The sequence below is a fragment of the Syngnathus scovelli genome, chromosome 16 (genome assembly GCF_024217435.2).
Source record: "Syngnathus scovelli strain Florida chromosome 16, RoL_Ssco_1.2, whole genome shotgun sequence".
NCBI classification, from domain to species: domain Eukaryota; kingdom Metazoa; phylum Chordata; class Actinopteri; order Syngnathiformes; family Syngnathidae; genus Syngnathus; species Syngnathus scovelli.
Genome location: NC_090862.1, coordinates 9,165,174 through 9,302,419, shown reverse-complemented (window position 1 = coordinate 9,302,419; position 137,246 = coordinate 9,165,174). Strand labels below are relative to the sequence as shown.

The 137,246-nt window shown below is 47.0% G+C and overlaps 11 protein-coding genes and 1 long non-coding RNA gene across 26 annotated transcripts; 7 read left to right on the top strand and 5 right to left on the bottom strand.

Annotated features, from left to right (window-relative positions):
* Positions 1–4,085: 4,085 nt before the first annotated feature.
* LOC125983468 (adenylate cyclase type 9) lies at positions 4,086–12,996 on the top strand. Of its 2 annotated transcripts, none has more exons than XM_049744680.2 (10): positions 4,086–4,661; positions 4,831–6,911; positions 8,107–8,228; positions 8,612–8,713; positions 8,871–8,989; positions 9,063–9,165; positions 9,656–9,864; positions 9,982–10,135; positions 10,222–10,355; positions 10,936–12,996. In XM_049744680.2, exons 2-10 carry the CDS (start codon positions 5,153–5,155, stop codon positions 12,155–12,157), a joined length of 3,924 nt encoding a protein of 1,307 aa, XP_049600637.1. In that variant the 5' UTR covers positions 4,086–4,661; positions 4,831–5,152; the 3' UTR covers positions 12,158–12,996. The 2 variants fall into 2 exon arrangements, with proteins under 2 accessions (XP_049600637.1, XP_049600636.1); XM_049744679.2 differs by having other exon boundaries at positions 4,089–4,661; positions 8,790–8,989.
* A 1,348-nt stretch (positions 12,997–14,344) lies between these two features.
* Positions 14,345–31,887, top strand: crebbpb (CREB binding protein b). Its single transcript, XM_049744670.1, has 31 exons — positions 14,345–15,195; positions 16,030–16,622; positions 18,133–18,288; positions 18,406–18,685; positions 19,094–19,207; positions 19,691–19,930; positions 20,004–20,100; positions 20,189–20,326; positions 20,422–20,539; positions 20,616–20,766; positions 20,841–20,894; positions 20,995–21,110; positions 21,886–22,065; positions 22,876–23,202; positions 23,275–23,451; positions 24,030–24,195; positions 24,698–24,816; positions 24,902–25,141; positions 25,322–25,410; positions 25,489–25,569; positions 25,645–25,701; positions 25,779–25,856; positions 25,928–25,995; positions 26,064–26,214; positions 26,326–26,472; positions 26,552–26,665; positions 26,771–26,936; positions 27,807–27,974; positions 28,089–28,250; positions 28,437–28,718; positions 28,857–31,887. The coding sequence occupies exons 1-31, from the start codon at positions 15,111–15,113 to the stop codon at positions 31,026–31,028; spliced, it is 7,086 nt and encodes a 2,361-aa protein (XP_049600627.1). The 5' UTR covers positions 14,345–15,110; the 3' UTR covers positions 31,029–31,887.
* Positions 31,888–32,445: 558 nt separating this feature from the next.
* Positions 32,446–44,018, top strand: trap1 (TNF receptor-associated protein 1). The gene is made up of 18 exons (XM_049744688.2): positions 32,446–32,652; positions 32,856–33,026; positions 33,102–33,184; positions 33,286–33,426; positions 33,652–33,723; positions 33,999–34,159; positions 34,415–34,524; positions 34,605–34,678; positions 35,035–35,190; positions 35,281–35,401; positions 35,478–35,547; positions 35,735–35,882; positions 35,958–36,143; positions 36,579–36,717; positions 36,827–36,912; positions 36,980–37,125; positions 37,463–37,535; positions 43,082–44,018. The coding sequence occupies exons 1-18, from the start codon at positions 32,532–32,534 to the stop codon at positions 43,181–43,183; spliced, it is 2,160 nt and encodes a 719-aa protein (XP_049600645.1). The 5' UTR covers positions 32,446–32,531; the 3' UTR covers positions 43,184–44,018.
* On the bottom strand, positions 43,361–45,830 carry LOC125983491 (MAPK regulated corepressor interacting protein 2). Of its 2 annotated transcripts, XM_049744747.2 has the most exons (5): positions 45,569–45,817; positions 45,435–45,504; positions 44,742–44,881; positions 43,837–43,947; positions 43,361–43,678 (listed from the first exon to the last, which is right to left on the bottom strand). In XM_049744747.2, exons 1-5 carry the CDS (start codon positions 45,618–45,620, stop codon positions 43,608–43,610), a joined length of 444 nt encoding a protein of 147 aa, XP_049600704.1. In that variant the 5' UTR covers positions 45,621–45,817; the 3' UTR covers positions 43,361–43,607. The 2 variants fall into 2 exon arrangements, with proteins under 2 accessions (XP_049600704.1, XP_049600705.1); XM_049744748.2 differs by lacking the exon at positions 43,837–43,947 and having other exon boundaries at positions 45,569–45,830.
* Positions 45,831–46,061: 231 nt separating this feature from the next.
* On the top strand, positions 46,062–58,603 carry rsad1 (radical S-adenosyl methionine domain containing 1). Its single transcript, XM_068653315.1, is given in 9 exon segments — positions 46,062–47,882; positions 50,940–51,073; positions 54,301–54,505; positions 54,903–54,992; positions 55,731–55,794; positions 55,854–56,001; positions 56,131–56,185; positions 56,263–56,366; positions 56,447–58,603. Coding segments are annotated over 9 exon segments (1,068 nt in total). The 5' UTR covers positions 46,062–47,717; the 3' UTR covers positions 56,550–58,603.
* Positions 56,989–57,874, bottom strand: rasd2a (RASD family member 2a). Its single transcript, XM_068653316.1, is given in 3 exon segments — positions 56,989–57,389; positions 57,391–57,580; positions 57,583–57,874. Coding segments are annotated over 3 exon segments (591 nt in total). The 3' UTR covers positions 56,989–57,280.
* A 4,047-nt stretch (positions 58,604–62,650) lies between the features above and the next one.
* On the bottom strand, positions 62,651–76,734 carry LOC137841041 (uncharacterized). 3 transcript variants are annotated; one of them, XR_011088364.1, is made up of 4 exons: positions 72,730–73,674; positions 72,528–72,640; positions 68,861–68,928; positions 62,651–65,779 (listed from the first exon to the last, which is right to left on the bottom strand). It is a non-coding gene; the product is annotated as an uncharacterized lncRNA (long non-coding RNA). The 3 variants fall into 3 exon arrangements; XR_011088363.1 differs by having other exon boundaries at positions 62,651–68,928; positions 72,730–73,667; XR_011088362.1 differs by having other exon boundaries at positions 62,651–72,640; positions 72,730–76,734.
* Positions 76,735–78,853: 2,119 nt separating this feature from the next.
* Positions 78,854–86,238, top strand: epn3a (epsin 3a). Of its 2 annotated transcripts, XM_049744691.2 has the most exons (11): positions 78,855–79,137; positions 80,144–80,843; positions 81,896–82,014; positions 82,562–82,639; positions 83,018–83,107; positions 83,244–83,327; positions 83,474–83,573; positions 83,749–83,892; positions 84,024–84,086; positions 84,149–84,376; positions 84,640–86,238. In XM_049744691.2, exons 2-11 carry the CDS (start codon positions 80,276–80,278, stop codon positions 84,906–84,908), a joined length of 1,743 nt encoding a protein of 580 aa, XP_049600648.1. In that variant the 5' UTR covers positions 78,855–79,137; positions 80,144–80,275; the 3' UTR covers positions 84,909–86,238. The 2 variants fall into 2 exon arrangements, with proteins under 2 accessions (XP_049600650.1, XP_049600648.1); XM_049744693.2 differs by lacking the exon at positions 82,562–82,639 and having other exon boundaries at positions 78,854–79,137.
* Positions 86,239–88,100: 1,862 nt separating this feature from the next.
* Positions 88,101–101,790, bottom strand: arl16 (ADP-ribosylation factor-like 16). 3 transcript variants are annotated; one of them, XM_049744749.2, is made up of 4 exons: positions 101,621–101,790; positions 95,420–95,536; positions 95,225–95,340; positions 88,101–94,806 (listed from the first exon to the last, which is right to left on the bottom strand). In XM_049744749.2, the coding sequence occupies exons 1-4, from the start codon at positions 101,654–101,656 to the stop codon at positions 94,641–94,643; spliced, it is 435 nt and encodes a 144-aa protein (XP_049600706.1). In that variant the 5' UTR covers positions 101,657–101,790; the 3' UTR covers positions 88,101–94,640. The 3 variants fall into 3 exon arrangements, with proteins under 3 accessions (XP_049600706.1, XP_049600707.1, XP_049600708.1); XM_049744750.2 differs by lacking the exon at positions 101,621–101,790 and adding an exon at positions 100,513–101,389; XM_049744751.2 differs by lacking the exon at positions 101,621–101,790 and adding an exon at positions 100,321–100,480.
* Positions 101,791–101,865: 75 nt separating this feature from the next.
* fn3krp (fructosamine 3 kinase related protein) lies at positions 101,866–104,365 on the top strand. Of its 2 annotated transcripts, none has more exons than XM_049744744.1 (6): positions 101,866–102,284; positions 102,371–102,522; positions 102,606–102,697; positions 103,244–103,326; positions 103,484–103,561; positions 103,734–104,365. In XM_049744744.1, the coding sequence occupies exons 1-6, from the start codon at positions 102,144–102,146 to the stop codon at positions 104,070–104,072; spliced, it is 885 nt and encodes a 294-aa protein (XP_049600701.1). In that variant the 5' UTR covers positions 101,866–102,143; the 3' UTR covers positions 104,073–104,365. The 2 variants fall into 2 exon arrangements, with proteins under 2 accessions (XP_049600701.1, XP_049600700.1); XM_049744743.1 differs by having other exon boundaries at positions 103,439–103,561.
* A 4,333-nt stretch (positions 104,366–108,698) lies between these two features.
* Positions 108,699–128,915, top strand: tbcd (tubulin folding cofactor D). 4 transcript variants are annotated; one of them, XM_049744681.2, is made up of 39 exons: positions 108,700–109,231; positions 109,848–109,898; positions 109,979–110,076; positions 110,192–110,293; positions 110,367–110,513; positions 112,886–112,941; positions 113,098–113,230; positions 113,778–113,823; positions 114,456–114,588; positions 114,654–114,778; positions 114,924–114,984; positions 115,066–115,140; positions 115,753–115,844; positions 121,147–121,303; positions 122,166–122,223; positions 122,292–122,321; positions 122,523–122,608; positions 122,688–122,768; positions 122,870–122,943; positions 123,041–123,158; positions 123,545–123,605; positions 123,671–123,693; positions 123,775–123,806; positions 123,899–123,961; positions 124,032–124,108; positions 124,176–124,257; positions 124,419–124,537; positions 124,621–124,712; positions 125,357–125,497; positions 126,230–126,313; positions 126,566–126,724; positions 126,810–126,948; positions 127,592–127,716; positions 127,938–128,015; positions 128,079–128,165; positions 128,236–128,323; positions 128,391–128,500; positions 128,599–128,683; positions 128,819–128,915. In XM_049744681.2, the coding sequence occupies exons 1-39, from the start codon at positions 108,973–108,975 to the stop codon at positions 128,852–128,854; spliced, it is 3,663 nt and encodes a 1,220-aa protein (XP_049600638.1). In that variant the 5' UTR covers positions 108,700–108,972; the 3' UTR covers positions 128,855–128,915. The 4 variants fall into 4 exon arrangements, 3 of the variants coding, with proteins under 3 accessions (XP_049600638.1, XP_049600639.1, XP_049600640.1); XM_049744683.1 differs by having other exon boundaries at positions 109,099–109,248; XM_049744682.2 differs by lacking the exon at positions 121,147–121,303 and having other exon boundaries at positions 122,292–122,349.
* On the bottom strand, positions 116,136–120,925 carry znf750 (zinc finger protein 750). 4 transcript variants are annotated; one of them, XM_049744702.2, is made up of 4 exons: positions 120,764–120,865; positions 119,735–119,902; positions 116,951–117,994; positions 116,136–116,851 (listed from the first exon to the last, which is right to left on the bottom strand). In XM_049744702.2, exons 3-4 carry the CDS (start codon positions 117,985–117,987, stop codon positions 116,410–116,412), a joined length of 1,479 nt encoding a protein of 492 aa, XP_049600659.1. In that variant the 5' UTR covers positions 117,988–117,994; positions 119,735–119,902; positions 120,764–120,865; the 3' UTR covers positions 116,136–116,409. The 4 variants fall into 4 exon arrangements, with proteins under 4 accessions (XP_049600659.1, XP_049600660.1, XP_049600657.1 ...); XM_049744703.2 differs by having other exon boundaries at positions 119,735–119,784; positions 120,764–120,806; XM_049744700.2 differs by lacking the exon at positions 119,735–119,902 and having other exon boundaries at positions 120,764–120,925.
* Positions 128,916–137,246: the final 8,331 nt, after the last annotated feature.

Genomic DNA, 137,246 nt, shown 5'->3' with positions numbered 1-137,246 from the left:
ACGCCCACAAAAGTTAAGTCTGCCCCTTTAACTGCTGTCATTGATTACATTCATTCTCAGCCTCATAATAGGTCGTTACTCTCCCCTCGCTCCAGAGGATCTTCTTTTGTCTGCTTCACACAAGCACATAGTCAAGTGAGAACACACCTTCAGCAGGAAACTCTTCAAAATAAAAGCTATTATGGAAAGATAGGGATAATAACGTGTCCTTGATCACATATCTATGCCAGCGACAGTTCAGGAGGGCTACTCCCACTTCTCACCCAAAATCAGAAAAAGAAGACAGAGCTGAATTTACGCCACACGAATGACTCCTCATAATGTAAATAGTGGGCCAGTTGTAGAACGTGGCAAGCTGTTTATGGACAGCCGGCTCTAATAGTTTCTTTGAAAAATTGCATGCATAAAAAATGACAATATTGTTCACAAGCCCAAATCAAAACAGATGACTGGATATCCTTCAATATACACTCTGTGTGTCGTCCAGTGGCGGATGCTGGTCTTTCAAGGAGGGGAAGCTCAATTTCGGCCTCCATCATAAAATGTGTCGGTTTATTTACCTACTGCTCGGTAAGGACAGAAACTGCGATAGAAGTCAGAAAGAGTGATAGACGTCAGTCCCCAAATGGAACCAGCTACAAAAAGAACCCACGAGAAATAGAAGCTCAATTTGTCGCTATCCATCCATCCATCCATCTTCTTCCGCTTATCCGGGGTCGGGTCGCGGGGGCAGCAGCTTTAGGAGGGACTCCCAGACTTCCCTCTCCCCAGCCACTTCATCCAGCTCATCCCGGGGGATCCCAAGGCGTTCCCAGGCCAGCTGAGAGACATACTCTCTCCAGCGCGTCCTGGGTCGTCCCCGGGGTCTCCTACCGGTGGGACATGCCCGGAACACCTCCCCAGGGAGGCGTCCAGGAGGCATCCTGATAAGATGCCCGAGCCACCTCATCTGGCTCCTCTCAACGTGGAGGAGTAGCGACTCTACTCCGAGTCTCTCCCGGATGACCGAGCTTCTCACCCTATCTCTAAGGGAGAGCCTGGACATCCTGCGGAGAAAACTCATTTCGGCCGCTTGTATCCGAGATCTCGTTCTTTCGGTCACGACCCATAGCTCGTGACCATAGGTGAGGGTAGGAGCGTAAATCGACCGGTAAATTGAGAGCTTTGCCTTTTGGCTCAGCTCTCTCTTCACCACAACGGACCGGTACAGGGTCCGCATTACTGCCGACGCTGCACCGATCCGCCTGTCGATCTCACGCTCCATCCTCCCCTCACTCGTGAACAAGACTCCAAGATACTTGAACTCCTCCACTTGGGGCAGGATCTCATCCCCGATCCGGAGAGGGCATTCCACCCTTTTCCGATCGAGGACCATGGAGTCGGATTTGGAGGTGCTGACCCTCATCCCGACCGCTTCACACTCGGCTGCGAACCGTTCCAGCGAGAGCTGGAGATCACGGCCTGAAGAAGCCAACAGCACCACGTCATCTGCAAAAAGCAGAGACGCGATGCTGAGGTCCCCAAACCGGACCCCCTCAACGCCTCGGCTGCGCCTAGAAATTCTGTCCATAAAAATTATGAACAGAATCGGTGACAAAGGGCAGCCTTGGCGGAGTCCAACCCTCACTGGGAACGAATCCGACTTACTGCCGGAAATGCGGACCAGACTCTGGCATCGGTGATACAGGGACCGAACCGCCCTTATCAGTTGGCTCAGCACCCCGTATTCCCGAAGCACCCTCCACAGAACCTCCCGAGGGACACGGTCGAACGCCTTCTCCAAGTCCACAAAACACATGTGGACTGGTTGGGCGAACTCCCATGCACCCTCGAGGATCCTGCCGAGGGTGTAGAGCTGGTCCATTGTTCCACGGCCAGGACGAAAGCCACACTGCTCCTCCTGAAACCCTGAATAGACCTTACCAGGGAGGCTGAGGAGTGTGATTCCCCTGTAATTGGAACACACCCTTCGGTCCCCCTTCTTAAAGAGGGGAACCACCACCCCAGTCTGCCAATCCAGAGGCACTGTCCCCGATGTCCACGCAACGTTGTAGAGGCGTGTCAGCCATGACAGCCCCACAACATCCAGAGCCTTTAAGAACTCTGGGCGGATCTCATCCACCCCCGGGGCCTTGCCACCGAGGAGTTTTTTAACTACCTCAGTGACTTCGACCCCAGAGATTGGAGAATCCGCCTCAGAGTCTCCAGGCCCTGCTTCCTCAATGGAAGGCGTGTAGGTGGAATTGAGGAGGTCTTCGAAGTATTCTCCCCACCGACTCACGACGTCCCGAGTCGAGGTCAGCAGCACGCCATCCCCACTGTAAACAGTGTTGACGTTGCACTGCTTCCCCCTCCTGAGACGCCGGATGGTGGACCAGAATTTCCTCGAAGCCGTCCGAAAGTCATTCTCCATGGCCTCACCGAACTCCTCCCACGCCCGGGTTTTTGCCTCAGCAACCGCCGAAGCCGCGTTCCGCTTGGCCATCCGGTACCTGTCAGCTGCCTCCGGAGTCCCGCAGGCCAAAACGGCCCGATAGGACTCCTTCTTCAGCTTGACGGCATCCCTTACCGCCGGTGTCCACCAGCGGGTTCGGGGATTGCCGCCACGACAGGCACCAACGACCTTACGGCCACAGCTCCGGTCGGCCGCCTCAACAATGGAGGCGCGGAACATGGTCCACTCAGACTCAATGTCCCCCGCCTCCCCCGGGACGTGGGAAAAGCTCTGCCGGAGGTGGGAGTTGAAGCTCTTCCTGACAGGAGATTCTGCCAGACGTTCCCAGCAGACCCTCACAGAGCGTTTGGGTCTGCCAGGTCGGACCGGCATCTTCCCCCACCATCGGAGCCAACCCACCACCAGGTGGTGATAGGTTGACAGCTCCGCCCCTCTCTTCACCCGAGTGTCCAAAACATGCGGCCGCAAATCCGATGCCACGACTACAAAGTCGATCATCTAGTCATTTTTAACAAAGAAAATATTGTGCAACTCTGAACAGAATTAAAATTAAAAAGTGTTCCCGATGGGCGTCCGATGGCCGGGACAGCATTTATTTATCCAATGACTCGTCTCGTTTCGCTGCACTTTTTGCTTCCCTATTGAACTTGGTAGATGCCCAGTGGTTCTTAACCTGGGTTCGATCGAACCCTAGGGGTTCGGTGAGTTGGTCTCAGGGGTTCGGCAGAGCCTCCACTGCGGAGGTCCGAACACACCTGATTTATCGCGTAAATTTGTGATGACGCATATCTGAACTGGTCTCGCAAAGGCAACAGCAGAAGTCGCACTGATTTGCAGGTATGTAACTTGTTGTGAGTTCATGCATTGTGTTGGTTTTGTTCTTTTAACAAGGTGATGTTTATGCACGGCTCATTTTGTGCACCAGTAAAAAACATCTAGGTCTTGAATTTGAAAAATAAATACATTTATTTTTCACTTAAGAGGGGTTCGGTGAATGCGCATATGAAACTGGTGGAGTTCGGTACCTCCAACAAGGTTAAGAACCACTGGTCTACACTGTTTAAAGCACTGTGCAGCTGCGAGAATGAGTGAGAGGAAAGCCACGTCGTTATCAGTGATAAGAAGCTGATTCTGAACAAATATTAAGCGCGTTGCAGCGCATATTTAGTCAATGACATGTACACATGTATATGTATATATTTGATCACTTATTTTTTGACATTTTAGGTGAAGCTGAGCTTCCCTTGCAGTCTTAGAGCAATCGCCTCTGATGTGTATGTACTTTCAATGACCTACCCAAGCCTACAACTTGACACCTGTGCCGTTGCTACCCTACCCCAATCCCGTGAGTAACGTTATCGACCATTTCAAACTGGTCACCGATGCCACGACTGTGAAATGAAGAAGAAGAAAAAGACCCGGATCACGAATGCTAACAGAATATGTTCTTGTCATTTCATAACTTTACGAGCCAGCAAGGCAAAAAGAAAGCATAAGTGTTTGAATACAGTACCAGTGACTGGCTTTCAATGCGTCGTCCACTTGGCGCCTTGCTGTGCAAAGTTTTAATTTGACGAAAATGATCGGAAGTGAGGTGCTTTTTTTTTTTTTTTTTTCTTCGACTGAATCACCGTTTTAGCTTGAAAGGCAGAGTCGGAAGTGAAACAAGTTCGCATCCTCGTCCTCTTCTCTGTCTCACACACAAACGCCGTCAAGTCGAGCCGCCACACACGCGTGCGCGCGTGCGCACAGACACAATGGAGATGCTTTCGGCCGGGAAGAAACTCTCAGCATGTCTCTCACAGTTGTCGCTGCTGTTAGGACGGATTGGATGTGTGCATCAAACAGCGAAAAGACAATCCCGTCTCGCGGCGGAGGAGGCAGGGTTTTTTATTTGAAGCTGCCCTCTAATTTTGTGTGGAACTGCAGGTATGAACAGAGCACCTCTTTCAAATTCAATGCAAGTGGGCGGACGAAGGCGGTACCGTGCCGTTTTGACCTGCGGGACTGTGGCGTGGTCGGGAGAGACCGCGGGGACCTTTTGATTTGCCCTCCACGGTTTTCTTCGCCGTCTGCCATTTCCCAGGAAACCAAATATAAGGGATGATGGGCCGATCCGACGATGCATTGGATTACGTATTTTGTTTTTCCAAGCAGGACACTGTTGGTATCGTTTGCATGCCATTTGCAGTAGACTGGCCAAAAAGTAAGTATTTTGTCTCTTGTTGACATTATGAAACAGAAATGAGCACGCAAGCATAATCTGTTAAATCTCCAAGATCATGTTTAAATCATTTTGGAAGGGCTAAAACATTGCCTTGCCTCACCGAACTGGAGCTCAACCAATGTATAAAGTCAATTACTTTCTTTTGCAGGATTTGCATTTTGGAACCTGTCCTCAAATCACGGTTGAAGACGCTTTAAGGATTAATCCATCCTGCGGAGGATGCAGTGTGCATTGCGTCAAAAGCGACGGACGGCCGCGAATACTGATGTCAAGCAATGGATGAGTCAGTGGCGGTGCTCCGGTCAGTTGAAGTTTCCCTGAGGTCTCCACTGCTAACTGAGCTTCCCTTTGTTCCCACTCTGCCTTTTGGCCACAAAGAGCTGGAACAATCATTAGTTTGGTCATAGCGTGCCTTCCCGGGGCTTTGGGTGTTTCCCCCCTCACGAAAGGTGTGATTCGGCGATCACAACATGGCATCCCCCCAACGTCAACAGCTGCTGCCTCGCAGCACAGAGGCGAGCTGCCACTCGAGTGGCGAGGGTGTCTCGGTGAGGCTCGGTGTCGGCAGACACAAGCACGAAGGTGGGCAGCCGGTTCGCTGCCATGCAGCAGGATCCAAACGCTGCAAGTACAGCATCTCGTCCAGCTGCAGCAGCTCTGGCGAGTCGTCAGTCAAGAAGACGTTGGTCAAGAGCTTCCGGTCGCAGAAGAGAGTGCCCCAGCTCTTCGAGAGGTCCGCCAGTCACTTCTGGGACCCGAAATTCGACTCGTCCATCCTGGAGGAAGCATGCCGAGAACGCTGTTTCCCTCAGACGAGACGGCGTTTCCGCTACGCGCTCTTCTACCTGTCGGCCACCGCCGCCCTCTGGGGCTTCTACTTTGCTGCCAACCCGTCCCGCTGCAACAGGACGGCCTTTCTATTCCCCACTACGTCCTTTCTCCTCTTCTGCCTCCTCCTCCTACTGCTCACCTTCACCAAGGTCTACTCGCGCTGCTACGATAGAGCCTCCCTGCTGCTCATTGTCGTCACCCTGGGGCTGACCCTGGTCCCTCAAATCCAGACGACGGGCTTGGGAGAGCGCTTGGACGCGGTTGGCCTCGGCGGGCCTACGCACAACCTCTCCTGCCTGGAGACGGGCGGTCGCATCCGCTCCGCCTGTGTCTCACCTGTCGGCACCTTCTCACTCTGTGTTCAGGTTCTGCTGCTGCTCTACAGCGTCCTCCGCATGCGCCTCTTTGCCTCCATCCTACTGGGGCTCCTCTACTCGCTCTGTTTTGAGACTCTGGGGTGGTTCCACCTCACCTGCACTCAAGGGGGCGCTTTGAGCTTGGCCCCTGACAAAGACCTGGAAAGGCTTTGTTGGTTGGCACCGGCCAAAGCTCTGCTCCACCTGTGTGCCCACGCCGTGGGCGTTCACCTGTTTGTCATGTCCGAGGTGCGTTCACGCAGCACCTTCCTGAAGGTGGGGCAATCCATCATGCATGGCAAGGACCTGGAGGTAGAGAAAGCCTTGAAGGAGCGAATGATCCACTCGGTCATGCCCAGAACGGTGGCGGACGAACTGATGAAGCAGGGCGATGAGGACACAGGCGCCTCTGCCAGCAGGGCGGCCGTTGTCATTTCCAGTCCCAAGGGCGACAAAGGCAAGAAGGCCTCCATCCCCCGAGGTCAGATCATCTTCAGACCCTTCAACATGAAAAGGATGGAGCCCGTCAGCATCCTCTTTGCCGACATCGTGGGCTTTACTAAAATGTCAGCCAATAAGTCGGCACACGCCCTGGTGGGCCTTCTCAACGACTTGTTTGGACGTTTCGATCAGCTGTGTGAGCTGAGCGGCTGCGAGAAGATCAGCACGCTGGGGGACTGCTACTACTGCGTGGCCGGATGTCCCGAGCCCAGGCCTGACCATGCCTACTGCTGTGTGGAAATGGGCCTGGGCATGATCAGGGCCATCGAAACCTTCTGCCGGGAGAAGAGGGAGATGGTCAACATGAGGGTGGGCGTCCACACCGGTACCGTCCTCTGCGGCATCCTCGGCATGAAACGCTTCAAGTTTGACGTCTGGTCCAATGACGTCAACCTGGCCAACTTGATGGAGCAGCTGGGCGTGGCCGGCAAGGTCCACCTGTCGCAAGCCACAGCCGACTTTCTGGACGAGCGCTACCCCCGTGAAGATGGACGTGTCGACCAAAGGATCGGAGCGGGCGTAGTGGCAGCTCAGCTGAAAGGTGAGTGCAAAGTTTTTGTCAGCGGGGATCCTGAACTGAGGCCCGTTTGTGGCACTGTCCCGTCTTGAGCGAGTTCCCGGCTGGCCATTGCATCTATGTCTGCAATGAGGTTCTCTCAAGGCTGGCGGCGTTTTAGTTGGCCGTGCTCACCTGGCGCCCATAAAGATACTGACTGGATATCGCCCAAGCTTTCCTCCTTTTGTGATCGAGGATGTCGAAAATTTCGGGGTGACAGAAGGCCAGCGCCTGCTCACCCATTCTGCACTCCCACCCTGGCGAGGGCAATGATTGTGGCTGCAGTGACTCATTAGTGTGCATGGCAGGAAGTGTGCATGAATTATGAATGAGGGGAGACGACAGGGGTGCAGCCGGCCCGGGAAGCCTGCCTGTGCACCCGGCAAGCATGGCTCAAGTGACGGACAGTGCTTGCAAAGCGTGCTCTCTGCCATGCCTCATTTTGTTGTTTGCCTTTGAAGCCCTTGGCCCTCTCGCTTTTCTCTGTGACATGTCCCGGGGTTCGTTGGCATTCAGATGACTCAAGCGGGAAAGGCAAACGAGATTTAGCGAATAAGCGGAGTGACTTTTTGGGATGTTGCCGGGCGGCGCACGGCTATACTGAAGCCACGGCCTCGTCGGAGCAGGGTGTTTCTTCGTATGCCTCAAACGTATTCTGAGGGGAAAAAAAAAACACTCACTCAAATTACAATTATACGCGTTCGGATCTCAAGAATGAGAAAATCAAGCAATTGAGATTCTGTCAGAAAGTCCGCCCGAGGAGGATGTCAGGGTGGATGGCTGTGCGTGGATAAAACAGTGAGGCCGCCATTTGATCCCTCCTTGGAGCGTTTCAAATGCTTGCCAGCACAAGTTTGCATTCAGCACGAGCTAGGCCGTCAAACCAAACGATGGCAATGGCAGGGCTCGTCCAACTCCCGCTTTGTGTCCTTGGGACGTGCTTGGAAAAGCAAAGCGCTCGGCACGCCGCATCATGGCTTGGTTGGCGTAGAAAGGCTTGCCAAATCTGCCAAATTTCTCTTCCTCCTTTGTAAATCTTGTTAATTGACGCTTGAGTTGGCATTGTTGCTGCGATGTTGAAGTGCTTACAATCGCGTTTGCACTTATTCCAAGCAAAATGAGAGCCTAAAGCGGGAGGCCAAACGCTGCCTTTGTGGCTCTTCCAAATCTCTCTTTCTAGGCCTGAGGACCTACCTGATTTCCCGAAGGAAATGGGACAAGCCCCCTCTTTGTAGCTGCTCCAACTCGAGGTGCTGCTCGCAGGGGGCGCCCCCCCCTGACGGAGCCTCCGGCCTTCCCCTGGTGAGTGGCTCAGAAGGTAGAAGTTATGTTCAGAAGGTAGAAGTTATGTTATGTTGGATTATTTGTTTGTCTTTGCCTGCTGAAGCCACATGCGTGTACACTTGTCATGGATTTGCTTTTGCTCATGTGGGCGTTGCCAAGGCTTTCATGGTGCGTTACACACTCCAGGCCTCAATGGCCGCTTGCATCCTGGCTTTGTTTGCCGCGATGGCCGCTTATGTCCTGGCTTCTAAAGTCGTTTTGTGCACTCAGAGACGTTGCACTTCACTCGACACCGGGCTCATTGCTAACCAAAACGGCAGTGCCGTTTTCCCTTAAGGTCGGCAGCCCCCCAAATGCAAATAAAAAGATTTGGCACGCACGCTTGCTCCCCTCCCTTGCAGCCCCCATGCCCATCCTGCAGTTTTGGGGAGGAACGGGTGCTGGAGGAAGGCGACGTGAAGCTGCCGGGCTGCAGGAAAGAACGCGAGACCGGCAATGGCAAGGTGATGCCGCCGGTTCCTCGGCCCATTTATTGCGAAGCGGACCTGCCCGCCGTCTCTTACCCGGGGACCTTTGAAGGCTGCCCCGGCGAAGGTTCGCAACGGCCTGCTGGGTCCCCGGCCGGAAGCTCTCAACAACAGCCAAACGTCGTTGCGCCAGATGCTGCAGGAGGAGAAGAAGACGTGGGCCGGAGGGGCTCTGGGCATGGACCAGCTACGCTCCAAGAACTTCCGGGAGAGAAGCGATGCCCACTTTGTGGACGTCATCAAAGGGGACAGGTGAGGATGGCCCTCCAGAATCAACACTTGGCAAACTCCAGATAATTTGCACTGCTTGCTCCTTCTTTGACAGCCTGATGAAGGACTATTTCTACAGACCGCCCATTCACAAGCTGGGGCTGGCTTTCCTGGATAAGAGCCTGGAATCGGCCTACCGGTTCAGCTACCGAAAGGAGGTGCGTTTGTTGCGCCACCACGCTCGTCCTGGTGTCACCAGGTTGGGACCGCTGAGCTGTTGGCCCGGGAGTGGCACACAAACATGCTCAAAAATTGTCAACCGCGGATTGAGCTGGTGAGGTTGGCGGGTTGCCAGATATATATATCTATATATCTATATATATCTATATATATATATATAGATAGATAGATAGATAGATAGATAGATAGATAGATAGATAGATAGATAGATAGATAGATAGATAGATAGATAGATAGATATTGATATATAAATATAAAAACAATTTTTTTTTTTTTTTTTTTAGTGGGTAGATCTTTGTGACTTGGCCATTTTAAAAGTATCTCGCGAGCTGAAAATGTTTGAGCACCCCTGCACTAAACAATTTGGGCGCTGGCAATTTTAGTGTGAGGCTGCGGTACCCTCTGCTGGTCGACGACAGAAGTGCACTTTGAGCATCTGCAGACTCGCTGGCGTTTTGGGCATCGCAGGTGGTGGCCCGAGCGTCGGTGCGGACCTTCGCCAGCCCCACCTTTGGTTCCTTCCTGGACGTGCTGCTATGCTCGTCTGTGTTTCTGGCTTTGTCGCTGGCCTGCTTCCTTCGCCCCATGGTCACCGGGCTGAGTCTACCCACGCCAGCTGTGATCGTGACCACCGCGGCTGCCTTGCTACAGGCCTCGGCTCTCATCTTTGCAGTACGGTGAGTGAAGTGCCATGAGGTCACTGAAGCAAGCGCTCCAAATGCTTGCAGACTGACGGATGAAGACCACAGTGAGTTACTGTGACCATACCCTAACCCCCCAACCCCCGCCACCAGTGTGGCCTTCTGGCCGGATGCCGCGGCCAAGTGCACGCGGACGCTGACAGAAGCGGCGTCGGGCTGGATGGCGCGTCACTTCATCGGCGCCGTCACGGTGTCGCTACCCGCGCTGGCCGTCTTCTCACACGTCACCTGTGACGGCTCCCTTCAGGTGGGGCGTCATACTGGGCGCTTGCAACGATGCCTGATAATCCTTGCCTCTTTTGCTTTGTCGTGTCCCTCCCCCCTCTCTTACAGTTCATCTGCTGCGCTTTCCTCATTGCCATCGTTCAGTTCTGCAATGCTTGCCCGCTCAGCTACTGGATGCGCTCCAGTTTAGCCACCTTAGTTGGACTGGCACTTCTTTCGCTGCTCTTCACGTCTCCCTGCAGGTAGGAGCACGTTACCGGCCGTTGGCAGAATAAAATCGGACAAGCCCAATCAAAAAAGCGTATTGAATGAACTGACAAAAGAAAGATTTGAATTCCAGATTTGAATTGACTGACTTTATGCTTTAGTATTTACTCAAATTGACAACGGAGAGAAAAATCGGCCGAGGTTTTGTGCCGTGTTACTAATATACTGTTACTATATACATACTACACTAGGAAAAATGAACATAATATCGCAGCTCTGCAATAACCAACATTCGACTTTGTGATTTGTATATATGTTTTACTTCTTCTGGAGTTGCTGCAAATATTTTCTCCTGGTAAGTTTTTTTTCTTCTTCCCAATCCTCCTCTGCTAATACGCGTGTCCTTTGCTGCTCCAAGTTTTGCTGCGAGCAGTCAATCAGAATGGAAACGTATTGACGTCATCACGGGCCAGAGCTGAAATTTGGGCGGGCTAAAATCTAAACTTAGTATGCCAGTTCACATTTTTACCAGAAGACTAAGCGCACATGGAAGCCATTTTCCAATTGAGGTTGCGCAAGAGACTTAAGTTGCGCGTGGTCTCTCCTACCCTGCAGGTCAGACAGGAAGCGCGGCGGCAGCAACAGTTCGGGCCTCCAGTGGGACACACACAGCCGGGCCCGGGACCTGCTGGGCCCCGAAGCCTGCGTGGCCCTTTTCCTGCTCCTCCTCCTGGTCTGGTTCCTCAGCCGGGAATCGGAGGTGAGTTACCGTCTGCATTACCATGGCAACGTGGAGGCCGACCAGCACCGCATCAAGATACAGAACATGAGGGACCAGGCTGACTGGCTGCTGCGCAACATCATCCCCGTCCACGTGGCCGAGCAGCTGAAGGTCACGCAAAGCTACTCCAAGAACCATGACAACGTGGGCGTCATCTTCGCCAGCGTCGTCAACTTTGGCGACTTCTACGAGGAGAGCTACGAAGGCGGCAAGGAGTGCTACCGTGTCCTCAACGAGCTGATTGGCGACTTTGACGAGCTGCTGCGGACGCCCGCCTTCGCTGACATTGAAAAAATCAAGACCATCGGCGCCACCTACATGGCTGCGGCGGGGCTCAACGCTCAGCGCTGCGCCGGGCACCCTGGCGCTCACCTGCACGCCCTCTTTGAATTTGCCCTGGAAATGATGCGGGTGGTGGACGACTTCAACAAGAACATGCTGGGCTTCGGCTTCAAGTTGCGCGTGGGCTTCAACCACGGGCCGCTCACCGCCGGGGTCATTGGCACCACCAAGCTCCTCTACGACATCTGGGGGGACACGGTCAACATCGCCTCTCGCATGGACACCACTGGCGTGGAGTGCCGCGTCCAGGTCAGTGAGGAGAGCTACTGCGCACTGAGCGGCATGGGCTTTGACTTTGACTACCGCGGCACCGTCAACGTCAAGGGCAAAGGGCGGATGAAGACCTTCCTCTACCCCAAGTGCGATGGGGGCGGCGGCCCCGTGCCGCAATACCAGCTCTCTGTGTCCCCGGAGATCCGGGCGCAAGTGGATGGCAGCATCGGCCGCTCGCCCACCGACGAAATCGCAGCTGCGGTGTCGAGTGCAGCGGCCGGCGACAACGGCATGGTGCCCAGCGTTAGTGCCGGTTCCACCTGCTGGGAGAGAGGCGAAGGGCTTCAGCGGCATGCCAGGCGCTCCGTGTCGCACGGCGGTCTGACCTGCGCGGAGCTCAACGACCTGGAGGCGGCCAATGAGAGCCAATTCGTAGTCTCGCCGACGCTCCGCCGACTGACTTTTCCAGTCAGCGCTGGGGGGACCCTTCATCCATATTAGGATGCTCGCCCTGCTGCCTGCTTTGTTTCATGCTGAAAACTGCGGCCAGCTCCGAGGAAGATGACATGAGCAAGTGCACACTTGATCTGCTCTACCTTTCATCCGTCTTCTCTTAGTGCCTTTGGAATCCAATTGCTCCTTACACTTAAAGGGAAACCAAAATGCTTTGGATGTGTCACCGTTTTGCTTTGGAAGCTGCTTGCCTTTGATTCTCAAACGACGCGCTTCAAATGATCTCCGAACTCTGTGTGGAAGCAAAGCAATGCAAATCCAATGGACTTTTGGATTCCATCAATTCTTGAAATGTTCTTGTGACCCGTCGGTCGCCAGTTGTCTTTCTGCTCCAATGGCGAGCAAGCGATTGTGAAATTCAAGTCGCCTATTCCTTGGTCAGCCGCTCTTTGCCAGTTGTGAAATCCGCATCGAATTGATGTTTGTCGAAATGCGAAGCCTTCGCTGTAAACCCCCCCAAAATGCTCTCAGAGTTTGTCCGGCTTGCTTTCAGCCATCATTAGCTTGCTCCCTCAAAACTGCGTTCTACACTTGTAGGATTGTCATTGACTTAAATTGGTTTTAGACGGCTCACCTCGCAATGGGTCGAGGTCCTCCGCCCTACGGTTCTGATGCTCCGGGTCGCAATCTCGGCTCGGGCCTTCCTTGGTGTTAAACGAATGATAGCCCCCATAGCATATAGAAAGGACTCTGTTGCCCATTTGGCTGATTGAAAAAGCGCCGTGTGTTATTTGACATTCATAGGCCCGTTTTTGTAATGTTGTGGGTGCCTTTAATTCTGTCCGTACCAATGTGAGAACTAGATTAAATTATTGATGTATATTTTCCATGTATGTCAGTCGTGCCTTTTTGAAGCAAAAATCATTGTAACACGTTCCACTCACAAGGCACATGGTGACTTGCACTGTCATATTATTTTCTGCTATGTGCTGTTGTTATTCCTGCTGTATTGATTTCCTTTGGAGCGCACTCATACAAATGGAGTCAAAGAGATTTTGTGCTTATGAGCACACAGTTCTCACCGAAATGTGTAAAGGTACGCTTCAGTAATGAGCCAATGAGTACTTAGTAAGTATCATGTAATGTGTATATTCATGTATTCTTTATGAAGTTGACGCTGTTTTTAAAAAAAATGTGTTTTGTTAGACTTAAATCTGAATTTCTGTCATGACCATCATATTTGAATAAGTCTCATAAGTGGACAATTGACGTTCTCAGTCGGTAGAATGGCATGCTGGGAAATCTTGAGTGTCACTGCTGTCTCGTCCGCATTAAAAAAAAAAAAAAAAAATCTTGTGTGTCCAATTTTAGTGAAGGCATTCATAATAGTTTGTCTGTAATTTCACTGCTTGCGCTTGGTACTGTGCTACATGCTCGGCTTTATGAAGATTATGACTTTGAATTGTGTAGTATTTACATATCCACATGTATTGAATAACAAATAACGAACTCGTTGAACAATGTTGGAATAATGTATAGTACACAGTTTGCCTGCACGTTTTTCCTCTACATTTCCTTTCCAAAATATTTCCAGTGATTTTTTTTTCTAAAGTCTCAACTAGCAAATAGACACCTCAAAAGGATGTCACTAAAATCTGAACAAAAAAATTGATCTTCAAGTAAGGTTTACGTAATGACGTCATACACCCATTTTCATTGTTTTATTTATTTAGAATATGAACACAAAAATATCTTGCATAATTTTTAAGCAGCAAAATACAAAATGGTGTATTTTAAAGTTGTTGTTTTTTTTACATTTTCCCTCAAAAGCATACAAAAAAATTTCCTTTTTGTCAATTTGATTTCTCTTAAAATTGGATTTGGCCACATATGACAGGTATTTCCCAAATTCCAAGTACAATATTGTTGTCTGACGCGAAAAGTGAAAGATGATCAAAATACAAAAAATATGTAATTTATTTGTTTCAATCTTTTCCTGAACTGCAAAAGTACGTTCAAGTGCATGGAAAAGGTGAGCTTGCGTCTTTATTTCAAAATTTGTATTGTTTCAACGAAAAACAAAAAACTCCCATACTTTCGAAAAAAATTGGAATACATATGAGGAAATCCAGTATTTTAACGGCAGCAATGGGGTTTACGTCCACGTGACTGGTACAGGTTTACGTAATGACGTCATACACCCCCCTCCCCTTACAGTTTCGCTGGGAAGAAAAAAAAAAAAACTTTTTGTATCGTAGGAATCAACAGCCGCCGCCATCTTGACTCGGCTCCGAATCGGGTTTCTAGGGGAGAATTAATTGTCCAAAAACCGAGCGCAGCCAGCCCCGGCGGACCACGCACGGCATTTTCTTGGGCCAAATGGAAGCGCGAGCTCTTGCGACGAGGAATAATGCAAACATGTAAGGGCGACTGGGCATTTTGTCGTGCCCAAAGATCGCCGTGTATTTGATTTCCCTTTTAGAGAGCGGCGCTTCTCGCCGTCCGTCCATCCCTAGACGCCGTATTTTCCAGCGCGACAGCCACCGGAAAAATAATCTGCCTCAAAGGAAATATTTTTCGATTTTTGCTCTTTTTATCGGAGCCGGAGGTGGATTTTAAGCCGGCTCGTTTGGACGGCGAAAAAGAGTGACTCCGCTTGGACGCGTCGCCGGCGAATGTCGCCGAAATGTCCTCGCATTGGCTTGGTGTAATATTTCCTGATTACCTTCTATTTATTGCTATGGAGTGGAAATAATTTTGCATGCGGTTTTTTTGGGGAAATTATGTGGGTGCTGGATGTTGGATTGTCATGGGGTGATCTCCGGCGGCGAAGAGGGGCGCTGTTGCCTTTCTTTTGAAACCTCTCACCGGGAAGCATTTTGCCACTCAAGGAAAAAAAAATCAAGCCAGTGCCATTGATTCTTTTTGACTCGCTGTCATAAGAGAAGGTTAGCAATTAGAATAAAAGAAGCCCGGGACCACCCCAGACTGAGCACCCAGAATGGCTGACAATCTGCTGGATGTCGGACCTCCCACTGCAAAGCGACCCAAACTCAATTCATCGCTTTCGGCGTCGGACGGCCCAGGTGAGTGCTGCTGCTTGTCTTTATGTTTGATTTGTCGCCGCTGAGATGGGACGAAGATACCACAATCAAGTTGCTAGGCCACCCTTGTCTCTTTCATACTGAGGGCTCTCCAAGCTCTTAACTTGCGTCAGGTACTTTTGACACGGGGAAAGTGTATACATTCATGAGTATTGCTCATTTCAGTCGCACAATTGACGGTGCTTGCTTTGCGCACAGCGCGTATTCAAAAGTGATAACCCATTACTCACGTGATAGAAAACTATTTATGCACTTTTAATTTGGGGATGCACCGATACGCTCTGCAGTTATTTGAAATTTATTCGGGATTGTGATTTTTTTCAGCCACGATTGAATTAACTGTTGGCGGTACAGTATTTACATTTTAAATGTGAGCTCTGCTGCATATCCAATCACATTCTCGATTAGTCAGCCAACCACTAGGGGGCAGACACTTGGGTATTTCTTAGCAAGGCTGCCTAAATTACAAGTAGGTGTACGTGGACCCTGCAGCGGAAGCCAAAAGTCAGTAGATGACGAGTGATAGTTGATGTGGACAATTTTGAAAGAAAAAATGCAAGCGTCTGCTCTAATTTGGGCTCTCTGCCGCTTCGAGCCAGCGCTGGCGTTCGCCCTGTGTGAACGTGGCCGTAACGGTACGTGTGGGAAATCAATCCAGCAGTTTAGCTCAAATCCATAGGCAGAATCGTCTTTCCAAACAACTTTTTAACCCCCCCCCTTTGGAAAAAGTATGTAAAGATATCCTCGTTGTCCTCGCGCACCGACTACCTGAATGGTGTACAGAGTCTTAACCCCTTCTCCACTTTTCCTCCTTAGATCTCGTCTCCCTGTTTGACCTGGAAAATGACCTTCCGGACGAGCTCATCCCCAACGGAGACCTGTCTCAGATGGGAATGTCGTCGAATGGCGGTGGAGGAGGCCCTGCTCTCACCTCTATCATCCCGGATGCCGCCGCCAAACATAAGCAACTGTCGGAGCTCCTGCGGCCGGGTAGCTCCTCCATCTTGGCAAGTTCTCTCAATTCCACCAGTCCCCAACAGGGCGGCGCGGCGGGAGGCCAGCTTGGAGTCGCGCTGGGGAAAGGTCCGCTCGGGCAGGGCTCCCCCAATTGTCGCTCTCCCCAGGGCCAAAAAGTAGCTGCCGCTATGGGGCAAGGCAACGGAGGCGTGGCCTTCAATCAGGCTCTGTTGAACAGCGGCCAAGGACATGGGTTCCCGGGCCCGGCCAGGCAGGTGATGAATGGAGCTCTGGGAGCAGCGGGTCGAGAAAGACCCGGCGTGCAGTACCAGAGCCAAGGTACGGTGGGGGTGCCGGGAGCCGGAGCGCTTGCCGAGACGCTCGCCCAAGGAGAGCCGCTGTTGGCCGGACACAACTCGTTGACTGCTCAGCAAGCGGGCCGCGTCAATAAGGTGAGGGTGAAAAAGGCTTGGCCCTTTCCGACACTGAGTGCCGTGCCTTGAAACTTTTGATGCTCGCTCGTTCACACACTCACACACACACTTACAGCCCTTTTTTGTGGTCGAAGATTTGCAGTTTGCTCACTTAAAAGGGAATTCAAGTGGGCCATTTTCTCGATAGTGATGTGAATTGGAAGCATTATTGTCATGCTTATTATTGTTAATTATCACAATTGATTCACATTAAAATTGCGTTTGGGGAATATGAATGAAGTAGCAAAATGCACTTTGAAAGGGGAAGTCTAGTGTGCCATTTTCTCGACAGTGATGTGAATTGGATGCATTATCGGCATTCTTATTATTGTTAATTATTGCAATTGCATCACATTAAAATGACTTTTGTGTAATATGAATGAAGTAGCAAAATGTCCTTTGATTGTAATCATATCACGGGTGGCCATTTTGCTTTGGACTGAAAATGACATTGGGGTGCCGGACGGGCTCGGGTAGTGCCTATCACCTGTGTTCTGCCTTAGGGCAAGTGACGCAGGCCGGCATTTTGCATCAGCTCACGGAGCATTCGTTGAGAGAATAAGAGCCTTTCGACGGGCGGAGGCTTGCGGTCACCCACGACGCTGCGAGCATGTGGCGCATGGACGCATCATCAAATGCCATTAGGAAGTCAAGTGAATTTGAAAGCAACAGCGGCGTACCGATCGGCCCTGTTGGCACTGCACTTTAGTCTTTTGGAACAATTGACACTCAGGCTTTTTCTTTTTTTTGCTTCTCCTCCATTTGTCTCCGTCCGGTATAAGCTTCTCTTGCGCCTTTTGGTCTTAAGATAATAGAGCTGTAAATCAAGATTATTGGGGTTGGTTGGGCACTTGCTGAAGAGGGGGGGGTGTACTAGAAAACACAAGACATTGGAAGACAAATCCAAGTAGCAGCATCTCCTTGCATATCAGTTTTGCCGCATCGACGTGGCTGGCTGGCTGCTTGGTGACACCCTAGTAAACGAGGATCGTTAAACTGGCAGCGAGATGGAGTGAAAGTCGTGCTACGTGTGAATGGGAGCGAGGGATCAGGGTTCAGGGCGCAGCCCAGAGGTCTGCTCGGCTGTCTTGTGAGCCAGTCCTTGTCCGCTCCGGGTCTCCCCTCCCTCTTCTCTGTTCGAAATGGCACGGGCTTGCTTCTTCTGCGTCTGGCGGCCAGGTCGATGCAACGTAGCACACGATGCCCGAAAGCTAGCAAAGATGTCGGAGCTGTCGAATGGGAGCGGTAATGATTGCCTTTTTACCTTGCTTGCAAAATCTGTGTGTTGCTCTTCTGTATGAATGGCATCGGCACAGAGCGCTCGACCTTGGTGCCGTTCACGTTTGGACCCTAACAATGATGAGCATCTAACAATCCGTAAACACCACAGGGGGACTTTGCAAGGCTCGGCGTCACTGGCTTGGAAGAAAGAACGCGGCAGACAGATGTTTTGAGCTGCGTTTTTTTTTGTACCGTCTACTTCTTCCAGATGGGGATGTCCACAGCTCCGTTTGGCCAGCACTACGCTCAGCAGATCAGGCCTGTGGCTGTCAATGCCCAACAACTCCAGAGCAAGTCAGCCCTTCCCAACAGTCTACCCCAGTTTCCATCGGAGCTAAAGGGAGCCGGCGGTGTGGCCAACATGGTGAGACTGTCCCGTTCACTTGGTTACCCGACTGCTCTGGCCGCATTTGATGGATTATGTCGCTCGTCCGGATTGTCCACACCGACTGAGACGAGTGTCACTCTGTCCTAATGCCAGATGCAGCAGCAGGTCACGTCAGCGGGGATCTTACCTGGCGGTGGCATGGGTGGCGGCATGGGTGGCGGCAGCAGCAGCGGAGCGTCAGCTGGTCCGACAGCCGATCCCGAGAAGCGCAAACTTATTCAGCAACAGCTGGTTCTGCTGCTCCACGCGCACAAGTGCCAGCGGTGGGAGCAGGCCAACGGTGAGGTGAGGGCCTGCACTCTGCCCCACTGCCGCACCATGAAGAATGTCCTCAACCACATGACCCACTGCCAGGCGGGCAAGTCTTGCCAGGGTGAGTCTTTTGCACAATGTGCTGTTGCTTTCAAAGCGTGGACAGGGAGCCAGTCCTGTCACCAGTTGCCAAACCTGCAAGTAACCGATGCCCACTCAAAAAGGCTCAGAATTGTCTCGAGATGCCAAAATGATAACGCTAAAGCATTTCTTTGTGCTCTGGTCTTGAGGATGATGACAAGCAATTCAGTGATGTATTCAAGTTGCTGTGTGTGCTCTGCCATTAATAAAAGCTCTTGTTTATATGCAACACCCACTTTGCGAAAGCCGGCAAAAACCCTTCGTTTGGCCTTTGAGGCTTCATTTACTGCTTGTCCTCGTCTTAACTGTCAAATTCAAATTGGGAGGAGGGCAAAAGTTCTTTGTCGGCTTGCCAGAGCCACGGCTCATCCGATCTCTCTTCCCGTAGTGACCCACTGCGCGTCGTCCAGACAGATCATCTCCCATTGGAAGAACTGCACGCGGCACGACTGTCCCGTCTGCCTGCCTCTGAAGAATGCAAGTGACAAGAGAAACCAGCAACGTGAGTGCTAGATTTGGGGACATTTAAATGTTGAAACAAACAACAAAAAGCTGTCAACTGAAGGTGCTGTATGCTTTCTTATTGAAGTACAAAATGCTCAGTGTCAGCCTCAAGTGAATGTGAAAATATGAGGTGGCGCCACCTGCAGGTGGCCCAGTGCTGAGCGCGAGGGCTGCACCTCATTCCAGGTTTCCTCGGGAAAGGCAGGGCCTGTAATGGGATACGCAGGGGAGGGGCTTTGCTGTTTCTTTCTGGTGAGGGGGCGGGGCTTTGAAGGTGAGCCGCTCTTTGATTGGTTCAAAAGAGCCAATGACGGATTTAAACATAAGACTGCACGCTGCCGGGAGCGCTGCTGGGCCGAGCGCTCGTCGACAACCGTTATTCAACACAAATGGATGTTTTGGTGGACGAATCCAAAGTTTGATCTGGTGTTCTTTTGGAGAATGATTTTAACCTTAAAACCCTCCTCTCCTCACACTTAAGCCATGCTAGGTTCCCCTGGGGCCAGCCTGCAGACTGCTATCGGCACAACAGGGGCCGCCCAGCCAAACGACCCGCCCATCAACAGCTCGGCAACACACATCGACCCAAGCTCCATGCAGAGGGCCTACGCCGCTCTGGGGCTCCCCTACGGCAACCAGTCTCCTGCTCAGAACCAGGGACAGGGTCCTGCTCACCACAACCCCCAGGGGCACCAGCAGCTGCGAAATATCAACGTGCTCGGTAGATGAGGAAGACCAACGTTTCTTGTCATCAACAAGAAGCACGTGCCTCATTTCTGTCTCCTGTTTATCAGGCTGTCATCACGTGAAGCAAATGGCCGCAGGCACAGGGGTCCCCTCTTTGGACCAGACCGGCTTGCACGGCGACTCCTTGCCCTCCTCACTCAACAAGTGAGACGATCCACCATGTTTCCTCCTCTCTTCTGGGTTTGATTGACTTTGTTTGAATCCTGCTGCCTTTCTTCTGTTTGTCCTCCAGTCCACTGTTGCCAGACGGGTCGACGGCAGGGGGCGTGAGAAACTTGCCTGCCGCCGCCCCGCTCTCCGCTTCGGGGGTCAGGAAGGCCTGGCATGAGCACGTCACTCAGGACCTGCGCACCCACCTGGTGCACAAACTGTATGTCGTGCGTGTGTGTGTGTGAGACTGCGTCTACTGACACGAGAACATGTGATCAAAAAGTGTCTAACCCACCTTACCCCACCCCACCCCAGAGTACAAGCCATATTCCCAACCCCAGACCTTGCAGCACTGAAGGACCGCAGAATGGACAACCTGGTTGCGTACGCGCGCAAAGTTGAGGGCGACATGTACGAGTCAGCCAACAGTAGGGTAAATAATTCACTTGTCTCGGTGACGGCCGTGGCAACCTTCTTAAGGCTTTTGTCTCTTCTCTCCCTCTGACTAGGACGAGTATTACCACTTCCTGGCGGAGAAGATCTACAAGATCCAGAAGGAGCTGGAGGAGAAGCGGCGCCTGCGAATCCAGAGGCAGCCTGGCACGGTGCCTTCAGTGACTCAGGCCACGGGCCCGCTGGGACAGCCCGTCCGACTTCCCAGTCAGTTGTCGCATCTAGCACTTTTTCTTTCTGAGGCGCGGCAATCATTTTTGAGTGATTGTGTTCCACTTCAGACGGACCTGCGCCTATGCCAAATCAGATCATGAACCGTCTGCACGTGACTCAAGGTATTGGGATTTATTTTTATGGAAGTACACTCAGTTCAAATACCATGTCATGTCTTGGACTCGTGGCGATGTCATCGACCGACGTATCCTTGTTCTTAAGGACTCAACGCGTACAACGCGATGCAAAACGTGCAGACGTCGCAGGCGGTCTTGGGGCCGCGAGCTCCCTCGCCCATGAATCAGCCCTCGCAGCTGAACTTGAACTCCATCCCGGCGGTGAGTTTGAGCTCTTTAAGACTTTAAAAGCGACTGCTTGAAACAGCAAATGGTCCAAATTTGAGTCAAAGCAACATTTTCTCAAAACTAAACTTCAGCCACTAAAATAACTTCAAAAGTGTGGGCTGTTTGTTGGCTTTTTTCTTGTGACGCTGCCATAATATCAGTGGTGACCATGGAGAAAAGTCTGTCGATGCCCGCGAACATGAACCCCAGCTCGGCTTTTTTCTTGTGACGCCGGCGTAATACCAGTGGTGACCAAGGAGAAAAGTCTGTCGATACCTGCGAACATGAACCAGCTCAGTGCAGTATGCGGAATACAATGTCTTGGAAAACAATTAGACAGCAAATATGAAACAGTTGCGAGTCTCGTTTCATTCAGCACAGTATGCAAGTTGACGTGCTGGTAGTGGAGAACAAAAAACAGAAACTGTGACGTACTAAAGCCAGAATAGGTTGGACCCGCACTGCAGTCTGTGGCATGCAAGTAACGCTGCTTCAAAGGGTGAACTCAAGACTGTCGTGTCATTGTACTTTATTATGCGGCGCTTTACATCTCTTTCTACTGAAATGTTAAAATTCTTCTGAAAATGTTGCCTGTTTAGTCACTTAGTTTTATGTTGGCAACGGTTTAAGCCCGTAGAGAATGAGTTCAGTTGACATACCAACAACAACAACTTGGAAGTCAGTCGGCATGGCGTTCCACTCTACTCAAACTTGGAAGGAAATGAGATGCCGACCAGTACCACAGTGATGCATTCTCCTGCTTTCCTAGATGGCCATGTCCCCTTCCAGAACAGCACAGAATCCCGGAATGATAGCTAATCACGCAGGCAACATGCTTCCTCAGCCAGCCAACCAGACTCAGTTCTTGCCACAGGCACAGTTTTCCGCCGCCGGAGCCATGAATGTGAACATTGGTGTGGGTCAGCCAGCAACACAACCGAGTACACAGGTGAGATGTCGTCTCTTCTTTGCAATTTCACTCAACGGCAATGCCAGGCTTCCGCCAGGGCCACGAAGCAGAAACTGAGCGAATAACGACATCCTTTGTTCCATTGAGTCGATGTCTGTGCCGGAAGCTCGCTTTACAAACCGTTGGGCGTACGGCCAAAATTTGGGAGCAGGAATGACCATCGTCAGTCACTACTTTCTGTCTTGGGATTGCGGCAGAAGGCTCAGCTGTGCGTTTGCTGCCTTGGTTTGATTTCATTTAATATTTAGAACTTCAAAGATCCCACCCAGCACGGACAGAGGTGAAAGTTCCGCCTTTGAGCAAGCAATTAGAGCTCCCTGGTGATAGTGTCTGCGAAGCTTTTTATGCCACCATCAACGAATCGGCCTTGTTTGCATTTTCCATGGTTACCGTTCGCCCAAAATGGCTGCCACATCCCAAAATGCAATGCAATGTATTGAATGAAATGCAAAATAATGCAATGCAAAATATTATATAATATATATAATATTTTCTAATTCTAAAGATTAGCGTCAATGGTCTCTGATACAAGCGGTGAATATTTGGATACAAAAGTCACAGTAACACACGTAGACAGAGAATATAACTACTCATCATATAACATTCTCATCCTTTAGAAAAAATAACTGCAGTTTATTGCGTCATATTAATTGAAAGTCTTGCATTCATGAATGTGTTAGGTGTTATCACCCGCATACCCTCCTCCAGTGGCCAAGTCACACATACCAGACTCAATGGCCATGAAATGTCCCATGTCCATTTTAATTATGTTCATTTCATCCCAAACAGCGCCAGAACTCCAGCCTGCCTCTGAATGGGCCGGGCACGCTGGGCACCCGGGTGCCCCAGGTGACGGGCACGCCTCCGCCCAACTCTTGCGCCAGCCTCCCAATGCAACAGCATCACCCGCTGCCGCAGCAATCCTCCACTCCCGGCTCGACTGGGGGACCAGCCTCCAATCCAGGCCACCTGGCCGGCGGCCACCCGGGTCCACCATCTGTCGTCGGTACGCCGCCCGAGCCTTCCCGGCCGCTCACGCCACTACGGCCGCAGCCTGAGACCCCCAGCCAAATGCACCAGCCAACATTGATGCGGGCGCAGTATCCTGGCACACCGGTGAGGCTTTTGACTGCGAATGAAAAAAGGCTTCGATGGTCTGCCGTCACAATGTGCTCTTTCCTCCTTCAGATGTCACAGGCCGCTGCCAGCACCAACAGCAGAGCGCCCACCCCGGCCTCTGTGGCCGAGGTCGACTCGCAACAGAACCTGCCAGACGTGACCGCCAATTCGGAAGAGAAAGATGGTGATGAAGATGATGAAGATGACAGTCATTCTGGGGGCAAGCCAACTGGAATCAAAGTGGAGGTATGTCCTTGAGTTGAAGGACTGTGTTACCTTGATGTCAGTTCCGTGCATGGTCAATGTTAGAGATTTGCTCACTCCAACTTATTTTGCAAGAACCAAACAGAAGACAAGCAAGTTCTTTTAGACACCTGCAGGTGGAGAGTCCATTCGTCGCTGTCTGAACAGCGATTATCGAATGAAGTCTGAAAGGTCTCCTTCCTGCAAGGGCATATTTATTAGGAGGAACAGAGTGGGGGTGGGAGTGGACAGGTTTGGTGAACCCCCGGCCTCTGGTAAGATCAGAGCAGGGGGTGTTTTACGATGTTGTTGGAAACAGAACAACTTTGATTGCTTCCTCTGCAGCTAGTCAATCAGTTCAAAAGATCTTAGCACTTTGTTCTACTACTTTTGTTAAGACAGGACAGGCGAGTTTAATTATTACAGGTTACATTCTAACATAATCATAGGATCAAGATAACCTGGAAAACCCTAACAGTCAAGACTTCAAAAAAATAATCAAAGGCAAACTAGTTCAGTTCGTGACAAATTGCTGAAAAGATTTTGAACCTGACTCATCTGTTTTTCTTGTGTTCTTGTAGCAAGCTGATGAAGCCAAGCCCTCTCTGGGGAAGAAGGAGCCGGCTGCAGCTGAGCCAAAGCAGGAACCAATGGACACCGAAGAAAACAAGCCAGCAGTGAAGACGAAACCCATAGAAGAGGCGGAAAGTGGGGGCAATGCCGCCGCTATTCAGAGCCGTAAAAAAAGTGAGTTAGGGTGGGGGGGGGGGCTTGCGTTAGGAGCCGTCATATTGTCAAAGTTGGTGTTGTATTTTTTTTGTTTGCTTTTTGGTCAGAAACCAGTGTTTTGGGGAAAGCTTTACGCTTTATAACAGATAAAGCTTGAAAGTTTTTTTTGTTTATTTTGTTTTTAAAGCAGCGGATCGACTCTTCCTTTCGCTCGGCTGGGTGTTTATTTTGCCTCAGAACACAGTTATTGAAAGATCCGTCGACATGCTCTCAAAACAGCAGCCTTTGAATGGCTGGCTGTGAATGAGTTCAAACGTAGGCAAAAAATATGTTTTGGAGCAGATGAATGGCATTTGACTCCATTTTAATGAGGAACTTTTTTCATTGGATTCAATTTGCGAGCTTGGCGGCAGTCTGAAGTGAACCGAGGTAGCATTGTGTTCCAGGGGTCTCTGTCATTGACGCAACCCAAATGTTTTCTTTTTTTGCGTGCTTACGCCTGCTGTCGCTGTCTGTGCAGTTTTCAGGCCCGAAGAGCTCAGACAAGCTCTAATGCCGACGCTCGAGGCCCTCTACAGGCAAGACCCTGAGTCTCTGCCTTTCAGACAGCCAGTGGACCCCCTGCTGCTCGACATTCCGGTCAGTGTCCGGGCACACGTACTAAACGCCCGCGACTTGACCTTTCTTTTCTTAATTTATCGCTGAATCTCTGCCTACTTTTCAGGACTATTTTGACATTGTGAAGAACCCCATCGACCTGTCCACCATCAAGCGCAAACTGGACACGGGTCAATACCAGGAGCCGTGGCAATACGTGGACGACGTGTGGCTCATGTTCAGCAACGCCTGGCTGTACAACCGCAAGACTTCACGCGTTTACAAGAACTGCAGCAAGCTGGCCGAGGTCTTTGAAATGGAGATCGAGCCCGTCATGAAGTCGCTAGGCTACTGCTGCAGCCGCAAGGTGAGAGCAAGTGAGAGTGCGTGAGCACTTGCTATTGGGCTGACTCTCCTCTCCTCTTGCGAGAGAGCGGGCTCTCGGCCGTTTCGGAATGTCCAATGGCTCCACGCCTATTGGGCCCTCGCACGGGCCACGCCTTAGCAGCCTCACTTGAGCGCCACGCCCTTTGTCTTTGCTTGGCAGTACGAGTTCTCCCCGCAAACGCTGTGCTGCTACGGCAAACAACTGTGCACCATCTCAAGAGACGGCGTCTACTACAGCTATCAGAACAGGTGAAGCCGCATCCTGACTGACTGCACGTAACGGTGCCACTGCATTTCCAACCATTTCTTCCCACTTGTGGCCACCAGGTATCACTTCTGTGAGAAGTGCTTCAATGAGATCCAGGGCAACAGTGTGACGCTGGGGGACGACCCGGCCCAGTCGCAGACGTAAGTTTCACTTTCAAATTGCTGTTCGGATCAATCACTGAAGCAACTTGAGCACGCACCTCCTTTGGGTTTCAGCATGATATCCAAAGAACAGTTTGAGAAGAAGAAAAATGACATGTTGGACTCTGAACCGTGAGTACGGGCCGCTCTTTGGCCACGCTGCATCTGAATCTGATTGGCGTCAAACATCCATCCGTCTGTCTTCTCAGGTTTGTTGAATGTCAAGATTGCGGACGCAAGATGCATCAGATCTGCGTACTGCATTACGAGGTCATTTGGCCGTCTGGGTGAGTCTGGGCCATTGGCGTCACGTCACCGTTGGAGAGTTTCTCTTGACGTGCTTGCTTTTGTCCCCTAGCTTCATCTGTGACCACTGTTTGAAGAGGTCTGGCAAAACAAAAAAGGAGAACAAGTTTTCAGCTAAAAGTAAGCCCAACGAACGTCAACATGAAACGTGCGCGGTGTATTCCAAGGGAGTCTGTTTGTGCGCAAAGGGTTGCAGTCAACGAGGTTGGGGACGTACATCGAGGACCGGGTCAATAAGTACTTGAAAAGGCAGAACCACCCAGAGGCCGGCGAAGTGTTTGTGCGAGTGGTGGCCAGCTCTGACAAAAGTGTGGAGGTGAAGCCCGGAATGAAATCCAGGTAAGTGTGGTTGCCGCTGTGGCTGCCGCTGTGGCTGCCGCTGCGACCGCTGCGACTGCGACTGCTTCTGGAAGTCCAATGGCTCCACGCATCAGCTTTTGTGCTGCTCAGGTTTGTGGACTCGGGTGAGATGGTGGAGAGCTTCCCTTACAGAACCAAAGCGCTTTTTGCATTTGAAGAAATTGACGGCGTGGACGTTTGTTTCTTTGGCATGCACGTCCAGGAATATGGCTCAGATTGCCCTTTTCCAAATACCAGGTGCGCAAAGCATCCGAGAAGTTTAAGCTTGTCCTGTTTCTGCTTGAGCATGCAGCCAAGAGCTTTTCTTACTTCCCAGGCGGGTTTATATATCGTACCTGGACAGTATTCACTTCTTCAAACCACGCATGCTCAGGACTGCCGTTTACCACGAGATCCTCATCGGATACCTGGAATATGTCAAGAAACTGGGGTACGTGACGTGAGGAAGAACTTGACACTGGAAGCTTTCTCTCATTTGTCGTGCTTGAAAGTAAAGCAAAGTAAAACAAAACAAAAACATGTGGACTTCGTGCAGGTATGTGATGGGTCACATCTGGGCCTGCCCACCCAGCGAAGGAGACGACTACATTTTCCACTGCCACCCTCCCGACCAGAAGATCCCCAAGCCCAAGAGGCTGCAAGAGTGGTACAAGAAGATGCTGGAGAAGGCTTTTGCCGAGAGAATCCTCCATGATTTCAAGGTGGCCGTCTTGTGCTTTTGCAGTCTTCAACCTCGATCGCAAAGACGTTTAATAGGAAGACACACATGAGTGGACTGAATGTTAGTTGACTCACAGATGCTCCCTTGCACTTTATTGCTTTTGTTTTTTTTTCATATTTGTGTTTGGCTTTCTCAAAGCCAACAATGACCATTTATAGAACGCATTTCAACTTCAGGCATTGATTGCTTCCTCCTTGACAAGTGTGTCTCAAATTTCAGTTGGGTGAAAAAGTTGAATTTCATGAGTTCAGTTCAAAACTTGAAACGAGTAGATTTTCAATTCATTACGTGCAGTGAAATATTTCATTTGTCCTATTTTTCCCCATCCCTTACCGCAAAGAAAAACCCAATCAAATGAAGTACAAACTTTAATCCATTTCCAATGTTAATGTTCTAATGTGAGTTTCTTTCCAAAGAGAAAAACTAAAGTAAAGGTGGAGCTTCTCGACCGTATTGGAATTTATCGATACGCACCCGTGTGATCAGTTTAGTTCTTTGTGATATTTTTGCATGCATTTCGTATTGTCCTTGGGACGTTTTTAAAACCAACATGGTTGGTCCCCAATTATGTGAGCTGCTTTGTTGTCGTTGCAGCTTACATCAGAATTATCAGGTGAAATGTTAGTTCACGCATTAAGATGACAGACAATCAAGATGAAAAACTAAGTTTTGAGTTGCTATGTGGCGTCAGAACATAAGCATAAGAATAAGTCGCTCTCCTTGCGTTTGATGTGTCTGGCCGCACAGTTGTAATGCTTTATTTCCTCGTTGATGTTTCTGTGAAGCGTTGTTCAACTTGCCAACGCTAAAAGGGAAGTCACTGTTTTGACTTGGTGTCTTCTTCATTCAGGACATTTTCAAGCAAGCCACAGAAGATAGGCTGACCAGCGCCAACGAGCTGCCGTACTTCGAGGGCGACTTTTGGCCCAACGTGCTGGAGGAGAGCATCAAAGAATTGGAGCAGGAGGAGGAGGAGAGGAAGAAGGAGGAGAACACGGTCTCCTGTGAGACACCAGAGGTGAGCAAGTGAGATTGGAAGGTATTGTTTGAAAACCTCCAGCAGCTAACGAGGCATCTTTTTGAATCGAGTTGGGTCAATTGTTCACATTCTCATTTGCCTTTTAATCCAAAGGGATCCCACGCCGACAGTAAGAATGCTAAGAAGAAGAACAACAAGAAAACCAACAAAAATAAGAGCAGCGTCAGCCGAGCCAACAAGAAGAAGCCCGGGATGCCGAATGTGGCCAATGATCTGTCCCAAAAGCTCTATGCCACCATGGAGAAGCACAAAGAGGTAAGTCATCTCGCTCTCATCTCGCTCTTCACTCAAAAGCTTGGCACTTGGCACATTTTAGCCGGCTCTCCACTTCTCATTTGTGCTTCACAATTTTTGTTCATTTTGGACTGTATGTTGTTGAGATTGAATGACTCATTTTTCTTGGGCAGCTGATCAGCTGTTTTGCCTTTCTTCTCTTTGCAGGTGTTTTTTGTCATCCACCTTCACTCTGGGCCTGTCATCAACACGTTGCCTCCCATCATGGACCCCGACCCTCTGTTGGCATGCGACCTGATGGACGGCCGCGATTCCTTCCTGACCTTGGCCCGAGACAAGCACTGGGAGTTCAGCTCTTTGCGGCGGTGCAAGTGGAGCACCATGTGCATGCTGGTGGAGCTGCACAACCAGGGCCAGGACCGCTTTGTGTACACCTGCAACGAATGCAAGCGCCACGTGGAGACTCGCTGGCACTGCACCGTCTGTGAGGTAGGCCACGGAAAAGATGCACATTTGAATTTGTATCGGGTTGAACGCTTGTATTTTTTTTGGTTGCGGTGTGTCTGTCCCGATCGGCCGTGGATGACCATATGACCATAACGTCTTTTTTTCCCTTTTCTGTTGCAGGACTACGACCTATGTGCTAACTGCTACAAGACAAAGGGCCATGAACACCAGATGGTGAAGTGGGGATTGGACTTGGATGACGACAGCAACTCCCAGGGCGCAGAGTCCTCTAAGAGCCCTCAGGAAAGCCGACGTCTCAGCATCCAGCGCTGCATTCAGTCCCTGGTCCACGCCTGCCAGTGCCGCAACGCCAACTGCTCCCTGCCGTCCTGTCAGAAGATGAAGCGGGTGGTTCAGCACACCAAAGGCTGCAAGCGCAAGACCAACGGTGGCTGCCCCGTCTGCAAGCAGCTCATCGCCCTGTGCTGCTACCACGCCAAACACTGTCAGGAGAACAAGTGCCCCGTGCCCTTCTGCCTCAACATCAAGCATAAACTCTGTCAGCAGCAAATCCAGCACCGCCTCCAGCAGGCTCAGCTGATGCGCCGCCGAATGGCCACCATGGCTGGAAGGGGCGCACCAGTGCCGTCCCCGCCTCCCTCCGCTCCTGGCACGCCCAACTCTGTGCAGCAGCCTCACACGCCGCAGACCCCGCAGCAGCCACCGCAGCCGGCCCCCAACGCGGTTCAAGGCTTCCCCAACAACGGTCGCGGCAGCAGCCAACCCCCGACGCCTGTCCCGCAGGGCAAACAGGGCCCCCAGTCGTCCCCACTCCACCAGCAGCAGTCACCTCTGCCCAGCTTGCCGCAGCAACCTCAGCCACAGATGGTGCCACAGCTGCAACAGCAGCAGCAACAGCAGCTGACGGCCTTGAAAGTGGCCCAACAGATGGAGATAGCCGAGATGGCCACCAAGGCAAAGCAACAGCAGCAACAAAGTTACGCCATGAACGGGATGCCCATGAACCACCCACGCATGATGGGCCCCATGCAGATGATGCGAGGCCCGCCCCAACGGATGCAGACTATGCAACAGAGCCAGTGGGGTCCCGGAATGCAGAAAGCTCCTGGCCAGCTGCAACAAGGCATCGTGGCCCCCCAGCAGGCTCAGGGAGCCACCATGGTGCAGCAAGGTCAGCTCATGCATAGAGCCATGATGACCCGGCCGCAGGGGCTTCAAATGCAGCAGGGCATGACGACTACGCCACAGCAGCAGCCACAGCAGCAGCAGCCGCAGCAGCAGCCACAGCAGAACGTACCGCGAGGGATACCCAGTAACATTGCGCCCAACGCTTTGCAGGAGCTACTGCGAACTCTCAAGTCTCCCAGCTCGCCGCAGCAGCAGCAGCAGGTCTTGAACATCCTCAAGTCCAACCCGCAGCTTATGGCCGCCTTCATCAAGCAGCGGACAGCCAAGTACCAAGCCAGCCAGCCATCGCAGCCACAGCAGCAGCAGAACCCCCAAAGCATGGCGGCCATGCAGGCCATGATGCAGGTGCAGAGGCCCGGGACCCTGCCTCAGCAGCAGCAGCCTACGCAGCAGGTGGCTCTGGCCCCCATGGGACCCCAAGGCCAGTTAATCAATGTGGCTCAGAATGGGAACCCTCAGCTTTACCGCAGACAGCAGTTGTTCCGGATGCAACAGCATCAAGCAGGCATGCCTCAGACGCACGCTCAGTACCAGCAGCAGCAGCAACAGCCACCGGCGGCGGCAAGTTACTCGCAGCTCCGCATGCAGCAGCATCAAATGGCTATGCAAGGAGGTGTCAAGCCGATGGGCCAGCTCCCTCCCTCGTCCCAATTGGGCCAAATGGCTATGGACGGAGCCCAGAAACTCCTACAGCAGCGCATGCTCCAGCAGCAGCAGATGTTGAAGCAGCAGATAGGATCGCCGGCGCAGGCCATGAGCCCCCAGCCACACATGCTCCAAGGCCAGGCGATAGCGGCGGCAGCTCACCTGCCCGGTGCCCCAGTTATGGGCAACCCTTTGAGCAGCCAGGTGCGCTCGCCGGCGCCGGTCCAGTCTCCTCGGCCGCCCTCGCAGCAGCCCCAGCATTCCAGTCCTTCCCCACGGATACATCCGCAGCCTTCACCCCAGCATGGCGCCCTTCTCTCCAGCTCCCCTCATCCCATCATCGGGGGCCCCATGGAGCAGGGACATATGGGGACGCAGGAGCAGAGCGCCATGCTGCCGCAGCTTAACGCACCCAACCGAGGGGGCTTGAGTACTGACATGGGCATGGTGGGGGACACCACGGGAGACACGCTGGAAAGATTTGTTGAAGGATTGTAGCAGAAAGTTGGGAAACTCGAGTTACATGTTTTGTGACCTTTTGGCGTTTTGTTCCAACACCGGGCCATTTTCTCCGTCACTGCTGCAAAGGACGTATTTTGGGTTCAGAGCAGCCATGCAAGAATCGATGCTGTGGTGTTTGTGTTGTTAAAAGTTTATTTTCATTTGTTTATGCTCTGCTATTTTTTTTAACAAAGCCTCTCAAAACAAAAATCCCCTCCCTTTTTATTTTTCATTTCAATCCATTTTGTACCTTTGCAAATAATTATTGTTTGTGTTGAGTAAGGCTGCAAAGTTAATGTGGGATTTTTTTTCCTTTTTTTTTTTTTTTGTCAGGTTTCACTTCTCAGTTCCAGACTAATTTATTCTAAGATGCCATTTTTCAAAAAGGACTGCCTTTTGGGAAAGCCTTAATTTTCTTCCTGCTTGCAGATCCTATGGAGAATTACCGTGTTTCTATAGATTTAGGAACTATTGCACAGCGACAAACACAACAGGCAGGTGTTCAAAAGCCTGAATTTTTTTTTCTACTCGCCTTGGCTCAGTATTTGTCTTGCATATGTGCAAATAATCACTTTGTCTCTTTTTCAGTCCTAATGATTTCTCTGAGTCCTGCTCTTCTTTTGCCTGTGGTGAGAAATGAACATGTTGAAACTGCTGATTTGTGTTCAGAGTTCTGTGCATCATTTTCTATCTTCCATTAAACTTGAATCCACGATGACCTGTCTAATGTAAATCAGGCAGCTCGACAGCACTGTAAATATGCAGATAATAAGAAGAGATCACTGTACAAACCAGTTCAGGATGGCTCATTTCCTACTTATATACCTTATTGTTTAATAAACCTGTGAGCCACAGACTCTTGGTCACTTCTCTTTAGACTGACAGTTTTCCTCTAGAATTTATCTGACTATTTCTTGATCTGTCTTTCTGACATCGTTTTTCATGTTTTTTTATTTTTTTATTTCCTGAGATGATTAAATTTTCCCCTCAAAATAAAAGCTGAATAATTCATACGAACTTAAATGTTGACACGTTAGCACAGTTTTTGTAACCCTAACCCAGTCTTCAAACCATGATTTCAAACCTTAACCAAAGTGCAAAACTTGGTCTTGAAATCCTTCGACTTAAAAAAATAAATAAAACTTGTTTAAGAAATTAAATCCATACGTTTAAATGTAATATTAATTTAACAAAAGCTTACTGGTCACATTGACCACTTTGATCTTGAGATGAATGAGGTTAGTCTTTATAATCCGTTTCAAATGCTGTATAAGAATGTGTGAATAAATCGGTATAGCTAATACAATTATCAACATTTGAGTAACAAAAAAGAACGGCTTAATGTTTCCATATTACAGTTTTTGGATTGTTTTGCATTTTGTGATCAGGCGGTTTGGTGGACACTACCTATTAGGACCCGAGGGTCTTTCCGCTGCTGTTGTACGTCAGTGTCCCCTAGTGTTTTGATAGCTGTTATACAGTTTCGTCCTCGCTGTCACCATGTCCCACTTCCTCACTTTAACCCGGTTCGGTATCACGTCTTTGTTCGCTCGAACCTTTCGGAGGTTTCCACGATGCCAACGAGCCTTGAGCAGTTGTGTCTCGCGCTCTTTGACGCGGGGTAAGCGTGTGCTAACCTAGCCTAGCCTATTCCAGTTGTACTATCGTCTCAGATCCACATGCCATTTCATAACCTTGACATATTTGACAGCCAGATTATGCACACATCAATGTACCGTTAAGAGTAAGCCCCTATGAGTTTTTTTTTTTTTTTGAAGAAGAATTGTTTGTTGAGCTTCACTCTGTCCATCCTGTGCTTGTCAGACTCCCAGGTTGAACCGAAGCAGAAGTGGAGCAGTCGGCCCAATCTGTGGCGTCCTCAGCAGGCGTTCCCTCGGCTCAAGCAGCAGTCTTACTACAGTACGCATGAGGCTGAGAAGGAGCCCGAGGAGGAGCCTTTGCACACGATCATCAGAGATGCAGAGACTGTGCAAGGTGCTGAAATGTCATTGGATTGTTCGAATTTATTCAACACTTTTTTAAAAATAAAAAATCTTCTGATCTATCTAGGCAGCTTCTCCAAACATGAATTTAAAGCTGAGACCAAGAAGCTTCTGGACATTGTTGCCAGGTCTCTGTACTCAGAGAAGGAGGTAAAGATAACTTTTCGCAATGAAAGTGAAACGGCGTAGACATCCCAATGGTTTACCTGCCCACACAAAATGTCTGCATGTGTCTCTTTTCTCCTTTCTAGGTGTTCATCAGGGAGCTTATCTCCAACAGCAGCGATGCTCTGGAAAAGCTGCGCCACCAACTGATGACCTCGGGCAACCAGATGGCTCCCATGGAGATCCACCTGCAGACGGACGCTGGCAAAGGCACCTTCACCATACAGGTGTCAGCACAACGAATATTCAGCCAACTAACAAATGCCACGTCCAACAAATAACAATGGAGTTTAGTGGGGAAATGTTGCATAAATGTTCCAAAAAAACCTTAAGATGGAGGGAAAAGCCTTAAGATGGAGGGATGGAGTGGGTTCTTTGCAGGGCAGTACTGCCACTTAATGGATGAACGTCATACAACGTTTTTAGAATTTGATTTTTTCCCTTTTCCACAGGACACAGGAGTGGGGATGAACCAAGCAGAGCTTGTTGCAAACTTGGGAACCATCGCTCGCTCTGGTTCAAAGGTCGGGAGCTGCTCTTTCTATTTTCTTTTAGTAAGAGAGTTGCACCTGTAGCATTTGACACATCTTAAAGAATTGGCATGTGTTCTCGCTCGCTGCTCTTAATACTGCGGCATGCTTGAGATGATGAAAATGCAAAGAAGAGGACAAAAGTTAGACTGACGCATGCTAATCACGGGATCATCTGTTTGAGACTTGAGATTGATGAGCGGGAAAAGATTTTTCCGATATGGCCCGCTTTATGTGTGCATCAGCCGAGTCACCCGTGCTCTCTGCAGGCCTTCTTGGAGGTGCTGCAGAACCGGGTGGAGGCCAGCAGCGCCATCATCGGGCAGTTTGGCGTCGGCTTCTACTCGGCCTTCATGGTGGCCGACTGTGTGGATGTGTACTCGCGCTCCGCTGAGCCCGACTCACCCGGATACAAGTGGTCTTCAGATGGGTGAGGGCTGCACCCTGTGGACAGTACCGACCGGTCAGCCTTGGCGTCCGACCCGGGGCCACACTTGCAAGTCATTCAAGTTTTGAGCTACTAATGGATTTGCTCTTTTTGTTTCATTTACAAAATCTCCTAAACCGCCAAATTAGAATGTATCCCCTTTTGCCCACGTACTCTGGGATTCTTTCTGATGTTTTGATTCCGGAGGAAGCGCATTGCCACTCATCCGAGATTTCTCCTGATGACACGGCACTTTAGCTCGGGGGTCTTCGAGATGGCCAAAGCCAGCGGCGTCCAGCCGGGAACGAAGATTGTACTGCGCCTCAAAGACGACTGCAAGGAGTTTGCCTCCGAGGACAGGGTGAAAGGTGCACGCCTCCTCCGTTCATGCGTCTCTACCTCCGTCTGTTTGCATGGCAAACCAAGAAGCTCTCCTCTCTCCTTCCAGACGTGGTGACTAAGTACAGCAACTTTGTCAGTTTCCCCATCTTCCTCAACGGTCGCCGGCTCAACACTTTGCAGGTGGGTTGTTAGCTCATAAGCTGCAAAAATGGAGGACGGCCTTTGTACAAGCGCTCACATGCCGCCTTTTTGATTTTGGCCTTCAAAACAGCACAACGACTACCTGTTGTTGAACCAAACCCTTCATTACTCAATGTATATTAGAATTATGTTTATTACATCATGGTTCTTATGATGATGATAACTTCTCTGTTAGCGCAAAAACAAGAGCAAATGCCGAATCGGTGCCATTCCTCCAGCAAAGGTTACTTGCATCTCTGATGAAACAAAATGTCGTACACGCGCTTTCGCTTGATCCAAAAGACCCCAATTGGACTTGCATGGTGAACCAATGTTCTGTACTGGCTCGTCCTCAGGCCCTGTGGATGATGGAGCCCAAAGAGATCAGCGAGTGGCAGCATGAGGAGTTTTACCGCTACGTGGCGCAGGCGTACGACAAGCCGCGCTACATGCTGCACTACCGCGCCGACGCCCCGCTCAACATTCGCAGCATCTTCTACGTCCCGGAAACGGTGAGGGCTTTCCCTTCAGATCTGGGTGCTGGCACGGCTCACCCACGTGGCTCGCTTGCGCTTTGTCCAACGGCCTCTTGATGCCAACAGAAGCCGTCCATGTTTGACGTGAGTAGGGAGATGGGCTCCAGTGTGGCACTCTACAGCAGGAAGGTCCTTATCCAGACCAAAGCCGCCGACATCCTGCCCAAGTGGCTACGCTTCCTCCGCGGTGCGTCACCGCCGCCTGGAGCTACCTGCTCCTCCCGTCCTAATTCGGAATCTCATCTCATTTTACCGTTGCACAGGCGTGGTGGACAGCGAAGACATCCCGCTCAATCTGAGCAGAGAGCTGCTGCAGGAGAGTGTCCTCATCAGGTACCAGGCAGTCTTTGCGCTCACGCATATCGCTATCCAGGCGCGGAGCTACGTCGGCAGCCCGCCGACACGCTCACGTCAGATTTTCATTGGCAATGTTTATCTTTGGAATGAATGTGAGTTGACTGTGTAAATTCCTCCACGTTTGTGCCCCACTTGCACGTCGCCTTCCATATGTATCTTCCAGGAAGCTACGCGATGTCCTACAGCAGAGGGTGATACGCTTCCTGCTGGAGCAGAGCAGGAAGGAGCCGGAGAAGTACAGCAAATTCTTTGAGGACTTTGGGTTCTTTGTGCGCGAGGGCATCATCACCGCCCCTGAGCAGGACGTCAAGGTGACTTGGACGTTGCATTAGCGAGCGTCTGTCTAGCGCTCACCGCCCCCTCCGCGTTTGTGCTCGCTTGCGCAGGAGAACATCGGCGAGTTACTTCGCTACGAGTCGTCGGCGCTGCCCGCTGGTCAACACACCAACCTGAGCGAGTACGCCTCCCGCATGAAGGCGGGCACGCGCACCATCTACTACCTGTGCGCCCCCAACCGCCATCTGGCAGAGTGTTCGCCCTACTTTGAGGCCATGAAGCGGAAAGACATGGAGGTCACTCGCCGGTCGCCATGCTGAAATCACTTTCTCAATGTGTACTCTTATCTTCACACAAGAACACTCCAGTGGGAGTGGGAGACACTCCAGGGCAAAAATCGACGTGTTAATAACCCGCACTGATTCAGGCCCAAAACGAATAAGTCACATTCGTCAGGCCAGACGTGTGGGTATTACTTTGGCAAATGATTGACCGTTCAGCGTAGCGTGTTGAAAATTGGCTCTTTTTCCCCAATGCAATGATAATGGTTGAGCAAAGCTGCCATTTTGAACAGCGATGACTTTGGAGATGCGAGGCTTCCACCCAACGCTGGCGACATGGAGGTTTTTGATGAGCTCCTCATGATGGCAATTCCTTTGTCAAGAAATCAAAGCTTCACAGTAAGCGCCCTTGCGACATTTGCCTTGAAAATGTCTGCGTATCCACCTCAGGTGCTGTTCTGCTACGAGCAGTTTGACGAACTGACCTTGCTCCACCTGAGAGAGTTTGACAAGAAGAAACTGATCTCGGTGGAGACGGACATTGTGGTGGACCACTACAAGGAGGAGATGTTTGAGGACGGCAAATCCGGTGCACTACGCTTCGTTTTCTGTTTGTTGTCTGGCATTCCATGGGATGCCCACCTTGACAGTCATTCTCTTTTTTTTTTTTTTTTTTTAAACCCCCCTTTATCGGCCAGCATCGGAGCGCCTGACTCAGGAGCATGCCGACAACCTGATGGCGTGGATGAAGAATGTCCTGGGCCCTCGTGTCACCAATGTCAAGGTAAACAAAACAAAAACTTGTGGTTTTCAGGTCTATGCCACCTCCATTAAAGAAATATCTGATTCAGTTGACTCCCCGCCTGGACACGCACCCTGCCATGATCACGGTGCTGGAAATGGGAGCCGCGCGCCACTTCCTACGTACGCAGCAGCTGGCGCGCACTGCTGAAGAAAGAGCCCAGATACTGCAGCCCACTCTGGAGATCAACTCAGGGTAAGACAAAAAAGCAATTTCACCACTAAACATTTGGTTTTTATACTATCAAGATGGCTGCTGTGAAATGTCACTAGTTTGGATGCTCCAAAGTCATGTTTCATGTTACAAGTCTCAGTTTGGCGCCATCTGTTGGCCAAGCGCGTCGATTGAGCTGAGCAGAGGAGCTCCCTTTACTTGCATTGATTTTGAACTGCTCCAGGATGATGTAGTCCATAGCACACTTTTTGGTCCAGTATTGATGGTCTCTTGAATTTTGACATATGGTAAGACCCAGATGAGGTCAGCAAACTCCCCCTCTAACAGTGTGCAACTTTGGTGTCTTTCTATGTCATAGACACAATCTCATCCAGAAGTTACACGCGCTTAAGGACTCCGACACGGAACTGGCCGCACTGCTGCTTGAACAGGTAACACTCCCTGCACAATATTCAACAGGAAACGCTCAATGCCGGATGCCTCAAAGATGACACAGGCTGAGCTATTTGATCTTTACATATAGTCAAACCTTCGGTTTTCGACCACAATGTGTTCCAGAAGGCGGTTGGAGAAGTGAATCGTTCGCATTCCGAACCTATATTTCCCATTACAAATAATGGAAAAAATGTTAATCCGTTCCAAGACTTTAAAAAAAAAAAAACAACTTTTTTAAGCATTTTTTCAGTTGTGCATTTTTGTCCGATCGCGCAACTGCAGCGCACCGCCGAACGCGCAACCGTAGCACGCCGCCAACCGCGCAACTGCACCGCGCTGGTCGCATTATTGTGACAGAGCCGTCGCTAAAATTTTGAAAATATTTTTAAAGTCCTGATGTACTTTCCAAAACTTAAGTGGACCTCAGAGCGCAGGGAGCTTAATTTGGTCCGATCGCTCAACCGCAGCACGCTGTCGCATTGCTTAAAGAGCGTCTTTGTGTTTTAGGAGGGCTTTACTGCTCCCACTTGCTTTCTTTGGAGCAAGGGTGGGCAATTCCGGTCCTCGAGGGCCGGTGTCCTGCATGTTTTATAGGTCTCCCTGCTGCAACACACCTGATTCAAATGATCAGGATTGTTATCCAGCTTCTGCAGACCTTGCTGACCATTTGAGTCAGGTGTGTTGCAACAGGGTGACAGAAAACATGCAGGACACCGGCCCTCGAAGACCGGAATTGCCCACCCCTGCTTTGGAGGCATGATTCGGAGTTAATACAATCCTCAAAGTAACGAAAATACAATAACAATGAACGGAGTCAGTCGGCATCCGGGCCGCGCGGTCGGGTTTTCTCGGGTCCTCTCGGCTCATCTTGCAAGGTTCGACCTCCGAATTTTTGTTCGATAACCGAAGCAAAAAAATCTCGAATTTTTTGTCCGAATTCCAATTTGTTCGAGAATCGGGACGTTCGGTTTGACTGTATATGTGTGTGTGTGTGTGTGTGTGTGTGTGTGTGTGTGTGTGTGTGTGTGTGTGTGATATATATATATATATATATATATATATATATATATATATATATGTGTATACATGTATACACACACACACCGTATTTGCCGGTGTATAAGTCGAGTCGGTGTATAAGTCGACCCCCTAAAATTCGACGGAAATTTACGATTTTATGATATATCCTTTGTATAAGTTGAGCTCAATTGTTGCATTATATTAAACTTCAAAATTCAATCAGAAATATGCGAAATTTATTGACGAAATGTGTTCAAATTCCGGGAGGCCGGGCGCATGCGCAGTGGCCGGAAATAGCTCCAGCCGAGCGGATCGGCTGTTTATAAGCACCGCAGAGGAGATCGCGGAGCCTCATTCGACTTACAGCGGCCGGCGAGCTCGCGCACGCCGCCCGGCACCACCGGGAGACCGGAAATCGCTCCAAGCCGAGCGGATCGGCACTTTATAAGCACCGCGGAGGAGATCGCGGAGCCTCATTCGACTTCCAGCGGCCAGCGCACTCGCGCACGCCGCCCGGCACCACCGGGAGGCCGTGCACACGCGCCAAGTGGCCGGAAATAGCTCCCGCCGAGCGGATCGGCTCTTTATAAGCACCGCGGAGGAGATCGCAGAGCCTCATTCGACTTCCAGCAGCCGGCGAGCTCGCGCACGCCGCCCGGCACAGCCGGGAGGCCGTGCGCACGCGCCGGGTGGCCGAAAATAGCTCCGGCCGGCGGATCGGCTGTTTATAAGCACCGCGGATGAAATCGCGGAGCCTCATTCGACTTCCAGCGGGCCGCGCACTCGCGCACGTCGCCCGGTTCAAATTTTCTAAGTGCCAACGACTCAACCGCCGTAAAGTGTCCGCCTCGGCTGGTTCCCCATGTCGGCCACCACAAGTGAAAATTCGGCCTCTTCCCCTGGAAGTCTGGCCAAGTTTGACAAATATTCTCAAAGTGCGAACGACTCAACCGCCGTAAAGTGTCCGCCTCGGCTGGTTCCCCGTGTCGGCCACCACAAGTGAAAATTCGGCCTCTTCCCCTGGAAGTCCGCCCAAGTTTGGCGAATATTTTCTAAGTGCCAACGACTCAACCGCCGTAAAGTGTCCGCCTCGGCTAGTTCCTCCGGTCGGCCAGAACAAGTGAAAATTCGGCCTCTTCCCCTGGAAGTCTGGCCAAGTTTGGCGAATATTTTCTAAGTGCCAACGACATTCATTTAGACATGGTGATTGAATGTTTACGTACCGGTAGTTATTGTCGTTGCTTGACGCGCGATGACTTGCACATTCGCTCAATACCCAGTACTTCCCCCTAGCAGTCATCGTCGCTGCCTGGCTTTCGGTGTCCGTTATTGAGGTGAGAATATTTTTAAATTGTTGCTGAGGATGCATGTTAATGCGACGAACGCTTTATAATGATTCAGTTTCTCGCTGTTTGATGAGCCTGACAGACGCACACCCACGCACAATGAGATGCATGAGAAACGGCCTTGGACAGACGCACACCCACGCACAATGAGATGCATGAGAAACGGCCTTGGTTACCATCACATTTGAAGCGATGAATACGAAGTTAAATTTTATGACTCGGTGTATAAGTCGAGGTCGATTTTTTTCGGTCGATTTTGGATCGAAAAAGGTCGACCAATACAGAGGCAAATACGGTATATATATATATATATATATATGTACTATGTGTGTGCGCACGCACGCACACACACACACACACACACACACACACACACACACACACACACACACACACACACACACACACACACACACACACATACCGTATTGGACCGACTATAAGACGGTGTTTTTGGCATTGAAATAAGACTGAAAAAGTGGGGGTCGTCTTACATTCGGGGTCTAGACATTATGCCCATTCACAACGCTAGATGGCGCCAAATATATTTAAAGCGAACGCTGAACTTAACTCCCCAGGCCAAAACGAACCCATCACGAAGAATAAAAATAAAAATAGCGGTAGCACGAAGAAGAAAAATAAAAAATAGTGGTAAGAGAGCAAAGAGAAGAAAATAAGAGAAGAGATAACAGAAAATGGAGAAACAGTAGGTTTATTTACATTTCAAAAACCAGAAGCCATTCATTTATTAATGTGATTGCCCTTCAGTTTATATATTTAAATGTTCAGATATTAAGAGGCGATAAGACAGTTTTTGCATGATTTGAATGAGGCAAAATAACATGCTTTTTCTCTCGAATATATTGTTAAAATCATTTAATTCAGATGTACTGTAATTATTTTCTGCATAAGAATTAATTTTGGTGTTCATAAAGTCTTTTTTCAAACTTGAGTCTTGAAAAAGAAGGGGTCGTCTTATAATCAGGGTCGTTTTATGTTTTATATTCAGACCAATACGGTGTGTATATACACATACATATATATGCATACATATATGCATATATATATATATATATATATATATATATATATATATATATATATACTATTTATATATATATACTATTTATATACACATACATATACACATATATATAAATACATACATACACACACACACACATATATATACATACACATACATACATACATACACATATATATAGTCATATATATACTATATATATATACATACAAACGTACATATACACACACATATATATATATATATATATATATACTGATTTAAAATTCACATATAAGTCGCTCCTCAGTATAAGTCGCCCCCCCACCCAAACTATGAAAAAAAAACGCGACTTATAGTCTGAAAATTACGATATATATATATATATATATATATATATATATATATATATATATATATATATATATAAAAGGAACAGTTTTTTATCAGGGTACGGCATGAATTCAATTAGACTTTTCTGATAAGGTTTTGGTCAGGTACGTGGCAGAAGGGGTTTTTAATCTGTTTCAGCTGCATTGGTGTTGATGGAATTAACAACAGGTGCACTAGAGGGGCAACAACGAGATGGTCCCCAAAACAGGCCATTTCAAGTTCCTCCCTCTTGATCTTTTTTAACTGTTTTTCCACAAGTGTTGGCTTTAGCTAGAGTCATTATCACGACTGGGAGCATGAGGCGATTTCTTAACCCTCCTGAAGTTGCGCAGATTGTCCAACTCCTCCAGGATGGCACATCCATGCGTGCTGTTGCAAGAAGATTTGATGTGTCTCCCAGTACAATCTCCAGAGCATGGAGGAGATTCCAGGAGACAGGCAGTTACTCGAGGAGAGCTGGACAGGGCCGTAGACGGTCCTCATTCCATCAGCAGGACCGATATGCAAGGCGGAACAGGTTGAGCACTGCCCGAGCCCGACAGAATGACCTCCAGCAGGCTACTGGTGTGAATGTCTCTGCCCAAACAGTCAAACAGACTTAACGAGGGTGGCCTCAGGGCACGACGTCCTGTAGTGTGCCCTGTGCTCATTGTTCAGCACCGTGGAGCTCGATTGGCAAGTCCGCCACTGGCGCCCTGTGCTTTTCAGTGATAAGAGCAGGTTTACCCTGAGCACCTGTGATAGACGTGAAAGGGTCTGGAGAAGCTAAGGAGAGCGCTATGCTGCCTGCAACATCATTCAGCATGATGGGTCAATGATGGTCTGGGGAGGCATTTCCATGGAAGGCCGAACAGACCTCTACAGGCTAGAGAGCGGCAGTCTGACTGCCATTAGGTATCGGGATGAAATCCTTGCACCCATGGTCAGACCCTACGCTGGTGCAGTAGGTCCTGGGTTTCTCCTGATCCACAACAATGCCCGGCCTCATGTGGCAAGAGTATGCAGACAGTATCTGGACGATGAAGGAATTAACACAATTGAATGGCCCTCACAATCACCTGATCAAAACCCGAGAGAACACCTCTGGGACATAATGTTTCGGTCCATCAGACGCCGCCAGGTTGCTCCTCAGACTTTACAGGAGCTGATGCCCTTCGACAGATCTGGGAGGACATCCCACAAGACACCATCCGTCGTCTCATTAGGAGCATGCCATGACGTTGTCAAGCATGCATACAAGCTCGTGGGGGCCACACAAGATATTAAAAAGAATTTTGAGTTGCAGAAATTGAATTTAGGCAAAATGGACGAGCCTGCCACATAATTTTTTCACTTTGATTTTTGGGGTGTCTATATACTGAGCTGAAAACTTTTTTATTTCCATCAAAAGATGTGGCATCCTTTTGTTCCTGAGACATTAAACTGTCCATATCAGTATAGATATCCAAGTGTTCCTTTAATTTTTTTGAGCAGCGTGTGTGTGTGTGTGTGTGTGCGTGCGTGCGTGCGTGCGATGCGTGCGTGCGTGCGTGCGTGCGTGCGTGTACACACACATATATATATATATATATATATATGTGTGTTAATATGTGTGTTGTTTAAAATAACCTCTGAAGAGGTTATTTTAAAAAATTGTACAGACAACAAGTAGACAGTCTACACAAATTTCAAGGACTGTATGGTCCAAAAGTAGAAAAAGTCTAAATTTGACTTGAAGTTTGAAAACAAGATTGACCACTTTGATGTGACTTCTGTTTAGATTTACGACAACGCCATGATCACGGCAGGCTTGAATGACGATCCCCGGCCCATGATTTCCCGCCTCAACGACCTCCTGACAAAAGCACTGCAGAAGCATTGAGGGTCCAAGTACACTTTACCTTATCTTTACCCTTTGAGGCTCTAAAATGCAAGTGGGACATTCACGCTTTTCCATAAGCCCTTTTTGTATTTTGTTTTTTAATTAACTAATTTGTAAACTCCCATCGCATTTTCGAGGATGGCAAACTGAAGAGGGAATGTAAAATAAGCTGGCAGCTTCTGGAGAACACAGTCCACTTTTTATTCAAAAAGTAAAATGACATGTCCTGTATGTTAGACTTCACGTCCAAAGATCGAGTCAAAATGGCCACGGGAAAGTGAGCCTCTGTACTTTGGGGCTCCAGCGTCCTGACTTCCCCTTTCTGTCGCATTTCCCACTTCGTCCCAAATGACTCTTCCTGCGTCTCGAGGCGCCGGATCCGTATCGGGATCCGGAAAGTCTCTCCGAACCCTTGGGAGAAACGTCAGGAAAGTTTTTCTATGTTGGCGAGGAAGCGCTGCGCCCACCACTCGTCCAGATCTATAGGCACAAAGTCTGAGGAGAAGACAGGAAGCACCAGCATCATTGCAAACAGTTCATATATGGATTTCAAGAAAGAAATTCAAAGTCTCCATCAAGTTCAGTTTGTGATTGAATAGTTTTCATCATCGGGCTTGACTGTCATTTTGTCTGCTGCAAACGAGCGTGCTGACCGTTCATGTGAGTGCTTGGAGTGTTGTCTTTGTAGTGGACTGCTGCCGTAGCCGCCGCGCTTCCTGTCGTCCGGCTGTTTCCTTGCTCGTGCCGAATTGCCTCCTGCCAGGCTGTATATAAGACTACGTCACAAATCCCATCAACCAGAATAATAATAAAGTATACCTTTGATCTTGCTAAATTAGTAGGAGTAGTAGTCTTCTTCACCACCAACCCCACTACTCATCTTATTGCATGAATGCCGTCAATATGCCGTTGTATGATGCAATGATCAAATACCATTTTTTTTTAAATGTCCCCAAAACATAAGTTTGCAAATTAAATGTGCAGCAAAACCGAGTCACACCTCACGTCGATGAGGGTGTGTGTTGTTACAAAGTCAGGTTGGTTACTTAATAACCCAAATATCTTTGTTTTCAAATTTCACCCACATATTTCAAAAATCAATGTGCGACACATCATACCTCCAAGTCACGCTCTTGATGAGGACTTTGCAGTCATTTTGTCAGAAGACCCAAAAAGAAGGAAATAATCACTCCAGATTCGCAAATGATAATGAACAAAGATAAAGACGTGGTTTTCCTCCAAATATACATGATTGGTTTTCTATCGCATCGGTTTGGTCAAACAATTTTCATGGTCCAAACAAGTAGAAGGTGCCTGATGAAATACAACCGTGTGTTTTGTCCAAAGTTTATTATTTTGAAAGAGGTAGAACACATAAGTGCTTGGGGGGGTGGGGGGTTGCCTATCAGAGTAGGAGCAGCTGTGAGGGTGTCGCTCTGTAGTGAGGCAAAGTTGTGCTGATACAAAACACACGAGCGTGTGTGTGTAGATACCATGTAGCTCTTGTTACGAGGTCTGACTGTAAAGATGAGTGCGTGCGGCCGGCCACCTGCCTTACCCTCATACACAAACTTTACATTGTCCTCGTGGGCCGCCGCTGACTCCCACTCCTGCCGGGGGTCCATGGGCAGACTCAGGGAGGGCTGGTGGTACTTTTTGCCATTGGGCCGGTTAAAAACAATCTTGGGTGCCGGAAGACTGAAAGAAAGAGCCATGATGGCAAATATGTCGATTTGGTAGGGAGAAAAAGTCAAAGCAACTTGGTCGACAACAGCTGAGTGGAGGACCATGTGTCACCTTTGCCTTTGCACAAGGTCACACACATTTAAGGCAGGGTGTCAAAGGTTGTGCAACACGCATATACACAAATATAAATATAATTAATAATCAAAAGACGCCCCCTCTCCCCAAAAAAGCAATAGACCTTGATACTGGATACTGACCTTTTTTTTTAATCTGCCGATAAAAGCTTTTTTTTTTTTTTCGGGAGTTGTGTTGTCTGTAGTTTGTAAGATGAAACAAATGTTCTTTTTGCTGTAAGATAGTATATACCACCAAAAGCATGGATCATTTATTTAGCAGTGGTTTCTTATGTTTTTGTTTGTATGAGATGAGTGAATAAGCTGCCAAAGGTTCGTCCACAGCGAACACCACTTGTTAGTGACTCATTGATAGCCCCACAAGCACACCAAAAACATTGTGGTGTTATTGGCTTTGTTTGTTCCCTAATGTCCAGGAACGCAACACTCACTCGGGCAAACTCCAGGTCGTCTGCTTGTGCTTGAAGTCGTTTGTTTTGCTTTCGAGCGGCTGCGTGGGCCCTAAAAGACCACAAATTATTGGTATTTATTATTATTATTTAAATAATATGTTTGTTGCGCTCACCTGTGCGCCGCTGGGTCACCATTTTGCTTGGACCTCTGGTGATAGTGTACATAATTCAAAAAGTCACACGATTTTCTACGGGATTAAAACTCACGCTTCGGTGCTCAAGCTAGAGCGCCGTCGGGTGAAAAAGTTGCTTAACAAACCAACATAAAAAAAACATTACAACACTAGAGAGTTGAAAATGTGTCCCGTCGAGACACACAATGTCATGCATGCTGCATTCGTAAGAGTTGAGGCGCATGAGTCGTCAAATGCAACATTGACCCACGTGCCTCTCACGCCCCTTCGCGCTTCTTAAAGGCACAGTGCTTCTGAAATTGGAAGTCGAATGTACAGTTGAGTCGTTTATTGTCATGGCTTTTTAAATCTGTTCGACTCAAGATTTGTAACTTATAACAACGTCGTTGTTTTAATTAGCGAACGCGCAGAAAGAGATGTGAGTGAGATGGCAGCAATGGCACCAGCGAGGGTCGCGGCAGCGCCTGCGTCACTTCTAGTGATGTGCATTCCAGTTCTTTTAGGTGAACTGAATCCTTAGAATCAGTTCGCTCAAAAGACTCGTTCAAACGGATCGTTCAATGAATCCCCACACACACACGCACACACTGACCCGGCTTTTTTTTTTTTTTTTTTTTTTTTGCAACATCCAGTGGAAGCAACCCATACACATCAAACAATACAACAACACAACCCCCACCAAATTATTATATATAATAATAATTGGCTCAGGTAATTAACACATTTCTTTCTATAATACAACACCTACACACTGATCCGTTGGCAACAGTCTCTCACCCGGTCGTGAACGGGAAGTTGCGTCACTGACTCGTTCGTGAACGGGAAATATGTCACTGACCCGTAAAGTCCCTCCTCCATCTAACGCTCGCTGGCGCTGCTGATTGGTCGTTTGCGAAGATTCACAAGTGAGCGACAGACAGCATTGCCGCTATGCCATTGCCAGCCGACACACTCTCTGCCGACATTGATGTTTTAATTTTGTATTTGTTGGCTTGTAGTTGATGGTGTTATTATATCGAATGTTTGTGTTTGAATAAAAGGTTGAAAAAAAAAACGTTATGCCGACATTTGTTAATTTTGGGGACACCAACTCATATAACAACGTAAAACACATATACATATTGTCATATAAACCAGTTAACTAAATGTCTGATTTTTATGTTTTGATTGGCGAATATAAAAACAAGGAATAAAACACCAGACAAGTTATAACAAACTTGTTTATTAAAACAACAATAATAATAATAGTAATAATAATTATAATAAAAGTACATCTCAAACCAACAATCTAATATGAAACTGCAGTCGATATATTGGATAACAATATTTAGGCATATATATGCATACACGTTATTTAAAACCTACTATTAGTAAATCGTAAATCTACATTCTGGCTTACATAGTTCACGCCAGGAGACGCAACATATTCACTGACTGATCCGTTGATGCACAGGAAGGCAGTTCACTCATTGACTCGTTCGCGAACGGGAAAGCCAGGATTCGTTCCCTCACTGATCCGTTCTCGCGGTGAACTGGAAATGCGATTAGTGAGTGATTCACTCAGTGAGTGATTCACACGGTGAGTGATTCACTCGGTGAGTGATTCACTCGGTGAGTGATTCACTCGGTGAGTGATTCGTTCACTCACAGATTCGTTCGTTGGTGAACGGGAAATGCAATTCACGACTCGTTCGTCAACGGGAAGTTACGTCGTTTTCTTCTTCGTTTTGTTTTACGGCGAGGTGGCACCAGCTTCAATGGGCATTACCGACACCTACTGGTTGAAGTTATATGAACGGAAAAAAAGAACGAATCACTTTAGGAAGTGGTTCGTTCACTCTCGTTCACTGAAAAGATTCGTTCCTACAACACTAGTCACTTCCGCTTACGAGGCAAGTTGTGACCGTGGACCTGCCCCTGACAGCGATTGTTTTTTCCACGGTATCGTCCGTGTTCATAAACGGCTTCTTTTTGTTGGTGCTCTTGGCCTTTCTTGAGCGCTTTTAATGTGAATCTACTCTTTTTTTTGGACGTTTTACCTTTTCGAGCCACATTTTCCTCTGAAACATCGTCTACTTTGTGACAGTAAATTGCGTTGTCAACTAGGCCTGTTAAAGCATAAACGCAAATGAAGCACACGTTGAGGGCGGCGGGACGTGTGCTGGCAGCAGGCGCCCGTCAACGCTGCTTCTCTGGGCTTGCTATCGGCAGACAATTGTCAACAGAGCCTCAGGACGCGTGGGAATCGGCTCAACGCGAGAGTCTGACGAATGAGGCGTCCCTCTACATACATGTAAGATGCAATAATTGATGTGGCTTTGCAATATCCACAATTCAAACGAGTAAAAGCTCTTGTTAAGATTAAGCCTAATTGTATTTGTGTACTAAGCCGAATTGTATTTGTGTACTCAGATGCTGAGACGGATATAATACTGCTGTTCAGGTGATTTGTTTGACATGAGGGGGGGGGGGGGGGGGCGCAAGTGTACCTAATAGAAATTGAGAAACCTTCATTTATGGTGTTAAGGTCACGCCCACCTGAAATGTGATATGTTGAGCGGTTATTGTTTATTTCTCTCTCCATCCTAACCGATGAAGCAACGAGTGCATGTGGGGAGTCGCTGATGGTGTAGGGCAGGGGTCCCCAAACTGTTTCCAGTGAGGGTCACATAACCTTTCCCTTCTCTGATGGGGGGCCAGAGTCAGTTTCTGACAGAAAAAGTGTGACAATCGCAGGGGTCCCTAAATGTAATCATTTATTGTTTTCCAGAAAACATGCTAACTTTCCAGCGCACCACACATATCCAAATATTAATAACCCTTTCTGAGATCAAATAACCTTCTCTGGGTTCGTCACAGAATAAAATTACGCAGAAAATATATAGGCTCATAATACTATTTATGAAATCGATAAAAATCAAATAACCCTCTCTGAGTTCTTCACAAAAAGAAAGTTATACTGTGCCGTGCACAGTCCATCTTCACTTGTCAGAGCAGAATCTCAAATGTCTCTCAAAGTTCTTGTGTTCTTTCCTTATAATCCAGTTTTGTAGGTTCCATAGGCTAGCCCAGTAGATACCACTGTAGGTTCTCTCTCATCAACTTCCCTCTAAAAACCAGAAAGCAAGCAGGGTAAGAAACCGATCTAAGTGATACAGCACCTACACAGCACAATACATTTCAATACCAGTATGGTTGTGGAGATTAATTTTATCCCAGTAGATTTTATTATGATTATATTTGTTCATACTCAGAATGACTTACCTATGTACTTTCCTATGTACTGTATGTTCATCCTCGTTCTTCCATCTCCCGGTTCACGTGTCCTATTAAACCCCGAGACGCGCCCACCATACTCGGGGCCCCGTCAGTCGTGATGCTGGCACTGCTTTGCCCAGTCCAGATCCAACTGTTGCATGGTTTGACATACTTTATCGAAAATATCCTCCCCAGTCGTAGTGCCTTTCAGGCTTTGTAGGGCTCCTCGCACATCTCAAAGTTTGCGGTATCTCCACGAATAAAATTATGAAGCTCCGTGGTGTCCTGCACGTCCGTGCTCTCATCCAGTGCTAATGAAAAAAAGTCAAAATCTTTAGTCTTCTACTGCAGCTGGGCATATACTTTACCCCCAATTTCTTCAATGCGTCTGGTAATTGTACTTGCCGACAGACTCACAGCATTAAAGACATCTTTCTTCCCGGGACAGCATTGAAACATTTCTTGACAAACTCTCCTTCAGTGAAAGGTTTACCGCAGCTTGCTATCAGCTGAGCAACATGGAAGCTGGCCTGAACTGATGCTTGGTTCAGCTGAGTTTGCTGTACAAATGTAGTCTGCTAAGCTAACAGTCCAGTTTTTAGCTTTGAGATTTCTTTTCTGCTCGCATTTGGCCTTGCAAGCTAGCGCACTTGTCTTCATGACGGAATTCATAATGTCGGCGCAGGTTGTATTCTTTGAATATTGCCATTGTTTCTTGACAGACGAGACAAGCAGCCTTCTCTTTGAATTGAACAAAAAAAAACAATGGTGTGTCCACTGCGGGTTAAATACCCTGCATTCTGAATCAATTTTTCTCTTACCCAACCTTTTTGCCATTATTGCGTTTTGGGGGGGGTCACGTTCACGTTCTATGACTAGGGTATGGGTGGTCATAAGGGTAAAAACGTGCTGGGGCAAAGTGAGGTCGCAGTAGCATTTTTTTTTCTCGTCTCTGGTATTGTTCAGGGGGCCGGGTCTAATGTGGAGGCAGGCCGTGTGCGTAGTTTGGGGATCCCTGGTGTAGGGGTACACTTGCTTGTCTTGTGTGCTGACACCGTGAGTTCGATACCCACATATGACCGTGTGAATGTTTGTTTGTGAGTGACGGTGTGAATGTGTGTGAATGACCAAAAATGTGCATGTGTACATTAGTTCCAAATAAAGTAGCTAAGAGCCGAAAAGAAGTCTTTGTTTCCAACACACTCTTCCTTCGAGTCACATGATACAAAGCTGCATAGCTCAACAAGCTCAAAATTATAGACTGTGTGCGTGTGCATGCGTGCGTTTTTTTTTTCGTTCCTTTGTTCTTTTTTACCCGTTGGGGCCTCTGTCCTTTTCTCGATAATGCAGAGGTGGCTCAAAATACTTAAACCCCTCTTTTGTGATCATCTCAACTGTTTTTACAAAAAGGCACGTTTTACATTGCACAGAAAGTAATTTTACGAAAGCACCCAGCTCAGTGGCCTAGTGGTAGAGTGTCCGCCCTGAGACTGGAAGGTTGTGGTATAAATATGCTTTTATTATTATAACAATTTTTAACAAGTGTACACACTGTAAAGGTTTTTAGAACTATTTTATTAATATAAAACATTTTCTATAACAAGGTACAACAATGTAAATATATTTTTAGAACTCTTATTACAACCATTTTTTTATAAAAAGGTACAAGTGTACGCAATTGTGTGGGCACTCCCTGCCTTCTGCTGGCGTGTGGGCCTTTCGTGATATAATTCCTCAATTTAGAAGTTTTATTATGAATTTTAATTTTTCATTAATTTGGGGAAAAAAATCTGCGATGTAGTGAAACCGCGATAAACGAACCACGATGTAGCTGTATTTGCATTTTATTAAACCTACAAATGTGTCAGATAATTTTTGCCAGACCCTATACAATTTATAATTCATAATTCCTCAACTCACTTAAGAATTCCTTGGTCAAGATGCCTCCTGTTGGTACCAAAGTAGTAATGTTTAGGGTTATTGTTGCTTTGGCCTGAGCACTATGACTTGCTACGCTTGCAGCAACAGGGTCTCACGTTCTGCATTCACGCGTTCATTTGTCCTGAAGTCATATTCCTCGTCTGTCTTCCAGTGGCCCTACTGCCTCAAACGGTGCTCTTACTGCAACTTTAATAAGTACATTCCCAAAAGTGATAATGGCCGCATAGTGAGCCAGTGTCTTCAGCAGGAGGTGGAGACGCTGCTACAGCTAAGTCAGGTGTCCCGGTAAGGCCATTTCTCCCATTACACGACACTCGCATTCTCCCATTTCACCGGCTTCCAGCCAAACTATTTAAAGAATTATTTCAAATTCTTAATCTGTCTGTCTCCTCTGGGATAGTGCCAACAGCCTTTAAAACCGCTACTTAAGCAACTTATTGATTACATGGTCGCCAATAATCGACATGAATCTTTTCAGTCTGGTTTTAGAGCTAATTATTCCACTGAGACAGCACTTACTAAAGCGACTAATGATCTCCTCATAGCTATGGATTCAAACACTTCATCGGTATTGTTACTACTCGATCTTAGTGCTGTCTTCGACACTGTAGACTTCGATATTTTATTAGCGCGTCTTAAAAGTTGTGTTGGTATTTCAGGGTCAGCACAAGGCTGGTTCTATTCCTATCTATCAGACAGGACGCACCGAGTGGTTCATGGCAATACGTCCTCTGAGCTCTGTAATGTTAAGTGTGGTGTTCCACAGGGATCGGTACTCAGACCAATTCTGTTTGATATTTCTATGAGTCCGCTTGGGGACATAATACGTAAATATAATATTAGTTTTCAATGTTACACGGATGACACCCAATTATATATGCCGTTATCGATGACAGATCCGTGGGACTGTTGTAATCTTGAGGCGTGCCTCACGGAGATCAAGCAATGGATGTCTCTCAACTTCCTTCGTCTTAGCCCAGATAAGACTGAGATGTTATTAATTGGTCCAACTCGTTATCAACACTTATTTAAGGAAACCACTATAACTATAGATAACAGTACTATCACTCAGAGCGATACTGTAGCTAATCTCGGGGTAATATTTGACCAAACGCTCTCCTTTCAAAAGCACATTAAGAATATAACCAGAGTTGCGTTTTTTCACCTTCGTAATGTTGCTAAGATTCGTCCGATCCTCTCGACCGGTGATGCGGAAACTATTATACATGCGTTTATCACATCGCGCCTGGACTACTGTAACGCATTATTCTCTGATCTTCCTAAGTCCAGCATCAAAAGTCTACAGTTAGTACAAAATGCTGCTGCAAGGCTGCTCTCACGGACAAGAAAATTTGATCACATTACCCCAATATTAGCCAACTTACATTGGTTCCCGGTCCATTTAAGATGTGACTTCAAGGTTCTTCTATTAACCTTTTTTTGCAATTGCATGGCTTAGCGCCTTCATATCTCGTCGACCTAGTTGTTTCTTATGTTCCGTCTCATAACCTTCGTTCGTAAAACGCTAGTCTTTTAGTGACACCGAGGGCCAAGAAAATGTCTGCAGGGTCTAGAGCAGGGGTGGGCAAACCTTTTGACTTGCGGGCCGAACTGGGTTCTAAATTTGGACCGGAGGGCTGAACCAGGAGCAGATGGATGTAGTGTTTGTGTGAAGTAATATAAACGACCTGTAAAGGTCATTGCGTAAAAGGTTTTGGCCTTTAGTAGGTAGTAAAGCATGGATATTCAAAAAACGTTTTTTGAAAACAAATGTATTTATTAACAGCATAAAAAAAAAGAAGATTCACCAAAAAAACTGCTATCAGTGATTCTCATAAAATACGACACTGTTATTATGAATAACAGTCTCCATCACTTCAGTGCCTGCAGGTCAGATTAATGAAAGATGTTTATCTTATGAGATCACATCAAACGGCAAACATTCTGACCAAATATATCATCTTGAAGAATCGGTGAAAGCATATATCCAAATAAAGTAATCAAAACGGCAACACGGTGAGGGGTATCTGAAAATCAGAGCAGAGTTTTAACTCACTAACATCTGGTAACGGAGGTGAGGAAATGGGAAACACTTCCTTAAAGTAAGCCTTAAGAACTTTACAGGTTAAGATTAGTCGCAAACAGATGGTGCATCAATGTCCTTGAGCATCCTGCATTGTTTGAAAATCAAAGTCAAAGTCAAAGTCAGCTTTATTGTCAATTTCTCCACATGCCAAAGACACACAAAGAAACCGAAATTTCGTTCCCCCCTATCCCACGGTGGCAAGACATGGCTCACAACAAACAAGTAAACAAGTATAACAACAGCATGCTGAATAAGTAATGAATAAATAACACAATAAATAAATAAATAAATAAGAGGAGCAAAAAAGGAGCAAGTGCGCGTACAGCAGACATTCCAGAAAATAGCGCAACAGTGCCGCACGCTACGCAGAAGGGGGTAGCGAGTTCAGGGTCCTAACAGCCTTGTGAAAGAAGCTGTTGGCGAGTCTGGTGGTGCTAAAATGAGAATGGTCGCTAGTTTCAATCCCTGGTATTTGTACAAATCATATTCAAAATGCATTTTTTTACAACAAACTTGAGAGCCTCCCCTTCATTTTCAGTGGGAACAGTGTTGTTGGTCTCCCTTTTTTTTTGCTAGTGCGTCATAGTCTGGAGTAAAATTTGTTGTGGCAATTCTTAGGAGATATCCGAGGTGTTGGTCCGTTTACCTAGATCTGTGACGGGTTGATGTTGATGTTCATGTGGCTGTTGGTCCGTTTACCTAGATCTGTGACGGGTTGATGTTGATGTTCATGTGGCTGAATGTCACGTCGCATACATCGAGCCAAATTGTCCACTCTTTTTTAAACACTCGGCACTCAGTGTCCACCTTGCTTTTCCTTGGGCGACTCATTTTAATGGAAGGATTCCAGGGGAAGGTTTGTGGGTGGCTTTAGCGTAAAACTGTGTCTGAAAGCTCAGCGTGCGAATTACAAGAATGCTGTCGTCACAGCCCACGCTTTAAATTCGGCACTGATACAAATAGAGCGCGAGTGCGCCGTGTCCGTACAACTGAGTACGTACACGCACTTGTGAGTGTGCACCGAGCTTTCTGACACGGCTTCCGGTAGTAAATGCGCAGGCGAGCGGTTCCCCATCTACTGGGGAAACGCAGTCATTGCAGGCGAAATGACCCAAAAAAATATTTAATAATACAATTTATTCAGGGTTGGCGGGTCGGATTAAACTGTCCCGTCGGCCGGATGTGGCCCGCGGGCCGTAGTTTGCCCACAGCTGGTCTAGAGCATTTCCTATTCGGGCTCCAGAGCTTTGGAATGCCCTACCAATGGATATTAGAACTGCTACCTTATTAGAAACATTTAAGACACGTTTAAAGACACATTTCTATGACAAGGCCTTTAATTAACCTGTAGTGGCCGATTCGGTTGGAGTTTGTTTTTGCTCCCTAGGGCTATACAAATAAACTTGACTTGACTTTGTCCTTGTAGTGTCACCTCTGTGTTCTTTGGTGATGGAACGCCAAGCCTGGCGCACCCCTCCACAGTTTCTGACATCTTAGAAGCAGTCTCCAGGTGGACCAGTCTGGTGGACCAGGCCGAAGTCTCTCTTGAAGTCAATCCCACTCAGGAGGGGAGGACGAAATTGAAGGATTTTAGCCACGCTGGGGTGAACCATTTCTCGATAGGGGTCCAGGTATGTCTCAAGTTGTTGCTTCAATACTTGATAAAGAGTTTCCCAGCCTATTTGCAGTAGTCATAGATTTTGCTGAGCCTATCCTTTGTTGTTCTCTCTGTGACACCACAAGATAGCACCAAATACCCGGATAATACAAAAGTTGGTCTTTGGCACCACCTTGGACGACCATTTGAAAAAGCTGGGCCGAGACCACAGCGCTCGTCAGGCCCTGCTAACTGTCGAGGAAGCTCGCAAATTGAGCCCCGGGAAGGTGTCGGTAGACATCATGTTCGGGCGACCCGGACAGAGCGCGGCGTCGTGGGGGGCGGAGTTGTTGGCGCTGTTGCGGGCCTGTGACGACCACGTCTCCCTCTATCAGCTGACGCCCGAGCGAGGCACTCTGCTCTTCAAACAGATACAAACGGCAGGCATGTACGAGAGCGCCAGGAGGACCCTTGGTCAGCATGGATTTAGGCAGTATGAAGTGTCCAACTTTGCCAGAAACGTGAGTTGGCTGCAGAAAAACAAAACCCGCAAATAGAACAAATCTGACAGTGAGAGTTGCTCCAGCCTTCACTTGAACAAAGTGTGTTGGCACCGAGATGCCGCCAAACTGCAGCCAAGCACTACTTTTCTATGAGACTGAGTTTGGCATCACCTTGGGGATTTTCAGAAAGAGCATAAAAACAGCCTGGTGAGTGTGAATGGGACAATTTGGTCTTTTTCTACAATTGAAAATGTTTCGCCGCTCTGTGGCATGCGTTCAGCAAAAATACCCCAGACATCAGAAGTCACAGGACGTGTCTCTTGTCTGCTGAAACAAGGCAGTTCCTCTGTCTGATGCAAGTGGGCCAGGGGCAAGTCGAGCTGTTGTTACCATGACAACCGAAGCAGAGTCCAGAGTGAGCATTTCCAAAGCATTTTCCATCAAGGAAGCAGCACTTCCTGCGTAAAGCGTATGGGTGATCAACAACAGATGGACTTTCAGCTGTTTATTGAACGAGATAAATCGTCAAAACACTCCAATCTAAAAGAAGAAGACACGTGAAAGCCACAATAGCCCACAATTCCGAAGCCAGCCAATCTGACTTCTGCTCCCGTTAAAATGTTTATTTTGCGGGAGTGGAACAATTTACTTGTTTGAAATATTGTTTTGTTTTATCAGCTCGGTTGTGTCCGCCATTCAATTTAGGGAAAGCCATACTGAGACTGAGCCATATTTTTCCTGCACATTTTTCTCTAGAGTGCAGTAAGTCATCACAACATGAGCTACTGGAAGGGAAGACAATACATCGGCGTCGGTCCAGGTAAGCCAAAGCCGTACGTCGGCCTCTGAGGAGTCGTTCGCAATTCTTGCATCTGACAGGAGCACACGGGCGCTTTATTCCTCTCGCGGAGTGAGGCGCGTGCCGGGAGGCCCGCACCCAGACATTGGAACCCAACACGTAGATCGGCGAGGTCCGGCAACGTGGGCATGGCACATGCAGGAGGATTCGGCTGAGACGTCTTGAACTGTGAGCACAACACCGACGCAGACGGCAGTGTCCTGTCCTGTCCCATCCTTTAGATTGTAAATTTCTTGACAGCCACCGCCGTGTGCCTGTTCTCTCCGGACCATAGTCGCTATTGTCTCTGTTTGGCAGCCTGGAGGAGGTGTTGGTGATGGGTTTGAGAATGACGCAAGGCATCACACATCAGGTGATGGACGCCAAGACCACATGACTGGATAAAGGGAATTTACGGGACGTGACGGTGAATGTCGTGGCATTTAACAGCACTGGCAGCTGTTCAGTCCCCGGTCGGCCCTTGGCGACATCTTTGGAACTTCCGTTGACGTCCGGGAATTCCTCCGACGCAGGCTGCTGACCCTTGATGATGGGTGATGGCTCTACGGAAGGCTTTCGTATCCGTGCCAGAATGGCGTCATGTGTGGCTTTTTGTTTTTCTTCTGGCCTTTAGAGGACTACGCTGCTCCCAGGCCGGTCTGCCTTTCCTGGACAGCATGCTGCCGTCTCTGCTGCTGGAACTGGAAAGGCGAATTTGCCGCCTAGCTCCAAGATGACCGGTGACGGAGACCGCCGACTCGCCAAGGTGGCCTCCGATTCACTCAACCATGTCACAATTTGGCAAGAGACGAAGGCGAAATAGTTGAGACCCCAATTATTCTCAGTTGTGTTGGCAGAAACGCACGTGACAAACATTGAATAAGGTACAGATTTAGATTGGCTGGCGGCAACCAATTTGAATATCGAGTGCTTGGCCCTCTTATGAGTCCCGTGGAAGGAAACCTTTTGTTCCATTCTACGCTTCTGGGGCCACGTTGCCTTTCTTCATGTCGGATGCGAGTGCGGCGCGTTGGCTCTGACTCAGGTGGTCGGTCGCACCTCCTTCGGGCACCCGTAGGCGCCGTCGAGCACGCTCGCAATGCAAGGAGATGCTTCAGCTGCTTTAATCTGAGTCATCCCGGCCGGCCGCTGGACGAGTCGTTTTTGCATGGCTGCTTGGGAACAGCGGCATCGGCCTCATTCGGGGGGTCGAGAGAATGTTGTTATAGCAACGTGGGACGTTTTTATATCTGCGGAGAAAAAAACCACGAGTCAGTCAACTCCCTGTTGTTTTTATTTTAATTGGCTTCAGGAAACTTTGTGTCACTTGGACAGCCATATGTATCGCGTCGTCTTGATAAAGAGCACACATACACCAAAAGTAGCAATGCCAAGTGCTGTCGAGAGTCACGTAATGCGTCATTGCAGCATACTACTGAAATTGGTTTGTGCGCGGAGGCTCGGCGATTCATTGAATCGCACACCTTTCGGCTTTATCGGCTTTGCCGCTTGATCCGAGCACCAGCTGCAGGTCGCTGCCGAAGCTGGGCAGCCTCACTGAGGTGTCGACAGCGGCGCGCGGCCTCCTGTGGCGCAAGGCTTCGGCCACCAGCACACTGGCACAGCGACTGGTAGGTCATCATGGAGACCAGCCGATGGCACGACAGCGCGGTCTCGTAGGGGAGGCCGCCCGTGGCCGCCAGCTCCCCGAAGGGGGCCTCCAGCGGCGTGCCCAGCTTGGCAGAGGTTTTGAAGAAAGCCACGTCCCAGCCAAGGCCTTGGCGACCTCTAAGCGACCCACCACTCGATTGCCGCCGTCCAGGTCCGCTTTGTTGCCGCAAACCATCACCGGCAGTCTTGCTGCATGCTTGGACTCAAGCGACTTTGCCACTCTGATCTCGCAGAGCAGCTCGCCGACTTCACGGAAGGACTCTCTGTTGTCCAAGCTGATGACGAGCAGGAAGCTGTCACCTGGACGCAAGCAGCACACAGGCAAATTCAACGTTTTTCCCGACAAGCAGCAGTGCGGCAGGCACATTGTGGACAACGTTTGCCCACACATCGCTCACCGGCCTTCAAAAGAAACACAAGACAAGCAAAGACCTTGCTTAAACTTAAATGGTCCAAGTTCCCAAACATTGAGCATCTAAACCAGGGGTGGGCAAACTTTTTGACTTGCGGGCCGAATTGGGTTCTAAATTTTGACCGGGGGGCCGAACCAGGAGCAGATGGATGTAGTGTTTGTGTAAAGTAATATAAACGACCTGTAAAGGTCATTGCATAAAAGGTTTTGGCCTTTAGTAGGTAGTAAAGCATGGATATTCAAAAAAGGTTTTTTGAAAACAAATGCATTTATTAACAGCATTAAAAAAAAAACATCCCTAAAAAACTGCTATCAGTGATTCTCATAAAATATGACACTGTTATTATGAATAACAGTCTCCATCATTTCAGTGCCTGCAGGTCAGATTAATGAAAGATGTATGTTTATCTTAGGAGATCACATCAAACGGCAAACATTTTGACCAAATATATCATCTTGAAGAATCGGTGAAAGCATACATCCAAATAAAGTAATCAAAACGGCAACACGGTGAGGGGTATCTGAAAATCAGAGCAGAGTACTTCCTTAAAGTAAGCCTTAAGAACTTTAAAGGTTAAGATTAGTCACAAACAGGTGGTGCATCAATGTCCTTGAGCATCCTGCATTGTTTGAAAATGAGAATGGTCGCTAGTTTCAATCCCTGCTATTTGTACAGATCATATTAAAAATGCATTTTTTTACAACAAACTTGAAAGCCTCCCCTTCATTTTCAGTGTTCATTTGATGTTAATGTTCATGTGGCTGAACGTCACGTCGCGTACGTCGAGCCAAATTGGCCACTCTTTTTAAACACTCGGCACTCAGTGTCCACCTTGCTTTTCCTTGGGCGACTCATTTTAATGGAAGGATTCCAGGGGAAGGTTTGTGGGTGGCTTTAGCGTAAAACTGTATCTGAAAACTCGGCGCGCAAATTACAAGAATGCTGTCGTCACAGCCCACACTCTAAATTCGGCACTGCTACAAATAGAGCGCGAGTGCGCCATTTCCGTACTACTGAGTACGTACACGCACTTGTGAGTGTGCACCGAGCTTTCTGACACGGCTTCCGGTAGTAAATGCGCAGGCGAGTGGTTCCCCATCTACTGGGGAAACGCAGTCATTGCAGGCAAAATGACCCAAAAAAATGTTTAATAATACAATTTATTTAGGGTTGGCGGGCCGGACAGTAGAGAATATTTACTGTTTAGATTCTAAACAGTAAATATTCTCAAATTTCTGTAGTCCTCGATGGAAGCAATGTAAAAATATGCAAATAGGTTTGTTGCATCCCTTATACAGTAATCCCTCGTTTATCGCGGATAATTGGTTCCAAAAACCACCCACGATAAGTGAAATCTGCGAAGTAGGGTCACCTGCTCATCTGTACAATTTGTGTGTGTCAATAAATGTAAAGTGCATATTTTATTATGAGAACATCTAATAATTGTTTCAAACGTAAATAATACATTAATAGTATAAATAACATACAGAAAAGTTTGTATAAATATTGAAAATATAAATATGTGCGTGTAACATGTTAACAAGAAGCACTCATTGACGATGTAAGTGGGTCTCCTAACAAGAGAAATGAACGATCACATATGTCAAACCTTTAGGACAATATAGTATTGCTCCAAATGTTGGTTTACATTCCTTTAGAGGTCCGTTTTCGCGTGTTAGCACGATCGCGAATGAGCATCTTTCCGCTAACTCGTTAACCTGCCCAGTACTTGTTAAATGTTACACACACGCACGTATAATATTTCTATTTTCAATATTTATACAAATTTTTCTGTATGTTATTTATACTATTAATGTAATATTTACATGTTTGAAACAATTATTTAACGTTCTAATAAAAAAATATGCACTTGGTTTAATATACGTTTATTGACACGCAAAATGTACAGATGAGCGGGGTGACCCTACTTAGCGGATTTCACTTATCGCGGGTGGTTTTTGCACCCAAATATCCGCGATAAATGAGGAAATAGTCTTACAGTGCAGTCTTAATATTCCTTAATGACCCAAGTTTTCCAGAATAAGTCATTGCGAATTTTTTTTTTTTTTTAACTATACTTACCTGATCCATGGTTATTCTTTTCCATTTGTGACTAACAAAAACAAAGATGTTACATTGCTTGAAATGTCCTGAAATTGATTTTTTAAATATGTATTAAGTATTAATGTATTACTTGTATATTTAAATTTGTGTCTTTTAATAGAAAGCATCTGTACAACATTATAATGCTTTATTTTTATATACCAACATTATGAACACTCAAGTGCAGTCAGAAATATATAGTGGATGAAGAGTGAGTTTATTGAATGCAATAAAATATTACTACTCTTCATTACAGAAGCATTGACTTAATACTATGTAGCTGCTGAAAACAATCATCCAATGGTTACGCATAACATCTTGGCCCCTTTTAATAAAGATATTACTGGAAGATATAATACCAATTGCAAGCTGTTTCTATAAAATTCTAAAAACAGTGAAGGAACGAATACAAAGTTTGTTTCTATTTAACCTATAAAAACAGTGAACAAAATATGTCATGTTGATGCTCCTTACAATGGATAATTAACAGAGTTATGGTTATTGACAGAATTAAACAATATCCATCACCCAGATATTGCTTTCAAGAATGGCATTGAATTCTGATGGGAAGTCTGGGAAATTTTCATAGCTGTTAGCAACCTTTCCACACGTGTGCCCCACTGGTCTTCTACTAAAGTCTGTCATTTGTTGGAACTCCACAAGGATGGTGTCGGTGACAATAAGATCAGATCCAGTGCAAAACCGGAGAAATTTCTGAAGCTTGAGTTCATCCAACTCTCTGATGAACCTTTTCAGATGATTTACCATTTCCTTCTGCGTTGAGGTTAAATCATTTGGAAATTTCAGCAGTTGGCAGACCTTTTTGAAGTAGGTTGCAAGTCAGAACACAACTTGTTTAGTGTGTCAGGACTGATGAAGTCATGGTGAAAAGTAACCTTCCTCCAGCAGTTGATAACAACCGGGCTTTTGGACAAGCTATTTGTGCGCTATTTCCTGCAGTATTGTGGGAAAGGTTTCAGGTGAGATTCTTTTTCTACACCCATAGAACTTCCACAAGATCATCTTGGTCCACTTATGAAAAGTCCTTCATTGCTTCTGTTAGGGTTGATAGATTAGTTTGATCCTATGCTTATGTTGGAATGTAACCTGTAATAAATAACCTAGCTAGATTAGTTTGATCCTATGCTTATGTTGGAATGTAACCTGTAATAAATAACCTAGCTTGTCCTGTCTTCAGAGGTCAGGGGCTTCAACCCCATCCTGTCCACTCTCACCGCCACTCTCACCCCCACCCTGTTTCTCTCAATAAAAATGCTCTTGCAAGAGGCCTGAGTCAGACCTCATTCGATCATCGCTGTATGCACAGCGACGAATGACTCTCCACTTGCAGGTGTTTAAAAGGGCATACTGTCTCCCGTGTGGTTCTTGCAAAATATTTTGGTGCCGTGACCCGGATTCGACGCTGTACACCGTCGACGGGCCAGCGTCCATTAACCGGACCTGGTAAAGAAAGACCTGGGAAGGAAATTCTTCGCTGGGCCAGCATCTTAGGTCTGCCTTCGTCTGACAGAGGTGGATTGACGGGATCCGGCAGTGCAACGAACCAGGGGACAAGTAAGTTAAAGCCCTAAAGTTGTGTGATTGTGTTGTTGTGAAACGCGTAAAAGGTAGAGGTGCATGAGATATAGCTTGGGTTTAAGTCCCAGGGGAAGAAACAGGCTAAGAAAAGCAAGAGTTTCTTTTTCGTTCATCAAAGAAGTGCGTAGATTCTTCTTTGTCTGTTTTTCCAAGCTGAGGGATCGGGCTTGGGTTAGTGTCCCAGTGGAAGGAACATGCTAAGAAACATGAAGCTTCTTTTTTGTTACTCAAAGAAGAGCGTAGATTTTTTTTTTTTTTACGTTTTTCCAGCCAAAGAACAGCTTGGGTTTGACTCCCAGTGGAAGAAACGGGCTAGAAAAAAACAGAGCTTCCTTTTCTTAACTGAAGAAGGGCAAAGATTCTTTTGTGTCCGTTTTTCCAAGCTGTTTGCATGAAACTTGTGTGGTTGAGAGTGTGACTGGTAGGATAAATTGACTACAAAGAGAATTTGTTGAAAGGTCAATTTAAACCTGCATTGAGGATCCTCAGAGAAAGAAACATTTTGAAAAAATTGTATACACCTCAAGTACCAAATTAAGATGGGAAATTGTTAGAGTTGTGCACACTCCAACTTATTTTGCAAGAACCAAACAGGAGACAAGCAAGTCCTTTTAAGCACCTGCAGGTGGAGAGTCCATTCGTCGCTGTGTGGACAGTGATGATCGAATGAAGTCTGACTCAGGCCTCTTGCAGGAGCATTTTTCTTGAGAGAAACAGAGTGGGGGTTGAGAGTGGGGTGAGAGTTGACAGGATGGGGCCGAAGCCCCTGGCCTGCTGATCAAAGCACAGCAGGGGGTCTTTCACGATGTTGTGTAAACAAAACAACTTTGATTGCTTCCTCTGCAGCTAGTCAATCAGTTCAAAAGATCTTAGCACTTTGTTCTACTACTTTTGTTAAGACAGGACAAGCGAGGTCAATTATTACAGGTTACATTCCAACATAATCATAGGATCAAACTAATCTATCAACCCTAACATATCCCTCCTGATTATCATATGATTATGTCAACCCCGATCAACCAAACACAATTAAGAAAACACAATGACAACAATAATTTCTAGTTTTTTGTTCCTCAATACTCCAGTCCAAAGTTATTGTATGAGTGAAAAACCTGCGGCTAGATAATTGCAGGAAAAGTTTCACACTGCCTTAGGCGACCAGAATGTTATCAATAAAAAAAATTAAAAAAAAACACAGAATCAATACATCATTGTACCCATCACTTGCAAAGCATTTTCGATGGTCAAATCATCAAGTTTCCGTAAAATAATGCTGAGCTAAACAGCATCTATGCAATCCACGTTTCGTAGCACATTATAGTCATCAGATCCGTCATGTCCTAGAAGTTGTATATGCACTTGTGCTACGGTAGAAGACACAACCCTCGTCACAGCAGACTTCAAACATGGGATAACACAGGTCATAAATGAGCACAACAATACCAGCACATCAAGCACAGGAGTCACAAGTTTCAACAGCAACTGCCACCAAGCGCCAGAGAATAGCCATGAAAAGAAATCCCATTGATGTGGGATTTTATCCTCCGCCATGGCCTGCTGTAAATTCTTCAATGAGTCCATGGCATCTTTGATGTGCGTGTCGTTATCTCCTGGAATGTACGTGCAACAGGAAGTCCCAATGATATGGCACACACCACCTTCTGCTGCAGTCATCAAGTCCAGAACCATCCTGTTTTGCAAGACCATCAGTCTGATAGCCTGAATCTCTCTATTTTGTCCATCGTTGACTTGCAATGAGAGATTCACAAAGGATTGAAAACGATAGTTCAGTGTCTCGATGAAGAGTGATTGTTTTCCAACTCCAATCCAAGGAAAAAGCGCATGAACAACTTTGTCTCCGACGGACCATACTTTATGGTCGTCTGGAACATTCGCACCCTAGACAGGGTCATGAGGGTCAAAGGTTGCAACAGCCCTGCGTTGACGTCCAGAAGAGTTGTGTGCTGTCGTCAGCTGATGATGTTGTATCCTGTAGGTGTGGTCCGTCACCCACACTGGTGCACACACTCCTGTCCAGTTGGCGGGTAGCATCAGACAACTCTTGTGACCACAAAGCCACGATCCGTTCCGAATGAAGTAGGTCCCGTCCGATGGTGCAGCCATGTTGGTAGGAGAGCCCTTACGCCTTGAAATGGCTCTCCCATCCTGGCACTCAGCGGTGATGTCCAAAGCTCCCATCCAGTTTCCTCCTGGAGAGCACTCGCCGTCAATGCATTTGTGGGTCTCATTCTCTTGGATGAAACACGAGTAGTCCATTCCAGGTAGCCTTTTTGTTTAGGCCACTTGTGGCATCTATCGTCCTTCAACAGTCACATTGGGACTAATCCAAATTAGTTCGATCACAGGTTCTTTTCTGTGAGTCCAGGGAGGTAGGGGTAGCGAAACTGACTGTAACAGCACGGAGTTGAAATCCAACTCCTCCCACAGAGGTCATGCATTTTGCTTCGGTGACAGTCATTGTTCTGGCCTCCAGGTGAACTTGCGTGGAGGAAGGGGGGGTTTGGAAAACACAGCATCCCGCCTGTGTGTGGGATCTCACAGTGAAGGTCACACACCGGTACCAATTGTTGGTTTCGTGTAAGTTTCTGGGGTCTCATGACCAGTCCTCAAAGTTCTCATTGTTAGAGATTTGCTCACTCCAACTTATTTTGCAAGAACCACAAGGGAGACAAGCAAGTTCTTTTAGACACCTGCAGGTGGAGAGTCCATTCGTCGCTGTCTGAACAGCGATGATCGAATGAAGTCTGAAAAGTCTCCTTCCTGCAAGGGCATATTTATTAGGAGGAACAGAGTGGGGGTGAGAGTGGACAGGTTTGGTGAACCCCCGGCCTCTGGTAAGATCAGAGCAGGGGGTGTTTTACGATGTTGTGGGAAACAGAACAACTTTGATTGCTTCCTCTGCAGCTGGTCACTCAAGCAGAGGAAGCAACCACTTTACTTTACTACGTTGTGAGAGCAAGACAAGATTGGTTAATCATTATAGTCTACATTCCAACATAATCCTACGATAAAGATAACCTGGAAAACCCTAACACTCATCATGTGACCATCTTTTTCCTCGGTCGACATTGTCACTTGGTCCATTCAGACAAGCCCATAGACCATAGCACGCTCCCCACAACGCAGGAGAGGATCCACCTGGCATGTGGAGCCCCATTGCTACTAGGATGACAGAGACACCGATATTTCCCATTGCCTAGTCAGAGTGCGGATCTTATGGATTCCATTCTTCACCAACATTGGGACACCCCGCCCTAAACGACGAGGCCCCTTTGTAGTCAGACTTCCCCCCCACTCCGAAAATGGGGTACAGCACTCTCTGTAACGTCCAGTGGTTGAGGTGAAACTTCGCTGGGCCTTCCAGCAATGTTCAGTGCAGTGCGGGTAGTCAGCAAGACTTGGAATGGCCCCTCCCACCATGGCTGGCCCAGTTTCTCCTTTTTGATGACGTTTATGTCATCCCAGTCTCCTGCTTTGGAGCAGTTGTTGACCTGTGGGGAAGAAAGATCAGGCGGCAGTAAATTTGCATTTGACACATCTTTCAGTTTGAGTGCTCTGATCATGCTATCTGCCAAGGACTGTTCTTCATCTGTTCTTTGCAACTCTTGTAGTCAATTTTATTGCCCTTTTGAACTGGGCAGATAGGAGTGTTTGCAAGAAGAGTGTCAGGTTCAAAGTACTAACTGAATATCTGTATAAAAGAAAAGGATCAGCAGACAAACACAAGTGAGGCAGAATATTGAGTTTTTCTCGCGAGGAGTGCGTTCAGATTGCTTTCTACAATCTCACTACACTAAAAATCTGTTTACACTCTCGCTCTTTTTATTTGGAACGCCCAACCCACACTGTGAGACGATTAGCCCCTAAGGGTGAGGGGAAGAAGATTGTGGGCTTCGTCTCGTAAGAAAAGAAACAAAAGTAACGCACAAAGTGTTGCGTGCAGATATGGCTATATCAGCAAAACAGTTTAAGCAATATTCTGAGAGATAAAAAGAGAAAGTGATGTTCTTTAAGGAAGATCAGAAGGTTCATGGCGCATGGTTTGACGTGTTGTTTTCACGATCTGTTCTGGTGGACGTCATTTTTCTGCCGAGATGTCAGCAGTATCTTGTTTGACACAACCGTCATCTCGCCCCTGACCCAGCCGTAGTCCTTCTGTTCTGTTCCACAAGATAAGAATAAGCAAGGCAAAGCAGCAAAGATACTGAGCAGTAACATTATGAATAAGTACTCATTAGAGAACGCATGATAACATATATATAAAATTTTTCTAACAAAGAGTTTGAGCACTTCCTAATGATTCCTCCTAACCAAAGACCATTTATGACAGGGGCTATCCCATTTATTGCCTCCTGTTTTATAGGAGACTCTCTGGTCTTGGTCGGATTTGGGCTGGGGGAATGGATGTTAAATCCTGTAGCAAATGGTTCCTTTGATCAGTCAAACAAATGTTGATTAGCCAGGGAAGCGCATAAGCGCGTGCCCTTCCAAACACATACACCACTTCCTCATAGCTTCTTTAGTCATTTTTCAATAATATTCCAATTGTTTACAGCAAAACTTTGAAAAGCTTGAGAAAATTTTAACTTAATGGTATGACGCCACATGTATTAGAGAATCCATATGTCGTAAAGTGTTGTATTTTTACTATCTTTCACTATCTGTCCTACTCCCTCCCTCCTTCTGAGGCTTGGCAACGCCCATGCCTCACACCTCGACAAATCTTTTGGGAGAACGTGTTCTTTACGACATATGATTCTATCACCATTCAATTTGACTTTTTTTTCCAAAACTCTTCTCAATTTCCCAGTTCACACATCTCCTGCATGTGTTACAGGTTCTCCGGGGTTTTTTTTCCTGTAGTTAATTATCAATCCAAAAACAACCTGTTTTTTTTTGTTTTTGTTTTTTCAGCATTTAACTTACTCAAAATCACTCTTTCTTCAAAGTCGCTCAACCAACCTTCCATAGCAGTCACCAACAACTTCAACCATTCAACCTGTATTTTCCTTTCATTCAGGTAATCATTCATCAATGCTCATTTGCATCTCACACACAGTCTGTCTATCACCAATTCATCCAAGCACACAACATTCATATACCATTTTCAACTCAACGTTCCTGATAGAACAATCCACCAATCCAAAAAAAACTCAACACAAAAAAACTGCTGGCAAATTATTTTGAATTTTTCTTTGTTTTTAAATTTAAAGAACTCAATTGCTCAGATTTAGCTCACATATAGAAGTTTGTATAATCTTATAACACAACCAATCAATTATTCCTATTAAATGTAGCATTACAATGTCTTAAATTCACAATTTTGCTTCTTCCAATTCCTGAAAGCATGTTCTGTCGTTTTTTGTTTGTTTGTTTGTTTGTTTTGTTTCCAGTCCGAAAGGCTAATAAAATTGATTGGCAAATGATACAAGATTTACGAGCAATAAATGAAGCAGTGCAGACAAGAGCACCTAATGTACCTGACCCATACACACTTCTAAACACTTTGAAGCCTAACCAGAAGTTTTTAACAGTAATTGATCTTAGCAATGCATTTTTCTCAGTGCCAATTCACCCAGACTCACAGTTTTGGTTTGCGTTTACCTTTAAAGGACGAAGTTATACGTACACCAGATTGCCACAGGGATTTGCTGATAGTCCAACTATTTTCATTCAAGCTATCATGGCCTGTTTGGCTGATTTTCAAATGTCAAACAAAACCCAACTTCTAGTTTATGTAGATGATCTCCTGGTAGCCTCTGAAACTGAAGCTGCTTGCACGGAAGACCTCTTAGCATTGTTACACTATCTCTGCAAAACAGGGAATAAAGTACCGTAATTTCCGGACTATAAATCGCGTTTTTTTTTTTTCATAGTTTGGGTGGGGGGCCGACTTATACTCAGAAGCGACTTATATATGTTTTTTTTCACAAATTTTTACTTGATCATTAAGACATCACCTACTTACAAGTATAGTTGACCACTTCCCATGTTATTTTTAGTATAGTTGATCACTTCACATGCTTTTATATCTTTATCTTGAACATATTCAAAACATAAAAAATAGAGAAATCATCAAATAAAGCAATTAACACTTTAAAGCACCATATCCAAGTCCACTGTCTGCTGTATGTACACTTGCTCCATTTTTGCTCCTCTTATATTTATTATTATTATTTGTTTATTTATCATTTATTCAAATCTCTTATTTATTCATTGTTTGTGCCTTCTTGGTTGTTGTTTTTTGTTGCTTGTATGCATATGTGTACTATCTCACCGAGGGATAGTGGGAACATAATTTCAATCTCTTTGTGTGTCTTGGTATATGAAAAAAATCTACAATAAAGCAGACTTTGACTTTGATAAAACAACCAAATAAACAAAACAAAAAACTACATCTGAAAAAAATTATATTTTCAGACGAAACTGGATGAGCGCTGCAGAAAATGGGTCGAAATACAAAAAGTCCTGCCTCGCTACAAAAACAGATATGCTCAAACCTCATTGAATGAAGTACATAAGCAGACAAGTATATTCACATATTAAATAAATAAAAGAAACATTTTAAGCATATAATTATACCTACACACCAAATCAATAAAGAAGACATAACTAGACATTTTTGATAAGTGGTGATGAGAAAGGTTTTTATAACTTTATGATCTAATATATTTCTGAGGACTTTGAAATAACAAATGACTTTTGATATATTGCCTAAATAGCTTAATGACCCTTAAGGAACTGTGGAATGCATGCCTGATGTTTTTTCTCTGAATCATGGACACGGCCAGAGTCGTCTTGACCGTTGAGTACTTGATTGTATCTTATGTTTTGACTAATGCTAGACGCCAGTTTTTGATTACTACTGAACGCTCTGCACAGAGGGAAATAGTTTGCCTAACAAAGAAAAGATACTGAGGTATGACATGTCCAAGATTGGAGAAGATTGTTCACAGGAAGGTCACGTGGAGATAAAACCAGCAGGTGCCAGAAGGAGCCACCCGAGAACTCGGCCAAAGATGATCGCCAAGGCCGAGAGACGGGATGGAAGACAACAGCCACCTCCACACACACACACACACACACACACCAACAGCCCCCCACCAACACACCGAATCGCCCATAACCAGCACCACTCCCATGGAAGCAGACTCTCCTTCGAACTTGCCCCACCCCGAAGACTCATCGCCCATCAATCCCGGCCCACAATGTGCTACTGAATATAAAACTGATCTAACAACCTTGGACGTTGCTTTTTCTGAATGGAGACTTTCCGCTCTTGAAGGGCCCAGCGCTGTATTGTACTTTCCTGAAAACAGAGCTTTTTGAACAAGAATTGTGATTGAACTCAACCAATCTGTCTAAGTCTAATTTCTGCTTCAGTGTCTTTGCATTTTCCTAAATCTGAAGAAATCAAACAAGCATGCAGTGAGTAAATTGGACAACAGGTGATTGGCAAAGGCTTTTGGCGCGAGGCGCAGATAACGCGCTCCCTAAATTGTGGACAGAATCCAACAGCGCGCTCTAAATTTCACCGTTGGCCGTGACTCATCAACTGGGTGGGCTTAAGAAAAATGGCACCAAAAAGAAACTCATATTCTGCAGGTTACAAACTTCAAGTTGTAAAATATGCAGCTGAAAACAGTAATCAAGCAGCAGAAAGAAAGTTTGGAAAACCGTGATGTACCAAGGGATTACTATTTAAAGTGACGTCAGTGGCACGGCGCGGCGGTTGTTTACATAAAGGACAAACGTACCCACTAAAGGGAAATGTGCTTTCGGCAATTTGCAAACATATTTTTAAGGTTGTGTTAAACTTATAATCATATTAATATAATATCTAGTATTGGAGTGCTTGTGTGGATTGGTGGGTGGCGAAGAATGTGCAGGCAAACTGCATGAACTTGTTTTCTTCGAAGTGTTGTGGAATAGGCTCAGACAGCGAGTACCGGACGAGAACACCTCAAGGTCGGTGAGAAACGAGAACAACAGCACGTCTATGTGGTCGGGCTTCGCGGGGAAAACCCAACCACCAGACCAGCGACGCCTAGACGGGGAGGAGATGGCCATCGACCAATCATCTCACAATATTTTGCATGCTTTAATATTCATATTGTGTTTCTTCAAAACTGGGCAACTCGGAAGAACGTGTTGTCTTTTGGTGGTCACAAAAACGCACGAGTTTTAGTGTGAGGGACCCGGGACCCAGGCCTGTATTAGTGCGCTTTGTCAGGAATAAACAATTGGTAAATTTGGTCTGATTGATCTACTGGTCTTCTCTTTGACAGAACAAACTCGCAAAATTGTTAGGTGCGCCAGTGTGTGGATTAGGACATAGCAATTTATGTGTTAAGTGTTGATCGCACATTCACCCAATGTGTCATTACGTATCAAAAGGAACCTGCAAAGCGTCCCCCCTCATCACCACACTCATTGTAGCCAGGCCCGCGGAACCTCTAGCTACCATCTGGGCCCCGGGACCATCACCCCAAGTCCTTGAAACTTGACTGTCCACCACACACACTCGGCAACACAAACAAAAATCATCGCACTCCTGTCAGTGAGCTTATAGCCCGGCTGACAGTGGACATTTGTACACACAAAAACAGACATCAAGTATCAAAATAAAAACAGTCATAAAATGAATCCTGGCGCCCGCGGATCATGTCCTGAAAACCACGTCATCAACAAGTTCATCATAAAAACCAAAAGGGCAAGGGTTAACATATTCTTGTAAATCCATCACAAACTTTCCACGAACGCAATCGACAACCTGCAAAAATGAAAACAAGTTACGCAAGCAACGCGCAATCCGCTCCTTGGCTGGTGGCTGATGCTACAAAAAAATCAAGTCACACAGAAAAACAAAGCAGAGCGTGCTATTGTCGCAAACACGTTCAAGCGTCAAACAATTGGTCACTGTCCACCTAGTCCGTCATCCCGTCGGGTGAGCTCAAAGTCGTCACACGTCAAATCGTCCAAAGTCTTGCTGTTCGATACTAGTTCTGTCTTGTCTGACCATATCACTGAAATGGGCCTTCTCCATCACACCGTTTTGTGGTCGATAGTGCCCCTGATTGATCATTGAGCCATGGTTCCGGTCAGAACTCATCACTTACCAGTTCCAGACCCTCCAGTCTGTACCACCCCTTCAGGTGAGAGGAATTTTATCCTCAATTGCAAACACATCACCCCAACTTCAGACCTCTCTGGCCAATCATACTGCGCACACACAGTCATAGATGATCACATGCGCACGCACCCATCCACACATTCGCAGACACACACATCCGTCTCTATCACTCAACTCTCCTCCCACACTAAGCAAAGTTAGTATGTTAGTGTGCAGGCAAACATTGACTCCTAATAGTAACTCTTCACATTTGGACATACTTGTCAACATGACCTATTGTAAAATCTCCAATTCAATTTTCCATAAACTCGCCCATCAGATTCATCGCAAATTGTCATATATGTCTATCTGGGGGGGGGACGACTGTGGGACCCGCGTGTCAGGGGAGCCTCCATAACCTCAGATTGCTCCTACAAACTCGATCTCTATTAATTATCCTAATTAAATTCAATAAAGATGGGTCCGACTATTCCCTCTGGATTTTTACGTCATCATTTGGCTCTCCCCCTTTTTCCTGTTGTCTAGCTCAAATATGTTTCTCAGTCTGCTTCTCTTTATTGCCCCTCTTGGCGAGTCTCACTCCCCCCTTTTTCTCTTCCTAAAAATCCTGCCTGTCACACCATCCAGCACCTCTCCCTGCTTCCTTAAATCGTCACCTATTTCCACTCCTTTCATCCACTCCCTCGCGCGGTCTGCCCCCCACTGCAAAGCTGCAGCTCCACACAGGGAGCGCCAAGCCCTCTCCCTAGAATGGGCAGTTTTTAATGTAATTTACGTCATTGCTGTCCAGATCTTCTATCCTCAATCTCCCTTGCTGTCAATCCCTGTTAAAATGCCAAAATGCCCCTGTTCCTCTTGACTGAATCCACTTTAGTCCAAATGTCCTATTCTAAAATGTATCTAACTCGACTTCTACTTCTTAAGCCTGACGAGCCAAAATATCAGATCTCGCTCTTGTTTCTTACCGTTTTAGCCTTTGTTTTATCCAAATCTGTTCAATCTCTGACTATGATGCTTTTCTCTGTAGCTCTATGCACAATTTTTATCAAATCTCCTCAGTTCTGTCAAACTCAGTGCACAATGAAACTCTTGTCCACCTTGACCCAAGCTCCACCCAGTTTGGTAACGCCATAGCAAGGAGTGCGATTTGGCCGTCGGACACTTCTTTTGCAGGACCTCACACTCTCAAGTTGGTGTTCTTTTGTGGTTGCTTTAGAGCCAACCCATCCATCACTCTCGAATGAGTCCATTGTTCAAATGAGTCCATTTTCGTCATTGTGAGTTCCTCCGCTTCTCACTGTCTTTTCTCGTCCCCGAGGATATTGTCTTTCCTCCAGGGTGTACTTGCCCCCTCCAAGCACAACAACAGTCTTTCTTTGTCCTTGCCAAAGGTTAAAGGTGCCTCAAAGCCAGGCACCGTTTTGTAGTCGTCCACGGCTGCAGGCGGAGTCTCGGGATCGAGTTTCAGGGATCCTGGCACTGAGAGTGACAGACTGGGACATCAAACTTGTAAGACTATTTCCAAATGTAGCTGCTGCCATCAATTCACTAGTAACGTTTGTTTACCAAATGTCAAATTCTCCTAGTATCAGCGATCTCATCTTTATATTGTAAGTCCTGCAACTCATCCTATTTCCGAGCCACGTTTATTCTATAGTTCCAATTTAGTGCGACAGTACATTGTGTCTTCAGTATCATTATTCAAAATTAACTCATCGAGGTCTGCGTTCTACATCTTGCCCTGATCTATGTCTTGACCTCTCAAACGTTATTACCTGTGTCATGCTTGCTCAAAAATGTGCCTTAGAAAATGGTGCTGTGAATGTCCAATCTCCCCGATCAAATTGGATCCCGCTTCTCAGCTCTTCTTTCTCGTGCTCCTGTTAGCCTGCAATTGTCCAAATCAAAAATGTTATTTTCTTTCAACTGTCTTTCTTTTGAACCTCTAAATCGCTCGTGTTGCTAACCTAACCTAACCTTAAAGAAAGGACAAACAGATTACTCCCAATAGCTCCTCATTATTTACGAGTTAGCCCCCCTTTCTTGAACATTCTCTGATCCATGCCGTCTGATCCTCCTCACACGCCTGCACCCACACAGGGTGTGCACATAAATGCACACACCGAGCGCGCACACAACCGCACGTACACACACACACGCATCCGCACGCACGCACGCACGCACGCCAATACACAAAGCGCGCACACAGAGCTCAGACGAACGACGACAGACTGACACAAATTTTACAGAGATTACGCACGAACACAGAACACACAGACAAAGGGATTCGAATCCATCTCTCATGTAGCTTCTTTGCCATTTTCTATCAGTCAATACCACTCACAATTTGCGCTTCCACATCAGCATATACATTCCTTCAATCTCACTGCTTCAAACATTCACTGAGAAACTCACACTGTCCCTGCCCCGCCCATAGCACCCCCCGTGCGAGGGGGGGTCGCGGCATCAATGTTGACTGGTTACAGGCTGGCCATTTCCTGCAACAATCATGATGCCGGCCCACCGCCCGCACGAGGATAGCACAGGCCCACGCGCACAGCCCAGACCCGCGACGACGCACGAGTGCAGGCACGCTCATCAGTCTCAACCTCTCAAAGGGCAGGCCAACTTTGCTGTTGCGCCCTTCATCATGTTCACATTCGACATCTTTCAATGTCTTCTACACAACATTTGTTGTCTCTTATTCTCATCCTATCAAGCCACCGTTCTAGTAACTTTCTGTCACACGCCTTATTTTCTCTACTGCCACACCTTGCTCATCTTAGTTTCTCTAACCAACTTAAACACACCATTGTCCACTTCTCAATTTCCCTATTATCGCTCAAAAGCCTCCTAAACATTCTCCTTTACTGATTTCTTCCATAGAACACACATCTCACTCACACACACTCATATACACACCCACTCAGGAGGATCCTCTGCACGCACACACACTCTCCCCCCAATTTGGTTCATTTTGGATATTTTGGCGGTCTGATCTCTCACAGGAGGAACTGTTACCACCAGATATTTTTTGAGGAGGCCTCACTTCCCCTCGGGGATCTCTAAAAAAACCCAGCTATTTGAATACGATCGTCACCGCACCCTTGCCCGCCACGACGAAGCACTAGGTCCCTGACCTATCCGTAGTACGCGTAAGTCCCTGACTTTACCGTACACGTTACACACGTAAGTTCCAAACTTATTCACCATATGTATCTTAACTTCATGCAGACCTTATTTGATCTGAACGACAGTCTCCTCTTAAATTTCCTCTTTCAATTTGCAGCATTTCGACTTATAGTAACAGGTATTCTGCTTACCTTATCGGAGATGAGCTCAGGGTTGAGGAGACGTCGTACCAGCTCAACGTTGTGCGCTTATTCCAAACGGTTCACCGACCGGGAGACAGTGTCCCTGACACTGTCCGGTGTCTTGGCTAAAGACCACGAGTTGTCAATTACCCTTCTCTTGACATCACGTCCACGGTCACCAAGAAATTGTTAGGTTACAGATTTTAGTTATTGATCTGACTCCAAATTGCGACCAACACTTAACACATAAATTGCTATGTCCTAATCCACACACTGGCATACCCAACAATTTTGCGAGTTCGTTCTGTCAAAGAGAAGACCAGTAGATCAATCAGACCAAATTTACCAATTGTTTATTCCTGACAAAGCGCACTAATACAGGCCTGGGTCCCGGGTCCCTCACACTAAAACTCGTGCGTTTTTGTGACCACCAAAAGACGACACATTCTTCCGGGTTGCCCAGTTTTGAAGAAACACAATATGAATATTAAATCATGCAAAATATTGTGAGATGATTGGTCGATAGCCATCTCCTCCCCGTCTAGGTGTCGCTGGTCTGGAGGTTGGGTTTTCCCCGCGAAGCCCGACCACATAGACGTGCCGTTGTTCTCGTTTCTCACCAACCTTGAGGTGTTCTCGTCCGGTACTCGCTGTCTGGGCCTATTCTACAACACTTCGAAGAAAACAAGTTCATGCAGTTTGCCTGCACATTCTTTGCCACCCACCAATCCACACGAGCACTCCAATACTAGATATTAATATGATTATAAGTTTAACACAACCTTAAAAAATATGTTTGCAAACTCCCGAAAGCACATTTCCCTTTAGAACTCACTCCCGCGAAACCGGACCCGCGGCCGCCATTGGAGTTCCTCCCGGCGCCATCAGCTCCGTGGCCGCCATCAGACTTCGCTCCGGCGACGCCGGACCCGCGGCCGCCATCAGACTCGCGGCCACCATCGGGCCTCACCCCGGCGTCACTGGACCCACGGCCGTCGTCGAACTTCTTGCCAGCAACGCCGAACTTTGAGCCAGCTGCGCCAAACCAGGGATCGTCCCTGGTTCCACTACCACTGCTGCGGCGCGTGTGACTCTTGCCGCTGCATGCGGTTCCGACTCTCCGTTTGCCTGAGTGCGGTTCGGTTCCCCAAGTCGCCGCCCGAGTGCGGTTCGGTTCCCCTAGTTGTTTGTTTTTTGGGACGTCGGGAGCCGTCCCTTGTGGGGGGGGGGGAATTCTGTCACGACTCGTCCCCGATCGTGTCATAGTTTTGTTTGTGTGTCTGTGTGCTCGCCCCTCCCCTCCTGTGTGCCCATGATCAGTGATTATTACCACCTGCCTCTCGTTACCTGTCGTGTATATAAGTCCTGTCTGCCCCTCACTCCCTGTCGGATCGTCGATGTCGTCACGTTTGCTGTCCTTGTGGTTCCTGTCGGTCAGTCTGTCATGTTTTTAGTTTGCCAGTTCTCGTCTGTTTCCCTCGAGGCCTCGTTCCACTTCCCTTTTCCATCAATAAACCCTGGTCCAAGCTGCACTTGGTCGTCCTGCTCTATACTCCACCCCTGAACGTGACAACTTTCCTGAAAACAGAGCTGTCTGAACAAGAATTGTGATTGAACTCAACCAACCTGTGTAAGTCTAATTTGTGCTTCAGTGTCTTAGCATTTTCCTAAATCTGAAGAAATCAAACGAGCACGCAGTGAGTAAATTGGATAACAGGTCATTGACAATGGCTTTTGCCGTGAGGCGCAGATAAATTGTGGACAAAATCCAACAATTCCATTGCTGGGAAACGATGTAAACTGGGTTTTGTGCGTATTGCTACAAAATTTGACAACACAAACCTCCACCATCGTGGAACAGATGTTTAAACACCAATTTGTAAACTTAATGAAGCTTATATGTGACTTATTGGAGACAAAACACCTGGAAAATGTGTGGTTCTCCGCGCTATCAATCGGTAAACAATGGGTGGAGTCCGATCATCTACATCATGGTACCACGTGATCCAGAATGGAGCGGTTCATCACAGGGGCAGGGAAGATCGAGAAATACACACAAATTGACTGCGTTTGGCTCACGAATGCAATTTCAAATTCTATAATGTTTGGATACAGGTGAATATAATCGAATATTGAGTGTTTTTTAGAGCATGTTACAGGTGCCTTTACATACGCTTTAAACTAAGAATATGATGACGTAAGCAAGTACATGGAGTATCAAAAGAACAAACAAAAACATGGTAAGTGGTGAGTACAAACTTTGCATAGTCAGGGAACATTAATAAATTGATGTCACAGCCAAAAGCTCACATAATTCCGTACAAAATGACAAAATTGAAAGAATGATGAATGGGTGGTGTGTGACAGTAGGCGAAGTGGATGTATGTGCAAGAATGGTTTACAGGAAGGATGCTTGGAGATAAAACCGGTAGAGGTGCCAGAGGAAGAGCGGCAGGAGGAAAACAACCAAGAACCCGGCCAAAGGTGATCGCCAAGGCCGAAAGACGGGATGGAAAACAACAGCCCCCACACACACCGAATCGCCCATAATCAGCACCCACCCCCACGGAACCAGCTCTCACTGAACCAGCACCCACTCCCATGGAATCAAACTCTCCTGCGAACTTGCCACACCCCCTGACTCATCACCCATCAAACTCGGCCCACACTGGCATATGCAACTGAAGATGACCAAAGAACCTTGAACGTTGCCTTTTTTGAATGGAGACTTTCTGCTCTTGAGCATGGTCGCACGAAAGGCCCAGCGCTGTAATGTACTTTCCTGAAAGCAGAGCTTTCTTAACAAGAATTGTGATTGAACTCAACCAACATGTGTAAGTCTAGATTTTGTTTCGGTGTCTTAGCCTTTTCCTAAAACTGAAGAAAGAAAACAAGCACGCGGTGAGTAAATTGGATAACAGGTGATTGTCTGTGGCTTTTGCCGTGAGTCGCTGATAGCATGCTTCCCAAATTGTGAACCAAATCCAACAAGACCTAATTTAGACGTCTATTTTAGGTCTACACAGACCTAATTTAGACATCTATTTTAGGTCTATAAAATAACCTAAAATAGACATCTATATCAGGTTAGAGAAATAACCACTTCACATGTACGGATCAACAACTTTGAGACTTTAAAATTTTGAAATATGATCATATTTTATGTTTTTAATTTAGACGTCTATTTTAGGCCTATACATAGACCAACTATAGACGTCTAAATTAGGTCTATACATAGACCAGACGTCTAATAGACGTCTAAGGCTTACAGGGAATGTGTGTGAGTGTGTACATACTTAAAATGATCTAGCGTTGGACTGTGGTATGGAAAATCACTATTTACTACTACACAATCAGCAAGGCATAAGGGGTTTGATGCTGCGAGTCGCGGTGTTTTACCAACGCTTTTTGACGTTATCGTGAGATATATATTGTACGTGGCGTGACCGGTTTAATGAAGAAGAGCCCTTTTTTTTCTTTAAATGCACCGATGGCCGTATTTCTTTTGTCTTTTTTTACTTAGTGTACCACTATAAAATTCAAAAATGTCACGTTTTTGTTGGTGCAAATGTTTTATTTATTGCATATGTTTTGTGTTATTCGGGCCAATAAATTCAATTTCTCTACAGACACCATGTTATTTGTGTCATAACATATGACACAAATGACCCCCCCCCCAAAAAAAAGAAAAATGACCCCGCCCCCTCCAAAAAAGGTGTCCTCTTTTTCAGAAACCCAACTCTGGTCACCCCACTTAAACCTGCTTCTGTTTGTGTGTTCCGTGCACATTCACTCGCCCCTTGTGTCCCTTCCTCCGTCAATGCGCGACCTTCCTTTGTTGGGAAAACAAAGATTGCTCAGGCATCTGTATGGAGGAAGAAGAAAAGCCACAGCGGAGGGCGTGTCTGGACGCCAGCTATGAAGTCAAGCTTGACTGACCTGATGGACGAGAATTAAAACGATACCGTAGGCTGCAACAAAAGTATCTGCCCCCCCTCCCCCATTGTGCTCGTCGAGGCCTTTGCACCATTTCGCCCGGTAACGTGTGTGTGTGTGTGTGTGTGCGCGTGTGTGTGGGTGTGTGTGTTTAAAGAGGAGCTGATATTTCCCGTCTATCCTGCTTCGCCGGCACTCGTGCCAGTCGCTCACCCATAATGTTTCCGCAACCACAAAGCCAATAATGGCGCAGTCCTGTCTAATGCAGGAGGGGCTGGCTTCAGACAAGGCGCCATTAGTGCTGCTAAATAAGTCAAGAGGCTGGAGTTTCTGCTCCAGAACCAAATAGTGCTCTCAGTTGAACCCCCACGGATGCATGGCTTTTCTAACTACACTTTTGAGTTTCCATCCATCTATCGTATCTATCGAGTCCAAAACAAGAAGGAGTTCAGCTTCGGCATTTGCTTAACCCGCTCGCATATTGATTCTTAATAGCCGTCGGCACTCTTATTTCAACAGTGTTTGTAATATCCATCCATTTTTTAGGATGTTGTCTCCATCATTGTCACACGTGACCTTCGAGAGAGACAGGTTACACACTGCCTCGAACTGGTTGCCAGCCAACGACAGGGCATGTACGGGCCTACATACAATGCAGAGTCTTGGGTGAACTCGTGCCAAGTTGTCCAAAAAATATGATTTGCACTCAAGTCGGTGTCAAATCTGTCAAATCGTCTGTTTGGTCTGTCTTTTTACATAGCAAAAGTATTTGTTCTCGGGTGACTTCAGTCAGTGAAAGGGTTAAGCAGCCTGACTTGGCATGCGGGCTGCAGGCGCGCCGGCCGGCCTCCCTCGGCAGCCCACTCCGCCCACCCGGTCTGCACTTTGCTGTGCTTTCTGCGGAGGTGCAGGGGGCCTCGCCTCGCAACCTCTTACTCACCACCGCGTTAGTACTCATATAAACGAAGGAGTTTGGAATTCCCGTTTGCCCCGTGATTTTGGACCGAAACACAAGATATTTTTTGCATATCATTATAGTCTTTCCACCACCGGCTGGTTGCCGAGAGGCGGAGGCACATTTTGATCTTTCTTCCGCCTACTCAAGTTGGGACGCCGACGCTGCCATGTCATGAAGGTAAGAAAGCAGGCAGGGGAAGAGGAAAGCAATAGTTATTGTATAGTTACGTCTTTATGTCCAATCTTTATTTTTATTTTCTTCGAAATCACAGAAGCTGCACGGTGAGATAGTTCACCGCCTCGTCCCGTTCAAATTAGCGTACGTTCCGGCCGGGAAGATTGCCAAATTACTAAAATCTGCTATTTCGGTTTTATTCTAAGTGAAATTTACCGTTATTACATGAGGTGACCGGTAGTTAAACGCTAGGTTATGATATAATTTAAATTTAGCTAAAGAATCGATTTGTGGAAAACATTCTCGTTTACATTTCGTTGTGTTGACAGTAAAGTAACAGGAAGTGTTCGTCATCACGTCATTTATGCGTCATTATTTCAAGGTGACTAATTTACGGCAGGTATTTTTAGTATGCAACATTTCAAAACGGCCGCCGTAATTCCGGGCGGATTCACTTTTACTTGACGTGGATGGAAAATGTCCACGGAAACTATGCGTTGTTTTTTGCGCCGTCATCACTTTGCATTGTCACGTAGAAAGAGGAGCCTAAGTGGCGGGTTTTGTTTGGCACGCTGTAATTTTGCCTCCGCTTTTCACACCTTTTTTTACTTGTGCAGGGCCAGTCCCCTTTGTTCTGTCAACGTTTGTTGTCATTTTGGACAATTTAATTAAATAAAATACATTTTTATTTGCCAAGTTTGAGCATGCCAAACAAGGAATTTGACCCCGGTACATCTCGTTCTCTGTACAACATTTAGGTAGCTAACAACATTCAGGACAACATGTGCTAAAATTGACAATTATTCTCAAACATCCCCTGATCTTAAACCTTTAATAGTTGCTACGTCCATTTAACAAGATGTACAATCCCCAAATAAGCACATAGTATGCTCCTGTGTATAAAATTGATTTTGTTTCATTTTTTGACCTCCCCATGTCCTACGTCTGGCCTAATGCTTTTTGCCCAAGTGTTCCCAATTAAATGTCTGGTTGTGTTGTTCCCCAACAGGAACAAACCTGCACATAGAATTGAAGTTGCTGTTTGGATCTTTTTTTTCTGCACTGTTGCCTAGAGAGCTTTGCCCCTGTCTTTTTTTTTTTTTTTTTTTCATTATTATCAACTGGAGCGCCGAACGCCAGCATGCAGACCTCCTCGCTGCGCCGGCAGGTGAAAAACGTGGTCAACAACTACACGGAGGCGGAGATCAAGGTGCGCGAGGCTACCTCCAACGACCCGTGGGGCGCCTCCAGCACGCTGATGGCCGAGATCGCCGACCTCACCTACAACATGGTGGCCTTCACCGAGGTCATGGGCATAATCTGGAGGCGGCTCAATGACCACGGCAAGAACTGGCGCCACGTTTATAAGGCGCTCACCCTGCTGGACTACCTAATCAAGGCAGGCTCAGTGCGTGTGGGCCAGGAGTGCCGGGACAACATCTATTCCATCCAGACGCTCAAGGACTTCCAGTACGTAGACCGCGACGGAGAGGACCAGGGCATCCACATACGCGAGAAGGCCAAGAAACTGGTGGCTCTACTGAAGGACCCAGAGAAGCTTAAGAAGGATCGGGCCCAGGCTTCCAAGACCAGGTCGCGCATGGTGAAGCTCTACGGCGAATATGGGGAGCTGCCTCCTCCGTACCCGGCCACCCACGCCGCGCACTACGAGACGTCCGAGTCCAGAAGTTCGCCCTCGTCTCTCCAATGTGAGTAGCCGGAGGAAGCGCACCTCGTCTGTCTTTTTCGAGCCGACAAACATCGCTCTGACGTGTGACAAAAAGCAGGCCCACGGATTTGAGGAGGCCGCTCATAGAAAGTTGCGCGTGGTGTATGACTGGTCGCGCCTTCAAAAGTTTCTCGTTGCGTTTTCAGCCACGTTCCCATTTTGCCCTTCCCCGACTGGCACACTTGAGACTTCTTGTCATACTCCCATGTACAGTCACGTCAGCTGATCTGTCAAAGTCACGAGGATCCCGCCCACCCCTCGCATGCACACACGCATCCAAAACCAGGCAAACCGGTACGAGCGTCGTACATACTGCCGCTTATTTTGAAAGCAACGTTTCCTGTTGCAAATCTTCAAAATTACACAGTGGCACTGTTGTCTTGACAAAACAGTGTGGCATTACTATTTATAGCGGATGGTGTTAGCAGGTTGCTGTCATATGTTGTTATTACCAATTTTGGAGTGATTTTTTTTCGGTGGGGGGCGTATAGAATGATTTACTGTGTTCAGTGAAAACGAAACCTAGAGCAACAGTGGTGCTTTTACTTTGGGCCTAGCACCAGGAAGGCGTGGCAGCAGAAACACGCGGCCGCTCAAGCTGGGAAGCCCCCGCTCGCGTGTCCCGGCAAAGCAAATGCCCGTTCTTTCACTTATTTGGTTACTCATGGTCCAACCCATAATAATGAATAAATCATCTGCTCGAGCCCGTCTGCTGCCCTGCTCTTTGCAAACCCGCCCTGAGGATTTGTGCTATTGCCGCAGTCGCCCATCCATCTTCCTTGCCCTCCCCAGAAACCAAACTCCTTGCACAGGCACAGCATTGTTCTCATTGCGGGCCCGCTGACCAAGCAAGCAATGGTAACAAAGATCCCAAGCAAGGAGCGCCGGCCGATCAATTAATATTCGGAGCCAGCACCGGCGCCTTTCTGACCCGAGAACGCAAGCAAAGAGTTTTGTTTCTGTCTCTCAATGTTTTTGGTGCTTGCCCAAACACTCAGTCCCCTCTTCTCTGCACCGCTCTCCTTCCTCCAGCCTCCTTTTCCTTACCTCGGCTGGCGCCCGACTTGGAGCAAGCTCGGCCGACCACCACAGGCGAGGAGGAGCTGCAGCTGCAGCTGGCCCTGGCCATGAGCCGCGAGGAGAGTGAAAAGGTAAGCCAGCCCCTTAACACAAGACAAAGTGCATTGCGGCAAAGTGTGAAGTGGATTCAGGCGGGCAGGCACTGTACGTACCTTTTGCCACAATGTGGCTTCCTGTCACTTGACATTTTGCATTTTGTTGTCCACTTGGGTGCCGCCACTTTTTTTCATGCCATGTTTGCTAGGGTCGCCCAATACAAACTCCACTGAGTTTGTATCATGATCACAATTTTGGTGACCATGGTCAAACAACAACAATAGGGTTTGTTGGCAGTCTTGTTGCAAATCTCAACAAGTATTCTCAGCGAGTCATCTTCCAAAGACATGGACAAATATCAAGCGTGCCGGCGGAGCGAGTCCCGTGCACAGAAGAAAGTCCCGAAACTATGTAACGGCGCCTGCCGGCCAAATGTTTCCGGGTTATCGAGCCGCGGCCCGCCCCCCCACCTTAGGAAGGGAACGGTCAGTCGGTTGGACGGTCGTTTGAACGAACGAATGAACGAACAAATGTCCTCAGCTTGGTGTTCCTGTCACTAACCGTTGCTCCCCTTGACCCCAGCCCACCACAACAACGGTGGTTCTCGACGAAAAGACGGCAATGCAGATCGCGGTGAGCCTGAGCAAAGAGGCCAAGAAGGTAGAGCGCTTCTATGGGGCCAGGGATAAGAAGGAAATCCTCCTCTTAGTAGCTACATGGACAAGCGTATTGAGGCATGCTCATCAAGGAGGCCTTAGCTGACCCTGACCAAATTCTTGCTTCTTGAGACCATTCCATGAAGCTGTCGAAAGAGGAAAAGCTAATCTAGCTGCCACAACAACCCCAATTTAGCCTCCATTTGTAAATGTCCCAATACAATTGTCCATCTAGCCTACTTTGCTACTATTGGCTAACTTTCTCCCCAGGTTTTTATTGAACAAAGCTCTCAATCTGCTCTTCTCGATGGTGTGAGTTGAGGAATTTGAGGTGGCACACGGTTGTTAACAGACGCCTTTGTTCTTCTTGACCCTCCGGCAGTCTTTCAAGCGGCCACCTACAACGCTGGAGATAGATGAGGACTCTCAACTCAAGTTAGCGATGAGCATGAGCAAGGAAGCGCACCAACAGGTGTCTTGGCCAGACGACAAATCGCCTTTGATAGAAATGGTGTTCTTTAGGGGCGGCACATTGAACAATAAAATGTACATATCTCAGTCAAAAATTCATCAATAAGTGGTGACGATCCGATTGCGCGTGTCGACAGGAGCAACTTGGTCGCCAAGGAGACGACTCGATGCTCAAGAAAGCTTTGGAGGAGAGCAAACGCGAGATGGCGTCTAAAGGCGGGGTATGAAACTTTGGGGTATGCGAGAGCATTTGGGGGGGGGTCAGATCAGCACATCAATTTAGTTGATGGCAGTCTGGTTTGCTCTAATATGTGTCAACTACAATATGCAAAAATATACTTGGGAATTTTTTTGTTCATTTCGTCAGACTGCCTTCATGGACCTGGTCGATGTTTTTGCCGCACCCAAAGAGCCTCCTCCAAAGGAAAAAGTGTGGCCTAGAAGCGCGGGTGTCACGGAGCCCTCGGGTGAGTGTTGGAGCGTCATATGCTCAAGGCTTGCCTCCGACAAGCTCAAGACGACACATCCATTCACAAGCAGAGAAATAATGTAGAGTTCTAAGCAGGCAACGGCGTAGATGTCGCTTTAGTGTGCCGCTTATGGAATATGTTATAAAAAGTGACATGACTGGCACTTTTAAAGATGAAAGCGGCGGCTCGCCGAGAGTAGCCGACGCGGCCTGGAGGATAATGCCCGCCTCCGCCAGCCCTCCTCCGCCCTGGGAGCCCAGCCCGCCGTCCGGCAACCCTTGGGATCCCCCGGTCGCCGCCAACCCGTGGGCCTCAGGTGGGTGTACATGGCTCACAGCCGAGTGAGGATCATTGCGTTGTTTTTTTTACATGTGGCATTCACCCATTGACGTCAGTCTCGTTTGGAGATGTGCGCTCTCGAAAATGATGGATGTTTCAATGTTTCAGGATCATTGGCAGCCGATCCCTTTACGACAGCCAAAAAGTCTCTCCGAGCTGTGAGCCCCTCAGGTAATGATGACAGTCGGACATGTTGTCCCGATACTTGTGCCCAATCCAAGCGCTTCTTTTAGACGACGACTTGTTTGACGTGGCCATGGACGGAGGTATGGCCAATGGGCGGAGGGCGGGCAGCCCCGACATGTTTGACATGTCCAAGCTCGTTAAGAGCCTGGCGGAGCCCCAGCCTCGTATGTCGCACACCCCCGATTCGTTCCTGGGCCCCGCTGCCGCCTCTCTGGTGGACCTGGATGCGCTGATTCCTGCCAACCCCCAAGCCAACCTCAACCCTTTCCTAGCAGGTAGGCTGAGTGCTTTGAATGGAGACGACAGCGTTGACATGAGATCTGCTCTGAACTCTTGAATGTCTGCGTGTCAAATAATGCTGTGAATTATATTCCCAAGAGAAAAGGGGACTTTTGTTTGCTGCTGTTTTGGTCAGCAACAGGATTCAAATGGGGCGGGCTGTCAAGAATAGCCTCAATGAATTGAATTGGGATACAGCTACGGCTACAGAAGCAAAGTCGTTCCGAGAAGGTTGAACGATCATGCCTCTGCTTTTTAGGTGGGGGCCCTTCCACCATCGTCAACCCGTTCGATGCGGAACCGGTCCGACACACTCTGGGTCAAATGGGCTCGGCCATGACACGGCCTTCCCTCCCCTACAGCGCCTCCCTGCCCCTGGCCGGCAGCCAGCAGCCAGCCAGCCTGCCGTCGTCCTTCAGCCACCCTGACCAGAGCGGCCTAGAGCTGCCCCAGCCTCTGTTGCCCTTCTCCACGGGCGCCGCTCTGGCCTCACAGCCCGCGTTGAACAATCAGAACCCTTTCCTCTGAGGAACCATTCAACGTGTCATAAAAAAGGAAATGAAACTACACCGAGCTCCAAGGAATCAAGTGAAACCCCCTTTTTTTTTTCCCGACAAGTTAATGGTGTGCTAACAGGTTGGAAAGGAAAACTCCTTTTTGAGCATTTGCTAATTGGACTCAAATGGGTTCTGTTGCCTTTGTGAAGTTAACAATCCTGTCGCACACTCAACTGTTTTGTGTCACCGCCACCACCTGCTGCTGCTGATGCTGCTCTTCACCATAGACTCAAGCAGCACCGTTCGAAAAGCACCCGTGGCTTTTACAACTGGAAGATAATGCAATGCAGTTTGGGCGGGAAGAAAGCGCTTTTAATTTTAGGCTTAACATGACCTTAGTAGAGTGTGTTAGGTTACGGATTTTAGTTATTGATCTGACTCCAAATTGCGATCAACACTTAACACATAAATTGCTATGTCCTATTCCACACACTGGCGCACCTAACAATTTTGAGAGTTCGTTCTGTCAAAGAGAAGACCAGTAGATCAATCAGACCAAATTTACCAATTGTTTATTCCTGACAAATCACACTAATACAGGCCTGGGTCCCGGGTCCCTCACACTAAAACTCGTGCGTTTTTGTGACCACCAAAAGACGACATTCTTCCGGGTTGCCCAGTTTTAAAGAAACACAATATGAACATTAAAGCATGCAAAATATTGTGAGATGATTGGTCGATTGCCATCTCCTCCCCGTCCAGGTGTCGCTGAGGTCAGGCGGTTGGGTTTTCCCCTCGAAGCCCGGCCACATAGACGTGCTGTTGTTCTTGTTCCTCACCGACCTTGAGGTGGTCTCCTCCGGTACTCCCTATCCGGGCCTATTCCACAACACTTCGAAGAAAACAAGTTCATGCAGTTTGCCTGCACATTCTTCGGCCCCCACCAATCCACACGAGCACTCCAATCCTAGATATTAATATGATTATAAGTTTAACACAACCTTAAAAAATATGTTTGCAAACTCCCGAAAGCACATTTCCCTTTAAGTGCAATGGAAGCGCTCCATTGGTTGCTTCGACTTGTGTAGCCAGCAGTATTTCAAATCTGAAATACGCCCCCTTAAAAATAGATAATAATCTGTGGGGAAAATAAACACCTTCAAATAAATGCCTGCTTTTCCCTTTCCCATGTCAGTTTACAGCCGCTTCCATTAAAGATTAAATGGCTGGGCTCATTTTAAATTCCTGCTTTGTTAAGCAATATTCGTGTCATGTCAAACTCTTTTTTTTAGGCATAACTGAATTCAAGTGTGGAGACTTGACTGGACGTTGTAATAAATTCCACTTCCTGCGAACAGAAATGTTGGCATTGTCAAAGCCTCCCCAATCTTGATTCCCTGCATGCCCTTTAAAGTCAAAGTCTGCTTTATTGTCAATTTCTTCACGTCAAGACACTGTTAGGTTACGGATTCTAGTTATTGATCTGACTCCAAATTGCGATCAACACTTAACACATAAATTGCTATGTCCTAATCCACACACTGGCGCACCTAACAATTTTGCGAGTTCGTTCTGTCAAAGAGAAGACCAGTAGATCAATTAGACCAAATTTACCAATTATTTATTCCTGACAAAGCGCACTAATACAGGCCTGGGTCCCGGGTCCCTCACACTAAAACTCGTGCGTTTTTGTGACCACCAAAAGACGACACATTCTTCCGGGTTGCCCAGTTTTATAGAAACACAATATGAATATTAAAGCATGCAAAATATTGTGAGATGATTGGTCGATGGCCATCTCCTCCCCGTGTCGGTGCTATCGCGGAGGTCAGGTGGTTGGAATTTCCCGCGAAGCCCGAGCCACATAGACGTGCTGTTGTTCTCATTCCTTAACGACCTTGAGGTGTTCTCGTCCGGTACTCCCTGTCTGGGCCTATACACAACACTTCCAAGAAAACAAGTTCATGCAGTTTGCCTGCACATTCTTCGCCCCCCACCAATCCACACGAGCACTCCAATACTAGATATTAATATGATTATAAGTTTAACACAACCTTAAAAAATATGTTTGCAAACTCCCAAAAGCACATTTCCCTTTAACACACACAGAGATCGAAATTGTGTTTCCTACTATCCCACGGTGACAAGACATATTACATATTATTACATATATATATATATATATATATATATATATATATATATATATATATATATATATATATATATATATATATATATATATATATATATATATATACATATATATATGTATGTATGTATGTATATATATATTATATTGGTCCACGGACAAACAAAACATTCAAGTAAACAATACAAAAAGTAAAAACAAGAAGGCACATACATTGAAACTAATAATAATATATAATATATATAATAATAATAATATAGTTTATACCAATAATAATCCTACCAGCTGTGTTCCAGCTGAGTATTGAGACTCGTCACCATTGGTGATGAGACCCACCAGAGTCATGTCGTCAGCAAATTTCACTATGCGGTTGTTGCTGTAGGTTGCAGTGCAGTCATGCGTCAGCAGGGTGAAGAGCAGCGGACTGAGCACGCAGCCTTGGGGGGGCCCCCGTGCTCAGCGTGATGCTGCTTGAGATATTGTCGCCAACACATACTACTTGAGGCCTCTGACAGAGGAAGTCCAGTAGCCAGTTGCAGAGGTAGGTACTGAGTCCCAGTTTGTCGAGTTTGCAGATGAGTCGCTGTGGTACAATGGTGTTGAATGCAGAACTGAAGTCCACAAACAGCAATCTCACATACGAGTCTCTTTTTTTCCAGATGGGTGAGTGTTAGATAAATTGTATATATATGTTATCATGCGTTCCCTAATGAGTACATATTAATAAAGTTATTGCGCAGAATGCTTGCTGTTTCTTCTTGCAGACATCACCCAGTCCACAACAAGTCAAACGATGCTGTCTGGAGCTTCCTGACCTTCTACAATCCAAGAAAGTTGTTGATGTCTGCACATGTCATTTTGTCTATGCACTCTTTTCACATGACTACTTTGTTTCCCATAACATTTTATCCTTGCACACTTTTCGTTTCTCATGGGATCCTGTCTGCGACTTCTAGTTTCACATAGAATCTCGTTTCTTCTCTCATGAGACAAAGCCCACGCTTCCCCCCCCACCTATCAGGGGCTAGTCTCACATTGTAGGTAGGGCATTCCTGAATAAAAAGAGAGGAGTGTAAACAAGACCTTTAGTGTATTTTGGATTGCTGTAAGTCTGGATGCACTCCTCGCGAGAAAAGATCAACATTCTGTCTCACTGGTTTTGTCTGCTGATCCTTTTGCTGAATCTGAACCTAACAGTGAGGGCTGAGTGGAGGGCTCAGCGTGATGCTGCTTGAGATATTGTCACCAACACGTACTACTTGAGGTCTCTGACAGAGGAAGTCCAGTTGCAGAGGTAGGTACTGAGTCCCAGTTCATCAAGTTTGCAGATGAGTGGCTGTGGTACAATGGTGTTGAATGCAGAACTGAAGTCCACAAACAGCAATCTCACATACGAGTCTCTTTTTTCCCCTCCGTGAGTCGTCACCTTATCGTGGTGGAGGGGTTTGTGTGCCCCTATGATCCTAGGAGCCCTGTTGTCGGGGGCTTCATGCCCCTGGTAGGGTCACCCATGGCAAACGAGTCCTAGGTGAGGGGCCAGACAAAGCACGGCTCACAGAAGCCCCTTATGATGAGTGATATAAATGGACTTAGTTTTCCCTCGCCCGGACGCGGGTCACCGGGGCCTCCCTCTGGAGCCAGGCCTGGAGGCGGGGCTCGAAGGCGAGCGTCTGGTGGCCGGGACTTCGCCCATGGCATAACCCGAAAAGGAAACGTGGGTCCCCCTTCCCATGGGCTCACCACCTGTGGGAGGGGCCGAAGGGGTCGGGTGCAATGTGAGCTGGGCGGCAGCCAAAGGCAGGGACCTTGGCGGTCTGATCCCCGGCTGCAGAAGCTGGCTCTTGGGATATGGAATGTCACCTCTCTGGCTGGAAAGGAGCCCGAGCTGGTGTGCGAGGCAGAAAAATTCCAACTAGATATAGTCGGATTAGCCTCCACGCACAGTTTGGGCTCCGGTACAAGCCCTCTCGAGAGGGGCTGGACTCTCTTCCACTCTGGAGTTGCCCACGGTGAGAGGCGTCGAGCAGGTGTGGGTATACTTATTGCGCCCCGGCTGGGCGCCTGCACATTGGGGTTCACCCCGGTGAACGAGAGGGTAGCCTCCCTCCGCCTTCGGGTGGGGGGACGGGTCCTGACTGTTGTTTGTGTCTATGCACAAAACGGCAGCTCAGAGTACCCACCCTTCTTGGGGTCCCTGGAGGAAGTGCTGGAGAGCGCTCCTTCTGGGGACTCCATCGTTCTACTGGGTGACTTCAATGCTCACGTGGGCAATGACAGTGAGACCTGGAAGGGCGTGATTGGGAGGAACGCCCCCCCCCGATCTGAACCCGAGCGGTGTTCTATTGTTGGACTTCTGTGCTCGACACGGATTTTCAATAATGAACACCATGTTCAAGCATAAGGGTGTCCATGTGTGCACTTGGCACCAGGACACTCTAGGCCGCAGTTCGATGATCGACTTTGTAGTCGTGTCATCGGATTTGCGGCCGCATGTTTTGGACACTCGGGTGAAGAGAGGGGCGGAGCTGTCAACTGATCACCACCTGGTGGTGGGTTGGCTCCGATGGTGGGGGAAGATGCCGGTCTGACCTGGCAGACCCAAACGCTCTGTGAGGGTCTGCTGGGAACGTCCGGCAGAATCTCCTGTCAGGAAGAGCTTCAACTCCCACCTCCGGCAGAGCTTTTCCCACGTCCCGGGGGAGGCGGCGGACATTGAGTCTGAGTGGACCATGTTCCGCGCCTCCATTGTTGAGGCGGCCGACCGGAGCTGTGGCCGTATGGTCGTTGGTGCCTGTCGTGGCGGCAATCCCCGAACCCGCTGGTGGACACCGGCGCTAAGGGATGCCGTCAAGCTGAAGAAGGAGTTCTATCGGGCCGTTTTGGCCTGCGGGACTCCGGAGGCAGCTGACAGGTACCGGATGGCCAAGCGGAACGCGGCTTCGGCGGTTGCTGAGGCAAAAACCCTGGCGTGGGAGGAGTTTGGTGAGGCCATGGGGAATGACTTTCGTAACGGCTTCGAGGAAATTCTGGTCCACCATCCGGCAACTCAGGAGGGGGAAGCAGTGCAACGTCAACACTGTTTACATTGGGGATGGCGTGCTGCTGACCTCGACTCGGGACGTTGTGAGTCGGTGGGGAGAATACTTTGAAGACCTCCTCAATTCCACCTTCCATTGAGGAAGCAGGGCCTGGAGACTCTGAGGCGGATTCTCCAATCTCTGGGGTCGAAGTCACTGAGGTAGTTAAAAAACTCCTCGGTGGCAGGGCCCCGGGGGTGGATGAGATCTGCCCCGAGTTCTTAAAGGCTCTGGATGTTGTGGGGCTGTCATGGCTGACACGCCTCTATAACGTTGCGTGGACATCGGGGACAGTGCCTCTGGATTGGCAGACTGGGGTGATGGTTCCCCTCTTTAAGAAGTGGGACCGGAGGGTGTGTTCCAATTACAGGGGAATCACACTCCTCAGCCTCCCTGGTAAGGTCTATTCAGGGGTGCTGGAGAGGAGGGTCCGTCGGGAGGTCGAACCTCGGATTCAGGAGGAGCAGTGTGGCTTTCGTCCTGGCCGTGGAACAATGGACCAGCTCTACACCCTCGGCAGGATCCTCGAGGGTGCATGGGAGTTCGCCCAACTAGTCCACATGTGTTTTGTGGATTTGGAGAAGGCGTTCGACCGTGTCCCTCGGGAGGTTCTGTGGAGGGTGCTTCGGGAGTACGGGGTGCCGAGCCAAGTGATAAGGGCGGTTCGGTCCCTGTATCACCGATGCCAGAGTCTGGTCCGCATTTCCGGCAGTAAGTCGGATTCGTTCCCAGTGAGGGTTGGACTCCGCCAAGGCTGCCCTTTGTCACCGATTCTGTTCATAATTTTTATGGACAGAATTTCTAGGCGCAGCCAAGGCGTTGAGGGGGTCCGGTTTGGGGACCTCAGCATCGCGTCTCTGCTTTTTGCAGATGACGTGGTGCTGTTGGCTTCTTCAGGCCGTGATCTTCAGCTCTCTCTGGAACGGTTCGCAGCCTAGTGTGAAGCGGTCGGGATGAGGGTCAGCACCTCCAAATCCGAGTCCATGGTCCTCGATCGGAAAAGGGTGGAATGCCCTCTCCGGATCGGGGATGAGATCCTGCCCCAAGTAGAGGAGTTCAAGTATCTTGGAGTCTTGTTCACGAGTGAGGGGAGGATGGAGCGCGAGATCGACAGGCGGATCGGTGCGGCGTCGGCAGTAATGCGGACCCTGTACCGGTCCGATGTGGTGAAGAGAGAGCTGAGCCAAAAGGCAAAGCTCTCAATTTATTGGTCGATTTACGCTCCTATCCTCACCTATGGTCACGAGCTATGGGTCGTGACCGAAAGAACGAGATCCCGGATACAAGCGGCCGAAATGAGTTTTCTCCGTAGGATGTCCGGGCTCTCCCTTAGAGATAGGGTGAGAAGCTCGGTCATCCGGGAGAGACTCGGAGTAGAGTCGCTACTCCTCCACGTTGAGAGGAGCCAGATAAGGTGGCTCGGGCATCTTATCAGGATGCCTCCTGGACGCCTCCCTGGGGAGTTGTTCCGGGCATGTCCCACCGGTAGGAGACCCCGGGGACGACCCAGGATGCGCTGGAGAGACTATGTCTCTCAGCTGGCCTGGGAACGCCTTGGGATCCCCCGGGATGAGCTGGATGAAGTGGCTGGGGAGAGGGAAGTCTGGGAGTCCCTCCTAAAGCTGCTGCCCCCGCGACCCGACCCCGGATAAGCGGAAGAAGATGGATGGATGGATGGATGGATGGATGGATGGATGGATGGATGGATGGATGGATGGATGGATGGATGGATGGATGGATGGAGTCTCTTTTTTCCAGATGGGTGAGAGCTGAGTGGAGGGCAGAGGAGATTGCATCCTCAGAGGACCGTTTGGCTCGGTATGCAAACTGGAAGGGGTCAAGAGTGGGGGGGAGAATGGATCTGATGTGTGTCATGACAAGCCGCTCAAAGCACTTCATGATGATGGGTGTCAGTGCCACGGGGCGGTAGTTATTGAAGCAGGATGGAGCAGTTTTCTTCGGCACAGGTATGATGGTGGCAGCCTTGGAACATGATGGGACGATGGCTTGCTGCAGGGAAATGTTAAAGATGTCTGTGAAGACACCCTTAAGCTCCTCAGCGCAGTCCTTCAGCGCTCGACCTGGGATGTTGTCTGGGCCTGCCGCCTTACGGACGTGGATAGCAACAAGTGTCCTCCTCACACTATCGGCAGAGAGGCACAGGGGCTGCTCGTGTGGAGGGGGAGGGGTCTTCAGCGGGCAAGTGCTGTTCTGAGCGTCAATGCGAACAAAGAAGCGGTTCAGATCGTTGAGCAGAGGGATGTTGCCCTCACAGCTCTGCGACGCGGGCTTGTAGTCCGTGATGGTCTGAATGTCTTGCCATAGGCTTCGTGCGTTCCTGCTGTCTTTGAAGTGGGCGGTAATCTTGCACCTGCAAGCCAGGTGCAAGAAGGCATTCACCTGAATGCCTTTTTCGCTTCCTTGATGCTACGGGACAGGTTGGCCCTCGCTGTTCTCATGCCAGCTTCATCCCCAGCTCTGTAGGCTTTGTCTCTGGCCCTCAGCAGCCTGAGGACAGTCCCTGTCAGCCATGGCTTCCAGTTAGCCCAAGTGATGATGCACTTTGTGATGTAAGAGGTTAAAGAGTCTGTATGTCCTCTATGTCTGTCTGATTGTTATAAGTGGCTGCCTGCTTAAACATTTCCCAATTTGTTGTCTCAAAGCAGTCTCGAAGAGCATCAGAGGCTCTCTCAGGCCACACTCTTACCCGCTTGCGAAGCGGCCTGGATGCTTTCACTCTTTGTCTGTATGCGGGCATTAGCATAACAGTGATATGGTCAGAAAGCCCAATGTGGGGGAGGGGGGGTGGCTTTGAAAGCTCCTTTATGTGTAGTGTAGACCAGGTCCAGGAAGCTGTCACCACGTGTTGGAAAATCAACATGCTAGTGTAGCTTTGGAAAAACAGACTTTAGGTCTGCATGATTAAAATCCCCAGTGGTGAAACCGTCAGGGAGCCGCCGTCTGTTGTTCACTGACAGCCTGGTACAGTTCACTAAGAGCCGTGATCCTGTCGCTTTCAATGTTGGAAGGCGGGATGTATACCACGACTAGCAGAATCACAGTAATTTCCCTTGGCAGGTAAAAAGGACGGCACTTTATGATCACAAACTCCGCCAGTGGCAAGCAGTGTTTGCATACAGCTACAGTGTCCCGGCACCATTCATCGCGGATGTAGACAAAGATTCCTCCTCCTCCTCGTGATTTTCCACCCTTTGAGTTCCTTTAATGTCTCTGTTTCAAAGTTCAGAATGCTGCAAAACTCGCTTTTGCCGATGTTTAGTAGAAACTGCCTGCTGTACTTGTAGCACGACGTAGTAAGACGAGACGAACACGTAAAACTGTCGGACAAACACTTCTTAAATGAACAAAACACCGTTCAGTTGGGACAGAGAGAGGTCGCTGCATGTGCATGCGAAATAAAAAGGTGAAATAAAATTAAGGCACCTTTCTAGTGCCACGGAGTGGATTTTTGTCATACAATATTTTCACCGACCAGTATTTGATGACTTCACGATTTTTGAGAAGAAAACTTCTAAAACAATTCTAAAAAGAACAAATAAAATAAAATAATCACAGACTGCACATTGTTTTTAGAAGTTTTCTTTGCAAAAATCGCCCGTAGTTGAACAACAATCCGATTTCCGCAAAACAGACCAACCACAATCTTAAACATCACTGTACTATTTTCTCAGCCAATCGTATAGCGTGACGTCTTCAAAAGTGTCAGGGAGCCGATCTGAGCACCGAGTGGATGTGGTGCCTCCACCAACTTTTAAGGTGTGGCGGGGGAAAAAAAGGTGTGGCGGATAAATACATAAAAATAAAATGATAAGACCGACATAAAAACAATGGTATTGTGGTGCCAAAGGAATGGAGACGCAGGTTTGTCACAAAAAAATATACTCGTAAAACGAGGGATAGAAAGAACACACCACGATCCCCACACCCTTCAACCCTGAGTTCCATGGTGGAATTCTGTATGCAAACACCTATGCAACTTTACTCGCAGCGTCCTCATAACATCGCGCCAACAACATAACAGGAGTAATGTTATGTTTTGTTCATGTCATGAGATGTGGGAGAGAAACCGGTCAATTTTTCTAAATAAAAGATCATTCAGACTCAAGTAAATAAAACGGAAATAATGCAAGTTATTTATACTTTCTTGTGCGACCCGGTACCAAATGATCCACGGACCGGTACCAGTCCGCGGCCCGGGGGTTGGTGACCACTGCTCTACAGGATCATCCTGAAGCATACACCTTTTTGTATGTGAATACAAAGCAGTGGCTTTACAAGGCCCCATTAGAAAAAAGAAAGGGTGGAAAATGTCAAAAAGTATGGATGCACAATTTTTGCCTTCTTCCATCCAGTGCAAGAGCATGCTCTGCCTGTCACCATCTGTGGCTGGCTGGCTGGCTGCCTTCCGTTAAATATTTGTAGCGCATCACCATGTTCATGCCTGTGTTCACCCAAAAAGGTCTCCTGATTGACCAAATAAAATAAACCGTAGAGTCCTTTTTCCTGCCGGCTCTCACTTAACGGTGATGGATTCCATCCAGGCCAACACCTCCTGGAGTCCCATCCCGGAGCGGGCGCTGACTTCCAGCGTGACGATGGGCTGAGGAGCGCAGGCCGCCACGTCATCTAATCGGAACAGGGAGCGGATCTCCGGCAGGCTTATGGTACAAGGCATGTCCCTGGAAGGGAAGCAGCAAGAGAAGAACGGAGCGGCCAGGTTAGTTCTCCTGACTTCAAGCCGGCATGCTGCTTCCCTGTATCTTTTTAATCCTTCTGTTTGGCTAACTTAATGGCCACGTGGAACCACACGGACCTGTCAACAAGAGCGCCTTGCAGTGATGATTGACGACATATATGCTCTGGTTCAAATTCATTGATGGATGGAGCTCCCCGCTCCCTTTGTCGTCAGGTACATGATTTGTCAAAGATAAGGAAGAAAATAAAGTCCCCAGCACCATCTGTTCCCTGAAGCATCCATCCAGTAATATGATATGCCTCCCCGAGTTCCTCCCTGAGTTATTATTGTTAAGCATCTTTGGGGCCCTTGAGAAGTGGTTCTTATTATGTGTGTTCAGTATAACACGTGTGCCTTTTTACCGCTTGTTAAAGATGATAAGCACAGAAGCGTTTTGCAGAGGCTCGGCAGAAAGCACCGACAGCAGCTGGATGCACGATGCCGACACTTGAGCCACATTGGATGAGTCCACCACAAACTACACACACAACAAAGCATTAAATAGACTTGTGTTCTGGAGCGGCTTTTTTGCTTCAGTAAGGGGAGGCGGCACTGACTATGACCGACGAACAATCGTTGAAGTAACTGGACCAGATTGGGCCCATGCAGCCTCCCAACTCCCTCACCGTCAGCTTCTTTCGCCTCAGCATCACGTCCGTCAGGTTGGTTCCCACCTGAGGAGGCATCACATAGCCAAATATGCAGATTATTTTTGAACATTTTTTTTCTGATTCATTTTTTTTAGTTAAATCTAATTATGATCCATGCAGGTCTAATTTAGCACCAAAAAGTGCAAGTCCTTTTTTAATAAACATTTTAAAAACGAAAATGTGAACAACCGTGAAAAAATATAGCGCGTAGAAGAGAATACAATTCTTCCGTATATAAGAAAAAATAAAATGCTTATAAAACTAGAAAATACAATTTCTGGAGAAATTGCATGTGAAGGAAAAGACTATGAATGGGAATTTAAAAAAAAAATATTGCGCCAAAAAGTTATAAAATTTGGAACAAAACCAAAACTACAGGTTCAAGAGGTTCATTTTAGAGTTCAAAAGTTGAAACGGGTTGAATCGGACAAAAATTGTAAAAGTTACAGCAAATGTCATATTTAAGTAACTTGTGGTTTCATTTAGGGCACTTTTTGTTGAAATAAGGTCACTTTTGGTTTATTTGGGGCACTTCCGGTTTAATTTGGTGCACTTCCGGTTTAGCTGGGGTCACTTCCGGTTTATTTGGGTCACTTCCGGTTTGATTTGGGTCACTCCCGGTTTGATTTGGGGCATTTCCGGTTTGATGTGGGACACTTCTGGTTCACTTCCTGTTAAAATTGGAGCACTTCCGGTTCACTTCCTGTTAAAATTGGAGCACTTCCGGTTCACTTCCTGTTAAAATTGGAGCACTTCCGGTTCACTTCCTGGTCATATTGGGTCACTTCCTGTTCATTTTGTGGCCCTTCCTGTTTGTTTTGGGGCACTTCCGGTTCACTTTGTGTTCATTTTGGGGCACTTCTGGGTCAATCCAAGATGGCTGCCAAACTGTTGAAGTGGGGGTGAAAGGTTGAATTGTGTAAGCATAGTGGAAGTGGGGCTGAAGGGGGTGAATATGGTAAGCATTAAAGTGAATTAAGTCGGAATGGGTTGAATCGGTTGAAAAATGTGGAAATTAAAGTAAAAAACGAAATTTTGGAGAATTATGTTGAATTTCAAATTTGAAAGTTTGGATTTTTTTTGTAAGTGGGAAGATGTGGATTAGGTAGGCAAGAGATGAACAGTTGAAAATTGGAATGGGTTAAATCAGTTGAAAAATGTAGAAATTAGAGTAGAAAAACAAAATTTTGGAGAATTTGGTTGAATTTCAAATTTGAAAATTTGGAATTTTTGGTTAGTGGGAAGTTGTTGAATAGATAGGCAAAAGATGAACAGGTGAAAGTTGGAATGGGTTGAATCGGTTGAAAAATGTAGAAATTAGAGTAGAAAAACGAAATTTTGGAGAATTTGGGTGAATTTCAAAATTTTGAATTTTTGGTAAATAAAACTTATTGTGGAATAAGTAGGCAAAAGATGAACAGTTGAAAGTTGGAATGGGTTGAATCAGTTGAAAAATTAGAGTAGAAAAACGAAATTTTGGAGAATTTGGTTGAATTTAAAATTTAAAATTTTGAATTTTTTTGTAAATGGGATGTGGTGGAATAGGTAGAAAAAAGATGAACAGTTGAAAGTTTGAATGGGTTGAATCGGTTGAAAAATGTGGAAATTAGAGTAGAAAAACGAAATTTTGGAGAATTTGGTTGAATTTCAAATTTGAAAATTAGGAATTTTTGGTAAGTGAGAAGTTGTGGTAGGCAAAAGATGAACAGTTGAAAGTTGGAGTGGGTTGAATCGGTCGAAAAATGTAGAAATTAGAGTAGAAAATGAAATTTGAAAATTTGGGAAGTTGTGGAATAGGTAGGCAAAAGATGAACATTTGAAAGTTTGAATGGGTTAAAAAATGTAGGAATTAGAGGTGAAAAACAAAATTTTTTGAAATTTTGTGGAAACTTTAAACGTGAAAACGTGAAATTTTTGAATTTGGTAATTTTGAGAATGTCAAGAATCTTTCCGAATGTAATTCAAATGTGCTGAATGATGTGAATTTCAAATTGGAACGACGGAAATGTGAAATGTTGAATGTGTCATTAAGAATTAATGTAAATTTGCGAATTTTGCGAAAACGGAAAATTTTCGGAACGAGAAAAATGGAAGCGCTCATCTCGTGAATATTTGGAATATGTCAAAAATGGAATGGAGCGAATTGGTTGAGTTATGTGGAAGAAGAAGGACAAATAAGTAGGAGAATAAAATAGAAGAATAACTAGAAAATGCAATTTCTGGAGAAATTGCATGTGAAGGCAAAGACTATGAATGGCAATTTTAAAAAAATTTAAAATGTCGCCAAAATGTTTTGAAATTTGGAACAAAACGTAAACTACAAGTTCAAGAGGTTCACTTTGGAGTGCAAAAGTTGAAATGGGTTGAATCGGACAAAAATTGGAAAAGTTAGAGCAAATGTTTTATTTAGGTCACTTCTGGTTTCATTTAGTGCACTTCTTGTTGAAATAAGGTCACGTCCGGTTTGTTTAGGGCACTTCCGGTTTAGCTGAGGTCACTTCCGGTTTATTTTGGGTCACTTCCGGTTTATTTGGGTCACTTCCGGTTTGATTTGGGCCACTTCCGTTTACCTGAGGTCACTTCTGGTTTATTTTGGGTCACTTCCGGTTTGATTTGGGGCACTTCCGGTTCATTCTGGGTTCATTGGGGGCACTTCAGGGTCAATCCAAGATGACCACCACACTGGAATTGGGGGTCAAGGGTTGAATTGTGTGAGCATCGTGGAAGTGGGGGTGAAGGGGGTGAATATGGTAAGCATAAGGTGAACAAAGTGAATGAAGTTGGAATGGGTTGAATTGGTTGAAAAATGTAGAAATTAGAAGGAAAAACAAAATTTTGGGAAAATTTTGTGTGAAATTTGGTAAGTTTTTTGGTAAATGGGAAGGTGTGGAATAGGTAGGCAAAAGATGAAGAGTTGAAAGTTGAAACGAGTTGAATCGGTTGAAAAATGTAGAAATTAGAAGTGAAAAATGAAATTTTGTGAAAATTTTAAACGTGAAAACGTGAAATTTTTGAATGTGGCAATTTTGGGAATGTCCCCAATGTGATTTGAATGTGCTGAATGATGTGAATTTCAAACTGGAACGATGTGAATGCTTTGGAATGGGTTGAATCGGTTGAAAAATTTGTGAAAATTTGCGCAAATTTTAAACGTGAAGATGTGGAATTTTTGGTAAGTGGGAAAGTGTGGAATAGGTCGCCAAAAGATGAACAGTTGAAAGTTGGAACGAGTTGAATTAGAAGTGAAATTAGAAGTGAAAAATGAAATTTTGTGAAATTTTGCGCAAATTTTAAACGCGAAAACGTGAAATTTTTTCATTTGGCAAATTTGGGAATGTCCCCGATGTCATTTGAATGTGTTGGATTATGTGAATTTCAAACTGGAACAACGTAAATGTGAAATGTTGAATCTGCCATTAAGAATGGGGAAAAATTTGCCGGAAATTTGTGAATTTTGTGAAAACGGAAAATTTTTTGAATGAAAAAAATGTAAGCAATGGTGTCATGAATATTTGGAATAAGTGAAAAGTGGAACGGAGTGAATCGGTTGAAGTATGTGGAAGTAGTTAAGGGACGAAAAAGTGGACAGAATAAGTAGAAAAATAACTAGAATTTGCAATTCCTGAAGAAATTGCATGTGAAGGTGAAGAAGTTGAATAAATACATGGGGAATGTTGCAGAATGATGTTGAAACGAGTTGAATCGGTTGAAAAATGTACAAATTAGAAGGGGAAAAGGAAATTTTGGAAAATTGGGTGTGAATTTCAAAATTGAAAATGTGGAATTTTTGGTAAGTGGGAAGTTGCGGAATAGGTAGGAAAATAATGAACAGTTGAAAGTTGGAATGGGTTGAAGCAGTATAAAAATGTAGAAATTAGAGTAGAAAAACGAAATCTTGGAGAATTTGGTTGAATTTCAAATTTGGAATATTTGGTAAGTGGGAAGTTGTGGAATAGGTAGGCAAAAGATGAACAGTTGGAATTTTTGGTAAGTGGGAAGTTGTGGAGTAGGTAGGCAACAGATGAACAGTTGAAAGTTGGAACGGGTTGAATCGGTTGAAAAATGTAGAAATTAGAGTAGAAAAACAAAACTGTAGAGAATTTGGTTGAATTTCAAATTTGAAAATTTGAAATTCTTGGTAAGTGGGAAGTTGTGGAATAGGTAGGCAAAAGATGAACAGTTGAAAGTTGGAACGGGTTGAATCGGTAGAGAAATATAGAAATTAGAGTCGAAAAACGAAATTTTGGAGAATTTGGTCGAATTTCAAATTTGAAAATTTGGAATTACAATTGAAAGTTAGAATGGGTTGAATCGGTAGAAAATGTAGATATTAGAGTAGAAAAACGAAATTTTAGAGAATTCGGTCGAATTTCAAATTTGAAAATTTCGAATTACAATTGAAAGTTGGAATGGGTTGAATCGGTTGAATAATGTAGAAATTAGAGTAGAAAAACGAAAGTTTGGAGAATTTGTTCGAATTTCAAATTTGAAAATTTGGAATTACAATTGAAAGTTGGAATGGATTGAATCGGATGAAAAATGTAGAACAAAAAGTAGAAAAACAAAATTTTGGAGAATTTGGTCGAATTTCAGATTTGAAAATTGAAATCGACCGATTCGCTTCTCGAACCGCCTTCTGGAACGGATTGTGGTAAAAAAACAAGGTTTGACTGTATTTTTGCTATTCTTGTTAAAATCACACTTACACGTGAACTGGAAATGACAATAACATAGTGAAAGCCAAATTGAGCAAATTGGCTATTTCAGAAGTGTGTGTCAAACTGGTTGCCCTTTGCATTAATCAGTACCCAGGAAGTAGCTCTCGGTTTAAGAAAGGTTGGTGACCTCTGGTGTAGAATAGCATATGTGTGAAGAACATCGCCTTCACACAATTCTTGTTGAATAAGTCGAACATATACAGTACTGTCTCAAAAAATTAGAATATTGTGATAAAGTTCTTTATTTTATGTAATGCAATTAAAAAAACAAAAATGTCATACATTCTGGATTCTGGAGAAAGGCTGGAGAGGAGCAAAATCCAAGTTGCTTGAAATCCAGTGTGAAGTTCCCACAGTCAGCAATGGTTTGGGGAGCCATGTCAGCTGCTGGTGTTGGTCCACTGTGTTTCCAGTCCAGAGTAAATGCAGCTGTGTACCAAGAGATTTTAGAGCACTACATGCTTCCGTCTTCTGAAAAGGTCTATGGAGATGATGATTTCATTTTCCAGCATGATCTGGCACCTGCCCACAGTGCCAAAACCACCAGTAAATGGTGTACTGTCCTTGATTGGCCTGCCAATTCCCCTGACCTGAACCCCATAGAGAATTTGTGGGGTATTGTGAAGAAGAAGTTGACCCAACAATGCAAATGAGCTAAGGGCCGCATCCTGTGTATCCATAACACCTCAGCAATGCCACAGGCTGATTGCCTCCATGCCACGCCGCATTTATGCAGTAATACGTGCAAAAGGATTCCCAACCAAGTACTGAGTGCACTAATGGACATTTTCAAATGTTTGATTTTGTTTTGCTGTTCTAAATCTTTTTTTTTTTTTTTACTTGGTCTGAGGAAATATTCAAATTTTTTGAGATAGGATTTCTGAGTTTTCTTAAGATGTAATCCATAATCAGCAATATTAAAATAGTAAAAGGCTTGCAACATTTCAGTTGATTAGTAATGAATCCAGAATGTATGACATTTTTGTTTTTTTAATTGCATTACAGAAAATAAATAACTTTATCACAATATTCAAATTTCCTGAGACAGTCCTGTATAGGGTTTGTAATGTAATGAATGTAGACATGATTTTTCCTTGTAATTTACAGTTGTCAGAGTATGCGGAGGGCTATCCACTTCAACAGTGCCACGCAAACTGAGCTGTGGACAAAACGTTAAGAAAGCAACTGCAGCAACGTTGAAGTACGTTCAGTTCGTCAATTAGCAAATGATAATTCCAGGTCGAGTCGCACTCGCGACTATCAGTGCTAATCATGCAACACTAGCGGGCTGTTGCTAAGGTGTGCGCAAAACATTCAAACTCGCATCTCGTTTAATTATTCGAAATGGGTAAAAGGATATTGAGGAGTCGTTTTAGGAGCAATGTTTTACCGACGCCCGTCGCTCCGAGGAGCAAGCACACTTCATAACAGCTCATTTTATATTCAGGAGCCCTTTTTGGGCCTTAGCATGGAGTAACGTAGCTTCAAGGGGAACCATGGTGACGGTCACGTGATCAGCCAACCCGACCATGATACGAGAAAGCTCCGCCCGATTTCCGATTGGTCCGTGTGATGCCAACACTACGGAGAGCAAAAGCAAACAAAACAATAAACTGGGTACAATGTCACTTAGCAAAGAGATGACAGTTTCTTAAAGCGCGTATGTAACACGTAAACCCATTAAACATATTCAAAACATGTGATTATATATTTTGATGTAATCTGATATATTGGATGAGTCAATATGTTGGATAAGTCAATTACCCATAAATTCACGCAACGACGGACTTTAATCCGTTAGCTGAGACGTCATACAATTTACGTCGTTCATTCTAAAACACTGCTGCAGGCTATCGGTGAGTGCGCGTTGTATCGTGGTTATACGATAGACTGCATATAATCCTTTCTGAGCAATGGAAGATAAGTTAAAGAAAGAGTTGGGTACAGCCACGCTAAAGTTAGCCGGCCACGGCGAAGGTGGATGCATCAGTCAGGGCCAGAGTTACCACACGGACACAGGCGAAGTGTTTGTTAAAACAAACCACAAGAGCCAGGTAACTCTTGACTTTCTTGTTTATTTGATTGCTTGTTTGTTTCAACCTACTCGTGCATTTTTAAACATGGCATTTTTTTTATTCAGGCCAAATTAATGTTTGACGGGGAAATGGCCAGTTTGGAGGCTATAATCAAAACGGGCACAATTCAAGTGCCCAAACCTGTAAAGGTGATCGAGTTGGCAACTGGAGGCTGTATGTTTGTAATGGAGTATTTGGACATTCGTGCCCTAAGCAAGTGAGGCAATGTCGCTCTGGTCGCATGGCCCCATTTCATCAAAAAGGATCTTAGAAACTTTTGTGTCGACTTGCAATTTGCAGATATTCCAGGCAGCTTGGAGAGCAGGTGGCTGATCTGCACCTTCACAATAAGAGACAGTTGGAGAAAGTGAGCAAAGAGCAGCACACCGTTGGTAAGTGTTGTTCTTTAACTGCAAATATTGACAAATTTGTATTTAGCGTGACAGAATGTTTGCGTGCTGTAGTTTAAAACGTTGTCTGCGCCAAGCCTTTTTGCAACTCAAAGCATGGTGTTTTTTGTTAGAATTTTCTAGTTTTCTATTTGCTGAACTCGTGGCCAGGGAAGTTTGCGGCACCTAATGCAAATCTATTGCGTTTTACGAGGAGGCCTTTATTTGTCTGAATACTTGTCTGAACTGGCTGCTTTCTATTTACTAGAATACAGAAACATATTAGAAGCGAGGCATTTATTTGTACAATTACCTGTGTATAAACTGAAGACTTTCACAACTGCAATGAGTTCCAAGTGTCTATCTGAGAGAATTTGGATGGATTCTACTGGCACTTGGCACCTGTTTATTTGTAGCAGGGTGTTTTTTCACTGCTGCAATTCACCTGTGTATTAACCGGCTCTGTGTGGATGACAAACATGACAATGAAGACAGCGGTGCTATTTGTGACGTGCAAGATGAATTTAGGTATGGCTTTTGTGTGAATAGGAAAAGGAGCCGGGCAGAGGGAGGATACTTACGTGGACAAATTTGGCTTCCCGACCATTACGTGTTGTGGCTATATCGCACAGGTAAAAGCAAACAGCATTGTGGCCATGCAGATGTGCGATGTGTCATCATTGAAGCTGTCACGCTGTTTTAAGCGGCATTAGCATGGCTTTTTTTTTTGGGGGGCGCTTCCAGGAAAACGAATGGCAGGATGACTGGATGACCTTTTATACTCGCCAGAGGCTCGAGTGTCAGCTAAACATGCTGGAGAAGTCAAACGGGGACAGAGAGGTCCGAGAGCTTTGGTCGGCACTGCAGGTACGCCGGTTGGCGTTTCTTTGAAGGGTTTCTTTCTACTTTGAAGCAAGGCATGCATTGGAGAGGAGGACCCTATTATTTTATCGTAAAAGCTTGATTGTTTCTAGAAGTGTGGCGACATCGGCGAGTGTGCGCGCGCGCGCAGAGATAACCCCAAGTGCATCTTTGACAGCTGAAGATCCCGGGGTTGTTCCGAGACGCGCAGGTGTTCCCAGCTCTTCTGCATGGCGACTTGTGGAAAGGCAATGTGGCAGAAACCGGCAAGGGCCCGGTGATCTTCGACCCCTCTTCTTTTTACGGCCATTCTGAATACGAGTTGGGAATCGCCGGCATGTTGGGAGGCTTCGACAGCTCCTTTTTCTCGGCCTACCATGCGAAAATTCCTAAGGCGCCCGGCTTTGCCCACAGAAACCAGCTCTATCAACTCTTCAACTATTTGAATCACTGGAACCACTTTGGCGGTGGCTACAGAGGCTCGTCAATAAGAGTCATGAAGAACCTGCTCAAGTAATTGTACTCAACCAAGTGTTGCGCATGTGCAGAATCTTTGACCAAGACCATTCTAAAAGTTGTTTCTGTGTATTACACCAAAACAGTGACGTGCAGTGAGATTCATGACTGGGGAGGCACTGACGTCACCCCCCCGATAAAATTTGTCCGGCACCTAATCGTGTCACAAAAAAGGTTGGGGAACGCTGCTCTAGTGTGGCTTATTCATTATTTAATTTGAACTATTTTAATTAAAATCACATATCAGCAGTTTTCAAACATAAAAACACTCAATAAAGCACATGAAATTAAAAACTTGTTTTCGATGGTGCGTACCACTCCGTTCCGAAGTCCCGTTGTCCGAATCAAACCTTTTAACTCCGGAGTTGGTCTTCCTTTACTGATGACCTCCTGCTTCGACTGAAAATCCATAGTTGAAAATCGTTTGGATATGTAATCCTCCATTGTAAAATGAAATGTAAAAACGTGTGTGTGTGTGTGTGGGGGGGGGGGGGGGGCAAAAAGAATGTAAAACTAAACAAATGGACGACTCCGCCTTTGTTGTTCGCTGTAAATTTGAACTGGAGATCTCTTATTCTACAGGTAGGCGCATGAAGCATCCCGGGATCAGTAGCACCCCCTGCCATAAGTCTGGAGAACCTTTTTTCGTAGCCTCTGTAAGATCTCTTTTCAAAGCCGTTTTATTCATCTAAAGCACAGGTGTCAAACTCTAGGCCCGGGGGCCAGATATGGCCTGCCAATTCATTTTGTGTGGCCACCGAAGACAAATTGTGCATCAAATTCGTGTGTCATTACTAAAATTGCAAATTGTCTTCATTTTTATTATCTTTTTTTTTTTTTATTTGACCAGTTTTCACTCGTCTGATTTGGAAACTAGTTATTTGTCAGTTTGTTTTGTAGCTTTTACTGTATATAATATGAGGTGTTCATACATTGACTTGGGTTGATAGTCATAATGGCCCTCCGAAAGAAGTTGACTACAATGCGGCCCGTGAAAAAAATTAGTTTGACACCCCTGATCTAAAGAAACACGACATTACAGTCAGATGACAAAAACCACAAGATATTATGTACACCAGTTTAACTACGGAATTTAATTAATATAGCCACAGTGTTTGAATACTTAAACAGCGATATAAAGACAGAGCAGTTCAGTCTAACTGCATAGCCTGTCAACATAGGCAGCCGTATGATTACGCAATCCTCAGAGGAGTACGTTTGCTCCTCCGAGCCAAACGTCTTCGGTTTTAAAATAACTATAAAAATTCAGCGATTTTGGTTCAAAATGATACAAAATTATTGAAATTAAAAGGAAAATGACTTTATAATAAAAACAATTGAATTTGTTTTTCCCCTTTTCATGATACGCCTCCCCTGCCTCCTCTGACCGCACGTCCCTGAACTAAAACATGTTGTGATTTTGAAAACAGTATGGAATGAAACAAATAACTAGGTTATGACTGTTTTAATTTGAATAGAACTGTGTGCGTTATGCGTTTACAAAATTCATTCTTCTGACTTCATTTGAGGTAAGGCACATACTGAGAGGAAGCAGAAGGTTATTTCAGAGGCTCTCATTTGCACAAATGCTTGAACAAGTTGTGACTTTCTTTGAAGCAAGAGTCAAGTTCCCTATTCGTTTGACTTTAACTATCTGTGTTTCCGGTTATAAATGGCATAAAATGAAAGAACTGTAACTAGGAGTGTTGTAGCTGTGATGGCTGGACGTCATCATTTGATCGCGTTGTTTCGTGCATCAGGCACGCGTACAGCGACAAGCATCGATGGAAAAGTCATGAACGCGAAAACTGTGAGCACTTGGTGGTGGTGGTTGGGAATTGGGAAAAACATGCCGATTTGCCCCCACCCCCCTTTCTATTGCAGTTGTCCGCTGTGGCGCATGCGCGGTAAAGTGGCACGAACTGAGCCTTAGTTATGTGCGTTCCAGTTCTTTTAGGTGAACTGAATCTTTAGAATTAGTTCACTCAAAAGATTCGTTCAAACAAATTGTTCAATGAATCCCCACACACACACTGATAGGCTTTTTTTTTTTTTTTTTTTTTTTTTACATCCAGTGGAAACAACCCATACACATCAAACAATACAACTACACGACCCCCCCCCCCCCCCAATTTATTATATATGATAATAATTGGCTCGGGTAATTAACACATTTCTTTGTTTAATACAGCACCTACACACTAACTAACCCGTTGGAAGTCTCTCACCCGGTCGTGAACGGGAAATTGCGTCACTGACTCGTTCGTTAAGTTTTAATATAAATGTTCATTAAAATAATAATAATAATAATTAATAAATTCACGACTCGTTGGTGAACGGGAAGTTACGTCACTGACGCGTAAAGTCCCTCCTCCATCTAACGCTCGCTGGCGCTGCTGATTGGTCTTCACGAGTGAGTGAGTGAGTGAGTGAGTGAGTGAGTGAGTGAGTGAGTGAGTGACAGCATTGCTGCTATGCTATTGCCAGCCGGTACACGTTATGCCGACATTGATGTTTTAATTTTGTATTTGTTGGCTTGTCGTTGATGGTATTATTATACCGAATGTGTTTGTGTTTGAATAAAAGGTTGAAGAAAAAAAACGACATTTGTTATTTTGGGGAACACCAACTCATATAACAACGTAAAACACATACCGTATTTGCCGGTGTATTAGTCGACCTTTTTCGATCCAAAATCGACCGAAAAAAATCGACCTCGACTTATACACCGAGTCATAAAATTTAACTTCGTATTCATCGGTTCAAATGTGATGGTAACCAAGGCCGTTTCTCATGCATCTCATTGTGCGTGGGTGTGCGTCCGTCAGGCTCATCAAACAGCGAGAAACTGAATCATTATAAAGCGTTCGTCACATTAACACGCATCCTCAGCAACAATTTCAAATATTCTCACCTCAATAACGGACATCGAAAGCCAGGCAGCGACGATGACTGCTAGGGGGAAGTACTGGGTATTGAGCGAATGTGCAAGTCATCGCGCGTCAAGCAACGACAATAACTACCGGTACGTAAACATTCAATCGCCATGTCTAAATGAATGTCGTTGGCAGAATTTTCACTTGTTCTGGCCGACCGGAGGAACCAGCCGAGGCGGACACTTTACGGCGGTTGAGTCGTTGGCACTTAGAAAATATTCGCCAAACTTGGCCGGACTTCCAAGGGAAGGGGCCGAATTTTCACTTGTGGTGGCCGACACGGGGAACCAGCCGAGGCGGACACTTTACAGCGGTTGAGTCGTTGGCACTTAGAAAATATTCGCCAAACTTGGCCGGACTTCCAGGGGAAGAGGCCGAATTTTCACTTGTGGTGGCCGACACGGGGAACCAGCCGAGGCGGACACTTTACGGCGGTTGAGTCGTTCGCACTTTGAAAATATTTGCCAAACTTGGCCAGACTTCCAGGGGAAGAGGCCGAATTTTCACTTGTGGTGGCCGACATGGGGAACCAGCCGAGGCGGACACTTTACGGCGGTTGAGTCGTTGGCACTTAGAAAATATTCGCCAAACTTGGCCAGACTTCCAGGGGAAGAGGCCGAATTTTCACTTGTTCTGGCCGACATGGGGAACCAGCCGGGGCGGACTCTTTATGGCGCAAGAGCCGTTGGCACTTAGAAAATATTCGCCAAACGCTCTCAGGATAGAGAAGACCAAGAAGATGCCCTTTATGACGACAAACTAAACGAAAACGAATGGAACGAGCTTTTCGGAAATAGCGACGATGAAGACGAATTTTGAACTCTATGTACCGGCAATCACTTTATAATTATAATTTGTAGTTTCTTAACTAAAAATAAACCAGTTTCTAAGAGTGTTCATTGTTGTTAGTCTCTCTCGGCGCGTGATATCACAGGGTCATGAAGTAAATAATATTTAAAATGGCGTATAGATCGCTCGCTACAAACTCGCGAATTTGAACACATTTCGTCAATAAATTTCGCATATTTCTGATTGAATTTTGAAGTTTAATATAATGCAACAATTGAGCTCGACTTATACAAAGGATATATCATAAAATCGTAAATTTCCGTCGAATTTTAGGGGGTCGACTTATACACCGAGTCAACTTATACACCGGCAAATACGGTATACATATTGTCATATAAAGCAGTTAAACAAATGTCTGATTTTTATGTTTTGATTGGCGAATATAAAAATAAAGATTAAACACTAGACAAGTTATAACATAAATGTTTATAATAATAAAAAAATAATTAATTAATTAATAATAATAATAAAAGTACATCTCAAACCAGCAATCTAATGTGAAACTGCAGTCAATATATTGGATAACAACATTTAGGCATATATATGCATACACGTTATTTAAAACCTACTATAAGTAAATCGTAAATCTACATTCTGGCTTACATAGTTCACGCCAGGAGACGCAACATATTCACTGTCTGATCCGTTGATGCACAGGAAGGCTTGACTCGTTCGCGAACGGGAAATCCAGGATTCGTTCCCTCACTGATCCGTTCTTGCGGTGAACTGGAAACTGACACCTACTGGTTGAAGTTATTTGGAAGGAAAAAAAAGAACTAATCACTTTAGGAAGTGATTCGCTCACTCTCGTTCACTGAATTGGTTCGTTGTTTATGAACGAATCGTTCACTCACGAGCCAACACTACTGAGCCTTTCCGTTTGTCGTATTGGGGCAGGGCACTTGCTAACAAGAGTAACGCTCTGCTTGGTTGCTGTTTACTTGGTATTATTGTAGTTTAACCTAATCGTGCAGCCATTTCTAATTAGTTTCTCACTACGTCTGTACAAGAGCGTACATGCAGGAGCTTCAAAACCTTCTGTTTGCTAACTGCGAGTGCTAACACTTGCAAGCTAGCCTCTACGTCACACCTATTGGAGCCTGTAAAACAGAGAAGATGGCTTTATCGAGGACACAAGATGCGTGTTCAGGCGATGACGGTGGCGGAATGGGGTTATCAGAAATGGACAACGGGTGCGGAGGCGACGAAGCGAGCCAAGGCGAGCAAATTGGCTCCTCTGGGGACGGAGGAGAGCTAAAAACGTGTGTGTTGGAGGGCTTCGGTGACCGGGACGAGGTCGAGGCTCTCATCGCGGGTCTGCCGGACGTCCACGGGGAGCTGACCAGTCGGGAGTTCGCCACGGAGAAGTTTCAGAGTGAGCATCACACTAGGGTGACCAGATTTGGGTTTCAGAAAACCTTTTTTTTTGTGTGTGTGTGTGTGTGTGGGGGGGGGGGGGGGTCATATATTATGACGTTCTACTGGCCAGCCCACCCTACTTCCTAGCAAAGTGATTAGATTTAAGGAGAAGGGAGTGACTTATTTGTGAACGATACAGAAAAACCTGAAATTGAGTGAAATGGAAAGGAGTGGCAATTCTATTGCAAATGTCCTGTACATGTATTATGTTTGAGGTAGTCCAACAAAATCCCAGACGATTTGGAAATTCCCCCCGCACATTTTTATTAGGGCTCAAAAGTAGGAAATGTCCATCAAAAGAGGACGTCTGGTCACCCTACATCACACATTTCCTGGCTCCTCAGGCCTAAGCACGTCGTTCTTGCGGCACGTAGCGGAAAAGCTCACCTGCTCACTGTTCATGTGCTCAGCCCACAAATGTTCCTCCTCAAAGTCACTAATTAGTTTTTTTATTTGGGGACCAACCAATTTGTTTTTTACAATACGTATACATTTCACTAAGATTCTGCCAAGTACTCTAATCAATTAACCATAAATAAATTGTACTATTTTTGCTCATGTCCACTTAACAGAGATTCTCGACCGATATCAAGATCAACCTCATCTGCTGGACCCACACTTGGGTAAGTTTGTAAAAAAAAAAAAAAAAAACTCAAATAGGCCCCAGAAGAAATACAATTTAAATGCATTCATTATGTTTTAGAGTGGATGGTGAACATGTTGTTGAAGCCGGTGAGGTGTGAGGACTGCCCATCTTCCTTGTTTCATTTGGCCTTCAAGTTCCTCTACATCGTCTGTAAGGTCAGTCTGATGTGCATCTAATTCATTGGGTCTCAAAAATACATGCTGCGAAAATGTGACCACGCGACCGTTGGTCACTTCTCTTGACTGATTATTGATTTTTGTCTGTGCCCAGGTGCGAGTTTACAAAATCTTCATGCGGCGTTTGCCTCACGAGGTCGCCGACATGGAGCCTGTTCTGGGTTTGCTGTCCAAGCAGGATCCGACAGACACACAGGTTCCATCGGCACGAGACGGTCCTTCTGTTTTGGGGTCGGGAAAGGTAGTTGACCGTGTCGCCCTTCTTTTAGACGTGGTCGACACGCTACATTCTTCTGCTGTGGCTGTCCATGACCTGCCTCACGCCCTTTGACCTTTTTCGCCTGGATGGCAACCTGCAGTCGGAAGACGGCCGCGCCAGAGAGCCCATCATGGAGCGCATCCTCGCTATTGCCAAGGCAAGTTGAACTCGTTCCGATCCCGCATCGCCAGGTGCTACGGTTGAGAATGCTCTAACGCACGAAAAGTCAAAACAGGAGACAGATTACACTTCACTAATACCGTATTGGCACGGTGATTTTTGCATTGAAATAAGACTGAAAAAGTGGGGGTCGTCTTACATTCAGGGTCTAGACATTATAACCATTCACAACGCTAGATTGCGCCAGATATTTTTATAGCGAATGCTGAACTTAACTCCCCAGGCCAAAGCGAACCCCTGTCACGAAGAATAAAAATAAAAATGGCGGTAGCACGAAGAAGAAAAATAAAAAATAGCGGTAAGAAAGAAAAGAGAAGAAAATAAGAGAACAAATAACGGAAAATGGAAAAACCAGAAGCCATTCATTTACACTATTGCACTTTAGTTTACATATTTAAATGTTCAACTATTAGGATGTGATAGACCGTTTTTGCATGATTTGAATGAGGCAAAATAACTTCCTTTTTCTCTCGAATATATTGTTATAATCATTTGTTGCAGATGTACTGTAATCATTTTCTGTATGATAATTAAATTTGGTGTTCAAAAGTTTTTTTTTCAAACTTGAGTCATGAAAAAGAGTGGGTCGTCTTATAATCATGGTCGTCTTATATTCGGGCCAATACAGTACTCTTTGTCTCTGCAATTGAAAGCAGTTCCCAGGTCTAATAAAAGCAGTCTTCCATAAATGCAAATGAATGGCGCCCTCCCAGACTAATTTCCAAAGACCCGTATGTAGTCAAGTCCATTTTAGAGGTTTACTTTGGATTTAGGTTTACTTACTTTCAGTACAGTGATCCCTCACCACTTGGCGCTTCACCTATTGCGGCCTCTGCGCATTGCGAGTTTTTATGAAAATAAATATTGCGGCTATATTCAGTGCAGGGCGGCACGTCTGCCTCACAGTTAGGAGGGTGCGGGTTCGATTCCACGTCTGGCCCTCCCTGTGTGTAGTTTACATGTTCTCCCTGTGCCCGCGTGGGTTTTCTCCGGGCACTCCGGTTTGCTCCCACATCCCAAAAACATGCTTGGTAGGTCGATTGAGCACTCCAAAGTGCAAGCGCGGATGGTTGTTCGTCTCTATGTGCCCCGCGATTGGCTGGCAACCGGTTCATGGTGTCCCCCGCCTACTGCCTGATGACTGCTGGGATAGGCTCCAGCATGCCCGCGACCCCCATGGGGACAAGTGTTCTAGAAGACGAACGGACGGATTTTCAGAGCATCGCGGGTTTTTGTAGGGTCACTTGGAACACGGGGCTTTGTCTGTCTTTACAGCACACTATTGGCCGGAAGAGGAAACAAGACTAATGGGAACATGTTGATTTGTATCCTTGCCGCTAATTGGCTTAGAGCTGTAAGAGCGGTTCTAATCACGGTTTATCTCAGCCTCCCGCTACGTAACCACTCTTCTACATCTCTTATTTGTGTTTCGTTTTGTCACGAACAAGGTCGGACAACTAAATGCAGCACGGGCTCTTTAGTTTAAAGGAGATAAGGAGGGGTGGAATGCCGGCAGAGCTGGACAACGAGGCAAGCTGACGAGCCGGTCAGTGAGCGCGTTGTGCGTCATCGAAGCCCGTACATAGCGTGGTCGGGGACAGGCAGAAAGTTGAGCCAAACAAAGTCCAGAGCAGATCATAAAAGCAGGCTTTCATTAAACAGCAAATTAGGAAATGGGCATCGCGCTACACAGCGGATAAGGTAAATGGGAATCAGGTGGCAGGCATACGTGAATCGAGGTAGAAAAACCACCGCAGATTGATGGGCTTGCGGGGTTTAAATACATGCCCTAATCAGCCGGTGACATGGGCTACAGGTGGCAGTGATCAACACTGATTAGCGCGTGCAGCTCCGCATTGGATATGCGCGCTCCTGCGGACCAGCATGGGGGCGCGTCAGTAGGCCAGCGCGGCGAGAACAAAGCGGAGCCGTGACACGTTTACTATAGTTCTTTTGTGAGTTTTAGTAAAGCCCTAAACAATGTTTCTAAAAGTCAGTTTAACTTTCAAATGTTTAAAAAGTGTTTAAAAACACAATAAAGTATTTAAAATACAATAAACAGTTAATTTTTTTAATAAAAGTCTTGTACGGATATCGTAAAAATATTGACTTCATGTTACGGATTTTCACCTATCTAGGAACCAATTATCAGGAATAAACGAGGGATCACTGTATGTGAATGCTTGGGTTTTGATATCGCTAATACTACTCATGTTTGCTCTATAGCCTCCTTAACAGGAAAAGAAATGGTCCACATATTTGCGACGTTGCACGTTTACTTCATGACCTCCTTAACAGCAGGAAAAGAAACGGTCCACATATTTGTGATCATGTCTTTTCTGTGTGCAGTCCTATCTCGGTGTCAGCGATAACTGCAGGCTTGCTGCTTCCGTCTTGGTGTCAAAGTAAGCATGGTAAAATAATCTTCTGCAAAAGACTTACGCAGAAGAGTATTCCTGACTTTGAACTGGAATGTGTTCATGTAGACCACTAGAAAGCGGTGTTGTGCTGCCTGGCTCATAAATGTGGCGCTCCATTGATGTTATTTGTTTGCTTGAGAGGTTCATGACGCGGCCAGATGTGCTCAAGAAGCACCTTGGAGGCTTCCTGGACTGGAGCCTTAACACGATAGAACAAAATAATGACCAGTCCCTGGACTCCATCAGGCTGCTGGATGGTGCTCTTCAGTCACTGGTAAGCGTGTGAATAACACATGCGCGCGCATGAACAAGTGGGTCAAACCTGAGATACTTTGTATATATTTATAAATGAATCATTTTTGTCATAAGTTAAAAGCATTGCCAGGCCTATCAATAATCTGTGACATGCTTCTGTCAAAAAGAAGGATAAAAAATTATATCTCGTTAGTTGCATACCACTCCTCAAATACCTCTTGCGGTTGTTCACTGGATGTTTGGGTGGCCTTTTTGGTTTTGAAAAGGTGCAGTATCCATCAAAGTTGCCACACGACACAGCAACATGCCTCCCACCAAATCTGCATGTTGTGTCAATGAGGCCCTTGTCACGTTACTGAATGGTCACGCAAGCAAGTAGACGCATTTAATGACACGGAGATCCGCTAAACTTGAAGAACGCATTCCCGCAATGTCTCAAGGCCTTAAACCAATTGTTGTATGGATGAAACCATTGTTTTGTTTCTCTGCCGCGGGCATTGAGTTACATATGGTGAAATCTCACATGCATAGAATTTTTCACTGACATCTGATTTGTGTTCTGACAGGCGATGCTTTTCCAGCACGGCAAACGGGAGGATCTGTTAGCGCAGGGTAGGTTGAAGTTTGAATGGATGTGAAATCAATCTAGTAATCATATTCATCAAACTAGTATTCACATTGATTTCCAGGGAATTGGAATTGACTGTATGACCAAGAGTATTGCACTAAACTGTTTGGAGGTGAAATTACATTTGGCTGTTTGAAATTCCCACCCACTGACAGACACACACACGCGCACGCATGCACACACACACACACACACACACACACAAACACACTCACTGCCACCCACTGCTACACACACACACACACACACACATACACGCATTTTGTGAAGTTTGTTCTTCCTCAGTGGGAGGTTCACGCTCTAGTTTGCCTGCATGGGCTTTGTTCCATTCAGTTGCCTTTGCCTGTGGCAACAAAGAATATGAATAGAAAAAATTTCGTCAAGAGGGCATATTTGCATGCAGACACGTTAGGCTTCTCTCAATCGGGCAGGGGAGCCTTTTCCTCTTTTTATAAAGTTCGCCTCGGCTCAGGTAAAGCTGAGGATGGAATATCGTTGCGACAAAGAAATAAATGGGAGCATTTGAATTTGCAACGTAATGTACAACACTTTCCTGAAGAAGGATCGTTTCCCCAACTGTGCAATCGTAAACAATGTTGTCCTTGTTCCCTCCTAGCTTGTCGAGTTTTGCACTGTCTCGAAGCAAAAGGGCTCTCGAAGAGCAGCCAAGCCACTCTGAGGAAGCTCAACGTCAAACTGATCCAGCGACTCGGCCTCACCTATCTGAAGCCTCGCTTGGCCCCTTGGAGGTGAGATGCGAGAGCGACGTCGCCTGTGATCCAAATCTGTAACTCATGACGTGAATGCATCCAAGGTACCAGAGAGGAAGCAGGTGCATAGCATCCAGCCTTTTGAGCAGCCCAGCCGACGACACCCTCCAAGAGACCACGCGAGGGGAGGACCACTATGATATCCCACAAGAGTTAGAGACTGTTATTGGTAAGTGGCTTCTGTTGTTTTGCTTTTGAGCGCCACACTTGGGATGTGCAAATGCGAGCCACAGCAGCCGCAATCGGGCTCGATCGTAATCTTGACTGCCCGTTGAGCAGATGGGTCAACGTTTTGCCATTGTCTTTGTTCTCAGAGCATCTACTGGCCGGGCTCAAGGACAGGGAGACAATCGTGCGTTGGTCTGCGGCAAAGGGGTAATGAGTTGTCGTATACGCAAGACTTCTCGCTGGTTCATGCTCCTCATTAAGCACAAGTGTGCCTTTGAACCCATTCAGTGTTGGCAGAGTGACTGGGAGGCTTCCCAAGGAGCTGGCGGACGAGGTGGTGGCATCAGTGCTGGACTGCTTCAGGTAGGTTAGTTCAAAGGGAAAGCCCTTTCTGCCTGTCGGGGGGGGGCGTTGAGTTCACATGATAAAAAGAGGGTAAAATAGCTATTTGTTAATAATAGCCATCCTTTTGTTCACATTTATATGCTTTTGGGACATTGTGTTTTTTTTAATGTTTTTTTTGTCAAGTTACAATATTTTGAACTTGTTTTTTTGCCTTTCAAATGTCCGACTCATGCCAAGCTATGTAGTTAACTGAAATGAAAGGTCTGTAGGTTGTACATATGTGATGTTGTGAATTAAACGAAAAATTTTGTTCAGAAAACTGTTTTATTTTTAAATATGCCGGATCCACCTAGTATGCCGATGCCCAATTTCCTATACGAGTGTGTCTACGGCTTCATGAAAATATGCTTGCGGTGTACGGAAAAAATAGGCTTGCGGACGGTGAGCAAACGGCGGCGACGTTCCACTGGCGCGCCGCAGCCAGTGTGAGTTGACTCGCTCACTCCAATGCTTTCTATTCCTTGCGAAGTGCGGCACAAGACCGTTCTGCACCCAGTGTGAGCGAGGCGTTAAGCCACCGCGTGCGTGTGTGTGTATGTGTCTGTGTGGATGTGCATGCGTGTATAAAAGCTTCCAGGAGACGGACAGCTGGCACGGTGGCTGTCTGGCCCTTGCCGAACTTGGCCGGAGAGGCCTCCTGCTGCCCTCCAGATTAAGCCAGGGTAAGTCATCATTACGTCCTCATAAATTGAGTGTATCTTTATTCATGCTTTTATTTGCCTGAAAAAAAACATGCCCCATCATCATTCACTGCCCCATGCCTCATCAGGTACTTTATTAGGTACACCTGTAAGAGCTGTATCATCTTTACTGATGATATCAGCATATTTATATTTTCATGTGGTCAACGGGGTGGCGCATTGCGGCATGTGGATGCGTTGTGCCGCCCGATGCCCAAACCCAGCTCCTAATGGGGAAGTCAAACTCGTCTCGCACAGGTGCAACGAATGGACTAAGATTTTTAATTTTTTTATTTTTAACAGACATTACATTACGCACAGGTAGAGCGACCTCACGTTTCCTTACGAAGCGATCAGCATCTATCTTTCACTGCTTCAGTAATGTCCATGTTCAAGAGGATGATCTCATCATAACAAAGAATACAGTCCATCTTGTCTCTTCTTAATCCAGAAAAAAATTGCAGTCATCTCAGATCTGAACAGAGAAAAACCAAATCAACAAAGGTCCGAGCAGTCGCGATGAAAGGCGAGTGTCGCTTTTCCTTGTTTAGTAGCGACGAGGCCTCCTCACGGGCCGCGCTGCCGCTTTTCTCCTCTTTGGTTTGTGTGGGTTTTGCAGTTTGGCCTGACTGCCGCCGGGTCGCTCGGTGCCTGCCGCATTCCTGCGTTTGCTCTTTTCCCTCAAAGCTGACAGCCGGTCGGCAGCAGTGGAATCTTGCGCTGGCCGGCGCAGCGAGGCGAGCTGACAGAGTGCCAGCGCCGCCCTTTGCCTCTGCTCACACGCTTCTTCGTCCATGGGCTCGGCGTGAGGAGAGCGGAGGCTGAGGTTGAGCGGCACCTCGGCGCCCTGTGGCTCGTCTGCGTCTGAGCTGTCTGGGTGCCTCATTGAGAGGTTGAGCGGTGCCGCGGCGCCTGTGTTGTCCTCCTGTTTGGACGCTGCTTCCGAGCACCGTGCGGGCATGCCGCAATTTCCAAACCTCTCGGCCCATCTGTTGGCGAGATCCGTCCAGCAATTGGAGTCGTGCAAAATGACAACAAATATAAACGTGAGTGCGACGGACGGACAAATGTAGCGGATCATTTCTTACCCCCCGTCGGCAAGCAGAGTTCCGAGCTGCAGCAGGCTCTCAGCCGTGTCCTTGCGCCGGGCGTCGCTTTGCTCTTCTATGGGCGAGCGGCCGCCCTGTGGGCCAGTGTCCTGCTGCTTCCTCTGGCTGGGTCTGTTGGGGGAGCCCAGGGCAGAGCAGCCCTCTTTGGGGCTCAGCCCAGTCTCCTTGTGTCCGCTTTGCCCTTCTTCAGCCAAATGATTGTGAGCAGACGGCATGTCAACGTGCTTATCTCCAGCAGCCGGGCTTTGCCAGTACCAGTGCAAAGGGAGATACCCGGAGAGCTGGCGGGCTCTGTACAGGCCGCAATGAAACGGCCGTCCTGTGTCCGTCGGGTGACAGTATTGGTATGGGTACGTGGTGGCCATGAGTGAAGCGGAAGGCGGGGCAGTGGCCTGCGGTATCACTGGCCTCTGGGGATCCGCAAAGTCAAAGTGCAGAGGAGCAGACGCGCTCGTGTGATGCCTTGCGATGTGGTCGTAGGGAGAATAGAAAGGCCCAAAGTAAGGCGTGTACTCAGGACCCACGGGTGCGGGGAGTTGTCTGTAGTCTGACAGCCGCACTGACGACGTCTTTGTTCGGGCTCCGTCGGGGTTGGGCGTCACCAGGGAGAAAGCGGACGGGCGAGGCCAGTCTTGCTCCTCAGCCGCCACGTCGCTGGCCTTTGTTAAGAGGCCACTTTCCCTCACGCCCGCGGCATCGCTCTCTGTGTCAACTTCCTCCGCCGTGTGGCTTCTTTCCACCGCCGCCGCTGCGTTCTCCTGCGCTCCTGGCAAAGTGGCCCCACTCTTTGATTTGTTGGCGCGGGCCTTGAGCTGGCGAGCTGTTTGGCCGTTCTTCTGGGACACCAGGGAGATGGAGTTTTTGCACAAGTTGTATTTCATGTGGTTGAAGAGGTGCGACTTCTCATTGCAAGTGAAGGGACACTGGAAGCACTGGTACTTGAAGGGTTTCCCCGGCGGGCGCGGGATGTAGTGTGGCCTTTTGGGCTTCCGTTCTTGGGCACTGGCCATTGCCATCCAATTCCTTCATTGACAGGGGGGCAAAATGTGACACCCAACGAAACACTTGAGAGCCCAAACATTTCTCTTCCACTCTTATGATCTCGTATCGACTCGTGTCGTTAGTCGAGCGATTTTTTTAGCTGCGTGCGACTGAAAGTTAAGCGCCATTTTTCATTGCATTTGTCGTTTGCGTTCAACGCTCGGATTGCGGCTAGAAACGAAATTGGACGGCTGTCCGTCGAATGGATGCCACGGCGGGTGCGTCACCCCAAGCTCGACTCGTTTTCAGCTTAGCCATCAGACATGTGAAGGGATCAACTGCAGGGATGAGAATTTTCTGCGGATCCGCTGATTTCCGTGTTGTTTTCCGTCGAAAGTATCATTTTCGTGAATCGTGCAAATTCGTTGAGAATTTTTTTTTTATATATATATGGTGGGGGGGGGGGAAGCAGCCGGCCAGCTGGCTGGGCAACGTTAGCCTCGGCGACTCGCGAGCATTCGCCCGCTGCGACAGCATCTTTTGGCACATCTCAAGGCAAAATTAGTTAAGCTGTGAGTACGGAAATCGGCTTGCCTCTGTAAACCTAACTCACTGGCAGCAGTGATGCGACATTTGCCTTGTTTTCGGCAGCATTTTGGCCCTACTTTCGTCACATCATTTAAACTTGTTAACTTAACTTACGCGAAGAACTGTTTTTACACCGCCACAATGTGAATTTGCGATTGGGTTTTTACATGTAGATGAGTTATTTAATTAGATATATCAAGGGCCTGCTCAGCAAAAGTTTTCGCCAGAATGGCTAAAGTTTTGGAGAAGAAAGATGAGGATCGTGCCAGGGAAATAGACAAGTCAAACGGGATCAAGGACTGCTTCAGTTGGACATGGCTCGAGAGCAGCGTCATCTTACAACTCGGAACACGGTCCGTAACCACGTGCCTGACGGAACATATCCGTAAAGTAGATGTCCCGGGGAAGGTTTTGTGTATTCTCTGTTAAGTTATAATCAGCTAAGGGGGTCGAGGCATTAGGAACATTAAGGAGCACATCGAAACACAAAAACACAAAGGCACGTTTTTTGTTTTTTTACAAGGATGTGGGTTTAGAAAGTTAGCTAATGTTAGGCTATTGTCATGATATCATTAAAGAACACACACACACACACACACACACACACACACACACACACACACACACACACACACACACACACACACACACACACACACACATATATATATATATATATATATATATATATATATATATATATATATATATATATATATATAGATAGATATAGATATATATATAGATATATATATATATATAGACAAGACCCCAGGTGTAGATTGTGCAAAGAAGGTCCTGAGACAATCCAGCACATAACTGCAGGGTGTAAGATGCTGGCAGGTAAAGCATATATGGAGCGCCATAACCAAGTAGCTGGAATAGTGTACAGGAACATCTGTGCAGAGTATGGACTGGAAGTCCCAAGATCCAAGTGGGAAACACCTCCAAAGGTGGTAGAGAATGACCAAGCCAAGATCCTCTGGGACTTCCAGATCCAGACAGACAGAATGGTAATGGCGAACCAACCGGACATTGTGGTGGTGGACAAAGAGCAGAGGAAAGCCGTTGTGGTTGACATAGCCATCCCAAATGATGGTAACATTAGGAAAAAGGAACATGAGAAACTTGAGAAATATCAAGGGCTCAGAGAAGAGCTGGAGAAGACCTGGAGAGTTAAGACTTCAGTGGTACCTGTGGTCATTGGAGCACTAGGGGCAGTAACCCCCAAACTGGAGGAGTGGCTGAAACAGATCCCAGGAAAAACATCTGACATCTCAGTCCAGAAAAGTGCAGTACTAGGAACAGCAAAGATACTGCGTAGAACCCTCAAGCTCCCAGGCCTCTGGTAGAGGACCCGAGCTTGAAGGGAAAAAGAGACCACCCACGGGGGGGTGAGGAAATTATTATTATTTTTTTTATATATATATATATATTGCCCCCCCTAACCCTAACCCCCCCCCCCCAGACTCCTGGCCACTTTTCAGTGTTTGTCACATTTGCCATTCTCATCCCTGCAACTGGAACATCATTTGGGAGGATGAAAGCCAACAAATAGTGTTTTTTTTTTCTCTTCTGTTTGCTTATAAGTTTCACCCTGGCCCAAAGGCATTAGGACATATTTGTTTTGAATAATACGAGTGTATGAGCAGGCGCTCCAAAATCTCGAGCCGCCCAAAACCGCGCAGCCTGGGGCGAATGGATTTTCTACAACTGCTGGCCCAAACAGGTCGTATACCAAACAGACGCATGCTTGCATATGCAAACATATGCATGCCGTGCATTTGCATGGCCGCAAATGCCGTGGAAAATACCCGCTGCTGTCGCTCATCACATTGCGGTCAGCCGGCTGCCAGGAATACCAGGAGTGTGTTTTCTTCTTTTACCTGAGCCTTTTTCCACATTACATTTTCGAAAAAGCGTGTACGACAAGCTGTGGTGGCGCCTGCGCGGAGGAACTTGCTTGTTGTTTGCTGTTGCAAGAAGTTGTCACTCAAGTTTGGCCACTCCCTTGCTAAGAACGCCAATTAGCTCCATGACAAAAAAACAAGGCTGCTGCATCCAAAAGAGATTTTCCTTTGGATGCAACAGCCTTGTATCGGTTTTAACGTTGAGTCAAGCTTACAACCTGAATTCTCAAAACATCAAAGGAACAACAACCGCCCACCAATCGGCATGCTGCCAATCACCATATGCTCGTCAGACAAAAGCCATCACCATTACCTGCTCTGGAAGTGGAGGTGGCTCCCGCTCCTCTGCCTCAAGTGACTGTGCGAGCCAGCGTGCGTGAAGCCCATTCACCTTCGCTTGAGCGGTTGTGGGCGGGGCCTCAGTAGTCCCAAGAGCGGCGCCCTCGGGGAACACCAATGTTGCTGATATTAATCGAGCCTCCAGCAACGGTTTGCACTATGTGCCCCCGCTCACCCCGGGTCCTCCTTTTGACAAATAATTGTGGGCACGCTCGTTTATCATTCGAATGTGTCCATTTGTTTGGCTTTTCCATGTTTGTGAGTGGGCTCTATTCTCCAGCGAGCAGGCGTCCCATGGGAAATGCTTTGAGGTTTCGTTTGGCTGATGCTGACATGGGGCCACTTTGTCTTGTGCAGTGGTGCCGCTCATCACCTTGGCCCTGACCTATGATGAGAAGAGGGGCGCGTGCAGCATTGGCTACAACGTGCGCGATGCCGCCTGCTACGTGTGCTGGTCCTTCGCCAGGGCCTACGATCCCAAAGAGCTGCGGCCCTTTGTCAACCAAATCGCAAGGTCAGAGCAAAAGACAGCTGACTGCGAGAACCGGACCCAGTTCGATCCAGGCCGGCGCGAGTCTGAGTGGTCTAACGCTCGTGGCAAAGGCAAACGTGTTGCGGCTCGCGACTCAGCAGCCCGCCGGCCTCCGCAACACCTTTGCCCTCATAGACAGGATTGCCGGGTTTTGCCTGTTGGCTGTGGGTTTCGGTCACCGCTTTGACAAGCTGGTTCCTGCTCCCTTGGAAGGGAAACTGACTCACTGTTGCGTGTGTGGGAACCAGGCAAAGCATTTGTCTCACAGACCCTGCCGGTAACTTGTCGATCCTGCCTTGTGAGCAACGACTTATCCGGAGTGGAATCAGGACTCGTTTTTTTTTGTTCTCCTATCCCCGCGTAGGTGCAGTTGTTAAAGGCCAAAGTGTCAGCAGAGGTAGTTGACATCTGATCCCTGCCCCCAAAGACACACGCTGGTCGTGTTGGTCGGAGCATTCGTCTTAGCGTTTTCTTTGTTTCTTTGTTTCTTTTCTTTGTTTCTTTCTTTCTTTTTCTTTCTTTCTCTCTTTCTCTCTTTCTTTCTTTCTTTCTCTCTTTCTTTCTTTCTTTCTTTCTTTCTTTCTTTCTTTCTTTCTTTCTTTCTTTCTTTCTTTCTTTTTTTCTTTCTTTCTTTCTTTCGTGGTTTGCGATCGTAGCAATCATGGGTCGATTCCGATGGACATGATCAGCTAAAAAGATGAAATTGTTCCACGAGCAGCAGGTTCATGAGCTTTGGAATGAGCTCATGTGAATGCATCTTTTTGGTGAAGTGGCTCGCACAAAGCAGAATTTCTGAATTGTGAGCCGGCTGAACTTGGGTTTTCATGCTTGTTTGCCTCGACAGCTCTTTGCTGGTGGCGGCCACGTTCGATCGAGATGTCAGCTGCCGCAGGGCCGCCTCAGTGAGTGCCTCCTAGCGACCTTTGTGACCTGTGCATCTTGCTCATGAAAATGTTTTGCTTTGTCCCAGGCTGCTTTCCAGGAAAACGTTGGCAGGCAGGTTGGTGATCACACCTCTCTTCAATATTGTGGGTGTTTTTTTCCGCTTTTTCCTCTCCAAGCTCATTTGCTACCAAGTGTTCATCTTGCAGCACTAGTGAAAGCCTTCCAACAGTGGGGCAATAGTCACAAAGGCAGGCCAAAGTTCAGGCCTGCCCTTTAGCATTGCAGTTTTGTTCAAGCGTTTTGTTCTTGACCGCAGGGGACGTTCCCTCACGGCATCGACATTGCAACGGCGGCGGACTTTCACGCTGTGGGCATTCGCAACCGCTGTTACCTGAACACCAGGTAAGCAATTGTCATCCGAGAGAAGAAGCGCCACTGCGACTCAGGCGCCCACCTTCAGAATTTGCTTTTGGCTTTGCAGTGTTTACATTGCCAGTTTTCCTGAGTACACCAAAGCCATGATTGACCACTTGGTCGTCAAGAAGGTCAACCACTGGGATGGGTAGGTCATGTGTGTTGTTTTGTGTCATGTTTTCTTTTCTTTGAGTCATCTCTTCACATTTTGCCAGCAACAAGTAAGCAATTGTCAAACGTGTTTTCCAGTGCGATTCGAGAGCTCACTTCCAAAGCGCTTCACAACCTGACGCCTCAAGCACCTGACTACATGGCGGCTTCGGGTAAACCCTTTGCACAGCCTTGCTCAACTGTTCCAGGAGCATTTTTTGCCGTACAAAGCTTTACAAAGGAAAAGTCTTTCTCGCGCCTTTGCTGCAGTTCTGCCACAGCTGTTGAAGATGGCGGCGGCGGCAGAACTTCAAGGTCGCCACGGAGCCATCTTGGCGTGTGCGGAGGTGACCTATGCACTCTACAAACTAGGCCTCCGCACTGGCAGGTAGATGTTTACAAGCAACGCCACCAAAACACGCGGCTGGCCGCCTTCAAGCGCACAACCGCTCACAAGTCACCTGGGTTGTAGCTGTTGCTCACATCTTCAACATACTATTTTGCCGTTCATCTCTTTGCTACCATCATTTTTGGGAGAAATCGTGACCACAACTTATAACATGGTCATTTTGTATGTGAAAGTGTCAGCCCTTTGCATTCCCAAGTAGTGCTCCCTTGCAAAAAGCTTGCTGCCATTGCAGTGAGTGTTTTGTTTCGCTTCACTCGAAGAAGTGTGTTAATGAGTTGAAGCGCCGCGTGCTATCGCAAATCCAAAATTGGAACGTGCTTTGGAAGTTCTTACAGTTTTTGTTACCTCATTGTTCCAAACAACAGAACTGTCGTGGACATGGTTCCCTCCGAGTGTGTGGCGGCTTTGAAGGATCTTCACCAGAAAGTAAGACACGCTGTGCATGTTCAATCATTTTTTGGGCTAAATTGGATGTGTTGACCCACTTTTAGATCCAAGACAGGAAACAGTACAGGTAAGCAGACAGGAAGAAGTCAACATGCTGCTGATGGGCATCCCTCATAATAATGATGGCTTTGATGGTTTTCTTTTGAAGGGGCTTTGGTGGAGAGCTGATGAGGCCAGCCAGTGAGTCACTCTGGAAAAAAAAAAAGTTTTTAAAATGAACGTCATTCTTCCTGCCTGCAAGATGACATCCGAGCTCCTTGTTTGAATTGCAGTGTGCCGACTTATTGAGACGCTTTCCTTGTCCAAAATGCCGTTCAAGAACGAGCCGGTCATCGGTGAGTCAGTTTGCGTGAACCCGCGTGAAAAGTCGCGACAGGCGCGTGAGCTTGCCGCTTTGCCTTGCAGCCGGCTGGCAGGCGCTTGTTGACGACACCATCGGGTCACTTCATCTGCTCTCAGGCCGTGTCAAGGACGGCGTCTTGGTAATGCGTCCACGTGGGCACCGTTAGTGCGCTCAGCTTTGAGCAGCGTTCTGGTTTGCGTCCGCAGGATGCCGCGCTGCGTGCCTTGTCTGCCTTGTGCAAGGAATACTACCAGGCCCGGCCTGGCCAGGCTGACCCAGAGCAGCAGAGTGAGTTATTTTTCAAGAGATTAATTTGTGACATTTTTCATGCAATGACAGGTCTCTTTTTTTGTTGTTGTTTTGTAAATGTCTGCTCATAGCAAACGCTTGATGAAGCCGACCGCAGTTGTCCAATTTGCCAACCAAATATAATGTGTGTGTGTGTTTAGGTGCGCTCGTCACTCGCTATACGGAGGAGCTGCGGAGTCCGCAGATGCTCAGCCGTTGCAGCTCTGCCCTCGCCCTCGGCTGTCTGCCGGGCTTTATGAGCCGCGGCAAGCTCAAGCAGGTGCGCCTCAAGTCAAGGTGCCTTTCGTACTGCACGCGCTCTCTCGACGTTGTCATCGTTAAGTTGCGTTTGCGTGGCCCCAGATCTTGGACGGCCTCGGCCAGATGCATGCCGCCTGTCTGCGCGAGCGCCGTTTCCCGGAGGCCAGGAGGGACGCCGTCCAAGCGCTGGCCCAGTGAGCGCCCTCTTTTTCTTCCATTATTGGGTTGTGATTTTCATCTGTTTGCTTTTTCCCATGTCCTTGTTCGTCAAAGGCCCTCTTGTGTCTTCATTGTTGTTTGTTCTGCCGTGCGCAAGCTTCACTGAGGGCAAGATAAGACTGACCCGACTGGCTTTACCTGCAGGACCTGAATGACATGTCACTCAAATGGGAGCCTACGCTTTTTTTTTTCTTCATTTATTAACACGTTTCCTGACAGGGCTCCCACGAGGGTTTCTCAAACAATTGTGCTGTTTACTTGTTCCAAGGCCCCCTCCCGCTGGCCCTCCAAAAGTCTTCAGGATAAACTCAACATAACTTTATTTATCCGTCTAAAAACAAGGCCTCAATTGGCATTCAAGTGTCTTACAGAAAAAAGAGGGAATCTGAGTTGAGTTGACTTGTTGGAGAAGAGAAATAAAGATATAGCTGAATCAGTCCTGCCCTGTTGGTATAATTTTGAGCAAGGAAGGCACCAGAAAATACGCACTGGATACCCATTGTGAACCGCCAACCTTTGGCCCCGAAGACCAACAACTTTTAAGGATTACACGTTCAATGTTTTGAGCGTGTTGGTGGTGACGTGACATGTGACCATCTTGGCTCTTTTTTCTAATCAGAGTATGTCTGAAAGCGGGCGTTTGTACCGGCGGGTCCCCGGCGTCCTTTCTGTGCTCGGAGAACATTGCCCACGTGTACGCCGTCCTGCTGGACAGCATGGACGACTACGCCACCGATAGGAGAGGGGGCGTGGGCGCCTGGTGAGTGGCGTTCGCTCGCTGCCTTTTTCTCCTCTGCTGCCTTTTTCCTCTTCTGCTGCCTTTTTCTCTTTTGTTGACAATGTTGCCCTCCCTCGGGGCCCGCCTCACTTGTTCCCCTGCGCACACCTGATTGTCTTAGCAATAGCCCGAGGCAACGCTTGCATCCTCAGCAGGCAGGAATGCCACCCACCCGGCTCGTCAGTTGTCCTTTTTTTGCGACACGGGACAGGCGCGTTCTTTCTACCTCTAATGTGGTCAAAACGCAATCTATTTTGCAGTTTTACTATAAAAAATGTCAAATGCATGATTTATAGTTTTATTGGGAGTTTTTTTCATCAGAATGGTTACTATACATTTTGATTAGGTTTCATTTTGATTAGTTTTGGGATTAGTTTTTTCCAAAGAGCCAATGACAGAAGACATCCTTTCTAAATGAACTGTACCCTTTTGTAAATCAAAATTCAGTATGAAAAAGTCTTAAACCTTCTGTTCAATGAATCTATTCTAATATATATTGGAATTTAACTTCTGAAATGAACATCAAGATGTTTTTTTTTTTTTCTACAATATTTGAGTTTATTGAGATGCACCTGTATTTGAAAACACCAGTCACATTCCATTTTGGTTTGACAATTTCAATGTACGCCACCAACTTTAATGCAATCTCACCATACCTGTTTCGCCCCCTCCCTTCTTTTGATGTTTTTTCTTTTCTTTTTTTTTTTTTTTTAGGGTGAGAGAGGCCGCAATGACGAGTCTGAAGGATGTGACAATCCTGGTGACACAAACAGCCCCAGAGATCCTCCTCCCAGAGCAGTGAGTAGATGCCAAGGGTCCAAGTCGAGACCCTTCCATCGCGCCTTCCTTTGAGATTGTTTGTTAATGCCTCCTTCCATGACACATTTTTAGTTTAAAACACAACGCAAGAAAAAATAATTGATGGTTCATCATGGCACTTTGCTTGTACTTTTCCAAATGGTTCAGCCCTCTCAGGCAGCTCGACGGCACACCTGCCGCGGTGTTTTTTTTTTTTTTTTTTTTGCTGGAAGTTGTGATTGTTGCTCGCAGGGTGAAGTGCATGATGGGCAAGCTGGCGCGGCAGTCGGCTGAGAATATCGACCGCTACAGAGCGCACGCCGGCGCCATCTTCACGCACCTCCTGCACCACTCCGACCCGCCTATTCCGCACATCCCCCACAAGGAGGCGCTGTTAAGCATCTTTCCACCGTGAGTGCCTGCCTGTCGCCTGCCCAGCCTGCCCAGCTCGCGTTGCCTTGTCACCTTCACGAGGTGCTCTTCCTTCCTGTTTCAGGGATGTCAAATCCAGTCTGAACTGGAAAGCACCATCCCAAGCCTTTCCATATATCACCCGGCTACTTGGACTGCCCGAGTACCGCGACCAAACCTTGCTGGGCCTCACGGTGTCAGTGGGTGGGATGGCTCAATCCACAGTAAGTGGACGGCAGCACGCTCCTCTTGTAGACTGTTTGTGATTCGTGAGGGAAAACGTGTGCATTGCAAATATACTGAAAGAGGGAGCTGAGCGTCTCACAAGGTCTTGCATCGTCATTAGACGATGGTCCATTTCAGTTTCATCATTGGGCTCAGTCAAGTGTGTTGTCCCCCCCCCTCTCTCTCCTTCTCTTTCTGACTCTGTCTGTCTCTTTTTCTCTGTCTGTCTGTCTCTCTGCGAGGTCACTAAAACAACCGCGTTGCCGACGAAATCCGTCCGAGTTTGTTTTTGCTCTCGCCACTGTTTTTTTTTCTACACACAAGACTCGGAAATGTCGGCGCAGGGCCGCTTGCAGAATGAGCCGGACCCAAATCAACACACAACAATCATGGCGCCAAAGCGTAGGCCGGCCTTCCGCTAAGCGTCCTGTGGCGGAACCTCGGCTAGATCCCTATCTATTTAGGGACCTCGAAAGAGGATTTTATGTCATCGACAAACATACAAGCTGTCGCAAGGCTCATAATTTAGCGCCGATTGGAACACGGTGCCGGACTGCGAGCTCCAGCAGATTGGATGGCTGCGAGATTTGGAATGTGGCCCGTTTGTGCAAACGAACCGCTGAGCTGCTGTCCCCTTTTCAGGTGACGGCCTCCTCCCAGTCTTTGCTTGACTTCCTGCGTGGGATCCAAGGTGACCGCGCCGCCCTGGAGCACTTTGCCATGGATGCCCTGATTCAAATCTTGAGAGAAAATGTCCGCAATACCAGGTACCAAGAGCAGCTCTTGGTCTTTGTTGTCACCCAAAGCACATTGAGTCAACCATTTGCTGCTTTGTGATCAGGGCAAAGCCACGTCTGATAGAGCGATGGACGGAACAATGAATGAATGAGTGACTGAATGGATGGATTGAATGGTCTTGGTCAACGACATCCTCCTCTACTTTGACTTGTCTGGCTTACAACTGATTTCAACAGGATGTCCTTTTCAGAATCGCCCTCCCTTTCCTCAAGATGACGAACCTGCTGTTGTCTAACGGCTGCTTTGACATCTTCACCTCGGAAAAAGAGTGAGTGTCACCGCAGCTTTTTCACGCGTGGGCTATGGCGCTGATGCACCTTTTGCCCCCAAGTCACCCTTTCTGCGTGGAGCTGCTGTCGCTGTGCCGAGCGGTTGGGCGGTCCAAGGACGTGTACAAGCTGCGCGCCTGTGTCACCGTGTGAGTAGCTGCAAGCAAAGCAAATAGCAAACGTCCACACTGACTCGTGCCACTCGTTCATCTCCGCCAGCTACTGCGGTCTCATCCAGTTCCCGGGCCAGGTCCGCAAAGAGGTCTTGGAGGAGCTGCTGATGCTGCTCTGCAACTCCTTCGTCTTGGTATGTTCCAAAGAAACAACAGTGCACTCGTCACCCGCCTCCCTTTAATTCTGTTATCTCTCCGCAGGTTAGAACGACAACTGCCAGGCTGATGTACGAGATGCTGCTGACATACGACGACGTCGTCGTTCCTGACGTTTTGGACGACGTCATGAACCTGCTCAGCGATACCGACTGGTAAGGAGCCACGTTTTGAGAGACCATACCTTTTTCACCTCACGTCTCCAAGCGAGCAATGTCCCTCCCCTTTTTGTTTTGTTTTGTTTTGTTTTAAGGGAACGTCAACCTGCCACTCTGCACTCCACTAGAAATGAGCTACATCATTTGCTGGGAGTCTCCATGAAACCTCCGGTTGCTCAGGTAACGCACCACACAGAGCTGATCTTGACCTCAGCGACATCTTTTCTCATCCACCAATCGGGACTTGCGTTGATATTTTGCAAGCGCATTACACACAGCTGTCTTCATGTGTGTCTCTTTCTCCACCTCTGGCAGAACGTGTCCCCAGAGAGTCAGAAAATGGACGGATGACATTGCGTTGAGTGCATGAGTCTTCCCTTAGTCAGCCAAATAAAAGAGCTAAGTCATCCTTTGCATTGCTCTTTTTTGTCGCATTCAAACTGTTGTAACAATCTCTGACTCAAAATGCTGCATTTTGCTGTTGCATTTGTGCTCATAGTGTCAAGCAAGTGCTCACACCAAGCATGTTGTCTTTCCAGCGACACTCTTTGTCCTTTTGTGAAATGTCTTAAGGAATAACAGATGTGGCATGGTTGAATTTGAATGTCATCCTGCATTGAAGGTCTCGCTTTGCTATTTTTGCCCTACCGTGGCCTCTTGACAAAGGGCCGCCTGATGCGTCACGCTCGTGGACCGTTTGGCACCCGATGCCGAGACTTCAGCCTCGCGGATATCTTGCCTTGCATTCATTGGATTTCATTTCATAAGGTTTCTTCCTTTTCCCGGGGGATCTGTGCCTTCTTGTATGGAGTTGAACTTGCTTGTCTTTGTTGTTGTTTAGCGCTCAAAGGCTGCATTTGAACCACGCCATTTGAAAATAAAGTCAAACGTTGACAATAAAATTAGAATTTGCGCTTTGAATATGAGTCACGGAATCCTAACTAGACCCTCTGCTGCTAGCATATTCTTTCCAAATGAGGATAAAATGGATGGATGATTGAGAATTGTGCAATCCTTGAAACCAGCTGTGCCTTTTGGGCTCCGTTGCGCTTTGGAGAATTCGGAGCTCTCTGTGACGTCTCAACGATAGCAGCCACAAGGATCGATTGTGGCTATGTTAGGCCAGGGTATAAGCGCTGGCATTGTTGATTGTGCCAGCCAGCCAGCCACGTTGACGCCCCGAGTCTTAATATCTATCGCCCTGCCCGTAATTCCACTTTAATTCAATCCCACCCCCAGACGGACATTCCTGGAGTGGTTTTATTGTGAAAGGGGGGGTACATCTCACCGGGGCGAATTAACTGTAAAGTCAGCAAAAAGCTTTCAGTACAATGCCAAGGACTTGAGATGACAAATTGTTAAAAGGCTTACAGTTGCTAGCCATGGTGATGGCTCGTGTACAAAGTCGGCCTTGTAGGGCGAGCCGGAGACTCGAGGAGGAGGGGGCGCCTGCTTGGACATTAGCAATCGCCTACTAGGATCTTTGCAACAAGCGGCGGTCTTGGGAAAAAAATAAATAAATAAAGCATTTGGTGCCACTCTTGTTCAAAGTGTACATGCTGGCAAGCCAAATAGAAGACAGAAAATGCCACATAGGTTTGCCTTCAAGCCCGCGAGCCTCATGCTAGCGCATAATCGGAAGCCCCGCAGGAAGGCTAACAAATGGCATCATTTCACCAGCCCTACTTGGAATATTATCAAAGTCAAAGTCAGCTTTATTGTCAATTTCTCCACATTTCCAATTTATCTTCTCTATGCTGACATCGTTGAGGACCTGCCGTGCTCTGCCCCTGTCCTGTCAGGACCGATTTGAAAAACACGGTTGGACCGGCGCACGAGATTTTGAAGGAGCAGATGCGCTTGACGTGGCAACATGTGCAGGCTAAAATTTGATTGGACAAAAACATCTCAGGTCTACATACGCATCCCAAAAGTGCTAGGCCCAAGAGAAATGCTGCGAAAGGAAGAGAATTGATCAATACGACAGCAACAAACATGATTGGGTTGAACTGTGGGTCAGTCTGTACTCTGCGTCTAGGCGGCCAGCATTGTGTAAAGACACTTGAATATCGCCAAACCTGCAGCAACATGATTAACATCATTCCCCGTTTTCCAGTCACGCATTGAGTCATCAGGCCCTCGCGGGGACAATGGCGACGTTTGTCTGGCTGCCGGTTTCATCCGGACGGTGGCTCAGCGCCGCCCTTAGTGCACAAATGAGCCGTGTTTTTTCCGGGCCTCATGATGCTTCGACGTGGAAGGAGATCACAAGTTTCTAGAATGGGTGTGCGCTTCTCCGTTGGCAATCGATGAGCGACGCAGCAAGCAGCACCGTATAGAAAAGGGTCGGGGATAATGACACAGCTGAGAAGACTCCGGGCCGCCGATGGAAATAGCGTGACGGACGCTGTCATTATGAGCCGCAGCCTTGGCCAGTTCTAATCTGCTGCCAGCAATTATAGTCATTTGGGAATCCCGGCAGCTGGTTGCCTTTAACTTATCAAAGTCAAAGTCAGCTTTATTGTCAATTTCTCCACATGCCAAAGACACACAAAGAAACCGAAATTTCGTTCCCCCCTATCCCACGGTGACAAGACATGGCTCACAACAGACAAACAAGTAAACAAGTATAACAAAAGCGTGCTGAATAAATAATGAATAAATAACACAACAACAACAATAATAAACAACAATAAATAAATAAATAAATAAATAAATAAATAAATAAATAAATAGGAGGAGCAGAAAAAAAAAAAAGGAGCAAGTGCGCGTACAGCAGACTTTCCCGAAAGTAGCGCAACAGTGCCGCACGCTACGCAGAAGGGGGTAGCGAGTTCAGGGCCCTAACAGCCTGGAGAAAGAAGCTGTTTGCGAGTCTGGTGGTGCGAGAGCGCAGGCTCCTGTACCTCTTCCCAGAGGGCAGAAGGTCAAACAAAGAGTGAGCCGGGTGACTCACATCTCTGGCAATCGAGGTTGCCTTGCGGGCGACATGGGAGGTGTAAATGTCCTTCAGGGAGGGTAGCGAAGCACCAATAATCTTACCAGCCGTATTCACTATGCGCTGCAGGGCCTTCAAGTTCTGTTCAGTGCAGTTACCACCCCAGACAGCGATGCAACTGGTGAGGACGCTCTCAATGGTGCCACGGTAAAATGTAGACAGGACTGCCTGAGGAGCACATGCACGCCTGAGCTTCCGCAGGAAGTACAAGCGGCGCTGAGCTTTCTTTGCCAGTGACGAGGTGTTTTCGGACCAGGAGAGGTCCTCACTGATGTGCACCCCCAGGAACTTGGTGCAGCTCACCCTCTCCACCACAGCACCGTCGATGATCAGCGGCAGGTGTGTTTTGTGACCCTTCCGGAAGTCAACAATCATTTCCTTGGTCTTATCGACGTTCAGCAGGAGGTTGTTGTCCCTGCACCACGTGGTCAGAAGGTCAACTTCCGACCTGTACCGAGTCTCGTCGCCCTTCGTGATGAGACCCACCAGAGTCGTGTCGTCAGCAAACTTCACTATGCGGTTGTCGCTGTAGGTCGCAGTGCAGTCATGCGTCAGCAGGGTGAAGAGCAATGGACTGAGCACGCAGCCCTGGGGGGCTCCCGTGCTCAGCGTGATGCTGGCGGAGATTTTGTCGCCAACACGCACCACCTGAGGCCTCTGACAGAGGAAGTCCAGTATCCAGTTGCAGAGGGAGGTACTGAGGCCCAGCTCGTCGAGTTTGCAGATGAGTCGCTGCGGCACAATGGTGTTGAAGGCAGAGCTGAAGTCCACAAACAGCAACCTCACATATGAGTCCTTTCTCTCCAGGTGGGTGAGGGCCGAGTGGAGGGCAGAGCAGATGGCGTCCTCAGAGGACCGCTTGGCACGGTACGCAAACTGGAAAGGGTCAATGGTGGGGGGGAGAACGGACTTGATGTGCTCCATGACCAGCCGCTCAAAGCACTTCATGATGATGGGCGTCAGTGCCACAGGGCGGTAGTCATTGAAGCAGGACGGTGCAGGTTTCTTTGGCACAGGAACGATGGTGGCAGCCTTGAAACACGAGGGGACGATGGCCTGCTGCAGGGAAACGTTAAAGATGTCCGTGAAGACACCCGACAGCTCCCCAGCACAGTCCTTCAGCGCTCGACCCGGGATGTTGTCAGGGCCCGCCGCCTTACGGGTGTCAATAGCGGCAAGCGCCCTCCTCACACCGTCGGCAGAGAGGCGCAGGGGCTGCTCGTGCGGGGGGGGAGTGGACTTCAGTGGGCAAGTGCTGTTCTGGGCGTCGAAGCGAGCAAAGAAGCGGTTCAGATCGTTCAGCAGACGGACGTCGCCCTCACAGCTCATTGTGAGCTTGCTCTCCTTGCCCTTTCAGTTTCCTTGTAGTTGCTTTGGCTAATTGAGTGCCAATGGCCACACTCTGGTAGGAGATACAATGTATTGATGATGTACGACAATTGGCATCGGGAGGCAAACGTAGCTTCACACGACTGGATGCTGCGCTTGTGAACGCGAGCTCATCTGTGACACTGAGTCCAGCTGCCCTCCCCTCCACCCCGACCCATAACGGGAAAGGATGGGGGCGGGCTGGTGTTTTCCCACAATCACCCTCAGGGACTGAGCCATGAAGTGCGGGTCACTCGCCGGCTTGGCGGCACCACTTCGGGCCTCTTTTGACAACAGGCTCTTTTTCTTGTGCGGATGAGCGCAAGAGGGTCAGCTCCGGTGAGGTTGCCACGGCTTTAGGGTTATCATCATCATTTGTTCTGAGGTCACTCCGATGAAGTGCAAAAGTTTGAATCATTTCCTGCAGCACCCCTATGAGCTCTCAAAATCGGCGGGCGCTCCGCTTTGTTTTTATCTTGCTGTTATTGAATCCTTCCTGAGACCGTTGAGTGTCTTGCAGGACCTTTGGCTGGCCTGGCCTCCTCCCTTTTTTTTCCAGCCGTCATGCCACCTGTGCGTGCGCATTTGCGAGCTGCGTCGGTGGCGCAAAACACTCGACCGCCGGCCCGCCTCACTGCAGCAAGTGCTGCTACTGTCATTAGTTAGCTATCCAGAAACCTTCTTCCTGGCCTTCCCACGTCATTCTGCCGCAGTATGTCAGTGTTTTCTTTTTCCCCCACTTCGCCCGGAGCTCTGAAATAGCACACATCTTGTTATATTTGTCAGACATTCAAGGAGAATTTCCCCCTCCAGTCCACAGCTGGCTCAGGAATGCCACCCCCTAAAAAAATAAATAAATCCACCCACTTCAAATCTCCCTTACTTCATCAACTCCACTTCCCAGCCCACCACCTCATCCTTTTTAGCTCCCGTCTGCTTGCCTTTATTTCTGAAGGGGCCTAACTGTGGGCCGCTTAAAGCGTTGCCACAGAGACGGGAACCCACATCATCTGAACTGTCCATCTTGAAAAATGATCATGTCCAAAATGGCTGAAATTTGATATGCTTCTGCTGCCCACAAAAGTACAGCAAAGAACTATAAAAGAGGGCCTTCGGGGTTATTTTCAAGCAAATTGAGCCAAACAGAAATGAAAAACTTGTCAAAAACATGCCAATTAGCGATATGGAAAATCCACATTTTTTTGCTTTTATATTCATTTTATTGTGCACTTGGAGTCTCCAAGATTGTAGGGATTGTAGGGATTCTATCCCTCCAGGTTTTGCAGAGATACTTTTATGATCTGTTTGGGGGCTATTTTTTACTCTGTTCAGTTTTCTCCATTTTCTATTACGTATTTTTATCTAATATGTCACATCCTTTTGGGCGGGACTACCAAACAACGTAATGGGTGTGGCCAAACGGTTTCGCAAATCCGCCATCTTTATTACTCAGAGACTTTTGTAGTACAAACAACTCAAGGGTGCCGAAGTTGTTCCGTTGTTGGATCAATAAATCCACACAACTCTTCCCCCAGCATCAGAACCTCAAAGAAGTGCCTGGTTAAATTTCATTTTTCAAGCAGTGTTCCCACATCTGTTGGAAAAGTGTTTCAGAAATCTTTTGTCAGTATAGAGAAGGATTCGCCGAAAGACTTCGTTTCGTTGATGGTTCAGTTCCTTCACTCAATGGAAATGACGGACACAGTAAAGCGGTAAGCTTGAGATGACACAAAAATAATAAACCGTATTTCACTTTGTCTATGCACTCGTTTTCAGAGCATTAGCTTCAGTCTTTCTGCTGATTTTGGAGCTGTGCGCTCTCTGTTTTCACTTCTTGTGGGTGTATTTTGAGTACCGTATTTTTCGGACTAAAAGTCGCTCCGGAATAAAGGTCACATTAGCCATAAAATGCACAATAATGTGAAAAAAAACATACATAAGTTGCTCCGGAGTATAAGTCGCATTTTGGGGGAAATTTATTCGACCAAATCCAACACCGAGAACAGACATGAACGAGCAATATGCTAAACGATAGGTATGCTAACGTGACATAAACACAAACGAAGAGCTGAGAACGGGCCTGATGTAACATTCAGAGTTATTCAAATAACTATTACATGAATAACACGTTTATAAAACCATCTGTGTCACTCCAATTCATTAAATCCATCGAACGTCCTTTATGTCAACAATGCCGGCCGGGTGCGCGCCGCTGACGGCGCTTGCACTTCAAAATATTCCACAGGCCCATATAACGATGTATAAATTATATATCAAATAACTATTATATAAGCAATAATATTATCAAATCATCTATGTCACTCCAAATCATTAAATCCATCGATCAAATTCCTCGTCCTTTGTCAACAACGCCGCGTGTGCGCGCTGACGTCAGCCTCGTCGTTATTCCACAGATCTAGTATATAACTGTATTGTAGCGTTAACAAAGTACAAGGAAAGGCATGGGTTTGGTAAACAGCTCTTTATTTAACAAAACAAGAGTTCAACGAGCCAACAACTACTAAACTGTAACGATAAAAACATATACAAGTTACTACACGAAATAAAATATATCAAATAACTATAACATAAATAGTTCACCGCCACACGGCCCCAAGCACCGCCGTCGACTTCCAGGCGTGTGGCGGCGTGGACTTCCATCCCCGAAGGTGGCACTTCCAGCCACGGAGGTGGAAGAGAGCTCCATAGAATAGGACCGGGCGTGCGTAAAAGCCATGTCCGAGCCCCATCCACCGTCCCCGGACAGCCACCCGGCCGAGCGCCGGCCCCCGACTTCCATCCACGGAGGTGAAAGAGAGCTCCGTAGAGTAGGACCGGGCGTACGTAAAAGCCATGTCCGAGCCCCATCCACCGTCCTCAGACAGCCACCCGGCCGAGCGCCGGCCCCCGACTTCCATCCACGGAGGTGAAAGAGAGCTCCGTAGAGTAGGACCAGGCGTGCGTAAAAGCCATGATAGTTTTTCAAACCTTCTGTGTCACTCCAAATCATTAAATCCTTCAAACTCTTCGTCCTTCGTGTCACTTACAAACAAAGCCGCTAATGATGCCGGAAGTACGTGGGGGCCTTTCGTCATCTTCGTCATCCCGTGATCGAATCTTTGTCCTTTATGTAAACAACCGCTGCGCCGCTGGCGTCACTTAAAATTCCCTTGCTACATCGCGGTTCATTTATCGCGGTTTCATTTTTTTTCTTTTTTTTTGTAATTTTGCAAATTTGTGAAAAAATTCACATATAAGTCGCTCGTCAGTATAAGTCGCCCCCCCACCCAAACTATGAAAAAAAAACGCGACTTATAGTCCGAAAAATACGGTAGTTGTATCTGATGAATTGCATCGAAGGTGCTGTATCATTCTTGGGGAACACAATAATGTGTTAAATGCATTTGTTAGCTTCTCGCTAGCATTAGCTTACTTCGTAGCTTGACTGCAGTGCTTGTTTACAATACATGTTCATACATATTGTGAGGGGATTAATTTTATTACGTATTATCAAAGTCAAAGTCAGCTTTATTGTCAATTTCTCCACATGCCAAAGACACACGAAGAAACCGAAATTTCGTTCCCACCTATCCCACGGTGACAAGACATGGCTCACAACAGACAAACAAGTAAACAAGTATAACAAAAGCGTGCTGAATAAATAATGAATAAATAACACAACAATAAATAAATAAATAAGAGGAGCAGAAAAAAAAGGAGCAAGTGCGCGTACAGCAGACATTCCCGAAAATAGCGCAACAGTGCCGCACGCTACGCAGAAGGGGGTAGTGAGTTCAGGGCCCTAACAGCCTGGAGAAAGAAGCTGTTGGCGAGTCTGGTGGTGCGGGAGCGCAGGCTCCTGTACCTCTTCCCAGAGGGCAGAAGGTCAAACAAAGAGTGAGCCGGGTGACTCACATCTCTGGCAATCGAGGTTGCCTTGCGGGCGAGATGGGAGGTGTAAATGTCCTTCAGGGAGGGGAGCGAAGCACCAATAATCTTACCAGCCGTATTCACTATGCGCTGCAGGGCCTTCAAGTTCTGTTCAATGCAGTTACCACCCCAGACAGCGATGCAACTGGTGAGGACGCTCTCAATGGTGCCACGGTAGAATGTAGACAGGACTGCCTGAGGAGCACATCCACGCCTGAGCTTCTGCAGGAAGTACAGGCGGCGCTGAGCTTTCTTTGCCAGTGACGAGGTGTTTGCGGACCAGGAGAGGTCCTCACTGATGTGCACCCCCAGGAACTTGGTGCAGCTCACCCTCTCCACCACAGCACCGTCGATGATCAGCGGCAGGTGTGTTGTGTGACCCTTCCGGAAGTCAACAATGATTTCCTTGGTCTTATTGATGTTCAGCAGGAGGTTGTTGTCCCTGCA

What these genes read in the sequence shown, in the direction of transcription:
- crebbpb (XM_049744670.1), top strand. Translation starts at nt 15,111, where the DNA reads ATGGCTGACAATCTGCTGGATGTCGGACCTCCCACTGCAAAGCGACCC. An exon ending in CCCTGCTGCTCGACATTCCG is followed by an intron (nt 24,817 to 24,901) that starts GTCAGTGTCCGG and finishes CCTACTTTTCAG; the next exon opens with GACTATTTTGACATTGTGAA. An exon ending in AAGCCCGGAATGAAATCCAG is followed by an intron (nt 26,215 to 26,325) that starts GTAAGTGTGGTT and finishes TGTGCTGCTCAG; the next exon opens with GTTTGTGGACTCGGGTGAGA.
- epn3a (XM_049744691.2), top strand. Translation starts at nt 80,276, where the DNA reads ATGCAGACCTCCTCGCTGCGCCGGCAGGTGAAAAACGTGGTCAACAAC. An exon ending in GCCGCGAGGAGAGTGAAAAG is followed by an intron (nt 82,015 to 82,561) that starts GTAAGCCAGCCC and finishes CCTTGACCCCAG; the next exon opens with CCCACCACAACAACGGTGGT. An exon ending in CCTCAACCCTTTCCTAGCAG is followed by an intron (nt 84,377 to 84,639) that starts GTAGGCTGAGTG and finishes TCTGCTTTTTAG; the next exon opens with GTGGGGGCCCTTCCACCATC.
- tbcd (XM_049744681.2), top strand. Translation starts at nt 108,973, where the DNA reads ATGGCTTTATCGAGGACACAAGATGCGTGTTCAGGCGATGACGGTGGC. An exon ending in AGAGTTAGAGACTGTTATTG is followed by an intron (nt 114,779 to 114,923) that starts GTAAGTGGCTTC and finishes CTTTGTTCTCAG; the next exon opens with AGCATCTACTGGCCGGGCTC. An exon ending in AGAGCTGATGAGGCCAGCCA is followed by an intron (nt 123,807 to 123,898) that starts GTGAGTCACTCT and finishes TTTGAATTGCAG; the next exon opens with TGTGCCGACTTATTGAGACG.
- fn3krp (XM_049744743.1), top strand. Translation starts at nt 102,144, where the DNA reads ATGGAAGATAAGTTAAAGAAAGAGTTGGGTACAGCCACGCTAAAGTTA. An exon ending in CAAAGAGCAGCACACCGTTG is followed by an intron (nt 102,698 to 103,243) that starts GTAAGTGTTGTT and finishes TTGTGTGAATAG; the next exon opens with GAAAAGGAGCCGGGCAGAGG. An exon ending in GTTGTGGCTATATCGCACAG is followed by an intron (nt 103,327 to 103,438) that starts GTAAAAGCAAAC and finishes GGGCGCTTCCAG; the next exon opens with GAAAACGAATGGCAGGATGA.
- arl16 (XM_049744749.2), bottom strand. Translation starts at nt 101,656, where the DNA reads ATGAAGTGTGCTTGCTCCTCGGAGCGACGGGCGTCG. An exon ending in ACGATTGTTCGTCGGTCATA is followed by an intron (nt 95,341 to 95,419) that starts GTCAGTGCCGCC and finishes TTGTGTGTGTAG; the next exon opens with TTTGTGGTGGACTCATCCAA. An exon ending in CTTATCATCTTTAACAAGCG is followed by an intron (nt 94,807 to 95,224) that starts GTAAAAAGGCAC and finishes CTTCCCTTCCAG; the next exon opens with GGACATGCCTTGTACCATAA.
- LOC125983491 (XM_049744747.2), bottom strand. Translation starts at nt 45,620, where the DNA reads ATGTACACTATCACCAGAGGTCCAAGCAAAATGGTGACCCAGCGGCGC. An exon ending in GGTGACCCAGCGGCGCACAG is followed by an intron (nt 45,505 to 45,568) that starts GTGAGCGCAACA and finishes GTGGTCTTTTAG; the next exon opens with GGCCCACGCAGCCGCTCGAA. An exon ending in TGTAAAGTTTGTGTATGAGG is followed by an intron (nt 43,948 to 44,741) that starts GTAAGGCAGGTG and finishes TCTTATATACAG; the next exon opens with CCTGGCAGGAGGCAATTCGG.
- LOC125983468 (XM_049744679.2), top strand. Translation starts at nt 5,153, where the DNA reads ATGGCATCCCCCCAACGTCAACAGCTGCTGCCTCGCAGCACAGAGGCG. An exon ending in GACGTCATCAAAGGGGACAG is followed by an intron (nt 8,990 to 9,062) that starts GTGAGGATGGCC and finishes CTTCTTTGACAG; the next exon opens with CCTGATGAAGGACTATTTCT. An exon ending in GGTTCAGCTACCGAAAGGAG is followed by an intron (nt 9,166 to 9,655) that starts GTGCGTTTGTTG and finishes TGGGCATCGCAG; the next exon opens with GTGGTGGCCCGAGCGTCGGT.
- trap1 (XM_049744688.2), top strand. Translation starts at nt 32,532, where the DNA reads ATGTCCCACTTCCTCACTTTAACCCGGTTCGGTATCACGTCTTTGTTC. An exon ending in CTCGCGCTCTTTGACGCGGG is followed by an intron (nt 32,653 to 32,855) that starts GTAAGCGTGTGC and finishes TGTGCTTGTCAG; the next exon opens with ACTCCCAGGTTGAACCGAAG. An exon ending in TCGCTCGCTCTGGTTCAAAG is followed by an intron (nt 33,724 to 33,998) that starts GTCGGGAGCTGC and finishes TGCTCTCTGCAG; the next exon opens with GCCTTCTTGGAGGTGCTGCA.
- znf750 (XM_049744700.2), bottom strand. Translation starts at nt 120,837, where the DNA reads ATGGGCTTCACGCACGCTGGCTCGCACAGTCACTTGAGGCAGAGGAGC. An exon ending in CACCTCCACTTCCAGAGCAG is followed by an intron (nt 117,995 to 120,763) that starts GTAATGGTGATG and finishes CTGTCAATGAAG; the next exon opens with GAATTGGATGGCAATGGCCA. An exon ending in ACTCTGCTTGCCGACGGGGG is followed by an intron (nt 116,852 to 116,950) that starts GTAAGAAATGAT and finishes TCTCGCCAACAG; the next exon opens with ATGGGCCGAGAGGTTTGGAA.